This window comes from Phocoena sinus, chromosome 1, assembly GCF_008692025.1.
Source record: "Phocoena sinus isolate mPhoSin1 chromosome 1, mPhoSin1.pri, whole genome shotgun sequence".
NCBI classification, from domain to species: Eukaryota; Metazoa; Chordata; class Mammalia; order Artiodactyla; family Phocoenidae; genus Phocoena; species Phocoena sinus.
In genome coordinates this window covers 9,290,243-9,430,676 of record NC_045763.1, presented here as the reverse complement: position 1 = coordinate 9,430,676, position 140,434 = coordinate 9,290,243, and the positions used below count along the sequence as shown (strand labels likewise).

At 51.2% G+C, this 140,434-nt stretch overlaps 4 protein-coding genes and 2 non-coding genes across 15 annotated transcripts; 1 reads left to right on the top strand and 5 right to left on the bottom strand.

Moving 5' to 3' along the window:
- Positions 1-17,221: 17,221 nt before the first annotated feature.
- On the bottom strand, positions 17,222-27,022 carry MIIP (migration and invasion inhibitory protein). 5 transcript variants are annotated; one of them, XM_032653950.1, is made up of 10 exons: positions 26,925-27,022; positions 25,008-25,203; positions 24,435-24,758; positions 23,804-23,999; positions 20,135-20,243; positions 19,997-20,049; positions 19,191-19,320; positions 18,934-19,030; positions 17,753-17,967; positions 17,222-17,560 (listed from the first exon to the last, which is right to left on the bottom strand). In XM_032653950.1, the coding sequence occupies exons 2-10, from the start codon at positions 25,119-25,121 to the stop codon at positions 17,527-17,529; spliced, it is 1,272 nt and encodes a 423-aa protein (XP_032509841.1). In that variant the 5' UTR covers positions 25,122-25,203; positions 26,925-27,022; the 3' UTR covers positions 17,222-17,526. The 5 variants fall into 5 exon arrangements, with proteins under 5 accessions (XP_032509841.1, XP_032509851.1, XP_032509862.1 ...); XM_032653960.1 differs by having other exon boundaries at positions 17,833-17,967; XM_032653971.1 differs by having other exon boundaries at positions 23,918-23,999.
- Positions 27,023-31,692: 4,670 nt separating this feature from the next.
- On the bottom strand, positions 31,693-31,819 carry LOC116745361. The gene has a single exon (XR_004347405.1). It is a non-coding gene; the product is annotated as a small nucleolar RNA SNORD22 (small nucleolar RNA).
- Positions 31,820-39,444: 7,625 nt separating this feature from the next.
- MFN2 (mitofusin 2) lies at positions 39,445-67,165 on the bottom strand. 3 transcript variants are annotated; one of them, XM_032634697.1, is made up of 19 exons: positions 66,945-67,165; positions 65,598-65,733; positions 61,065-61,243; positions 56,849-56,984; positions 53,656-53,818; positions 52,850-52,974; positions 52,022-52,130; positions 51,802-51,909; positions 50,008-50,161; positions 49,773-49,840; positions 49,511-49,632; positions 47,987-48,113; positions 47,463-47,567; positions 47,085-47,187; positions 46,069-46,289; positions 45,334-45,489; positions 43,705-43,901; positions 42,765-42,899; positions 39,445-41,538 (listed from the first exon to the last, which is right to left on the bottom strand). In XM_032634697.1, exons 3-19 carry the CDS (start codon positions 61,237-61,239, stop codon positions 41,469-41,471), a joined length of 2,274 nt encoding a protein of 757 aa, XP_032490588.1. In that variant the 5' UTR covers positions 61,240-61,243; positions 65,598-65,733; positions 66,945-67,165; the 3' UTR covers positions 39,445-41,468. The 3 variants fall into 3 exon arrangements, with proteins under 3 accessions (XP_032490588.1, XP_032490583.1, XP_032490596.1); XM_032634692.1 differs by having other exon boundaries at positions 46,033-46,289; positions 66,945-67,132; XM_032634705.1 differs by lacking the exon at positions 45,334-45,489 and having other exon boundaries at positions 66,945-67,132.
- A 5,308-nt stretch (positions 67,166-72,473) lies between these two features.
- On the bottom strand, positions 72,474-100,384 carry PLOD1 (procollagen-lysine,2-oxoglutarate 5-dioxygenase 1). 4 transcript variants are annotated; one of them, XM_032631442.1, is made up of 20 exons: positions 100,076-100,339; positions 93,243-93,334; positions 91,694-91,827; positions 91,068-91,231; positions 89,798-89,910; positions 87,941-88,004; positions 86,206-86,303; positions 85,237-85,338; positions 84,531-84,662; positions 82,927-83,048; positions 80,646-80,750; positions 80,091-80,216; positions 79,662-79,803; positions 78,939-79,052; positions 78,714-78,806; positions 78,215-78,280; positions 77,461-77,565; positions 76,087-76,233; positions 75,194-75,319; positions 72,474-73,765 (listed from the first exon to the last, which is right to left on the bottom strand). In XM_032631442.1, the coding sequence occupies exons 1-20, from the start codon at positions 100,149-100,151 to the stop codon at positions 73,610-73,612; spliced, it is 2,277 nt and encodes a 758-aa protein (XP_032487333.1). In that variant the 5' UTR covers positions 100,152-100,339; the 3' UTR covers positions 72,474-73,609. The 4 variants fall into 4 exon arrangements, with proteins under 4 accessions (XP_032487333.1, XP_032487339.1, XP_032487348.1 ...); XM_032631448.1 differs by lacking the exon at positions 78,714-78,806 and having other exon boundaries at positions 100,076-100,384; XM_032631457.1 differs by lacking the exon at positions 78,714-78,806 and having other exon boundaries at positions 76,141-76,233; positions 100,076-100,342.
- A 3,940-nt stretch (positions 100,385-104,324) lies between these two features.
- On the top strand, positions 104,325-110,243 carry KIAA2013 (KIAA2013 ortholog). The gene is made up of 3 exons (XM_032652623.1): positions 104,325-105,871; positions 108,224-109,077; positions 109,538-110,243. Exons 1-3 carry the CDS (start codon positions 104,839-104,841, stop codon positions 109,553-109,555), a joined length of 1,905 nt encoding a protein of 634 aa, XP_032508514.1. The 5' UTR covers positions 104,325-104,838; the 3' UTR covers positions 109,556-110,243.
- A 6,774-nt stretch (positions 110,244-117,017) lies between these two features.
- On the bottom strand, positions 117,018-117,133 carry LOC116745658. Its single transcript, XR_004347511.1, has one exon. It is a non-coding gene; the product is annotated as a U5 spliceosomal RNA (small nuclear RNA).
- Between the last annotated feature and the right edge of the window lie 23,301 nt (positions 117,134-140,434).

Below are 140,434 nucleotides of genomic sequence, written 5' to 3'. Positions count from 1 at the left end.
GTGGTCCAGAGCGTGAGAGCCGAGGGGATCTGGAGAGTAAGAGTCCCTCCTCCACCTCTTCACACTGACCCCGAGGCCAAAGTCACGCAGTGAGTCAGTGTAGGGACAGCCCCCAGATCCAGGCTTCCGACATTCCCGACACTCCCACCTTCGCCACCACCTGCTTTATCGTGTTTCTTTGCTGCTTTGGAGCATCTGCCTTCTCCAGGCCTGCCGTCAGGGGAGCAAAGGCTTGTGACCCCAGAGTTTCAGACCCTGGCGAGGGAGGCAGGCAGGGAGCCGGGTGACTGCAGAGACCGATGGGATGTCAGGGGTTGGGGAGTGGTCGGCCTGTTTGAACGCTGCAGGCACAAATGCCCCGCACACCCACCCATGCCATCCCAAACACCCGGGACGGCTGATCCATCCGCCACCTGGAAGTGGTCCTGGTGTCTGTCCAAAGAGATACTGGGGAAATAAACACCGCACCGAGAGTAAGAAATGGGTGTGTCGTCTGCCCCGTGCCCGCCTCCCGGGGATCTGTGTGCTGGTGGGCTGACACTGCATTGCAAACGCCCACTAGTTGGCTGCAGCACCCCAACGGAAGCAGCCTGTCTTGTGCTCTTCGAGGCCTAAAGGCCAGCCACTCGCCGGCATCCCACCCTTGTGCTTGGCAGCAGTTACAGCAGCTACTGCCCTTGCTGGGAGGGACCCTGCTCAATGGACAGGGGCCTTTCTGAGCCATGGCCTTTAAGCTCTGTAAGAGCCACTGAACTAAGCCACATAAAGAAACTGTCAGTACCTACAGGTAGTGGTGGCCGTCACTGTGTCCCCAGCCCCTGAGGCCCCTTCCTTGTTGTGCTACAGGGGCCAGAGCATGGCCATCCAGGCCTGTGTGGCACGTCAAGTAGAGCTGGGTGCCCACCAAGACCTGGAACTCGGCCAGGCCCGCATCCCACGGGACCGATCAGTGCAGCGGGTTTAAACCGCCTGCAGGAACAAAAATGTTTGGATGAGAGGAACACATTGCCACTTGTTTGAGGGGGTGAGTGGCGGGAATTGTCATTTATTCATTCAACAAACACAACAGGGGTGTGGGTAGCAGGCCCCTGGGCTAGGTGCTGAGGACACAGTAGCGAACACAGTCAAAACGCCCTGCCTTTGAAGAGTTTCCATTCTAGTGAGGGGAAGACAGAAAACACATAAAATAAATGAGTAAAGCGCATGGGATTTTTGGAGGGGAGAAGTGCTGTAGAGAAAAATAAGGGGAAAGGATAGAAAGCAGGTATGCTGGGGCGGAGGAGTACACATTTAAATAAAGTGATCAAGATGGGCCTCACAGAGAAAGTGACTTTTGAGCAAAGACATGAAGAAAGATTGAGAGGGAGGGAGCACAGAGCAGCCAGTGCAAAGGCCCTGAGGTGGGCGTGAGCCAGCACGGGGGGCTGGCAGGGGGTGAGGTCAGAGGAGCGATGCGTGGTTGTGCAGGGCCTGTGGTCGCTGTAAGGACTTTGGCTTTTACCCTCACTCAGATGGGGGCCACTGAGGAGCTTTGAGCAGAGGAGAAGCATGACCTGACTTGGGTTTTTCCGAGCTGCCATGTTGGAAATAGGGCTGGGGGGGTGGGGTGGAGGTATTGAAGCAGGAAGGCCAGGTAGGAGGCCGACTAGAGCATTCAGGAGAGAGGTGATAGAGGCTTGGACCAGGAGGGAGCAATGGGGGAGGTGAAAAGGGGCCAGATTCTCAAGGGAGAATGGACAGGATTGGCTGACAGAGGCATTGAGGACGACTCGAGGGAACCTGGGAAACTGGAAGGATGGAGTTGCCTTCGGCTGAGATGGGAGAAGGGGATAATTAATTAGTCACCCACTGGTGACCGTTAGGAGGGAGAGCGAGTGCTGCAGAAGCACATGGCAAGGCCACCTAACTAGACTGTGACGTGGTGGGTGTGGTGGTCAGAGAGGGCTTCCCGGAGGAGGTGACATTTAAGCTGCGACCTGAAGGAAGAACGAACGGGCTGGGGAGAAAGGACGAGAACCAGCAGAGTAGGGCTGCTGGGAAGACCTCAATGAGGGCAGTTAGGGGGAACTTCCAGCAGCCCCAAGGGGCCCGAGTGCTTCTGAGGGCTGAGGGCGAGGCCAGAGGTGGGCAGGACTGGCCGGGCTGCTTACTCAGCACCCAGAAGGAAGGAGGCTTGGCCCTTGAGCAGCCCAATCAGACCGAGAAATGGAAATGGGTAATAAATAGCCGCAAATGAGTCATCTCAAGCCCCATTTTGAGCCTGCTTTGCAGCTCTCCCCAGCCTGCATCCTTCCCGGGTGGGGCCTCTGATTTCAGAATGACCAGGTCAGGCAGAGCTCAGCCCCCAGGGCCCCCCTTGCCGGGAGCTCACCCCTGCAAAACCCCAGGCGGTAAGGCAGCTCTTCTTGCAGGAGTTGGGTCCACATCACTGTCCTCAGGACTCAGACTAAAATGAAGCACACACAGAAAACCTTTTTCAGACCATCAGTGCTTCACATTTTTTTGAAAAAGAAAAACTTGTACAAATAAAATGCAATTGGACGTACTCAGATGTTTGCTTGTTTTTAAGCATTTGAAAAAGTCAGACAAAGCTGGGTTCAAATCCCACCTCTGTCTCTGCCACAACTGAGCAACTTGGTTAACCTCCAGGGGCCTCCGTTTCACCCACTTCACAGGGTTGTGCAAAGATGAAAGGAAATGATAAATCTTAGCACAGAGCTGGGCACACAGGAAGCTCTCGAATACTCATTGCCCAACTACTACAAAGACAAGGATCTCTTCTAAATATGTGGCCACCTAGTCAGGCCCCAACCACATGGACAGAAAGGGCCGCCATTCTTTCCACAGGCCTCCCGGGTCCCCTGGGCCGGAACACTGGAGCACCTGCCCCTGGCATCTCAGGACCTCTGCTGGAAGACACTATCTCTGTGCAAACGTCCTTGAAAAGACTGTCCAGGCCAAAAGCTGACATAAGATGTGTAGAAACACCAGGGAGAATTCTCTCTCAGCAATAATATTGACTACCATTTACTGAGCGGTTACTATGTACTTGCCAGAGCCCACCATACTGGCCCTTGGATTAGTTTGCTGCTGCAAAAAAAAAAAATACCACAGACTGGGTGACTTAAACAACAGGAATTTATTTCTAACAGTTCTGAAAGCTGGAAGACCAAGATCGAGGTGTCAGCAGCTTTGGCTTCTCCTGAGGCCTCTCTCCTTGGCTTGCAGTCAGCCACCTTCTTGCCGTGTCCTCACATGGCCTTTTCTCTGTGTGTGCACATCCATGGGGTCCTTTCCTCTTTTTTTTTTTTTTTTTTGGCCACGCCGCACAGCTTGCAGGATCTTAGTTCCCCGACCAGGGATTGAACCCAGGCCGTGGCAGTGAAAGCCGGGAATCCTAACCACTAGGCCACCAGGGAACTCCCCCCTTTCCTCTTCTTTTAAGGACATCAGTCCTACTGAATATGGGCCCCACCCTTACGACCTCATTTAACCTTAATTTACCTCTTTAAAAGGCCTGGCTCCAGGGCTTCCTCGGTGGCACAGTGGTTGAGAGTCCGCCTGCGATGCTAGGGGACACAGGTTCGTGCCCCGGTCCGGGAAGATCCCACATGCCGTGGAGCGGCTGGGCCTGTGAGCCATGGCCGCTGAGCCTGCGCGTCCGGAGCCTGTGCTCCGCAACGTGAGAGGCCCACACACTGCCAAAAAAAAAAAAAAAAAAAAAAAGGCCTGGCTTCAAATACAGTCACACTGGGAGTTAGAGCTTCAACATGTGAATATTTGGGGAACATAACTCAGTCATGCTTCCCTGCGTGAGCGCATTTATTCTCCCTTGTGTCCCACAAGGTAGGCATTATAATAGGTAATTTATAGATATGAAATTGAGTTGAGAGGTGAATGTCCAACAACACATCAGGGAAAAAGATACAAGCGCAATTTCCAGCTATTCAAGTGAATAGCACACTTCTCCCTGCCCCTCCCCTCCAACTCCAAATAACTCCAAAGGAAGAGGGAGTCATGGGACTTGGGGTCTGAAACTTTCGATTGCCCGTGAGCCACAGCTACCGAGCCTGCGCTCTAGAGCCCACGTGCCACAACTACTGAAGCCCGCATGCCTGGAGCCCACGCACTGCAACGAAGAGTAGCCTTGCTCGCCACACGTAGAGGAAGCCCGTGCGCAGCAACGAAGACCCAACACAGCCAAAAATAAAATTAATTAATTAAAAAAAAAAACCCACGAGAGAGACTGAAAAAGAAAAAGCTCCTTCCCAGTCAGAGTGAAAAGTGAGACTGAGAGAAACTGAGTGAGAAGATCTCAGCAAAAGAAAAGCCAAATGTCGGCTTCCATGAAAGGATGCGGCCCAGCGGGTTGTTAAATGACTAAGTGCTGGGGCCACAGTGACAGGGACGGGGCCTCCTGCGGCACGTGTGTGTGTAAGGGTGAGTGTGAGGGTGTGTGCGTGAGGCTGTGTGTCCACAAGGGTGAGAGGGCGTGTGCCCTCAAGATTACGTGTGCACAGGTACAGAGAACAAACTAGTGATGACCAGTGGGGTGGAGGGGCAACATGGGGGCGAGAGTGAGAGGTACAGTCAAGGGGGTCTAAGATAGGCTATAGGGTTGTACTGTACAACACCAGGAATATAGCCAATATTTTGTAGTAACTGTAAATGGAAAGTAACCTTTAAAAATTGTATAAAAATAAAAAAAATTTTAATTAAAAAAAAAAAGACAAGAGGTAACAAGTGTCGGGTAGGATGTGGACGAAAGGAAACCCTTGTGCACTGTTGGTGGGAGTGTGAATTGGTGCGGCCACTATGGAAAGCAGTATGGAGACTCTTCAAAAAATTAAAAATAGGAGGATCATATGATCCGGAAAAAGATTATGTGTGTGCCCATGGATGCATGAAGTGTGTAGACACAGGGTGCGTGTGTGAGAGGGAGCCCGTGTGCACGCACACGTGTGCGGCCATGCGGCCAGCAGAGCATCCAGGACCCTCCCCGGCTGCACAGCGGCCCAGGCAGAGACACCCCCATCACCTGGAGAGGAAGGTGAAGCACAAGGGTGTTCCCCGGCCTGGGGACCACACTCATGACCCAGGTTTGGCCACGGCTCCTTGCTGAGCTGCCTCCCAAGGAAAACTGGAGTTCAACCCCAAGCCGGCCCCCGGAGGCAAGACATGCCAGGGCGGTTGTACCTGTGGGTGTGTGGTGCAGGTCAGACACATGAACTCTGGAGTTCATGGTGGTCTGAGTTCAAATCCCGACTTGGTCATGGGCTAGCTGTGTGGCCTTCTGTATGTCACTTAACCTCTCTGTGCCTCAACGTCTCCACCTATATATGGGGATAATAGCTTTACCTCATAGGGTGGTTTTGAGGACTCAAAGGGTTAAGAGATGCAGAGCTCTTAGAGCAGCATCTGGCATATAACAAGCCCTGCATAAATCTTCCTTGTTAATATCATAGCAATGAGCTCCCAGGACAGGTGAATCCCGGGTTTATAAAAATCCAAAATGCATCACATGCTGGAATGACAGGACACCAAGAGCGGCCAGGCTGAGTCCCAGCGTGGTGGTGACCGGGGCAGAGGCAGGTGTGGTGACGCACCTTGTCCCCAGGCCTGTCTGCTGCTCACCCCCCCAAACCTCCGCCATCTGCCCCAGATCTCCTCTCCTCCACGCATCGTCCGAAAGACGCTGGTTTGTCTGGGAAGGTGACTGAATTTCCAGGCAGAGAAAACAAGGCTCAGGCCAGGGCAACTCTGGGGTGCAGGGTCACGGGCAGGGGCTGTACGTGTTCCCCCAGCTCCCTTCCACCTCCTTAAGCCCCACGAGGAATCTCCCAGCACGAAGGGTGTCTGGGTCTGCGCGGGCTTCCATGGCAAAGCCCTACAGACGAGCAGCTTAGACCACAGAAATGTGTGGTCTCACAGTGCTGGGGACTGGAAGTCTGAGATCCAGGCTGCAGCCTGGGCTGGGTGATGGGTGTCAGGGAGTGTCTGGGTTGGACAGGGAGGCCGAGGACAAGTTTGGGCAATAGTCCCCAAAGGAGGGGACAGATGGAGGCTTATGTAACCTCCACGCCCACAGCTGCCATCTTCCAGGCTGTGTCACACACTGTCCCACGCCCCCAGACTTTGAACCCAAGGATTTCTGGAAGGGCCTTAGTGGTTTCCAGGCCTCTGACCCTTCCACCTCAGCCCAACAGAATTATTCTCACCCACCCAACTCTCCCAGACCTGCAGGCCTACGGGGGCACAGCTCAGCAGGGACACGGAGCCAGAGTCCTTTATCAACCATTTACTGGAGAAACTACCTAGAACTTTTCCCTTCACCCTCTCTCATTCCTGTGTTTCAGGCCAGATGAGGTAGACTGCCCCCAAAACAGGATCCCCATCCTGCAATACGCACATGAGCCCTTGTTTTCTCTCATATTTATTAAGCGTTTATTAAGCACTTACTAAGTGCCAGTTACTGCTCTAAGCATTTCATTACCTGATTGTCTCATTTACTCCTCAAAATACCCATATAATACTGTAGGTAGCATTATAACCTCCATCTTACAGATGAGGAAACCGAGGTTCAGAGAGGCCCACTGGCTTGCCCTCAACCCCAGGCCTCAGCTCCATGTCCAGTGCTCTGTTCACACAGCTGGCACCGGCCCCAGACAGATCCACGAGGGTGTTCTTTCATGCTCCTGACACTTGGGTGAGAGGAACCAGGGGAAGTTTGTCAGAGTTTTTGGGGAGTGGGAAGGATGGGCAGCTGGGCCTCCGTCTGGGCTGGGGTCTTCTGATCCTTTTGGTGCAGGAAGGGTCCCCCGCACCAGATCTGGGACCTGGAAAATTCTCAAAGCCCCGCCTCGCCTTCCCTCTCTGCTGAGACGTCACAGCTCCTGAGCCCTGGCCATCTGAGAACAGTCTCTTCACTTTGGGAGCTGGAGCCTAGCGCGCCTGGGTCCTTCTGGCGCCCTGCCCAACACGGGGCTTGGGGGTCTCTGTTGAATTTCAGGGGCTGTTGGGAGGGGCTCCTGGGGAGGGAGGGAGAAGCCTCATGGCTTGTGGCCACAGACAAAGAGGGCCCGAGGGAGAACACCGTGTGGTCAGGGCTCAGCCCGGTGCCACGACAGGGGGATGTCCCCAAAGGCCATCTAAGCCACCGTCAGTCACCTAGTCATCACTGGGGCCCAACCTCATGCCACAGCATGGTCCCACAGGGCCCGGGTTTCTCCTCCCAACTACCTACACAGCCCCGGCCGGCCACCCTAACCACCTGGGGCGCTGGCCACAGGCAGGGTGCTGGTCACCACAGCCCCATCGGCTGCCTTAACCTCTCTGCTTCCTGGTGGGCAAAGCCCTAAACCCGGTGAGCTGACCGCTGGCACATCTGCTGCACTTGCTCTTAGCCCAGAAGGAAGGAGTAGCAGGGAGAGCCAGACTTTAAAGAAAATGACTTGATACGTTATTTCTGGTTCCCTTTTATCTCCCCAGGGAAGGCGTGAGCTCAACCAGGTGAATTCAGAGAGGGCAGGCCCCTGTGCCTGTTAGGGTGACATTAGTGTCATGACGGGGTGGGGTGGGGGGACAGGACGAGCTGATGACAATCGTGGTGTCTTATCGCCCTCTTCTCACGCCAGCCCATGGGAGCCCTCCGCCTGTCTGATCTCCTGTACCTCTCTCTCCCTGGCACTATCACCCTGCACAGGTGATGTCACTGAGCTAGAGGGGTGAGGTGACGTGCCCAAGGTCACATAGTCAGGAAGCAGGATTTTCTATCCTGCAAATTTAATGAATTGGATTATCGTTCTAACAGCATTTTTGTGAGGGCTTTAGGGTTTTCTATACATATCATATAACCTGCAAATAGAGTTTTACTTCTTCCCTTCCAGTTTAGATGCCCCAAACGGGGCAGAGGGTGGGGAGGGGGTCTGAACTCCAGTCCCTTTGAAGCCATGTTCTGAGCCCCTCTCCCAGGTCAGCCTTTCAGTGTGGCTCCCCAGTTGGACTGGCAAGGTTGGGGCAAGCCCAGCAGGAACTTTTGTTGCAACAAAATGTACATCCTCAGAAATCAGGATGCTATGTTCAAAAGGCACCTGGGGAAATGATTCTGGAAAATTCTGTGCTTTGTGTTTCCTGGGCCATGCACGGTCCACCTCCATGAGGTCACAGAAGCAGGAGTTGAATGGTCTCTCACCCCCTCCAGGGAAAGCCACCTCCTAGATGGCAATCAGGAGATGATTCTGTTCTTTGGGAAGCTGGAAGGGTCCCTTGGGAAGCCAGCTGGGGTTCGTTTGTCTTCACAGACTCCCCAATCTGCTCAGCAAGGGCCTGGAACCCACGGCTGCTGTTGGGTGAGGGAGTTGTCACAGCTGTCCCCAGTCACTCCCCACCTCCCATCCCAGAAGGCCAGACACCCCAGGGGGTGCTGGTGCTGAGCAAGACCCATGATAATCTGCCTGAGACGTAGGACAACATGATGTACTGAAAACCAGGAACAGCTGCAGCAGCTACCATGCACCCCCGGTGTCACATTCCTGGGACACACTCACTTCAGGTCCCTGAGCTGTGTGGCCTGTATCTTCCCAAGACCTGGGGGCTCATTCACTTGTTCATCCAACATCTATTTACTGAGCACCCGTCAAATGCCACATGCCGTGCTAGAACAGAGCCGAGGACAAGGCAGGCCTGGTTCCTGCCCTCGAGAAACATTACAGTTGAACATAATGGGATAGGATGGGGGTGCAGAGGTGGGACCTCTGACTCAGGTGCCTCAGCCAGTCCTGTGGGATCAGGGAAGGCCTCTGAGAAGCAGACATGGAAGCTGAGGACTGAGTAGGAGTTAAGGGGACAGAGAGAGCTTTGGGCAGAGGGAACAGGGTGGATGAAGACCCAGGGGGAACCAACAGGAATAAAGACACAGACCTACTAGAGAATGGACTTGAGGACACGGGGAGGGGGAAGGGTAAGCTGGGACGAAGTGAGAGAGTGGCATGGACATATATATACTGCCAAACGTGAAATAGATAGCTAGTGGGAAGCAGCCGCATAGCACAGGGAGATCAGCTCGGTGCTCTGTGACCACCTAGAGGGGTGGGATAGGGAGGGTGGGAGGGAAGGAGACGCAAGAGGGAAGAGATATGGGAACATATGTATATGTATAGCTGATTCACTTTGTTATAAAGCAGAAACTAACACACCATTGTAAAGCAATTATACTCCAATAAAGATGTAAAAAAAAAAAAAAAAAAAAGCCAGAGAAAAGCTTCAGCAGGGCTGGAGCTTCACCTGGGAGGGTGCAAGAGGTGAGACCGGGAAGAGGGAAGCAGAGGTCAGGCCCTGCTCCAGTGTCCTTCCTGGCACTTCCTGCCGCATTTACAGGTGCAGGCTCATCTCAGCCCCCGCGCAGGCAGCAGGGGCTCACGGGGACGGTTCCTGTTGCTGCCATTGTGTGGTTTACCACTGCGTCCGCAGAGCCTGGCACAGAGGCTGGCACAGGAGGAGCCCAATGCATAGGCGGTGAGTGAATGAATGAGAGGACGGATGAATGAACGACCTGTGCGGGTCTGTGTCTCTGCTGTGAAACAAGTGACAGAGTCAGACCCTCTGTTCCTGTTTCTAAATGACGGGCACATCGATTTTGTCAGACGTAAGCGAATCTTGCTCTTTTTCCTTTGGGACGTATGCTAACAAACAAAAAACACTATTATTAAGCATGTAAGGTATCCAACCACAAGGGTCCTTGGGTTCAGAGAAATTAAAGCATCCTTCCCATCGCCTTCCTGATGCAGGTGGGAAATCAGGCTAGAGGGAAAAGCCAAGTCCTGAAATACAGTTCGGTCACTACTTTTGAGAAAACAGCAGGAAAAAAAAAAATCCAACTAAGAGAAAAATGCCGCCTCTGCTTAAATTCTGGCAGGGGATAGGGAGACACTAAAGCAATGAGCCTCATGGTTAGTAATTTAATAACACATGAGGGCTGGGATGGAGGACTGCAGTGTGCGAGGGGGTGGGTGCATCTGAGGGGCCCAGGGGTTCAGGGAAGGCCCTCTTGGAAGAAGAGACCCTCCAGCTGAGATGTGCATCTGGAAGGGGTGAAGGTAGGGGACAAGAAGAGATCTGGGCAACCCCAAGTGAGAGAGAGAAGGCCGGGAAGAATTATGAATGGCTTGCAGGTACCTGGGAGGACAGCGGTGACAATCCTGGAACAGTGGGGAGCGTACAGGTGAGTGAGGCAGGGCTGGAGACTGGAAGCTCTGTGCAGGGGCCTCTCTGCCCATGACCTTCATTCTCGGGGCCCCTCAGGTTTGAAAAAGCCTATTCCCCAAAGAGCCTATTCGTTCGGGGTGGCCCTGGAGAGGCAGCATGGGCAAGACAGAAGCTGGAAACCTTCTAAATTTTCAAAAGAACACGGGTCCTTCCAGAGAAACCACTTGACCTGATGATTTAAGGGACCCAGCACTGCAGTCTACACTTCTGTGGGAAAGAGACATTTCTATCTTATTCAAGCCGTTGCTCTTCCGGGTCAGCTAAACTTAGAAGGTGATCTCAGCTGTAAATTTCATCATTTTGTTTGATAGAAGCCTTCCAGATTCTCTTCTCCTTCTGGCCAAAGAATTTCTAACAAAACGCTGATTCCCACAGGCTTTCTGACTTAAAATCACATGTGGAACAACAACAGAAAACAAAACAACCCGACTCAAAAATGGGCAAAGGAGTTGAATAGACATTTCTCCAAAGAAGATATACAAATGGGGCCTATAAGCACGTGAAAAGATGCTCAACATCATTAACCATCATCAGGGAAATGCAATCAAAACTACAATAAAGGGCTTCCCTGGTGGCGCAGTGGTTGAGAGTCCGCCTGCCGATGCAGAGGACACGGGTTCGTGCCCCGGTCCGGGAGGATCCCACATGCCGCAGAGCATCTGGGCCCGTGAGCTATGGCCGCTGAGCCTGCGCGTCCGGAGGCTGTGCTCCGCAGCAGGAGAGGCCACAACAGTGAGAGGCCCGCGTACCGCAAAAAAAAAAAAACTACAATAAATAAGATACCATGTCACACCCGTTAGGATGGCTATTATCAAAAAAAGCAGGAAATAAATGTTGGTGAGGATGTGGAGAAATTGGAACCTTTGTGCATCGCTGGTAGGAACATAAAATGGTGCAGCAGCTCCTATGGAAAACAGGAGGGTGGGTCTTCAAAAGATTAAACGTAGAATGACCATATGATCCAGCAATTCCTCTTCTAGGTTTATACCCCAAAGAATTGAAAGCAGGGGTTCAAACAGATATTTGTACACCCCTCAGAAAACTTAAGAAAACTGAAATCGTATCAAGCATCTTTTCCGACCAAAACGTTTTGAGATTAGAAATCGATTACAAGAAAAAAAATGGGGGCTTCCCTGGTGGCGCAGTCATGGAGAATCCGCCTGCCAATGCAGGGGACATGGGTTGGATCCCTGGTCTGGGAAGATCCCACATGCCGCGAAGCAACTAAGCCCATGTGCCACAACTACTGAGCCTGTGCTCTAGAGCCTGTGAGCCACAACTACTGAGCCCACATGCCACAACTACTGAAGCCCGTGCGCCTAGAGCCCATGCTCCACAATGAGAGAAGCCACCGCAATGAGAAGTCCATGCACTGCAACGAAGCCACAACTAGAGAAAGCCCACACGCAGCAACGAAGACCCAACACAGCCAAAAATAAATAAAAATTTTTTTTAAATAGTGTAAAAAATACAAACACATGGAGGCTAAATGTTGCACTGCTAAATAACCAAGAGATCCCTGAAGAAATCAAAGAGGAAATTAAAAAAATACATAGAAACAAATGACAACAAAAACATAATGACCCAAACCTATGGGGAGGAAGCAAAAGCAGTTCTAAGAGGGAAGTTTATAGCAATTCAATCTCACCTCAAGAAAAATCTCAAATAAACAATCTAACCTTATACCTAAAACAACTAGAGAAAGAAGAACAAAGAAAACCCAAAGTTAGTACAAGGAAATAAATCATAAAGGTCAGAGCAGAAATAAATCTAATAGAAACAAAGAAAACAATAGCAAAAATCAATAAAACTAAAAGTTGGTTCTTTGAGAAGATAAAATTGATAAACCTTTAGCCAGACTCATCAAGAAAAAAAGGGAGAGGACTCAAAATCAATAAAGTTAGAATTGAAAAAGGATAGATTACAACTGACACTGCAGAAATACAAAGGATCTTAAGAGACAACTACAAGCAACTACATGCCAATAAAATGGACAAGCTGGAAGAAATGGACAAATTCTTGGAAAGGTGCAACTTTCCAAGACTGAACCAGGAAGAATTAGAAAATATAAACAGACCATTCACAAGTAATGAAATTGAAACTGTAATTAAAAATCTTCTAACAAAAGTCCAAGACTAGATGGCTTCACAGGTGAATTCCATCAAACATTTAGAGAAGAGCTAACACCTATCTTTCTCAAACTCTTCCAAAAAATTGCTGAGGGAGGAACACTCCCAAACTCATTCTACGAGGCCACCATCACCCTGATACCAAAACCAGACAAAGAAATCACACAAAAAAAGAAAATTACAAACCAATGTTACTGACCAACATAGATGCAAAAATCCTCAACAAAATACTAACGAACAGAATCCAACAACACATTAAAAGGATCATACACCATGATCAAGTGGGATTTATCCCAGGGATGCAAGGATTCTTCAATATAAGCAAATCAATCAATGTGATAAACCATATTAACAAATTGAAGAATAAAAACCATATGATCATCTCAACAGATGCAGAAAAAGCTTTTGACAAAATTAAACACCCATTTATGATAAAACCTCTCCAGAAAGTGGGCATAGAGGGAACCTACCTCAACATAATAAAGGCCATATGTGACAAAACCCACAACAAACATCATTCCCAATGGTAAAAAACTGAAGGCATTTCCTCTAAGATCAGGAACAAGACAAGGATGTCCACTCTCACCACTATTATTCAACATAGTTTTGGAAGTCCTGACCACAGCAATCAGAGAAGAAAAAGAAATAAAAGGAACACAAATTGGAAAAGAAGAAGTAAAACTGTCACTGTTTGCAGATGACATGATACTATACATAAAGAATCCTAAAGATGCCACCAGAAAACTACTAGAGCTAATCAATGAATTTGGTAGTTTCAGGATACAAAATTAATGCACAGAAATCTCTTGCATTCCCATACACTAACAACAAAAGATCAGAAAGAGAAATTAAGGAAACAATCCCATTTACCATTGCAACAAAAGAATAAAATACCTAGAAATAAACCTACCTAAGGAAGTAAAAGACCTGTACTCAGAAAACTGTAAGAAGCTGATGAAAGAAATCAAAGATGACACAAACTGATGGAGAGATATAAAATGTTCTTGGATTAGAAAAATCAATATTGTGAAAATGACTATACTTCCCAAAGCAATCTACAGATTCAGTGCAATCCCTATCAAATTACCAATGGCATTTTTCACAGAATTAGAAAAAAATTTTACAGTTTGTATGGAAACACAAAAGACCCCAAATAGCCAAAGCAATCTTGAGAAACCAAAACAGAGCTGGAAGCATCAGGGACCCTGACTTCAGACTATACTACAAAGCTACAGTAATCAAGACAGTACGGTACTGGCACAAAAACAGAAATACAGATCAATGGAACAGGATAGAAAGCCCAGAGATAAACCCACGCACCTACGGTCACCTAATCTATGACAAAGGAGGCAAGAATATACAATGGAGGAAAGACAGCCTCTTCAGTAAGTGGTGCTGGGAAAAGTGGACAGCTACACGTAAAAGAATGAAAATAGAACACTACCTAAACACCATACACAAAAATAAACTCAAAATGGATTAAAGACCTAAATGTAAGACTGGACACTATAAAACTCTTAGAGGAAAACATAAGAACACACTTTGACATAAATCACAGCAAGATCTTCTTGACCCACCACGTAGAGTAATGAAAATAAAAACAAACAAATGGGACCTAATGAAACTTAAAAGCTTTTGCACAGCAAAGGAAACCATAAGATGAAAAGACAACCCTCAGAATGGGAGAAAATATTTGCAAATGAAGCAATGGACAAAGGATTAATCTCCAAAGTATACAAATAGCTCATGCAGCTCAATGCCAAAAAAACCAAACAACCCAATCAAAAAATGGGTGGAAAACCTAAATAGACATTTCTCCAAAAAAGACATACAGGTGGCCAAGTGGCACATGAAAAGACGCTCAACATCACTAATTATTAGAGAAATGCAAATCAAAACTGCAATGAGGGATCACCTCACAACAGTCAGAATGGCCATCATCAAAAAATCTACAAACAATAAATGCTGGAGAGGGTGTGGAAAAAAGGGAACCCTCTTTTTGGTGGGAATGTAAACTGATACAGCCACTGTGGAGAACAGTATGGAGGTTCCTTAAAAAGCAAAAAATAGAACTACCATATGACCAAGCGATCCCACTACTGGGCAGATACCCTGAGAAAACCATAATTCAAAAAGACAGATGTACCCCAATGTTCATTGCAGCACTACTTACAATAGCCAGGTCACAGAAACAACCTAAATGTCCATTGACAGATGAATGGAAAAAGATGTGGTACATATATGCAATGGAATATTACTCAGTCATAAAAAGGAATGAAATTGGGTCATCTGTAGAGATGTGGATGGACCTAGAGCCTGTCATACAGAGTGAAGTAAGTCAGAAAGAGAAAAACAAATATCATATATTAACATATATATGTGGGATCTAGAAAAATAGTACAGATGAACCTATTTTCAGGGCAGGAATAGAGACACAGATGTAGAGAACGGACGTGTGGACACAGGGCGGGGTTAGGGGAGGGTGGGATGAATTGGGAGATTAGACTGACATAAATACACTACCATGTGTAAAATGGATAGCTAGTGGGAACCTGCTGTATAGCACAGGGAGCTCAACTCAGTGCTCTGTGATGACCTAGCTGCGGGGATGGGGGGAATGGAGGGAGGTCCAAGAGGGAGGGGACATATGTATACATTATGTACAATAACAAAAGGTGGAAGTGACCCAAAGGTCCATCGGCAGATGAATGGATAAACAAGATGCAGTAGATCCATACAAGGAAATTTTTTTTTAAATAAATTTATTTTTTTGGCTGCGTTGGGTCTTTGTTGCTGCGCCCGGGCTTTCTCTAGTTGCGGCGGGCAGGGGCTACTCTTCATTGTGGTGTGCGGGCTTCTCACTGTGGTGGCTTCTCTTGCTGGGAGCATGGGCTCTAGGCGTGCGGGCTTCAGTAGTTGTGGCATGCAGGCTCTAGAGCGCAGGCTCAGTGGTTGTGGCGCACGGGCTTAGTTGCTCCGCGGCAGTGGGATCTTCCCAGACCAGGGCTCGAACCCGTGTCCCCTGCATTGGCAGGCGGATTCTTAACCACTGCGCCACCAGGGAAGCCCCGAAATACTTTCCAGTCTTAAAAAGGAAGGAAATTCTGGCACTTTACAACATAAACCCTGAGGGCATTATACTAAATGAAAGAAGCCGAATAAGAAACAAAAGACATACTGCATGATTCCAGTTGTATGAGGTCCCTAGAGTAGTCACATTCATAGAGAAAGTAGAATGGTGGTTGCCAGAAGCTGGGAGGGGAAAATAGGGAGTTAGTGTTTAATCTGTATTGAGTTCCAGTTTTGCAAGAAGAAAAAAATTCTGGGGATGGTTGGTGGTGATGGTTGCACAGCAATGTAAACGGACTTAGGGCCACTGAACCACACATATAAAAGTGGTAAATTTTGTTATGTCTTACACTACCGAAAATAAATTTTTAAAAATTAATTTAAAAACTTACATGTGGAAGAGACTTTGTTTCTTCAGGTGCTAGAATCAAGTGGCAAACCATGACCTGCTGCTGAAATCTGCCCAGACACGTACTTTGGATCAGAGGCATTTGAACTTGAAAGCCTCTGGAGGGGATGCATGCTTGCCAGGTGGCCCCGAGTCCCCCACTCCCAGTCACCTTACTCGCCTGGCTACTGAAGGCGTTGGAGGCTGGAACCCCAGATGGCGCAAGGGAAGACTTCTAGGCGAGAGCTCGTAGTGTCTGTTTATTTTGCCTCGCGGGAACAGAGCTGGTGAAGTACGGATGTGGAGGACAGTAACATTCACCCAATACCCCATGAGCCCCCTCCATGTCCCAACTCCTTGTGGCTAGTTCTGGCCAATGAACCACGAGCAGAAGTGACCTGTGTGTCATTTCTGGGCTCAAGCAACTGGTGATGTCCCCCCACAGTGGAGCCTCCACTGGCCTGGGTCCCCAAAAGACGATGTCAAAACAGAGGCCCCACGTGACCCATGACAGACAGGTAGTGCGAGCGAGTCAGCAAGAAAGAGGCCTTTACGTCAAACCACTGGGATTTGGGGGTTAATTTGTTACCGTGGCATAACCTCGCTTATCCTAATATATGTGCTGTGCTGGATGGGGAAAGGTGTTCTCAGCTTCACAAGCTCCAGGTGGGAGCCACGGACCACAGCCATAGTTCCACGGCTCTAAGCCAGAAACCTCAGAAAAAGCACATGCCTTCCCTGGGCTTAGGTTCCCCAGCTATGCCATTTGTACCTAAAAATCAGGAATTTCATATCGTTCAACCTATGGGAGTATAAAGACAGGTGCTGCTTACTAATCTAGGAGGGCAGATCTGGGCTCTCGGCCAACCTTGCCTCTGACTCCAACCCTCCTGGCCCTGTTTCCCCATGTGTCCCTGACGGAGTTCTAGATCACCCGTGGCTTCTAGGGCTGGGCTAGAGATGGGAGTGAAGGAGCCACCTGGCCCAGGGACTTCAAGAGAGTCCCTCCATCACTGGACCCCAGTGTCAGGGGCCAAGAATAAGGGGAGAGCTCACTCATTCCCCACTGTCACAGCTTCAGCCTCATCCACAGGGAACAGCCTGAGACCCCAAGCCTCTTGCTGAGATGGATTTTTAACGCTCACCTTGGCCTCAGCCTTACTCTGGGGAGCCTCACCCCCACCTGTCTGGTGGGGAGGCCACCTACCCAGAGTTAGAAGCTGCACAAAGAGCCACACTCAGGGCGCTGGATCCACCCTGCCCAGCACAGGTTGTCAGAGGTGTCCTTCTGCAAGTGAGGGGGGCAGGCCGAGGCCAGGGCACCTCTAGGGCTCTGAGGGCATCAGCAGGACAGAGCCGGCACATGTGGGAATCTGGAGCTGCAGGGAGTGCTGAGCTTTATTTACAAACGTGTCACAGAAGCCCCTCTTCCCAACCCCAGGGTCTCATCTGTCCCCAGGAAGGAGACAGGCCTGAGGCCACCCACCGGCCCAGCCTAGGAAGGTAGGGCCAGAGTCCACCTCCAGCTGAGGCTGGGCAAAGCTCCCCTCTCGTGGGCGCCCCTGCCGGAGGAGAGAGGCTGAAACGACGGTAGGGGCACTGTCCACCTCCCAGTGGCCAGTCCTCAGGGCTTCGGCCGGGCGGCACGGGGCTGGGGCATGGAGGGTTCTGACCAGATTAGGGTGGGGGCTGGGACCCGCGTTGGCACGGCCTGGAGAGTGAAGGGAAGGGTGTCAGGGGGGCCTCTTTGGGGGCAGCCTCATCCCCTTCTGGATCTCAGAGTTGGGGTCACCTTCCAGGGTGGGGTGGGGTAGCCAGCAGGCAGCAGTGGTGCCTGGAGAGGTGCCGTGGGTCAGGGCCAGGGAACCCCACAGAGAGACGTTTCCAGGCTCTGCACTCCTACCCCAATCCTGCCCTCCAGGACTCTGCGGTCCCCAGGCTGCTCCAAGGCATCTGTCTCTCCCAGGGCACCCTGGATCGTACCCGGTGAGAAGGGCTGGTGGCTGACAGCTTCCGACGTTGGGCCTCAGAAGAGACACTGGACCAGAGGTCCAGGCTCTTGGGGGCTGAGCTTTTCTCAGACTTCGGAGGAAGAATGTCCCAGCCCAGCAGGCAGTGCTGTGGAGAGCAAAGGGTTAAGGTGCCTGGCCTGGAGCGGGGCTCCCCACTGACTGGGCACACCCCAGGGAGGGGCTGTACCTCTCCCCTTGGACTGGCAGCATCCTCTAGGACAGGGCTGTGTCCCCCATGAGGGTGAAGGGGCCCCCCGATCACAGTGTCCCCCACGGACTGAGGCTCCCCGAGGGCAGGGGTCTTATCCACCACTGTTACCCCAGGCCTCCCTTTCCTAACCCTGCTGACCCAGGCCCTGGGCCCCGACCACAGATGGGTGGAGGGAAGGCCGTGGACGCTGATGGAGCACGTCCTGTGTACCAAGTTCTGCCCCAAGCCCTCGACAGGTATTGACTCAATGACCTGCCCCTTGTCCACCCCATGAGCCTGAGGATAGTATGTTGTGCCCATTTTACAGAGGAGCAAACTGACTTTCCTCAGTACCCCTTCTCCTCCCCGCAACCCCAGCACCTCCGGACTCCACTGGGACTGAGTGGGGTCCCCAGTGACCCCTGTCCTACCCAGGAGACACAAAGGACCTAGGTTGAAATCCCAGCTCTTCCATCCCGCTGACCTTGGACAAGTCACCTCCCCTCTGCCTCAGTCTCCTCATCTGTAAAGTGGGATAACAGTAGTACCTGCACTCTCGGTTGCTGTGGCTCCACGAGACAATCACCCTAAGCACTGTGCATGTGGCCACAAGAGCGCAAGAAACGGGGCCCGTGGGCACTAGGCCAATGCACTGCACGGGCAGGCAGTCCTCCTGGAAGCCAGGCGCTGGGTGGGGAGCCCGGCCTCCCTCAGGGAACAAGCACGGTACACATGACATGAGTGGCCCAGCCCTAACTCCAGAGACTTCGGTCCTTCAGCCCAGCCTCGCTATTGGCCTTAGGACAGTCCCTGGCCCTCTGGGCCTCAGGAGACGTCCAGAGACCTGAGCCAGACAGGGGACAGCCCCAAGGCCATCCTCACCCGGGGCAGCGCCAGCGTGTCGGAGGCGTCGAAGCTCTTCCGCCGGTGGATGCGGTACCGGTGCGGGGGGTCCAGGACAGACAGCGGGATGCTCACCCTGGTGGGGGTAATAGTGGGGGCATTGCTGCAGGCGCCTCCAGGCCGCTGTGGCCCATCCTGCCCTCCCTCAAAACCACAGGCCCCAGGCTCTGCTCTCGTCCTCAGCTGCGGCTGCCCCTACAGCTCCCCCCGGTGTCCTGCCTACTCTGGCCACTCACCTGACCTGCGCTGGCTCTGCCAGGGTCTCTGGACCCCGCTGGCCCCGTGGTGTCCGGCACAGGCGGCAGGGGGTGCGGGGATCCGAAGGCACCAGAAACAGGCGCCGGTTGACACAGTAACAATACACACCTGTGAGATCCGTGAGACGCAGAAGCCCCCCTCAGCCAGGGAACCTAGGTCCCTGGACCCCAACCACGCAGGCTCGCCCACGTGTACACAGACAGAGCATGCACACGCACACGTGCTCACATGCAACAACAGTGAGCACCGCCTTCTACTCAAGCGTGACACACACGTGCACATGCCAGCAACTTCACACGTGCAAATGTCACCGTGCAAACACAAAGCACGGCTTCGTGGTCGTATCTGTGGACACACAGGAACGTGCCTACACTTGTAATCACACGGCGCACACACACGTGCATCCATAGGAACACGCCTCACACACATATGTACACACCGTATGCTGCTCGTGCAAACCCACAGCAAAGACTTGGGTGCCCACGTGACAGAGCTGGGACACCACCCCCCCGCCCGCCCAGACGACCCTGTGTGGAGAGGAGGGGGAGGGAGTGGGGACACATGGGAAAATGAGGCAGCTGGGAGAAAACGGAAGGCGCGGACGAGGGGCGAGGTGGATAGCTCAGGGCAGGCCCTGTTCCCCCTGAGGCCAGGCCTCAGCTCACCCCAGGCTCGCGGCGCCCCTGCCCGGACCCCAGGCCTCCCTCCCCCCGTCCCCAGCTGCCTCCCCAGGCCCCCAAGCCTTAGCTGGGCTACGGGGCGGCCGCCGAGCGTTTCCACTCACATTCGTGGTCCCCCTCCGCAGCACTACTCTCCTGCAGGCCTAGGAACTGGGATCTGTGAGGGCGAGAGGGTGAGCAGGCCAGGGTGACACAGTCCCTGAGCCCGCCGCCCTGCCCGCCCCGCGCCTGCCTCCGCTCACTCAGGGTCACTGCAAATACACTCCTCCTTGTTGGCTTCCCGGAACTTCTGCAGCTTCGAGAAGAAGGCCTCGGGCTTGCTGGTGACGGGAGAGCTATTGTCCGGAGACCCTGGAGCGGGCAACACACAAAGGAGCTGCTGCGTGGCCAAGACTCAGGGGAAGCTGGGCACTGGCACCCCAGACCACCTGCTTTGACCCCACCATACCTCGTACAGACCTGGAGGGGACCCACCACTCATGTGACTGTTGGTTTTGTCTCGTGTCTGTCTACCCTCATGCATATCCAATCGTCCACGCAAAAAATATTTATAGAGCCCCTACTACGGGCCAGACGCTGTTCTACGTGCTGGGGAAAGAACAGCTACCTGGACAAAGCCCCTACCCTCGTGAGGCTTACTTTCTAATGTGGCAACAGACGAGCTAATCACCAAAGAAACCTGTAATACAACATTGAGGGGTGACACCTGCCAGGAAATAAAAGAGAGTCAGGAGGGACTTCCCTGGTGGTCGAGTGGTTGAGAATCTGCCTTCCAACGCAAGGGACGCGGGTTTGATCCCTGGTCAGGGTACTAAGATCCCACATGCCACGGGGCAACTAAGCCCACGTGCCGCAACTACTGAGCCTGCACGCCACAACTAGAGAGAGAGAAGCCTGTGCACCGCAATGAGGAGCCCGCGTGCCACAACTAAGACCCGACGCAGCCCAAAATAATAAATAAATAAATAAAAGAGAGTCAGAAAACTGAACTTGGTAGGGCAGGGGAGCCAGAGGAAGTTTCCCTGAGGAGGCGACACCTGAGCAGAGACCTGACGAAGGGAGGGAGGGAGCCGTGGGGACATCCCAGGCAGACAGAAGAGCAAATGCAAAGGCCCTGGGGCAGCTGTGGTTGGTATGTTTGAGGAACACCCAGGAGGTAAAAATAGGTGTAGGGGTGAGGGTGGAGGAGATGAGGCTGGGAAGCCAGCGGTGGGTTTGGGGACAAGGAGTGACGCAATCAGATCAGCCATGTACTTTTATAGGACCCCCCTTCTGGCTGCTGCAAGGTGAGGGGAAGCAGGGGCACCAGTTAGAAGGCTACTGCAGGCATCCTGGTGGAGACAAACAGTAAAATTCTAGAAATATGTGGAAGGCAGGACTACCAGGATGCACAGTGTGTGAAAAGGAGAGGAAAATATCAAGGCTGATCTCAAGATTATGGCCATTAGCTCCATAAATGGAGTTGCCACTAACAGAGATAGAACAGACTGCAGGAGGACCAGATGGGGTGGAAATCAGGACCTTGATTTTGGACCTGAGATTAGTCTAACACACCTAATGAGCTCTGCAGAGAAGAAAGCCAGATATACAAGTCTGGAATTCAGAGGAGCAGCACGGGTAGAGATAAAGTCAGGGAGAAGAGAGCATGGAGAGCCTCGGCACTGAGGGGGGGCCTCTGGAATTTGGAACAAGGAAGTGGATCCAGCAGAGACTGGACAGAGCAGCCACGGAAGTGGGGAAGAGCCAGTGGGGGGGCCCGGGCCTGGAAGTCAGAAGAAGAAAGAGCTTCGGGGAGGAGGGAGTGGCCGCTGTGTCCACGCTACCCAGGGGCCAAGAAAGCTCTGGACTGAGCACTGAGCCGGGAGCTGGCAATGCAGAGGTCACTGCTGACTCGGCCGAAGACAGCGTCAGAGGGTGTCAGGGGCTGAAGCCCAGTTTAAGAAAAAGTCAGGGAGAGAAACTGGAGACAGCGAGCCTAGATGGCCCTTTTGAGGAGTTTTGCTATAAAGAAAAGCAGAGAACACGGGCAGTAACTAGAAGCAAAGGCAAGATATAAAGGGAGCGATGCTTCCTCAGGATGGGACATCACAGACTGCAGCTTTACCCCTGAGCAGCTGTGAGACTTTGCTAAGTCTTTCAGTCTCTTGATGCCTCATCTGCCTTCTCATCTGCCAGTGGGGACAGTAACAGCAACCACCTAATCAGATCATTGTGAGAAGTTAAGGAGTGAATGGGAGCGAAGCAGAGGAAAGCTCTTGGCACAGGGCCCGGCACATAATAAGCACTCACTGAAATCAATTGTCATTAATATTCCCTGGTGTTTGTATACTGACAGGGCAGAGTGATGGTGGAGGAAGGAGAGGAGAGAATTACAGGGAAAAAAACCCTCTGGGAGGGACTTCCCTGGTGGCGCAGTGGTTAAGAATCCGCCTGTCAATGCAGGGGACACGGTTTTCAGCCCTGGTCTGGGAACACCACGCATGCCGCGGAGCAACTAAGCCATGCGCCACAACTACTGAGCCCGCGCGCCGCAACTACTGAAGCCTGCGCGCCTAGAGCCCGCGCTCCGCAACAAGAGAAGCCACTGCAGTGAGAAGTCCGCGCACCGCAACGAAGAGTAGCCCCCGCTCGCCACAACTAGAGAAAGCACATGTGCAGCAACGAAGACCCAACACAGCCAAAAATTAATTAATTAATTAAAAAAAAAAAACCTCTGGGAGCCAAGAAGGGATGGGGCCCAAGCACACAAATGCAGGGACAGGACGGGGGCTCAGAAAGGGGGGAGAGAGGCGTGCGCGCGCGCACACACACACACACACACACACACACACATACGGCAGGCAGTGGGCAGCCGCCTCTACTTTCCTAGAGACAGGAAGCAAAGCAGTGAGCTGGCAGTCAGGGAAGTCCTTGGGATGGGGCCTGTGTCCCCACCACCGCAGGGTCTCAGCAGCCCCATGGAGCACCTGCCTTGCGGCAGCAACTCAACTTCTCTGTACACCAGTTTCCTCCTTTGTGAAAGTGAGGGTCCGATAGCACCAACCTCCTAGGGCCGCCCACTCACTCACTCAGCCAGCGTTGGCTGAGGGCCTACTACGTTCCGGGCACCGTTCTAGGCTCAGACTCGGGGAGCACAGCAACAAAAAAGATGGCCAGACCCCTGCTCCAATAGAGCTTATAGTCCACCGGAGAAGTCAGACAAGAAACAAGCAAACAAGATGACTTCTGAGAATGAATGAATGATACGAGGAACATACAAACGGCTGATGCAATAGGCAAGGATGCAGGTGTGGTGGCCCTACAACGTTGTGCTCATGCAAGGCCTACCATTTGAGCTGAACACTCAGTGACGAAAAGGAACCAGCAGGTGTGAACCTGGGGAAGTGCATTCAAAGCAAAGGGCACAGCAAGTGCAAAGGCCCCAAGGTGGCCGTGAGCATGGCAGGTTCAAGGACCAGCAAGCAGGCCGGCGTGAGGAGTCAGAAGGTAGATGGTTAAGAGGCCATGTCACGGGGCCAAGCAGAAGCCAGATCACACCTCAAAACTCTAGATAAGGATTTCAGATTTTACTCTAAGTGCTAAGTACTCTGAGTGACATGATCTGATTCCCGTGTTTAAACATTAGTTCTGGCTGCTGTGCCGAAAATGGATGATAATGGGGGTGAAAGAGGCCAGAGGGAGACCAGCCAGGAAGCCACTGAGGTTGCTGGGGGAGAGGGGGGATGGACAGTAAAACATAAAAAGATGACACGCATACAGAGTTTCACAGAGGCCTGGCACACAATAAATGCCAAAAAAATATGGCAGCTCTGATTCGTTCATTCATTCAACAAACACTCGGTGAGCACCATCTCTGTGCCTGTCACTGTGCCAAGGGCCGAGACAGGAGACGCGGTACTGAAGGTGCTCACCGAGGGGGGTGAAACAGTCGGAGAAAGAGCAGCAGCGCCCGCTGGGGGCGCAGGCAGGTGCAGAAGCAAGCTGGGGCCTCCACCCGTGTCCCTGGGCACGGGGGCCAGCCACACCTGCAATCCAGTCGTAGCCCAGGCACGGTCTGAGGCGCCAGCTCTTCTCAGGCACTGGAGACTCCTTGTTGGTCACTCTCGGCTGAGGAGGGAGGCAAAGAGGGGCAAGGGCTAGGCCAGCAGGCCTGGCCCAAAGGAGGTCCCACCTTGCAGGGAGGAAAAGGGCTGTGTCTTAACTCATACCCTGACATGGGCCCCAGGGCTCAGCCGAGGGCTTGGGGGCTGGAGGACAAGAGTTTGGCCCCCACCCTGCTCCACGTGTGACTTTGAACAAGTCTGTCTTCTGAACGCCCGTCTTCCCATCTGCATAATGGGGCTGGTCACCTTCTTCCCAAAGTGCTGTCTGAGAAACTAATGGCCACAAGTTATCAAGCACTTAGGCTGAGCTGGACTTGACTCACGGTACCTCCCAGGAGCCTCACCCTGGAAGGGAGGCTGCCCATGAGTGCATGTGTCAGGGGGGAAACTGAGGCTCAAGGAAGTGCCCATCAGTGGATGCTCCACTCGCCCACGTTACCTCGGACAGCTTGCTCCGTTGAGCCAGGAGGGACTTCAGGGCCTGTGCCTCCTGGGTGTCTAGACTCTCCAGCTCTGCTGAAAGCTCTGGGTCGCTCGAGTCTGAGGTGGCCAGCAAGGGAGCCGAGCGGGGCCTCAGTGGGCCCGGGGACTCCTGGTGGAGGCACTTGGCAGGTGGAAGAGAGACCACCCCGGAGCTGGCCCCGTCCCTATCACAGGGGTCACCTTGGTGGGCATCCTGTGGGGAGGCTCTCGAGGCCACTGAGGACGTCTCTTGGGATGACGGCATCTCTGAGTTGTAGCTGCTGCTGGAGCCCAGGCTTGACTGGAACAGAGAGGCCAGTTCACCCAGCCATCTACCCAGCTGGCCTGCACTGGGCATGAAGGCCTGGACCTCACCCTTGCTCCAGCCTCTGCATGTCCCAGGCCAGTCCCTTCCCACGCTGGGCCTCACTCAGTTTTCTCATCATCAGTAAAATGGGCATGCTGCACGAGAGGACCCGGAAGCCCTGGATTCTGACCTGAGGGTTAGGCAGCCCCTCCCTCACTCCGGGGACTCGGCCAAGGCGCTTACCTCTGAGGCTGCCTTGGCCACGGACCGCCGCACGGCATCCTGTCCGACCCACAGCTGCCTCAGGAGCTCCAGGTTGAGCTGCCGTAGCTGTGCCAGATCTCTGGTCTCCACCATCCCAGGCGTATCCACTGGCTTCCCACGACAGGTGTCACCAACTCCCGGGCCATAGAGTGCCCTCACGGCCAAGTTCTCCTACCTGAAGCCAAGACAGACAGCACGACATAGCGCTGAGGAGGCTGCCCTGCAGAGCCAGAGGCCGGGGTTCAAATCCCCACTTTGATACTCCCTAACTGTGCAGCCTCAGACAAGTTATTTAACCTCTCTGTGCCTCAGTTTCCTCATCTGCCAAACAGATGATAACAGCATTGACCTCATAAGACTGTTGTAAGGATTAAAGGAGATAATGTACATTAAATGCTAGTACAGTGCCTGGCACACACAGCACGCACTCAATAAATGCCTATTATTATTACACTGGCCACAGTGTGTTTCCTAACATGTCAAAAGAGATCAATCCCTCTTTAACGGGCTTCCCTGGTGGCGCAGTGGTTGGGAGTCTGCCTGCTAATGCAGGGGACACGGGTTTGAGCCCTGGTCTGGGAAGATCTCACATGCCGCGGAGCAACTAGGCCTGTGAGCCACAACTACTGAGCCTGCGCGTCTGGAGCCTGTGCTCCGCAACGAGAGAGGCCGCGATAGTGAGAGGCCTGCGCACCGCGATGAAGAGTGGCCCCCGCTTGCCACAACTAGAGAAAGCCCTTGCACAGAAACGAAGACCCAACACAGCAAAACTAAATGAATAAATGAATAAACTCCTACCCCCAACATCTTAAAAAAAAATCCCTCTTTAACAACCTTAACTATGAAATTACTAGATTAATTTGTAGAAGACAACTAGGGCAAGTCCACAGATGTAAAGCATGATAACTTTCAAATTCAACACAAATCAGATTTGTGAAGGGTCTTCTCCCTCTCTCCTGCCCTCCCTCCTTCCCTTTTACAAATGAAGAAACCAAAGTTCAGAGAAGTTAAGCTACTAGCCCCAAGTCACACAGCTTGTAGGTGGCAAAGCCAGGATTTGAACCCAAACCGGGCTCCGGGGTACATGGTTATGCCAGCCTTTCCCCAAACAGTGTGGAGGGGGGCCTGGGAAGCTGCCTCCTCCTTCTCCCAGCCTTTGGTGCCGCAGGGATCCAGGCTCAGGGACACACTGATGCCGCTGTAACGGATTTCTGCAGACTAGGGGAAGAGGCTTCCTCTTCCCTCAGAGTCCCAAGCCCAGATGCCTCCAACCAGAAACTGTACACACGATCCCTTTCTAACACTGCGTCCAGACAGACACCCTACTCTCAGAACCCCAGCCCTCCCACCCACACTCCTCACGTGTGGACTGCCCACACCCAGGCCCCCTCCTCAGGGCCCGGTTGCAGAGGCTAAAGCAGAGAGAAGCCAGGCTACCCTGGAGCCATCCCCACATATACCCATGCAGGGAAGGTGGGCAGCGGAGATGCGAGTACAGACGACTGTGCGGGGGGTGGGGCAGACAAGCGGGGTAAAAAGCCTCATCCGCAGGACAGGGACTCCCGGCCCCCGTCCTTATCTGACTCTGGGCCAGACCTACAGTTCGAGGATCTCCGTTTTCGCACGGTGTTAAAGAGAACACCTCCGGCTCCGGCGGCGCTCTGGAAAGTTAAAGCCGCACCAAGGTAACGGGAAGGCGACGTTCAAAAGAGAAACTGGGGCAGCAAGAGTACCAGCTGCGGTGCCGCGGAACAAAAGGGCGGGACCCCCGGGAAAGGGAGACTCAGCCTCCCTCTTCTTTCCCTTCGCGGGCCCCGGACCCTCCGTGGGGGCGTACGTGAGGCAACCCGTCGTGCCCCTCCTCTCCATACCCGGCCCCACCACTGCCTCACTCACCTCCAGGAAGCCCCAGAGCCGCGCAGCCCACCGCCGCCTGCGCCGCCGGTAGTTCCGCACAGGCCACCCTACGGTTCGGCGGCAGGGGGCGGGGCCTTATTCGGGAGCCCTGATTGGTCAGACGTGGGGCGGAGCCGGGACGCTCTTGCGTGCTTTACTTCGCCTTCAGAAGCTGCCTTTTCAACACTGAGGCGGGGATAACGACGGTGCTCAACATCTGATTGGTCACCTTCCCAGGTCTAGCGGTCGATAGTCGGAATAGGGCGGGACCCCAGAAGACGGGCTCCGATTGGTCAGGACAAGGCCGCGGGCTATTTCGCTTTGGTGACGGCAGTGTCAGAGTCTGGACCTGATGCTTCCGCAGAGCCAAAGGATGCAGCTGTGGGTAGGCGGCGGCCAGTGACCCACGCTTTCATACTTTCTTTCGAGTACTTAGGCCTATTTTGTGCCAAGAGGCACTATACTAAGCGTTGGGAGGCAGGAAAGAATTGAGAAGGGTCCTTTCCTGGAGGAGGGGGAGAGGCAGCGGGTAAGCTATGAACACATGTAGCTGTGATCCAGTCTGTAAAATATGGGCAAGTTTATATGGAGTGCCTACTTTGCGCCATCTATTTTCTATATGCCAACGCATGCCAGCCTCATAAGTGTGCTTTAAGATGAATATTATTGTCCCGTTTTACAGACAAAGCAAAAATCGAGGTCATGAGAGATGAAGTGACTTGACCAGAACCTTTTAGAGGCAGTCAGTATAATTCCCAAATTAACAGACGAAAGGAAAGAAAGAAAAGCCATCTCAATAGGTACAGAAAAATCCACCAAGCACTGTCCCTTTTTCTTAGTAGCTGCACTTGGAGTGCCACAGTCTTTTAAAGAGATGTTCCAGCATTTGACAAAATCCAACACTCATTTCTGATTTTTAAAAAAAATCTTCCAGCTTCATACAACTTAATAGCAAAAAAGACCCCAAACAATCCAACTTAAAAATGGGCAGAGGATCTAAATAGACATTTTCCCAAAGAAGACAGATGGCCAATAGGTACATGAAAAGATGCTCAATATCAATAATTATCAGGGAAATGCAAATCAAAACCACAATGAGTTATCACCTCATGTGTTAGAATGACTATTACTAAAAAGGCAAGAAATAACAAGTGTTGGAAGGATGTGGAGAAAAGGGAACATTTGTGCACTGTTGGTGGGAATGTAAATCGGCGCAACCACTATGGAAAAGAGTATGGAGCTTTGAGATTTCCTCAGAATTTAAAAATAGAACTACCTTATTATCCAGCAATTCCACTTTTGGGTATTTATCTGAAGAAAGCAAAAACACTGATTTGAAAAGCTAGATGCGCCCCCATGTTCATTGCAGCATTATTTATAATAGCCAAGATATGGAAACAACCGAAGTGTCCAGCAATGGATGAATGGATACAGAAAGTGTGGTATATATATATAATGGACTATGATTCAGCCGTAAAAAAGGGGAGATCTGGGCTTCCCTGGTGGCGCAGTGGTTGAGAGTCCGCCTGCCGATGCAGGGGACACGGGTTCGTGCCCCGGTCCGGGAAGATCCCACGTGCCGCGAAGCGGCTGGGCCCGTGAGCCATGGCCGCTGAGCCTGCGTATCCGGAGCCTGTGCTCTGCAACGGGAGAGGCCACAACAGTGAGAGGCCCGCGTACCGCAAAAAAAAAAAAAAAAAAAGGGGGGGGGGAGATCTTGCCATTTTCAATAACACGGATGGAACTTGCAGGCATTATGCTAAGTGAAATAAGTCAGATAGAGAAAGACAAATACTATATTTCTCTCTTATATGTGGAATCTAAAAAAACAAAAAGCAAGCTCATAGATACAGAAAACAGATTGGTGGCTGCAAGAGGCACGGAGTAGGAGAAATGGGTGAAGTGGGGTTTTTTTTAGTTTAACTAAATTAATAAAAATCTTTAAAAATAAAAATCTTGGGGTTTCCCTGGTGGCGCAGTGGTTAAGAGTCCACCAGCCAATGCAGGGGACACAGGTTCGAGCCCTGGTCCGGCAGGATCCCACATGCCTCGGAGCAACTGAGTCCATGTGCCACAACTACTGAGCCTGCGCTCTAGAGCCCATGAGCCACAACTACTGAGCCCATGTGCCACAACTACTGAAGCCCACGCACCTAGAGCCTGTGCTCTGCAACAAGAGAAGTCACCGCAATGAGAAGCCCGCGCACCGCAACGAAGAGTGGCCCCCGCTCACCACAACTAGAGAAAGCCTGCACACAGCAACGAAGACCCAACGCAGCCAAAAATAAATAAATTTATAAAAAATAAAAATTAAAAAAAATCTTCCAGCAAACTAGGACTGGAAGGGAACTTTCTCATCTTGATAAAAGGCATCTATGAAACACCTACATTTAACAGCATATTTCATAATAAAAGACTAAATACTTTCTCCCTACAATTAGGAAAAGATAAGGATGTCTGCTATCACTTGTTCAATTCAATATTACACTAGAGTTCTAGCCAGTGTAATAAGAAAAATCAAAGACATCTGGAATGGAGAGGAAGAAGTAAAACTCTCTTTATTCACAGACAGCATGATAACAGAAAATCTCATGGACTCTACAAAAAAGCTACTAGAATCGTTAATGGGTTTTGCAGTTACAAGATACAAGATCAATATACAAAAATCAGTCGTATTTCTATATATTAGCAATAAACAGTCAGAAACTGAAATTTTTAAAAAAACATTTAAAATACATCAAGAAATATAAAAATTAAATACTTAAGGATAAATCTGACCCCAAAAATACAAGACCTGTACATTAAAGTTATAAAAAACAGTGTTGAGAGAAATTAAAGGAGATTAAATAATTGGAGAGATATACTGTGTTCATGGCTTGAAAAACTCAAATATTTAAGATATCAATTCTCCCCAAATTGACCTATAGACTCAATACAGTCCCAAATAAAATCCCAGTATTTCTTTGTATGAACTGACAAACAATTTCTAAAATTCATATGGAAATGTAAAGGACTTAGAGAGCCAAAACAATTTTGAAAGCAAAGAACAAATTCAGATGACCTACGTTACCTTCTTTAAGATTTATTATAAATAAAAAAAAAAAGATTTATTATAAAGCTACAGTAATCAAGAGAGTGTAGTATTGGCATCAAGGTAGACAAATAAATGAATGGAATAGAATAGAAAGTCCAGAAATTGTCTCACACATACATGATCAATTAATTTTTGACAAAGATGCAGAGGCAACTCAGTGGAGAAAGGACAGCTTTTTCAGCAAATGGTACAAGAACAATTGGATGTTCATATGCTAAAGACACACACACCACAAAACAAAACACAATTTTTAAAACCCTCTATCTGTACCATATCTGTACCATATGTAAAAATTAACTCAAAATGTATCGTATACCTAATTGTAAAACCTAAAACTATAAAACTTGTAGAAGAAAACCGAGAATAAAATCTTTGTGACCTTGCATTAAGGAGAAATTTCTTAGATACGACACCAAAAGTACAATCTCTAAAAGAAGAATGGATAAATTGGACTTTGTCAAAATTAATAACTTCTGCTCTTTGAAAGACATTGTTAAGAGAGTGGAAATACAAGCCACAAGATTGGAGAAAATAATTGCAGATCACATGTCTAATAAAGAATTTGTATCCAGATTATATAAATAACTCTCCCAACTCATAAGAAAACAACCCAATTATTTTTATTGAAGTATAGTTTATTTATAATATTGTGTTATTTTCAGGTGTATAGCAGAGTGATTTAGTTAAATATACGTATTTTTCATATTATTTTCCATTATAGGTTATTACAAGATATTGACTATAGTTCCCTATACAGTAAATCCTTGTTGTTTATCTGTTTTATATATAGTAGTGTATATCTGTTAATCCCATACTCCTAATTTATCCCTCCCCCCGAACCATAAGTTTGTTTTCTGTGTCTCTGAGTCTGTTTGTTTTGTAAACCAGTCCATTTGTATTATTTTTTAGATTCCACATATAATGTTTGTCTTTCTCTGTCTGCCTTACTTCACTTAGTATGATATTCTCTAGATCCATCCATGTTGCTGCAAATGGCAATATTTCATTCTTTTTATGGCTGAGTAATATTCCATTGTGTATATATATATATATATATATATATATATATCTCACATATTCTTTATCCATTCATCTGGTTTTTTGTTTGTTTGTTTGTTTTAAGGTTAAAAAAACCAAAACTTTTACTTAGAAAGGCTGAAATGATTGTATGCTAATTTGCTAGCTAGCTAGAAAGTTCCTTTTTTTTTTTTCGGCTGCGCCTCACGGCTTGTGGGCTCCTAGTTCCCTGACCAGGGATTGAACCCAGGCCTCAGCTGTGAAAGCACAGAGTCCTAACCACTGGACCACCAGGGAATTCCCAAGAATATTCCATTTTTGATGTCTTTCAAGAATTGGGTTCCATTATGTGTGCGTTGTTCTTTCTTCAGACCTCTTAACTTCAGACTGGAGTTGAGCAGAAATATGGCTTACTCCTTTCCCCTCAAATCATTCTCAGGCTCCAGACAAGGGGCTGGACCTTTGGGTGAACAAGCAGGTAAGTGGCAATGGTACCTTTTAACTCGGGAGGCTTTCCAGGAGTGATACAGGAACAAGGAACAAGCTGCTCGAGAATGAGAACATCATGTAATTAGCAAAGTATCTAAAATAGCCAAAACTATTCTCGCTATGAATAGCCAAGAAAAGCTAAGCGAATGCTATCCACAGACATTTGCTGTATCTTAGACAGTTCCTTATGGAACAAGTTCTCATCCTGTCTCCCAGTTAGCTCCAGTGGGCTCACCATTACAGGCTCTGGGGCTAGAACAGGGGTAAGACAGGATGCTTGCTTTCCTCATTGGCATCCATTCATCTGTTGGTGGATACTTAGGTTGCTTCCATGTCTTGGCTAACAAACAACCCAATTTTTTAAATGATTAAAAGAATTGAACACCAAAGAAGAGATACATACAGATGGTGAATAAGCACAAAAAAGATGCTCCACATCACAGAAGTCTCAGCTCAGCATCCTTACCCACCATGAATACACCTAGCACCAGCTTTTATCCCAATCTGTCTTTCTAAAGTCTTCTCTTGCTCTAGGCTCCATTTGCTAGGCAAATGTAAAATAAAACCAGAATGAGACACCACCGCATAACTATTTCCATGTCTAAAATGATGGCATGTAAAATCAAAGACTCACTATACCAGTGTTGGCGAGGACAGGGAAAAACTGGAACCCATGTGCTCTGCTGGTGGGAATGTAAAATGGTACAATCACTTCAGAAAATAGTTTGACAGTATCTTAAAAAGTTAAATATAAATTTACCATATGGGGCTTTTCTGGTGGCACAGTGGTTGAGAGTCTGCCTGCCGATGCAGGGGACGCGGGTTCGTGCCCCGGTCCGGGAAGATCCCACATGCCGCGGAGCGGCTGGGCCCGTGAGCCATGGCCGCTGAGCCTGCGCATCCAGAGCCTGTGCTCCGCAGTGGGAGAGGCCACAACAGTGAGAGGCCCGTGTACTGCAAAAAAAAAAAAAAAAAAATTTACCATATGACCCAGAAATTCCAATGCTAGGTATCTACCCAAGAGAAATGAAAACATGTCCATGCAAAGACTTGTACAAGAATGTTCCTGGCAGCATTATTCTTTATAGCCACAAAAAAGGGGAAATAATCCAAATGTCCATCAACCCATAAATGGACAAACTAAATGTGGTATCCATACAATAGGAAATGGCAATAAAAAGAAATGAAGTACTGACACATGCTACACCATGGACGAACCTCATCAACGTTATGTTAAGTGAAAGAAGCCATACAAAAAAGACCACATATTGATGACTCCAATTATATGAAATGTCCAGAAAAGGCAAATCTATGGAGACAGAAAATAAGATTAGTGGTTCCATGTGTCTGGGTGGGAATAGAGACTTACTGCAAATGGGCAGGAGGGATCATTGTGAGGTAATGAAAATATCCTAAAATTGGATTGTGGTGATGAGGGCTGCAGAACTTTGTAAATTTGCTGAAATGATTGAATTGTACATTTAAAAAGAGTGAATTTAGGGGCTTCCCTGGTGGCGCAGTTGTTGAGAGTCCGCCTGCCAATGCAGGGGACACGGGTTCGTGCCCCGGTCCGGGAAGATCCCACATGCCGCGGAGCGGCTGGGCCCGTGAGCCACGGCCGCTGAGCCTGTGCGTCTGGAGCCTGTGCTCTGCAACGGGAGAGGCCACAACAGTGAGAGGCCCGCGTACCGCAAAAAGAAAACAAAACAAAAAACAAACAAAAAGAGTGAATTTTATGATACATATACTGTATATATTGTATACATATATTGTACCTCAGTAAAGCTGTTTTTTTTTTTAAAGTTAAACATACGTGACCCATTTGTTCTACTTCTAAGCATTTATCTAAGGGAAAAAATATAATCTATATTTTGTATATGAATGTTCATAGCAGCTATATTGTAAATCCAAATGTCCATCAAGGGGGGAATGGATAAACAAATTGTGGTACATCCATCCATACGATGGATACAACTCAGCAATAAAAATGAACAAACTACTGGTCCACACACAATATGGATGCATCTCAAAATAATTATGCTGGGAATTCCCTGGCGGTCCAGCGGTTAGGACTCTGCACTTTTACTGCTGAGGGCGTGGGTTGAATCCATGGTGAGGGAACTAGGATCCCGCAAGCTGCGCGGCCAAAAAAAAAAAAGTAAAAAACCAAAGTTTTGCTGAGTGGGAAAAGAGTACACACTGAATCTTCAATCTATATAAAACTTGAGAAGATGTAAACTCATCTATAGTGACAGAAAGATGAGGGGTTGCTTGGAGATGGGGTGGGCGGGAGGGATGATGATGGAGCACGAGGAAACTTGGGGCATGATGGGTTTGTTCACTGTCCTGATTGTGGTGATGCTTTCATAGGTGCATACATCTGCCCAAACTTATCAAATTGTACACTTTAAACATGGGCAGGGCTTCCCTGGAGGCGCAGTGGTTGAGAGTCCGCCTGCCGATGCAGGGGACATGGGTTCGTGCCCCGGTCCGGGAAGATCCCACATGCCGCGGAGCGGCTGGGCTCGTGAGCCATGGCCGCTAAGCCTGTGCGTCCGGAGCCTGTGCTCCGCAATGGGAGAGGCCGTGGCAGTGAGGCCCGCATATCGCAAAAAAAAAAAAAAAAAAACATGGGCCGTTATTGTATGTCAACTATATCTCAATAAAGCTATTAAAAGGTATGAAGCAAGTAAGCAAACAATAAAGAACTTGGCCTAGCTGGGCGCAGTATGTTTGCCCTCACTGGAAATAGACCACTTCCACTCTTATGCCATGATGCCGCCTCAGGGATGAAGGCTAATCCTCCTGGTGGTCAGAGCTGTGAGCTGTACACTTGGTCATCCATTCATGAGGAGGGATGAACAATCTAAGGAAGAGATGATACACAGTCTCCTGGGTGGTGGCAAATGGTGTGACTGGAGGTCAGAGCTCAGGAGAAAGAGATCAGAACACTAGCGCCAAGAACTGGGGAAAGGGGGAAGATGAACCAATGATGTCCGGCACATGGGGGTGCATGGGATCACATCTCGGTGTCTCGTGTTTCAAATCCACCAGAGGACGTCTGCTGCCTGGGAGACGGCCCACGGCCAGCTGGAACGGACGATGCAGCTGGTAAATGTCAGCCCCCCTCTCTGCTCAGCCACCCCAGTGCAGGTGCGATGGGCCGAGGGACAGAGCAGCCAAGATGACGGGGTGAAGTAGCCTGGGCTCCTTTCCTAAAGGCTCGGTCCTGCTGCTGCTGGACCCCTAGTCTGCAGGACCAAAGCTGAGCCCTTGATACGACATCTCCAAGAGACCAGCCAGCCATTGATCTGGTGGCAGATCAATTACATCAGGTCCCCTTTGACCCTAAAGGGAGCGGTTTGTACTTATTGAAATTGATGCTACTCCATGTAAGGGTTCGCCTGACCTGCCTTCAGGGTTATTGCCCGCACCACCACCTGAGGGCTTAAGGCTGCCTGATGTAGTGACGTGGTATGCCACACCACATTGTCTCACACCAAGGGACCCATTTTTTGGCAGAACAGGTGGGACAATGGGCATCTGACTAAAGGATCCACTGATCTTACCAGGGACCCCAACACCCGAGTGGCATGGCCTGCTAAAGACATAGCTCAGGGACCATACGCTACAGCTGTGTTCTCCAGGAAGTTGACATATGCAGCTGTGTCCCCTGAGGCTAGATTACATGGGGACAGGAAGCAGAGGGTGGACCCTCTCCCTACTGCTCTCAGTGAAGCACTTGTGGAACTTGCGTTTCCTATCCCTGCAAACATTGGCTCTGCCCCGTTGGAAGTCCCAGTGCCCGGGGCTGGGAAACTTCTGCCAGGGGACACGATAGGGTCCCACAGTCCCAATGAACTTGAAGACGTGACCATCACCTGGTCTTCGGGCCTCTCTGCTGGTGGACCAGCAGGCAAAGAGAATTACTGTACTGCTGGGGTAATACATTCCCATCCCCATGAGGAGTCAGGACAACGTGTACAAAATGAGGCAGAGGTTTTCCCAGAACCTCCTCTGGTGTCTCTCGGTGTCTCCACACCCACTGAAAATAGTAATTGGCAATTGTGGCGATCACAGCCCACCCAGGGCAAACCGCCAAGGGCTCAGATCCCTCGGGGATGAAGATCTGGATGACCGCACCAGGAAATAATCAGACTGGCTGCAGCTTTGGCCATGGAATGGGGGTGGACGAGGGACTGACCGTATCACCTCGAAGGGGACTCGGTTCAATGGGACTTAGACCTCCTCTCTCGGGGAAGAAGGGCGGGTAGGCAAGAGCAGATCTGAGTGATCAGACGGGTGAACGCTTCAGACCCCCTTGGCCTTACCTGCCTTTTGTTCCGGCTCTGCCTAGGCTGGGTGGTCTGATGCAAACGCAACTCGCCCGGCCACACCCCCTGCCTGAGTCCTGGCCCTCTCACCTCCACCACCCCCCGCGGGCCCCACTTGGTGCTCAAGCATCTCAATATGCAACCCAGAAATGCACAGAGTCAATGTCCCATGGGACAAATCTTCACCAGCTGGAAGAGGGAGACAGTGAATAAATTCTGCCCCCTTCCTCTCCACCAGGAAAGGGCGCCGAGACTCATTCCATGCCTCCTCAGGGTCACATTTGGTGGCGGCCAACTCCACCACGCACACTCCTGCTGGCTCTCCCTCCTTCTGACTGCCCTCCGCCCTCACTGCGTTTCTCTGGGGTCCTTCTGCCGATTAAAACGAGGGCGCACAAGCCTTCTGCTTTAGGCTCTGCATTCCGGGAACCCTAAGCTGTGATCGCCACTGTCACATGCTGACTCCCCAGTGCGCGTCTGTGCACCAGACATCACCTGAACTCCAAGTTCACATATCCAACTACGAAGAGGGACCCTAAGTTCAACACGTCCAAAACAAAACTCCCGATCTTCTCTCCCACACCTGCTCCACCAGGAAGCTTCCCCATCCTGACACCGACCCAGACCGACCCAGGACAAAACCCGAGTCAGCCGTGACTCATCCAGTCTATCAGCACATTGCATTGTTTCTGTCTTCAAAAGGTCTCCAGAACTGACCACTTTACACAGCCTCCATCACAACCACCTGGTCCAAGGCACCATCCTCTCCTCCCTGGAATATTGCACTTGCCTCCTGCCTGGTCCCCCCTGCTTCCATCCTTACTCTCTTGTCTACTCTCCCTATAGCAGGACCCGGGACCGCTCGAGTGTCAGTCAGTCAGCTCACGTCACTCCTTGGCTCGGAACTCTCCATGGCATCTACCTCGCTCACGGTGAAGCCGAGGTCCGCACAGTGGCCGGCAAGACCCCAGTCTCCCCTGGCTCCTTTCGCAACTGCAGTCCAGCTGCTCTCCACCTCCCTTGCTCCGCTCCAGCCATGCTAGTCTCATTTTGTTCCTTGAAGATACTGGCATGCCAGTACCTCAGGGCCTTTACACACGCGGCTCTGCCTGGAATGCCCCGCCCCAGGTGTCCGCAGGGCTTCATTCCCTACCGAATTCATTCAGCTTTCTTCAAACATCATCTTCTCAGCCAGGCCTACCCCAGCCACACTCTTGTTACCCCCTCCCTGACCTTCCCTGCCCCATTTTCCCCCATAGCCCTTATCTTCTGACATACTCCTTTACTCAGCGGCTTTGCCTGCTGTCTGCCTTCCCCCGCAAGTATGTAAGCGCCATAAAGGCAGGGATTTTTTTCCACCTTATTCACTGCTGGGTCTCCAATGCCCAGAACCATGCTCAGCACACAGCAGGCACTCAAATATTTTGATGAATAAAATTCTTCGTTTGTACAAAGGGGAAAATCGATCACTAGGTTTTTGAGAGGATCGGCAGTCGCGCGTATGCATGTCTGACACAAGCCAAGCCCTCTATAAAAGTTGCCTGTTCTAATCTCTGAGTCTGACTCAGAGACAGAAAACCCTGTCCTGGAGGTCAGAGTGAACCCAGCTGACATCTGTGAGCAGGACCCAGTGCTTGGAATAGGGAGGTGCATTCCCGGCTACATATTCTGTGATTAGATTGCGACACTGTTACTGAAGGGCCCCAAATCTCAGGCTCTTGATTCCCCAGAACTCTCAGTGGGCAGATGAGGTAGTCTGAGGAGCCACAGGAATGCGTCTGGCCTTGACTGGGAATAAAGAACTAGGAGGTGTTGAGTGAGGCAAAGAGGGTAGAACACCGTTTTTCAAACGACTGGTCACGACCCAGGAGTGGCTGGTGAGCAATTTCGTGGGTTGCAAACAGCAGCTTCTTCATGAGAAAATACCTGTGTACTGCAGAAAAGGGGTAATGATTGACTTTTTTTTGGTTTCACTCACACACGTATGTGTGTACTCAATCGTGATGAATTTCTAATAATGGGTCAGGGTAAAAAAATGTTCAAAAGCCACTGGGCATTGGGGAATTTGGACTTGGGCTCCAATCCAGCCTCCATCACCCTCCAGCTGCTGATGTCTGAACTAGTCCCAACCTCTCTGAGCCTCAGTTTCCACAGTGGAGTGGAAAATGTTAATTACTAAACATACAACACACTTGAAAGCCCCTAGGCGCCATGCCTACCTATCGGAAGTTTCCAGTAGCATTTGTTACTTCTGTCCCCCGGCGCTAGAGGGTTGATAAATGGTGCGACTGTGTTATCAGGGCAGGATCTGTTAGTTCAGCAAGTATTTACTGAGTTCTGATTCTGTGCCAGTCACTGGTCTAGACCCTGGGTGCTTTACCAATGAACAAAACATGTAAAAATCTCATGTTTTGCTTATGTTCTTTGAGCTTATGCTCTAGCAGGTGCAGACACAGACAATATTGCTCAGATGATGACTAGGTAGGAGGGTACTCAGAAGGGTACTCCAAAGTGCCAGGGAAGAGGGGAGAGAGGGATCTTAATAGGGAAGGGTGTGCATGGACCTCAATGAGGTGACATCTCAGCAGACCTGGAGGTAAAGGAGTTAGTCAGCTGTGGTGCATTCTGGACCATGGGCAGAGGGTCAGCCAGGCAAAGGCCGTACGGTAGAGTGTGGGCAGCAGTTTCAAGGGAGAGCAAGGACCAGTGTGGCCGAAACAGAGGGAGCCGAAGAGGGAGGGGCAATAAGGGGCAGTGGATCCTGAAAGGCCACCACAAGGACTTGGGCCTCGACTCTGGGTGGGACAGGGAGCCAGAGCTGTATTTTGAGCAGAGAAGTAATACGAGCTGAGTTCTACTTCCAGCCTACGTCCAGGTCACTCTGGCTGCTGCTTTGATACAAGTGTGAGAGGGCCAGGGTGGGAGGAGGGGCTGAGTGAGAGGCAGTAACATGGGTCAGAGCCGTGACTGTGAATGGAGTGGATGAAACGGTCAGGGGTGAGGTGTGTTTTTAAGACAGAAACTGACAGGTTGGACGCAGCACGTGTGACAGGGGAGTCCAGATCACGCCCCAAGTTTGTGACCTGGGGATCTGGAGGGACGAGGATGCCATCCGCTGAGGTGTGGAGGCCTCTGAAATGGATGAGCAGCGCAGGCAGTGGGCAGTGCAGAGCCCAGGGGACAGGTGCGCAGGGTCAGCGAAACTGACTAGTCGCGCCCGAGCCACTGCTGAGGGCCCTTTAAAAAAAAAAAGGAAGAAAGAAAAGGTCACAACCAATTTCTCAGAAGACAAACTAGGGTGAACCAGTCTGAGTCATTACTTTTTAAGTGAAAAATGAATGGTTTAGAGTTATGGCGAAATCTGTAAAGAAATCACTCTAGATTTCCTGGTTCTCAAAGATCAGTTACGCCTGTTGCTCCTCTGAGTATCAGATTCCTTCCAAGAGTCAGGACGAGCCCACGGGCAGATTACAGTGGGGACTTCCCCTAAACGAAGTTAAGGTCATTTCAAAATGCAGCCTGCAGACTCCGTCACGTCAAAGAGAGTTTGCATAGAACAGTAAGCCGAGGAGACGCACAAAACACAAACGGTTTCCAACTAGGTTTTATTCTAGTGTTCAATATTATCAGCAATGATACAGGAATAATTCAGGCAAATATATCACCTTAAATTACATCAGAGAAAAAACCCACCATGTCAAGCACATCCTGAACTCCAGCAGATGAACATAAAAACAGAGAACGAAGTCAGCAGCATTAAATTAAAGTGCTTTTTGCCACAGTTCTTTCAGAGTCGCGCCCTCAGTGGTGTAATTTCAATTTTACTTATTGTATAAGAAGCTCAAAATCTCATTCACTGCCCAGAGGCTACATTCAAAAAAAATTCATGTTTAGTTATTCTAAATAACCACCCCCCACCCAAAAGCACAAGATTCATTGGAATTGTGTGACACTGATTTCTCCAGACACACTGGGAGGTAACCACCATCCAGGCTGGCAAAAAGCTCAGAGCGTCCTCCCGCCGCACGGCGGCCTCGGCCAAGTCCATCGCTTTGTTCCACGCACCAGGGTAGACTGAGGGTTTGAAGGACAAGCGGGCACCTGGAGAGCTCGCCACCTGCATGCCACCCGCCAGTGAGCAGAGGCCACCAAGTCATTTCCCCAAAGTCGGAGGGCGGGTGGATTCAAGAGAGCAGGACAAGCCCCACCTCTCTGCCTGAGCCTCTTTCTGGGAGAGACGTGCTGCTGGCTTCTAGGAAGTTCTCTGACCTGCCCTGCAAAGGCTGTCACCTGAAGGCTGTTTGCCCCAGACAGTTAACACCCTGGAGACAGGAACCTGCCCCGACTGTGACCGGTAACAATCCCCAAACTCAACAACAGGAAACACTTCTCAAAATCAACACGAGGCCCCATGTGTCACCTGGAGGCTCTGGGATCAGGGAGGGTGGGAGGCTGGGTGCTGGGCTCCCCGCACTGTCTCTTGGCCACGTGCAACATCGCTGGCACAGGAGACTTCATCCAGAGGTCTGGTGGCCAAGGGCAGCTTGGGCCGAGGTGGGGTGAGGGGTGGGAACATGTCTCTTATAGACCATCAAGCTAGTAGAGTGGGCTCTCAGACCCCACGAACCCCTCACAGAGCGAGGTCAAATGCAAGGTCCTGTTCGGCATCAACTCCAGATTCTCTAGCTGTCCTGGGAGGGGCCCACTCCTCTCAGCCTGCCGCCAAGTTTCCCTCCTTCCGCCATCTTTCCTTCTACTACATCCTTTAACTATCCGCACCAACCTATCTTTCATAAATAAGAAACCAGACTGATAGGCTAAGGACCGAAACCAGAACAAGGGACAGAATGAGGAGAAGGAGGCAAGTCTCCCCCCATCACGGCCCCGGCCGCCTGTGACAGCAGGGGCACTGGAACACGCCCTCCACACACGCCACTCAGCGTTCCAGCTACCTCTGCACTCTCAGCCCCGCCACCAAGACTGAAGGGCTGGTCTGGAAGGCTCTGCAGATGGGATGAGGTACGAAAGCCGAAGGACCAAACTGACACGCAAGCCACAACCATCCTGGGACGGCCTTGGCCTTCCTGGAACTGTTCCCAGCGCAATCCGGGAAGAAAATGCAACCACCCCCTAAGGTGGCCTTTCTCTGTGGGTGCGCTGGGGTGCGTGGTAGGCAGGTGCGCGTGGGTCAGTGTTAGCGTTGGCTGGAGGAGGGGGTGTCTGCCTGATATCCTTAAAGGCCCAACCAGGTCTTCTGCAATGCTGGCTGATCCCAAGACCTCATCAAGCAATCAGACGATTCTCAATCAACAGAGCCTGACAAAACCGAGAAAAGACTCGACTTAACTCCTCAGTATCACGCTGTCCAGAGTCATCATTGAAAAAAACAAGTCTCCTTTAGGGGTATGAGCTGGAATATCTTCCTGCAACAGCAGGCAAAGGAGGGGGAAGATAACTAGCATCTCAGGGCTCAAAACGGTGGGAGACAGTGGGTGCTTTCATTCTCACGGTGGCGGCAACGGACAGGAGCTGCACGTGGCCCTGGTGGGAGGCCCCTCTCGGCTGGCAGCGCTGCCCCTCCCTACGCAGGCTCCGGCTCCGGGCTGCCCACTATCTGCTGGGCTGCAGGTACTGGTGCGTGAACATGTTGAGTTCGCTGTCCAACCAACCAGCTTTATTCCTGCAGAGAAACGGTTACCTTGTAGCAGTAACAGCTGATAACGAGAGCACTACGTGCTAAGGCCAAGTGCTGCTCTACCGGACACCTGGCTTGTACAGACAGACTCATTCACGCATTCTCCCTCCAATAACCTCCACTTCACCGACGAGGAAAATGAGGCCCAGAGAGGTTCGATAACTTCCTACGGTCACGCGACCAACCAGTGGTGGAAATAAAAGCAGGTTTTTCTGACCCTCAAGCCCTGTGTTTGCTTCATGCCGGGACCACGTGTAAGTCCCTGGACTGTTGAGAACAGTCTTCCTGCCTGTCAGCAGGAGGCTGGGCTGCTCACACGCAGCCCTTTTCAGGTTCACCCTGTCGCTGCAGGTGACGAGCAGCAGAGACACCGCCACCCCGAAGCCACACGCCGCGCGAGACTTCCCCGGGGATGAGCAGCGTGTCTCTAGAACACAGCTGTCCCAGGGCAGTGGGCGTGGAGGGCAAGGCCCACCAATGCCCTCTGATGCAGCTCCCCTCTGTGCTGACGTCAGGGCGGGGGCAGGAAGAACAGAGTCCCCGTGTGCTGACGTTACCCCGGCCTGAGTGGGCCGAGGGCTTCTGCAGAGCGCTCGCACACTCAGTTCTGTGACTGTGTCATGAAACCTGACTTCACTGCACAGGTGAAAGCAACGAGACATAGGAAAGCTCAGCGATTTGCCCAAATGGGGGTGCCAGGACCAGAAGCCAGGACTCCTGACTCCTGAGACCCATCCTCTCCCCAGCAACCTGCTGCTGGAAGCTCTGACTTTCAACAGAGACCCTACGCAGACCTGGGCCCTGCTCCGGGTTCTGCCGGTCACCAGCTACCTGGCCGGCTCCCCTGTGGACACGGAAGCTGCTGTGCCACACCGTGAAATGGCAGAAAGTGGGGGCCGGGTGTAGCCCACTGTTCCCGCCGACGGTAAAGGACAATCAACGTGTGGAGTGTCAGAGAGTGCTGGAGCCTAGCACGCCTGGATTCTTCTCCTCCTGGCTTGACCGCTTACTGTGGGATCCCAGATAAGTTACTTAACCTCTCTAGGCCTCGATCTTCCATTTTATAAAGTGAAGGTGAAGATACGTCCCTAAAGGGACGCTGAAGATGGGACAGCACGTGTCAAGTGCCTGAGACACCGCGGTTAAGGACGTGCCTGTGAGCCATAACCCCAGGGACCAGACCTCCTCTGCTGCCACATGGCCAACCTCACCTGAGCAGCTTGGCTTTGCTCTGCAGTGAATCAAGAACCTCAATTTTCTTGTTCATGGCGGCAATTTCCTGCTCCAGGTTCTCCCGGGTGACATCAACTTGCTGGCACAGATGAGCAAAGGTCCCAGACAGTTCCCTGAGGGGGGAGAGTCAGGATCAAGCAGGCCACGTCGGTGGTGAAGCAGCCAGCCCATCTGTCCCCTGCGCCTGTCCTGGTCTGTCAGAATCGTCCCCGCCCGCTGCTGAGGCCGCGGACAACACAGCCACCACACGCACTAGCGTCAGCACAGAGCAAGAACCCGGAGCACAGAGCAAGGTGCCCGGCTTGGGCACAACAGACCAGGATGCAGACCCCGGCCCCACTGCTAATCAGCCGAGTGCAGGACACACATGACTCCTCTTCACATCTCAATTTCCTCATTTTGAAAAACAAGGTGCCAGTAAAAACGTCTACCTCAAAGGGCTCGGGAAGAAAATGAAGAGTTAGGTGCAAAATGCCTAGCAGAGGGCCTGCCACATAACAATAAAAGGCAGGCAGCCAGCACCTTCCTGACCACCACCCAGATCAAGCCATCCATTCCCACCTGCCCTAAGATACGCCATGAAGAATGGGCTGTGGCTCAGAACATCAAAGCTACGCCCACAACCCAAGCCCTTCGAGGTAACCTTTAAAAGATGGCTACAGGTAACACCCCTCGTCTTCCCATGTCTTCCTTCCTTGGGAGACCAGAGGCCTACTTGGTCCCAACCCAGGACGTAAGGTGTCCCTGGAGACCCCTCCCCCATCCCCAGCCTCCACGCTGGCGCTGCACAGCTGAAGGCCAGAGTCAGACAGCGCTCAGGGCCCAGTGGTTTCCAGGCCAGGTTAGGAGGAAACCTAGAGGGCAGTCCTGAACCACGGGAGCCGGCACTGGCCCCTCGGGGCTGACGGGCCCACTCACTGCTGGACTTGGTGGCTGCAATTGGAGCCGGTATAGCTGATGATGAGCTGCAGCTTCTCGCTGGCGTACTCTACAAACTGGCGCTTGAAGGCCCTCTCCTTGGCCTTGGCGGTCCAGGTCAGACGCTCGTAGACGTACAAGAGTCCATAGAGGCCAAGGGAGAGGGCGATGAGTCGCCAGCCCACAGCCTTCCACACCTGCAGAGGCACAGTGGTCAGCTGGCACAGTCCCTCTGCCATCCCACCGCCCATCCTCTCAGCCAGGACTTTCCCAAGAGCCTCAAAGAGCCTCTGTGCTTCTACTCAGAACACTCCTTTCAATGTCTTCCTTGGTCTCACTGAGGCCAGAAGGGCAGGGACCTTGTCTAGTTTGGAGACGAGGGAAACTTAGTGTGGGCCACACAACATGACTTGTGCAAAGTCCACCTCTGTGGCTGTGAGCACCAGAAGCACAGATCCAGGCACAGAAAAATCTTAAAGATAAAACGTTGGAGTACTCTGAAGGGACCTTCCATTCTGGTGACACTGACAAGCAGAATTCTGCACATCGGTCCTCAGTAGATGGCTTCTTTTGGTCTGGTTTGTAACACTTTGGTTGGAGGCAGTGTAGTTACAGTCAAAGAGCACTGGACTTGGAGCCAGAAATCAAGGCTCTAGTGTGAAGCTCTTCCTTGGCTGCGTGACCTCAGGCAAGTTTGTTTACACCTGTTTCCTCCCAAAATAGGAATAACGGCCCCCACCCAATTCTCAGGGTTGTTTGGGTAAAATGAGACACTGACTGTAAAAAGGGTTACATAACCGTCAAGTGTCAGCTTCTCAGATCATGACCCTCTGCCAGGTCACCATCTGTGAAAAAAAAACCAGAGCATGTACCGTCTACAGGCCAGGAGGGAGGGGGCCTCAGCTCCAGCCCGTCCTAGTCTTACAAGCTGAGAATGGAATTCCTGGCAGTTTTGTTACAGTTACGTTCTGCCACCACTCCACAACTCAAATGACCATGACAAAGAGCACTTTCCCACATCATCAAGAAAATTCAAGGCATAAATAACTCTAGCTGCAGTGTCTTGGGTCAAGACATGGGAGTACCCCAGTAATCAAGAAGGCAGCCTGTGATCTCAGGCCTTGGGGCAGAAAGAAAGGGCAATAAAACTGCAGCTGGAGAGACAAGGGTTCAAGGCCCAGCCTGGCCTCTTTCTGTCTCAAGCCCTTGCAAGTTTTGCTCTCGGTTTACTCACCTACCAGTGAGAAACTCCTGGTCATACCCACCTCTCTAGAACCCAGGTCTGTCAATTTCTCAGGTCACTTCCCTACCCTACTGGCCCTACAGGGGAAAGAATATGGTCCTGGAGTCAGATGGGGCCAGAGTTCAAATCCTAGCTGTGTGTACTTGGCAAGCCAACTGCAGATGTTCTTCTGTAAAACGGGAACCTAAATGTCATGTTAGTTGAGTGAGACTTAAATAAGTCAATAAATGTATATTAAAGGGCTAAGGCTACACGGCTCCTGAGATCACAGTAAAAAGTCATCACGGATGTGAAGTGCAGGGCCGATGCGGGGACACCCACCAGACTGTGCCTCTCGGTCCCCACACACCTGCCACCCCCCTTCCCGAGCAGGGCTTGTCACTGACCACTCCTCCAACGACGAGAATGCCCATGGAGGTCCTAGAGGTCAGGGAGGCCAGGCCAGTGACCATGGAAACCATGAGCTCCTCCTGGGTGAGGGAGCCCTGGGGCAGTGGGGGCATGCTGGGGTTGGCTGGGGTCAGGGGCATGGGCCGCTGCACCTGCAGAGAGAAACGAGGAGGGGCTAAGAAGATACCGGCCAGTCTCTCATTCTAGGGTCGAGAACAGGGGCACGGGGAGTGGCTCTTCAATTTCCCAAAAGGGAAAATGAGCTTCACATGTAGTAGAGAATTTAAGCTCCTAACAGACCTGCCGGCCCAAAGGTGAGCACCGTGGGGTACCACAGAACGGGAGCAGTGGCCGCCCTGGAACGCTTCAGCACAGGTCCCCAGGTGCGGGACGTGGCCCGAGAGCAGTCCGGGCAGTAACGCCAATGGTACAGAGATGGGGGGTTCAACATCCAAACATGAAAATGGTGGTATGTGGACAGATAGGTCATCTATATTTAATAGTTACATGCTCACTTTAACGTGTAATAGAAAAAAAATGCAGCTTGCATTTGTAATTTCACAAATATTAGTGCTTAGGATGAAGCTAGGTTGATTTGTGGCAAAAACCTGACCGTGGTGGTGGCCCACATGCCACGGCTGTGACCTCAGGGCACCCCTTTCAGAACAGTTTGTGTGCCTGGGGTGCTGACTGACCTCCCTTGATGCCCGAGGGTGCGGGACTTCGCTTGCCTGGTCGTTGTAGCCCATCAAGGCCCGGCGGCTGTTCTTGGGGCCCAGGAACCTGTTCACCAGCATGGTCCACCCGAGAGAAAAATGAAACTCGATGTCCTCCTGAAAGTCGGCACACAGCTTGTCACAGTTCAGGTCGTAGCTGAGGGAGAAGCACTGCCGAGGGACCAGCAAGTCTATCTGACTCCGCATAGACACAGGAAGGAGGGGTTTCAAGCCGTCTGTCAGGAACAGAAATGTGGAGAAAGCACAGCAGCTCAGCCCTGTGCCACGCCAGGGCGGAGCCTCAGAACACTCGCTGTGGCCCAGGGTGCTGACGGTGAGGCCCAGAAACCAGGCCCGGAAGAGCGGGCCAGTGGGCGAGGGGATGCAGGCTCCACACCAGCTAACGTGCGGATTTAAGGAGCAGGCCGAGCTCTCAGCCTCTGCTAGTTCCAGGTGGTAACACAACACACCCCCACGGGGACCTCCCTGGTGGCACAGTGGTTAAGAATCCGCCTGCCAATGCAGGGGACACTGGTTCGAGCCCTGCTCTGGGAAGATCCCACGTGCCATGGAGCAGCTAAGCCCATGCGCCACAACTGCTGAGCCTGCACTCTAGAGCCCGCGAGCCACAACTACTGAGCCCACATGCCACAACTACTGAAGCCCGCATGCCTAGAGCCCGTGCTCCACAGCGGGAGAAGCCACTGCAATGAGGAGCACACGTACCACAGCGAGGAGTGGCCCCCGCTCGCCACAACTAGAGAAAGCCCGCGTGCAGCAACAAAGACCCAACGCAGCCAAAAATAAATAAACTTATTTAAAAAATAAAAAAAGGACGCGCCCCCCCCCCAACCGACCCCCCACGTCTATGTGTGGAATGAACTCACGACACATGCCCAGAACCCCAAGGTATGGAGCTGACTCATCATAAAAGGTGACAGACAAGGAAAGGCCGTTACTTCTGTAGACTGGCCTGAAACTGATTTCTGGGCAGCCCAGGGACCAGGTCCCAAGGCCCCCGCAGCACTGACCTATCATCTCCTGCTGCATGGTCTGCAGGGAGCTGGTGATGGCCGTGGAGCAGCGGTCTGACATATTTCGGCCCAGTCCTTCCTCTATATGGCGGTGCAGCTCCTGCAGCCAGAAGAGAGGTGAAGGGAAGCGGCGCCCTCTGCCAGAGGTTCCCTTTGGGGAGCCCAGGGACAGGGAAATCCGAGGCTGGTCAGCCCAGGCCCACTAGGCAACAGCGGCAGGCAGGCCGCATGGGAGCCCGGGGCTCGTGTCCCCGGCTGAGGGGCCCTGACTCAGAGCAGCAGAGCTGAATCGTCGTCTGCTTGGTGATCCCTTCCAGTAACCAACAGGGAATAAGGGGAGCCCCTGCCCAGAGCACCTACCACTTAATGACTCACATTCTTATAAACCTTGAGGACCACTGGGGAAGGGTGGAAGTCCATCTGGTACTCGTCCACCAGCACAGAGAGGCGTCGGATCTCCTCAGCCATCGCGGTGGACACCTACAGCAGAAGCAGCGTGCTGGTAAGCGTCAAGGAGGAACGTGGTTCAATTCCGCAGCACCAGGAGAGAGTCTAACAGACTCTAGCACACTGGATATCTTTCCCCTCACCCATGCAGTGTCCTCAGCTGATCTACGGAATTAAAAGTTTTTGAGGTAGAGGGGATATGAGAGACTGGCTGACCAAACACTCCTGTAAGATATGGAGGAGAAGGCCCAGAGGAGGGGGGACTTGCCCAGGGTCACACGATGGAAGAGCAAACCCAGGGAGGCGCCACGTTCTTGAATCAGGGCCACGACTTCCTCCTGGAAGGCTGAGGAGCCCCCAAGGAATAGGACGTCTGTGTTTTCACTTTTCTACTCCCCAGCCTCTACTCGTAGTCCACATCTCCCCAGTGTGCTTCCTCTCCCACCTCTCACCTGCCTCTCAACTTCCTCCGTAATCTGCTTAATTCGCAGTTTGTAGTCTTGCGCCAAGAGCTCCAGCTGCTTGTCAATAAATCGCAGCCGCTCCTGCCGCTCTTCACGCATTTCCAGGCAGTAAACCCTGAAAGAAAGAGCTCTGGTTACGCGACGCAGGTCCCCACACGACTAAGCAGAGAAGCAAGAGGTGACGCGGGGAAGCCTGTGTGGGCCCCAGCAGTGATCCTGGCAGTTCCACGCACATCCCCGGACGCCTGCTCTTCCCCTTCCCAGGTATGAGGGAGAGATGGCGCCGACAACTCACTCAAGTTTTCCAAATTTGGAAGATGTGGTGGTGACCGACAGGGGAGGGTGCTTTCAGGGGCTTTAGAACAAGTTCTGCCAATTAATATAGAAAAAAATCACTAGGATAATCAAGAAAAAGAAAAAAGAGGAACTACGCTACCCAGAAGCCTGGCCAAATTCACCAAGTCTGAATTACTGATGGGGTCAGGGAAATGGGAGTCCCAGCATACACTGCTGGTGGGACCTTGGACGGGTTCAGATGTTTCAGAAAGCCACAAGTAAAACTGGGTAAAACTGAAATGCATATACCCTAAGAGGAAACCTTCCACCTCCAGGAATTAATGCTAGACTCTTGCAGATGTGCACAAGTGGACACACAGACTGGCATCCACTGCAGCAGGGTTTGCAATAGCAAAATAATGAAATCTAAAACTCAATCTACGGGAAAACGAGGCACATTCACGATGGACTACTCTACAGCAGCTAACAGTCCTGAACTCCATCTACAGGTATCAACAAGGACAGAGGGTAAAAACGACGCTGAGTGGAAAGAGAAGCCAGGTGCAGCACGATCCCGTGCCTGCACATCTAAAGCACTTGCAGAGCAACACTATGTATTCTTCAGAACTTACATAAAAAGTACTGCTCAATGAATGACAGGACTACACACCAAATTCACGACTGCAGTTGCCTCTGAGGAGTGGGCAGAGGGACACTGGGACAGGGGCTGAAGAATCAAAGGGTATTCAACATTTTTTTGTGTTGTTGTTGTGTTTTCTTTTTTTAACATCTTTATTGGAGTATAATTGCTATACAATGTTGTGTTAGTTTCTGCTGTCTTTTATTTTAAATTAAAAATATAGCAAATCTTGTCAATTCTGTGCAATGGAAGCACGGTATGCTATTCTCTGTACTTTCCTATATTTTAATTTCTCCAAAAAAGGGTATTTTTAAGAAGTATGTCCTGCTTCAGGCTCTGAGAACGGCTGCTGTGCTCGGCGCAGCACTGGCCCAAGGCCGCCAACGCGGGCTTGTGGGGAGCCTCGCTGCACAGGCCAGGTGGGACGGACAGACGCCCCACGGCCTCCTCACCAGGCTGCTCCTCGTGGCTCGAACGGGGCCTGGAGGGAACCCTGAGACTCCGATCTGGCGGCCGGGCTCTGGCCCTGGGCCGGGTCCAGGCCGCGGTGAGGCGGTCACTGCCACGCTCCCTCCTGTCACCTCCGGGGCTCTTACCGCTGCTCCTGAGCCGCAATGTGCAGCGAGTCCATGATGAGGCGAACAGCCTCCGCGATCTGCTTGGCCCGGACCGTGTGCTGCTCAAACTTGGTCTTCACAGCCGACTGGGAGATGCACTCCTGGAACACACAAGAGGCACAGAGGGGGGCAGAGGCCACCGGCCAAGGGCCGGGCTCTAGCATCCACTGCCAGGGACAGGCTGGAAAGAGCCGGGGAGGCACAGAATCGCCAGACACCAGGATCAAAGGCTTGTGCTCACCTCAAATCTCCTCTCAAAATTCTGAAACTCAAACATCCTCACTTGAAAGCCTTCTGCAAGAGCGCCCCCTAGGAGAATTGCACCACATTAGTCAAGAAATAACTCGCAGCCCAGAGCTTCTCACTCAGGGCTCTTCTCACCACCTCGTTCTCAGAACTGTTTCTACTGGCTGACTTAGTATGAGACCTAAAGACTCAAATGTTCGGGAAAAGCAAGAAGCTGGTTCCATCGTCACCTCCTTCGGGCATGCCCTGGGCCTTCTGGATCCTGGCGTTGAGCACCTCCTTGGCAGACACAAAGAAGATGCGGTCTCCAGCCTGGCCTCGATCCACCACGCCCAGCTCGTCCACCAGGAAGCTGGTACAGCGCTCCATGTGCTGCCGCCGTACCTGGAGCCCAAGCAGACGGGCGTTACGTGAGCAGGCAGGGTGCGGGTGGGCCCCTCCTGATGGAGCCCGCGGCCCCCAACTGCTTCTTTTCTAAAACACAGATGATCTGTTAACACAGCTCAGGATTCAAAAGGTACAAACACACATGCAGCGACCATCTCCCACCATCTGTTCTCCAGCCACCAGGCTTCCCAGAACCCACGTCACAGGGGTTCCCTCGGGTACAGCCTGCCAAAGACAGCTGGTGCATCAACAAGCTGAAATGCTTACATGTGCCCCAAATTGCCTTGTTAGAGCCTACAGAGTGTCTCACTTTGGCGCCCCAGAAGGTAAGGAACCTGGATGGGGGGGAATTGGTCAAGAAACCTACAACTGGACTCTGTACTGACAAGCTGAGTCTACCCTGGGCCTCGTTTATTACATGAGTGGCCGCACCCCAAAATCCCTCCTAGCTCTGAAGCCCTAGGGTTCTACTGCTAGAACTTAAAAGTGATGACAGCCTCTTGTGGACACCTGCCACGTGCCAGGTCTTTTCTCAAAGTTAACAGATTTCAACCTCTCAACAACTCTATTATATCCAACTCACAGGTGAGGATTTACTGGAGGGGTTAGGGAATTTACCGGTCACACTGCCCAGCGTCAGCCTGCTGACTACGTGCTTTATCATCACCCCGTATCACCTGTCTGTTACTCCTTTTTCTTTCATTTCACGCATAAAAAGTAAAGCATTCTGAGCTGTTGGTAAGAACCAATTATTCTTCACTCCTTTTTTAAATTTCTTTCCTGGATGTCTTTCTAAAGCTAAGCCTGTTTTATAATGATTAATTCTTTATGAACTAAATAAAGAGAGCAAGCAAGGGTGCAGCAGCTAACGTGGTAGGGATGCTTCTCAGACCTGGAAGAAAACCTTTTGAAGAGTAGAGGGGTCCGGGAAAGCGAATGGGAGAAGTGAAGGGTTTGCGTTTTGTTGCTGCTGGGTTTTTTTGCCGCACCACGCGGCAGGCAGGATCTTAGTTCCCGGACCAGGGATTGAACCCGTGCTCCCTGCAGTGGAAGCACGGATTCTTTTTTTTCTTTTTTTTTTTTTGCGGTACACGGGCCTCTCACTTTTGTGACCTCTCCCGTTGCGGAGCACAGGCTCCGGACGTACAGGCTCAGCGGCCATGGCTCATGGGCCCAGCCGCTCTGCGGCATGTGGGATCTTCCCGGACTCGGGCACGAACCCGTGTCCCCTGCATCAGCAGGCGGACTCTCAACCACTGCGCCACTGGGGAAGCCCCTGGAAGCACGGATTCTTAACCACTGGACCTCCAGGAAAGTCCCAAAGAGTTGTTTTTGTTTTTTCAGTTTGTTTTTGTTTGGTTTTGTTTTTGCCACACTGCACGGCTTGTGGGATCTTAGTTTCCTGACCAGGGATTGAACCTGGGGCCTCAGCAGTGAAAGCACTAAGTCCTAACCACTGGACCGCCAGGGAACTCCCACGAAGGGGTATTTTTAAAGCCATCAGTGACCCCAAGGAACACCCGGGACTTCTTTGGTGCTGAAATTCATTCAGGGATGTGGCCTGGGAGAGCATAAAGAGGGTCTGGGTAGACACATGGGGTAGCATTCCCCAAACTGCTGGGTAAAGAGGCACCCACCTCCTCCATGTACTCAGGCTCCGAGGCGGACGCGTCCCAGCGGTTGTTCAGGATGAAGATGTTAGGGCGGGACAAGCGCTCGCTCACCTTGTGGAAGAACTGCTTTTCCTGGATGGGGGGGAAGACCTCAGTGGGGGAGGAGCTGTGCCAGCCGAGGCCCTGCCAGCCTGCCCACTCAGCTGGGTCCTCGGAGTGTGGGAAAAGGCGGAGGAGGGGTTACCGTCTGCATCAGGGTGGACTCTGAGTTGGCCACCAGCACGAACACATCGGCGTCCAGGCAAAATTTGTCAATCCAGCTGTCCAGCTCTGTGGTGACATCGATGCCAGGGCTAGAGGCGAGAAGGATAAACTGTCACCGGACACACAGACCATGGGCCCCATTCTTCCTGCTCTGAACAGACCTGAGGCAGCCAGGCAAAGGAGGAGAAAGCTACAGAAGGGAGAGAAATTGGGCCTGGCCCTTATTGGAGGGATTTTTACTTTTCATCTCATATCCTTCCAGACTCTGAAAATGTGGTTTTTGCCATACGCGTCTATCACTTTTATAAAAATGTAATGATCTGAATTTTACTTTGGGGGTATACAATTAAGGTGAAGCTCTGTATTTATGTGAGTCTGGCAAGCACCCTAGTACCCCACTTCTTGGTATAGTTACAGCCTGTCCACAAAGCAGGAGCAAAGTGTTCCTTTGAGAAAAATAAAATACAACATGGACCTCACCACCGCAAGCTCCACCCCCCCCCGCCCCCAATAAACACACTAATGTTGGGCTGAGGCTGAGAACCTTCCCAACTTTTGAGCATCCTCCCTATCCCTCTTTACAGGCCATCACTGGGACATCTTCAGGGCCCTGACACCTGCCCAGGGATACAGTAACCAGACCCTGGAGGAAATCCAAGAGGCAGGAAGATTTGGTTGAGCCAGTTTGAAAAGCAATACTTAAGCAGAGCAACAACAGGACCTAGGGGATCCTGGCCTGGATGATCCAGAAATGGAAACCTGGTGCCCTCCCAGTTTGGACCTCCTGGGGAGGCACCTTCCCTCTTACCTGTCCATTAGCACAAGGTCATCTTTGAGAAGCGGACACTTGGAGTTGGGCCACATCACACTCACCAGGCTGCCGGCATGCAGCTGCTCGTCCTGGTGAAGGGCGTGGGCCAGCTGGTTCACAGTCTGATGGGGGATAAGGGAAAGAAAGATCAGGGCTGAGGAAGAGCCTCCAGCATGGAGATTTCCAGTGCCATGTGGCCACAGCACGATGGCCTGAGACTGCTGCCTGATCTGCTACCCCTTTTTCTTTCATTTCACACATAAAAAGTCAAGAGCTGGGAGCTGTCAATAAGAACCAACTATTCTTCACTCCTCTTTTGAGTTTCTTTCTTGGATGTTGTCCTAAAGCTGAGGGTTTCCTGCATTAATTAGTTCTTTATGAACCAAAATGAGCATCTGGCCCCAACCAAGAATGCAGCTGGCTCTCAGAAAAATGAAAACACGTAAGCCCCAAGCTGACGTGTCAGAATCACAGAGCAAATGCAGGGATCGCTCTCTGGCAACACGCCAAAGAACAAGGCACTTATGCTCTTCATCACAAAGAGAAAAGGCCTGCCCAGCAATTCACAAGGACTGTGAATCCCGACTTCAGGCGCTCCAGCTTTCAGACCCTCCCTGAAGCTCTCGCAACTCCCAAGCAGCCAGGCTAGGACAGGGCCTTCCAGACTACCGCAGTGGAGGGCACTGCCTTCTCCTTAGAGCTTCCAGTGGTCCTGGCACAGTGGATGCGCTGGCTGGTCTAAGCCCAGATTTAACCCACCAGCACGCCCAGGGCTGAGAGCCGGGCCGGCGCTGTCCCCTCACCTTGACACTCCTCTTCTCCTCTGAGCCCTCCGTGAGGAGGAAGGCCTCGTGGCCATCTGTGCCCTCCACCCGCAGGAAGCAGTTGGTGGTGTGGCCGATCCCGGAGGGCAACACTTTGTCCCAGAGCATGGCATTGATCACAGTGCTCTTCCCGTTGCTCGTCCTACGAGGAAATCCCGGCTGTCAGTGAAGCTACCACTATCTGCGTCTCAGGCTGTCACTAAGAAGTTACAGCCTGGAAGTCCAAAGTCTTGTCCTCCACAGTGAGGCGTGTGCCCAGACAGGCAGAGAGGGCTCTCTGTGTTTATGAAAATGCTGGACAAACACCGTGACCGTGTCTGTGATGTGCTCCCGGTTCATCACGGCAAACCAGCCTACGAGGGGCTCCCTTGGTGTGGCACTGGCACGCAGACACTCACTGCACTCAAGGGAGCCCACCAGCGAGCTTGAGGCTCTCAGCATCACTCTGGAGATGACCTGTCTGACTCCGAGGGACAACCCACTCCTCCTCTTCTACTTGGAACCACTGACTCACCCCCAGGGTGTCTTCCTCAGTCTAAGTGACCTCAGCTGAATGACCCCAAAGTCCCTGGTTTTCTACAAAAGGCCAATTTTGCTGCTCTTCTCCCAACATGCTCCTCCCAAACATGAAGCCCCACCTGTCAGTCCCAGCTGATAAGGGCCTGCTACAGGGCAGATTACTGTAGCATTCTTGCCCATCACACCCCTTTCCGACATTCTGGGTCTTGAAAACAGCACTACTCTGCAGACTCATCTCTTCAGCTCACCAAAGCCAGGGCCACAGCTCTGAGGGGAGGACGCAAAATGACAGCCCAGAGGTCTGAGGGCCATCCCTGAGGTGATTAGGGGCAGGGGTGGCAGAGTGCCAATTCTTCAGGCTACCACTGTGCGCACAGCACCCAACCGTCTGGGTGTCTTTTTTTTTTTTTCCTGTACTGGGCTTTACTTTTTTTAAAGGTGCTGTGGTATAACACGAAATATGTTCGGTCTTTGTTCCCAGTTCCTGGCACAGAGCTCCTAAAACCCTTGGAATTTCCTGAGTGGCAGGAGTGTCTGCAGTTACTCATAAGGAGCCCCTGTTGGGCACACCTGTTTATGCTAGTAAGGTGACTCAGGTGGGGCCCCCAGGCAGCCTCAGGATGGGCTGGTCACCAGAAAGACCAAGTGATAAGAGGATTGGGACTTTCAGCCCCACCCACTGACCTCCAGGAAAAGGAAGGAGGGCGCTGTGGATTAAGCTCCACAGAAGCTCTTGAACAATTTGAACTGATAAGCTTCAGGGTGGAAGGCAGTGCACCTCAGTTCCACAGGGACAGAAACTCCTGTGCTCAGGACCCTCCCAGACCTCACCCTGTGTACCTCTTCACCTGTATCCCTTACAGTATCGCATATTTATATACTAACCAGTAAATGTAAGTAAATGTTTGCCTGAGCTCTGTGAGCCGCTCTAGCAAATTAAGAGGAGGAGGTCGTGGGAACCTCTGATCTATAGCCAGTGGGTCAGACGCCAAGGTTTCCGAATGGCACCTGAAGCGGGGGCGTCTTGAGGGACCGGGCTCTTAACCTGGGGGGTCTGACGCCACCTCCAGGCAGCGTGTCAGAACTGAGTTCACTGTGTAGGCCACCCAGTCAGTGCCCACCGAGAGCTGGAGAAGTCCTTGGTACTGTAGCAAACATTCCAGAGGTGCCTACCAGACCACAAAGTGTAACAAGAAGGATATCTGAGGGCTAAAAATATAAAGCACTTAGAAGAAAACATAGGGGAAAAGCCTCATGACACTGGGTTTGGCAATTTCTTAGATATGACATCAAAAGTATAGGCAAAAAAGTATACATAAATTGGACTATATCAAAATAAAACATTTCTGTGCGTCACAGGACAGTTAACAGAGTGAAAAGGCGACCTATAGAATGAGAGAAAATATTTCCAAATCATATGTCTGATAATTAAATCCAGAACCCCTACAACTTAAAAACAAAAAACAAAAAACCCACACCAAAACGACACAAAAAAAAACCCCAAACAACCCAATTTAAAAGTGGGCAAAGGACTTGAATAGACATTTCTCCAAGGAAGATATACAAATGGCCAACTAACACATGAAAAGCTGCTCAACATCACTAATCACTAGGAAAATGCGAATCAAAACTACAGGAGATACCACCTCACACCCTTTAGGACGGCTACTATCAAAAAAACAGAAAACAAGTATTGGGAGGATATGGAAAAACTGGAACCCCTGTGCACTGCTGGTAGGAATTAAAATGGTGCAGTCGCTATGGAAAACAATATGGTGGGTAGTTCCTCAAAAAATTAAAAACAGGGGATTTCCCTGGCAGTCCAGTGGTTAGGACTCCGAGCTTCCACTGCAGGGGGCACAGGTTGGCACAGGTTCAATCCCTGATCGGGGAACTAAGATCCCGCATGCCGTGCAGCGCGGCCAAAAAGAAAAAAAATTTTTAAACAGAATGATCGTATGGTCCAGCAATTCCACCTCTGGGTATATTCCCAAAAGAATTGAAAGCAGGGTCTCAAACAGATATGTGTACGCCCACGTTCATAGCAGCATTATTCACAACAGCCAAAAAGTGGAAGCAACAAGTGTCCATCATGGACGAATGGATAAACACGATATGGTATATACATACAATGGAATATTGCTCAGCCTTAAAAAGGAAGGTATTCTGACAAATGCTGCAACATGGATGATTCTAGAGGACATTATGCTGAGTGAAAGAAGCCAGTCACAAAAAGACAAATACTGTGTGATCCCAGTTCCCTGAGGCACCTCGAGTAGTCAGACTCATAGAGACAGGAAGGAGAATGGTGGTTGCCAGGGGGGTGGGGAGAGGGGAACGGGAGTTGTTACTTAATGGGCAGAGTTTCAATTTTCCAAGGGGAAGAAGTTCTGGAGATGGATGGTGGTGATGGTTGTACAACAATGTGAATGTATTTAACGAAACTGAACCGTACACTTAAGAATAGTTACGATGGTAAATTTTATGTTACGTGTATTTACCCACAGTTAAAAATAAATAAGAAGGAGAGCACTGAAGCATGCCAGCTGCTTCTCTGCCTTGGGGCCCTCAGGTTGTGATCCCACACAAAGTGTCTGCCTCCCTGCCTGCCCCCTGCTGGGAAGAAAGAAGGTATGAGGGCTTTGAGACTCACCGGCCAAAAAAAGCCACTTTCATGTGCCGCCGGGCCAGCACCTCGCTGATGCCCCTCACTTTGGACAGGTAACCTCTGACGTCCAGAACCTGTTCTTCTGTCGTAACAGGGTCCAGTTCCGCATTCCTGTAGGTGTCTGGAGGCGGAGATTGAAAATGGCTCACCCCACGGTCAGAGTCCCACAGTCACAAGTCTGGAAGGCAGGGTCCACCACCACAGCTCCCTGCTACTCCCTACTGTGGGCCGCAGTGCAGTGAAGAACACGGCTTGGGGGGCTTCCCTGGCGGTCCAGTGGTTAAGACTCCAAGCTTCCACTGCAGGGGGTGTGGGTTCGATCCTTGGTGGGAGGTCTAAGATCCCGCAGGCCGCGCAGCCAGAAAACAAAGAACACAGCTTGGGAGCAAGTCTGCCTGAATCCCAATGCAAGAAGTGCTGGTTCTCACCTCTTCCTGGCTCTTTGTGACCCCAGGCAAATGAACCTTCCTGGTCTTAGTTTCCTCACCCTTAAAACACAGATGACAACAGTACCTACTGCATGTGACTACTGAAAGGATTAAATGGATTAAAACACAAAATCGCTAAGAATGGGGGCAGGTACCTAATGAAGTTATATGTTTTTGACTTAACAAATACTTACCAAGTTCTCACTATATGCCAGACACTGTTCTGACTACTTTTCTTTTTTTTTTTTAACTTTTATGTATTTATTTTTGGCTGTGTCGGGTCTTTGTTGCTGCATGTGGGCTTTCTCTAGTTGCAGTGAGCGGGGGCTACTCTGTTGTGGTGCATGGGCTTCTCATTGCGGTGGCTTCTCTTGTTGCGGAGCATGAACTCTAGGCGTGTGGGCTTCAGTAGTTGTGGCTCGTGGGCTCTAGAGCGCGGGCTCAGTAGTTATGGCTCAGGGGCTTAGTTGCTCCGCGGTATGCAGGGTCTCCCTAGATCAGGGCTCGAACCTGTGTCCTCTGTATTGGCAGGTGGGTTCTTAACCACCGCGCCACCAGGGAAGCCCCTGATCACTTTTCAAATACGGTCTCATTTAATCCACGGCGTGTACGCATCAGAGTTAGCAGATGGCAGAGCTGGGATTGGGACCGGGTCCCTGTGCACCTTCACGAGGCCCTGCCTGCTCTGGACCCGCTCACTGCTCCAGCCAGGGCTTGGGCACCCGCTGCCTCGCATGCTGCCTCACCACATCCCCACACTTGCCACTGCTCTGGGCTTTGCTCAGTGCTTCCCCACGCCCCTCCCCCACTCTGAAGAACGAATGCACCGCCTCAGGGTGCCTGGCTCTTTCCCACTTAGCCTGCCCTGACCGCCCCTGAGTCTGGTCCCCTTGTTTATGCTCCCACAGCACCCTGTACTCCTCCCATCTTGGCCCTTATCTCACCACAGGGTAACCGCCTAGCTCACCTGTCTGCACCACCTACCACACGAAGGCCAAGCTGTCCGATCCCAGCACCCAGCGCGCAGCAGGTGCACAATGCTCACTAAGCAAACAGATACCAGGATCACTGCACTGCTTCTTCCCAGGGCCCTTGACAGGCAGGTGGGTAACATACGATGACAGATGGAAGCAACCGAGCAAGATCCTGACCCCAGCCCTCCAGCACTTGCGCGAGGAAGGTCATGAGCTGGCTGGACAGCAGACGGGTGTTTGCCCCTCAGCACACTCTTGCTGCAATGGACTAAATGTTTACGTGCCCCCGTGTGATGACGGTACGATGGTACAGCTGACCCCTGAACAACACGGGGGTTAGGGCGCCGACTCTCCACACAGTCAAAACTCAGCATGTAATTTAGTGAGCCCTCCGTATCCACGGTTCTGCATCCACAGATTCACCCATGGATTCTGTACTACTATACAGTATTTGCTATTGAAAACAATCCACATATAAGTGGATCCGCGCAGTTCAAACTCATGTTATTCGACAGTCAACTGTATATAGAGATGGAGACCCCATGCCTGGGATTAGTGCCCTTACGAAAGAGACCCAAAGAGCTAGTCAGCCCCTCCTGCCGTGTGGTTACATGTGATGATACAGAGAAAAGACAGCAGTCTGGGAAGCTGGTCCTCGCCAGACACCAAATCTGCCGATACCTTGATCTTGGGCTTCCCAGCCTCCCGAACTGTAAGAAATAAATGTTTGTTGTTTACAAGCCACCGAGTCTACGGTATTTCTGTTACAGCCTCCCAAACAGACTAGGGCACTTGTGAACCACTGGGCTGATAGGCCCCAGCACGGAGAGCACTCCCACAGCATCCAGAGCACGGCGAGCACATTTCAGAGATGCCCAGTGAGTTTCCCCCGCAGCTGGTGCCACGAAAGGAAGTGAGCAAACCAACAAGACCTCCCCACATCCACTGGTCACCCGCTACTCAGACCCATCAACATTCTTCTCTTATGTGGGCACCGGGGTGCGGCCTTTGGAATGCGCCCCAGAGGAAGCTGGCTCTTAAGCCTGTGGCTACATTTAAAAGAAACAGGCAGTAGGCCAACAAGCTCTTGTTACCTGCCCTTTAGAGAAGAGTCCCAAGGCAGTAGCCATCCCCTTCGCTAGCCAGGACAATCCCAAATACATCTCAGGATCGCTCCAGTGCTTTCCCTTCTAGTCCGCCAATACGAGAGGCTCCGTATTTTCACAAAAAGAGAAACCAAAACACCCACTCCTGACGCCATCACACAAACACCTTCATTATTAAGCACGTGTTCGTCCACAGAACCATCTGAGTGAGTCAGAGCATCACATAGGGTTAGTCTGGGCTCCGGCGGGACAGGGGCCTGGTCTGTCCCATCTCTGCAAGCACAGGGCCAGGCACACCAGAACTATTGCTAAACAAACGATAATAAACTGGAATAATTGCAACCACCAATCTTATAACCCTGAAATTCAAATTTTTAAATGGAACAAATACTTCGGGAACGCCTCTCCTGCTTCAAGCACCACGCTGAGGGCAGGGCATAAAGAGTCCATGCTTAGTCTATTTGGGCTGCTCGAACAGAATACCATGACTGGGTGGCTTAGACACAACAGAAACGTACTGCTCACAGTGCTGGTGGCTGGAAGTCTCGGATCAGGGTGCCAGCCTGGTCAGGTGAGGGCCCTCTTCCAGGTGGCAGATTTCTTGTTGTATCCTCACATGGCGGAAGGGGGCGAGGGAGCTTTGTGGGGTCTCCTTTATAAGAGCACTAATCTCATTCATGAGGGTTCCACCCTCGTGACATAATCCCCTCCCAAAGGCCCTACATCCTCACACCAACACTTCGGGCCTCAGGATTCCAACATGTGAACATGGAGGGACAAACATTTACACCATAGTACTGGAACTATTTCCCTTCTTTAAAGGGAGCCTAAAGTAGCAGCCTGACATGTAACCCAACCAGAAGCCAAGGTGCTCCAGTGGAAAGCAGAAAGTGGAGAGCAGTGTGTCCCAGGGGCATTCCCATTGAACTTTTAGGGTTCTGCAGACTAGAATTTGGAACCCCCTGGTCTCACCTGAGCCCCTCTTTCACAAATGAGGAAACCAAGGACAGATAAGATTCAGCTACTGGGTCTTCACTGACAATCCCAGGACCTAGAGCCAAGGTGTGCCTTCTAGAGAGGGAGTCTGAGAAGCCATTGGCTGGAGTTGGTGCTCAGAACTAGTGGGGCCCTGGGAACCAGTCCTTCTCTGCTGACAGAGCAGGGATTAGAGTTTGGGCTCAAATTAGTAACTAGAGGAAAAGGTACTGGTGACACAAGTTTCTTATTCATAGTCCTGTTGTCTAAAAATATCAGTGAGAGAACACCCTGGTCAGGAACAACCAACACCCGGACAGTGCCCGGACTGCTGGCAGCCAGATTGGGCCAAGGAAAACACCTGGGCTTTGGAGTCAGAGACACCCGGGTAAAGGCCGCTGTGTCACTTACAAGGTATGAAACAACTCTCAAAACCTCAATCTCCTTGTCTCTTAGATGAGGATACGATTCACCTACCCCTCGTGACTAAATGGAACAGAGTTTGTAGAATTCTTCAATGATAGGTCCCTTGTTTTCCTGGCCCGATCTCCCCGGAGTCCAATTCCATGATTCCAAGAGCAGAGCACCACTGAAGGTGACAACCCATCTGGTCATGAGCTCCTCAAGAGCAATGCTGTACTTCCCCATCCCCAAATCCTGCCACCTAAATATTGAGGCTGACAGGAGTGGGCCTGGCTGAGTGGGTTGCCTGTCTCACCTTCAAGGAAAGTGGCGCTCTCCTGGATGTAGGCCCCCAGCTGCTCAAAAATGCCATTGATCTTCTTCTTGGCGGTGACAAAGTGCTTGAGCGGGGAAGCATTCACTTCAGCCATGTGTCTCTTATCCTTCTTGACTGTGATGATGGAGTTGCATCGAGAGAAGAGCAGGGACATTGCGCTGCAAGAGAAAGAAGACACGTGAGCGAACCCAGGGACACCCAGCTCAGGACGTTCTGCTGGCGTGCAGTGGGGTGCAGCAGGGGGACGGGCACCAGCTCGAGGGTCCATCCTGAACATGGGCCCTCCAGGACTAGATCAGGGACAGGAAGATCAGAACCAGCACCTCAAGAGTAGGAAGGGACCACTTGGGCCTGTCTCCATGTCACACAGTGTGGGCACCCAGGGCCCCGAGCTCAGGTCTAGCGCTGGCTGTTCCCTGCCTGGTGAACAGGGACAGGCCTGCCCTCCCCATTTCAGAGAGAGACAGAGGGGAACCACAAGGTAACACACAGAGAAGCCCTCCTCCTAGCCTTATGCAGAAAAGAGTGACAGAAATCTCACTTATTTCCTATACATCACCCCCCTGAGAAAAAGCGCTGAACATTGAAAGCAGTGACAGCATAGTGACACTCAAGGTCAGGCCCTCCCACCACCCTGCCCTGGCTACTCTGCTGCCCAGTCCTGATGGCCCTAATTCCTAACAGGTTTTTTGTGTTTGGTTTCATTTTTGGTTGCTGGGGAGGGGTGGAGGAGTGGATGGCAAGGAAGGGTGATCTTCAAATGAGAGAGGTCTACTTCTACAATTTACTTAAGAACGCTTACTGTTCCCTTTCATTTTAAATGTGTACACTGTAGAAAATGTGGAAACTAAAGGAAAAAAAAAATCCACAACCCCACCACTCTGTGACAGGCACTATTAACATTGCTTATCAACCCCACCACTCTGCGACAGGCACTATTAACACTGCTTATCATCACAGTCTGTGTGTGTGGGTAGCTCTCCTGCTCTTATTCCATCACACACACATCTTTGCAGGCTCTTTTTCTTCACGTGGCAATAACATGCGAGGGGCCGTGAGGCTTAACTCCAAAGCCCTAGAGATCTTTGCTCAAAGTCAAAAGAGAGAGACAGACCAGAGAAGGTGGTCCCCAGATGTGGCTGGGCATCCCTGGATCGTTCCTCAGAGTTCCCAGCTCGCACAGTGCCATTTCTTCAGTAGAGCCCTCAGACACTGGGAAGTCACGGGGAAAAGGCCTTTCTGAGGATGAGGGGAGTGTGCACAGCTGTGTGTGCCCGGTTCCGCCCTCCTCAACACCCAGCAATTTCTTGTTGGCCCTCTCACCCAACCACCCTAATCACGCCGCTCTCCACCAGACCCGGCACTCGCTCTAGCTGGGAAATGACAGCGCATTGCCCACAAGTGAACATACACGAGAAACTGCCAAAGCATTTGAACCAGTTCCTGAGAAGCAGAAAGAACATCTGGAACAAATGCATAATAACTGAAAAGTGGCCCTTAGGAACTAACCATCCCAAAGGGTGGGCAGAAAGAGAGACACACAGGGAAATGGGGACCCACAGGTTTGGCCTAAACCTACCAATTATTTTGCGCTGTTCCTGATTTCTGGGGAGATGAGAGAGGAAAGTGAGTGTGTGTCCTTCCTCCCCAGGAATACACCACAGCTGGGAGATTTTCTAAGCATGGAGCCCACGTGTCAAAGGCTGAAATAAGAAAGACAGCAGAGCTCTGAGAAGGGGAACTAGGAAGAAAATACCACTGGCTCCTCCAAAGCAGAAAAGGAGAGTACACTGAAATCGGGCCTACTGTGGCCCAGCAGGAAAGACTCTTAGAGAAACAGGGGATATGTGTAAGCAGAAGAGGAAAGTCACCGAAAGGAGAACTGGGTCTGGGATGGCACGATGTAGCTAGCATTATACATAGATTCTGGAATCAGACAGAGCTGGGTTCAAATCGTGACTGTACTATTTCTCGGCTGTTTAAACCTCAGATGCTTGGATTCGTCACATGTACAAGCATGACATCACGTAGACCGTGAGAAGATTAAAGATGACATGGCACGAACTCAAAGGTAGTTTTACATATTATATAACAACAAGAGTAATAATCTCCACCAGCAAGATCACAAGACCTCCCCCTGGAATAGCCAGCCTTCAGGGGAGGGCAGAGGCAACTCCTCCACCAGCACACCCACAGCTGCCCGACGGCAGCTGCCATGGGGATCGAGGACACAGGTCAGCTCAGGGGTGAGGCTCCGCAGTGCCCCGCCCCAGAAGTGACTTGCTTGCAGGCAGCAAGTTCTCAGATCAGCTGGGCTTTTAGAAGCAAGTGCTTTCAAATTCTGGTCATTGTTTGCAAGTCCAAAGGGTATGACACCAAAGGCGTTAGTGTTCAGTAAATGCAAGATTTAAAAGCATACACACTAGTTAAAGCTTAGTGCTTCAAGGTTACCTGGTCTGCTCCGAGTGCAGCCCATCCAGGTGCTGCCCTGCTCTCACATTACCCAGCCTGCAGCTGCATGTCCCGAACCGCCAACCCCTCCAAACTGCTTTCTCTGCCTCTGTTCGTGCCTGAGCTGAGATTCCATGTTCGTGTTACACATGTTGCTTTCAGCCTGGAATCCTCTTTCCTTATTCACCCATTTGGTCTACTCCTCCTGTCCTTCTAGACCCAACTCTAGTGTCACCCCCTCCATGAAGCCTTCCTTGACATCTCTGTGGAGGCCATGCAACCTTACCAGACTTTTGGCTTTTTTTTTTCGTCATACTTTCTCCCTGTCTAATCTGTGAGCTTCTAGAAAGCCAGTCTCTAATACACAGCAGTAACCTATTTCCATTTCTACTTTCCTCCTCTACAACTGTAAGAGACAGGGTTTGAGATAGTGAATGCCCCTAAAGGGGATTACCTTCCTACCCTTTCAATCCCGGAATACATATATTTACTTTTTTCTTAAAAAGCAGCCTTTGGCTAAGTATCTGTTTCCTACTATTTGGAGTTCAGTGAGCCAAGGGAGTTAAACAAATCTTTCAGATTCCAGGATGTAATCCTTCCAAAGAGCAAGCTGGGCATACATACGTGCACAAACGGACCACAGTTGCAAGTACACACACACAAGCCAAGATAGGGCCTCAGCTATCTTGGGGTTCCACCTGCTGGCTTCCTATGCTTCTAGAGCTGGGGGAAACAGCTGGTTCCTGTTCCTCCTCTGGAAAGCCCTGACAGCCCCTACTTCACCACAGGGCTCACAGCAGGCATGCACAGCCAGTCCCCCAAGCACAGCTGGGCCAGAGTTGAGCTCCGGTATCAGCTATACACTACGTGGCACACCTCAAGCTGTTGTGACCGCCTCAAAGCGCTCTTGAGGTCGTGGTTTCAGAGTTTACAGCAGCATTTCCCAAAGCGTGGTCCACAGAACTGCAGTGGACAAAAATGATCCCATAGAAGAATCAATCTGTAAAACACTATATGCTACAGTCCCCCTCCACTGGAGTACACGAGCACAGCAAAGACTTTGGGAAGGAAGGCCTGTTTAACTGTATTTAACGCAGCATTTCACAAATCTATCTGCAGAAACCCTTCTTCTATGTCACAGTTTTTAAAACCCCGTGGGTCATACTTTGGGAAAATCCTCATTCATCCTAGTAGTCTCCCACTCCCACCCCAAAAAAGTGCTGGGGGCACAATATTAACAGATATTAACCTAAGACCAGAACCAAACCCAATTCTAAACGCTGTTAGGGACTTCCCTTGCGGTCCAGTGGTTAAGACTCCATGTTCCCAACGCAGGGGGCATGGGTTCAATCCCTGGTCAGGGAACTAAGATCTCACATAATGCAGCCAAAAAAAAAAAAAAAAATTAAACAGCTATTAGCACTCCCAGGTACTGAAAAGCTCTGCCTCAACCTAGGCTATTAGTTAAGGAGGATTAAGTGCCTTGGGTATAGGGATAGCAACAGCAAAATTCACCACAAGGTGTGTCTGGATCCCAGGCACAGTCCCTGAATCCACACCACCTCTTTACCCAGTTTCATGCAGAGCAGCTCCTAGCAGGGAAAATAAAATGGATCCACGGATTGTCTGCTGGCACAACTGGAACAGAGGAAAAGCTGAGAAACGGAAACAAAAGAGTTTGCAGGGTAAAGGGGCAGAGTAGACACTTAGAAGAGCTGTGATAAGGAGCCAACGGGCCAACTTCTGCTGGGCAGAGAGGGGGAGGGAGGAGCCAGCACAGCAGAGAACAAACGAGGGAGATAGAGACTCATTCTTCTGGGAGCCCAGAGATCCCAGTCACTTTCTGAACAGTCAATCTTTAAACGGGCTCTCTCGGCAACCAGTGAAATCCTCCATGGAAGGTAAAAGGAACTACAGTTCTTTCCAACGTGGGTTGGAATGCTCCAGCTCTGCGCAGAGATGACCCCATCCAAGAGACTTGCTGCTGGATGGCCAGCAGAGTACACCCCTTTCCACTCCACCCAGATCCAGCGTGCCAGGTGTCACAGCCACCCCACTTACTTTATGGATGGTGAGAGACCTTCACAGGGTGGGCATCATGGACATGGCTGGAGTCAAAAAGATGAAAAGAATCTGAGTTCTCCTCTGTCCTGTCTCAGGTTGAGGTTGGCTACTGATTGTGTTGACTCCACCAATTCTGAGTTATTGGAAAGGAAAAGGGACATGTCAACAGGGCAGGAAAAAAAAAAAAAAAGATGCCAAAGAAGTCTAATCAGGTTTAAAAGCCAAACAAACTCATCCCCAAGGGAAGCTTACTCACTGAGGTATTGGGGTGGTATGTGAGGAAGTGCCCTGGGGAAAAACACAACACACAGGTGCGAGGCCAAGCCCGGGTGTGCGCAAACACGTGTTTAGATGTGTGCTGGTGAGAAGCAGGGACCCTGGTAAAGGCACATCCAGAGGGGTGACAGGAGGGGGCAGAACCAGGTCAAGGACTGGGCTTGAGGGCTGTGGCACTGAGGATTAGAGACAGGAAGGTGGAGTTGAGAGAGAGAAGTGGAACTTACTGAAAGCCTCTATCTACCAGATGTTGTAAAATATCTTACTTAATTCTCAATTCCATGGTGCAAAGAGACGCCTGGAATACTTAAGAGATTATGGGCTGCTAGCTAAGCAGCCAAGCTGGGAACTGAGATATCACCTCCCATTGACTGTAAAGCTCACTTATTTTCAATTATGGGAAGCTGCCTCACCCGACCCTTGGGGATGGGAAGGGTGACAGTCTGGGAGGAGAGAGAGAGAGTAAATAGAGAATTAAAGAAACAGGGCAATCAAGGGTTAAAACAGACGGGAATGGGCAGCTCTGTCTTCAAGCATCCAAGCAGCTAATTATTCGACATTTTCTGTCTGCCCTGTGTGTGTGTGTGTGCTAGGCGCTAGAGTTAGAGATGGATAAAAAACAGTCCCTGCCCTCAAGGAGGCTTATCGTCCACTGAGAAGCCAAACAAGAGACAACTGTGCGAGAGCAAGAAATGCCCAAATTTGGGGAAGTCAGAGCAGGGCGCCTACGGTGATGAACGTAGGCACCTCTCGCGCTGAATAAGTGCAGGCAAATACAGAGAACTGGATGAGAAATGGGGAAAGGGCAGGGTTGGTATGTGGTGGTGAAGGGTGAGAAAGCGGGGGTGACAAGAAGCCTTAGGGGACCCCACTCCCGAGTCCCGCGTCCCGCCCCCTCCTGTCAGGGCCGCTGAGGGCCCGGCGGCGAGGCCGGAAAGTGGGGACGCCCGCCGGCCCGGATCCTAAGCCCCCGGGAACCCGGCGTCTCACAGGCCCACGCCGGGGTACTCAGGACTCGCCGTGCTGGCCTGGGCCGGGCCCCACCATCCGACGCGCTCGCTCTCTCACCTTCACCTTCCCGGCCTCCCGGTGGCCATCATAACCCCGACGTCACCAACACGCGCCCCCCGGGAACAGGCGGGAGGAGGAGGCAGGACGCACGCGTCACCAGCCGCCGCAGGTTCGCCGTTCTGGTCCCGGTGAGTCGCTGGACTCCGAGCTCAGCAGCTTCCACCCTACTAACGCTTATGGGTCAGGGGTCACCTGGCTCAGCGACCTTATTCACCGCCCAGGCGTCCCAAGCCGATGACGTAAATTTCGGGTCTCCCGCTGCATCATGGGGGCTGTAGTTCCGCCAGGCGCCGGTAAGGGCTGGGGTGGGCGGGGCCACGAGCTGTCAAGGGGAAAAGAAACCAAGGGCGTAGATTAGAGTTTCCCGCTCTTTCGTTTGTTGCCCCAGAGCCTGACCCCAAGGACCCTGTCTGCTCTGGAATCCAAGCTTGCGTTTGGTATTTTAGACAAGAGCTCTCAAGAGTAAGACAGGAAGCAAGCCTGGGCCTGCCGCCCTTCAATTGACTTTGAGGAAGTAAGAACAGCAACAGTCCCTGAGCAAGCTACCTAACATACATCGTTTTGACTTTCACAGCGGTCCCAGTTGGCTCAGAGGGGAGATTACCCCAGCTCACATATGGAAGCTTACTAGGCCTCCTTATGTGCCAGGCACTGGGACACCGCAATAAACAGACTCCTGATGGCCTCAACAACAGCAGGGAAGGCTCCAAGCCTGCGCTCTCAGGTATGGTACCCCCCCAGCCATGTGTGCTACGAGCTCCTGAAATGTGGCCAGTGCAAACTGAGATGTGTAAGACTCGGTAAGAAAAGGAATGTAAACAATCTCATTGATATTTTTGTATTGTAAAATGATAGTATTTTGGATAAATTGGGTTAAAATATATATATTACTAAAATGAATTTCACCTGTCCATTTTACTGTTTAAAATGTGGCTACTAAAAAATCTAAAATTACATAAGTGGCTCGCTGTGATATTGTGGTTTATAATAAGGACTATATATTTGGTCTTTGTCTACTGTGCCTGGCAGAGCTCCTAAAGCCCTGGTAATTACCTATAGAAGAGCCATAGGGGCATCTTTTGTCATAATATTTAGTCTTGTCCTCAGTTTCTGAAACAGCTTCAGAGCTATTCAAATAAAGGCGAAATGAGTGTCTTTTTGTTATTCACACCTTTCAACCACACCTGAGTTTGTGTTAGTGAGACAACTTTTGGAAAACTCCTAAAGATGGGGGCTGGTTGACAGGGGAACCCAACCACGTGATTAGAGGGTTGCAACTTTCAGCCTCACCACCCCTCTCAACCTCCTGAGAGAGGAGTTGGAGATTGACTTGATCACTAATGGCCGATGATTTAATCAACCATGCCTATATTCTCAGTGAAAGAAAGGTTCTTGTCCATGGCAGAAAGAATTCAGAGATGAGACAGGGAGGTCAAGAAAGTAAATTGAGTATTTATTTAAGGAAAAGTACTCTCTCAAAGGGAGAGCGGGCAGACAGGTGAGTAGCTGCCCCGAGTTTTCTTGGCAAGTCGGTTATGTGGGGCGGAATATTCATTGCAGAAGGAAGGCTTGGGGGTCGTGTTCCCTGATTTTCATTCCAGCTCCACCTTCCCGAGGGGAGGAGGGATTTTTGTCCTTATTTAACCCTTGATTGGAAGTGTCGTGGCGCCAGTGTATGATGGGTATTTCTTATCTGCAAGGCTAATTTTTATTGTAATGAGAGCATAATGAGCAAAAGGTTACATCTGGACACCGGAGATTCCCACCTTTTCCCACCTTTCTTTGTCTGCCACCCCAGGATATGTGCTTTCCTGTCAGTCTGGAGGTTCCTGCTTTTCTCTGTCTGCCTGTGAACCCCAAGATGCATGGTTTCCTGCCATCCAGCCTGTGCTCCCCTTTCTCTGCTCACATCTAGCTACCTGCCTGTTTTTTTGGTGTATTTTTTTAAAAATAATTAATTAATTAATTTTATTTTTGGCTGCGTTGGGTCTTCGTTGCTGCGTGTGGGCTTTCGCTAGTTGCGGCCAGCAGGAGCTACTCTTCGTTGCGGTGTGTGGGCTTCTATTGCGGTGGCTTCTCTTGTTGTGGAGCACGGGCTCTAGGGGCATGGGCTTCAGTAGTTGTGGTGCTTGGGCTCAGTTGCTCCGTGGCATGTGGGATCTTCCCAGACCAGGGCTCAAGCCCATGTCCCCTGCATTGGCAGGCAGATTCTTAACCACTGCACCACCAGGGAAGCCCTACCTGCCTGTTTTAACACCTATGTAATGAAGTCCTCATAAAAAGCCCTGAACTATGGTCCAGAGAGCTTCCAGGCTGGTAAACAAGTGGGGGTGCTGGGAGGGTGGCGTGCCCAGAAAGAGCATGGCGGGCTTCCCTGGTGGCGCAGTGGTTAAGAATCTGCCTGCCAGTGCAAGCGACATGGGTTAGAGCCCTGGTCCGGGAAGATCCCACATGCCGCGGAGCAGCTAAGCCCGTGCGCCACAACTACTGAGCCTGTGCTCCAGAGCCCACGAGCCACAACTACTGAGCCCACGTGCCACAACTACTGAAGCCTGCGCGCCTAGAGCCCGTGCTCCGCAACAAGAGAAGCCACTGCAATGAGAAGCCTGAGCACGGCAACGAAGAGTAGCCCCTGCTCGCTGCAACTAGAGAAAGCCCACGCGCAGCAACAAAGACCCAATGCAGCCAAAAATAAATAAATACGTTTATAAAAAAAGAAAAGAAAGAGCATGGAAACTCCTCACTCCTTCCCACAGGCCTTGTCCTCTGCATCTCTTCCATCTAGCTGTTCCTAAGTAGTATCCCTTTATAATAAACTAGTAATCTAGTAAGTAAACTGTTTCCCTGAGTTCTCTGAGCCACTCTAGTAAATTAATCAAACTTCAGGAGGGTCTCATGGGAATCTGAAATTTATAAATGGTTCATCAGAAGCACAGGTGACAACCTGGACTTGCAATTGGCATTTGAAGTGGGGGCGGTCTTGTGGGACTGCGCCCTTAACCTATGGGATCTGATGCTATCCCCAAGACAGCCTTTCTGTTTTCACTCAGAATTGGGAGGACTGCTTGGTGTGGGAAAAACCCAGACACATTTGGTGACCAGAAGTGTCATTAAGTGGAGTATTGTGTGGAGTATAAGGAAAAACAATAGAGTTTTTCCTCTACACTAGGATTTATGGTTCACATTATTCAGTTGTACCTTGGTATCCGCAGGGGATTGGTTCCAGGACCCTCCTGGAACACCAAAATCCTTCAGTGCTCAGGTCCCTTATATAAAATGACATAGAACAGCTCCTCCACGTCCAAATACGTATTTGGATAAGGAAGGCCAACTTTATTCCTACTGGACTGCACTGCTTTATAACCATGGTAGAATCTTGCCTGCGGACACCTCAAGAGGCAAATCGTTAGCTTCTGGACCAACCAGATTATCAGTTACCAGTGAGGTTGGTCAGAGGTAGCTGTCCCACCCTTTCTGTGCTAAGTGAGTTAGTAGCCTCGCATCCTAACAGTCAGACCCCAGACTGTGAGGCCACACTCAGACATTGCCTCAGGGTGTGGCCAGGCCTCTGGATGTGGCACACACGGGGGCCTGTACTTGCTGCTTTGTAGAGCAGCTGTCTGTTTTCCTCCTCCGAGCTCCCTGGCCTACCTAAGGGGACTGTCAATACTCCAAGGGCACAAAGTGAATTCCATTTCCCTTCTTCGGCAGAATCTTGCCCAAGTTAGGAGGCCTGGATGTTCTCCCCCTTAGACATCTGTCCTGCCCGTTCTCTCCTGCGAGCTCTGGCCTAGGCGCTGGCCACTTGCCTGGGCTGCTGCAGGAGCCTTGGAATCCATCCCTAGCCTCTAGTATGACCGTCCACCCAGCACCCTGCTTTCTCTCCAAAGCACTGCCTCAAGCTGTGAGGCCTCCAATAACAAGGCTCCCCTAGCTTGGCTGGCAGTGTGATTGTGGGCCTGCAGGGCAGGGGTGCGGTGCATTCACAGGACATCTTTTCCACATTACCTATTTCTATTTTGATGAACTTTTCCACGGTGGACATGAATTGCATTTATAATCAGAAAAAGGTTAACAATGAAGAACAACCCTAAGACACACACACACACACACACACACACACACACACGTATAGCACAGACCATCTCAGAAAGGACACCCAAGAAACTGATTAGGGATGGTCACTTCTGGGGAGAACTGGGAAGCCAGGGGTGAGAGATGGGAAAGAGATTAAGATTTGCACTGTTTGAATTCACCATGTTGGTTGTTTTTGCGGTACGCGGGCCTCTCATTGTTGTGGCCTCTCACTGTTGTGGCCTCTCCCGTTGCGGAGCACAGGCTCCGGACGCGCAGGCTCAGCGGCCATGGCTCTCGGGCCCAGCCGCTCCGCGGCATGTGGGATCTTCCCGGACGGGGGCACGAACCCGTGTCCCCTGCATCGTTAGGCGGACTCTCAACCACTGCGCCACCAGGGAAGCCCGTCACCATGGGTTTTTTAAACACAAAAACTTATCTTTAGAGGGGAGGGATAAATTAGGGATTTGGGATTAACACGTACACAACTACTGTAAATAAAATAGATAAGCAACAAAGACCTAATGTATAGCACAGGGAACTATATTCAATATCTTGTAGTAACCTATAATGGAAAAGAATATACATATAACTGAATCACTTTGCTATATACCTGAAACATTGTAAATCAATTATACTTCAATTTTTAAAATTTTTTTTAAAAAACGTATCTTTAGTATATATATGCAAACCCCCTGAATGACTCCAGTTAAATTAAGTCCAACTCTCCTTAGCCGGGGAAAGTGGGTTTTGCAATCTGACCCCCTCCACCCCACCCACACGAGCCAACCTGCTTCTCAGATCCCACCTGTGCCTTCCCAGCTCTAGCCCTTGACCTAAAGAGTGTCTCTGCCTATTGGATACCTCCTTCCCCTCCAAGGCCCAGCTTAAATGGCATCTGCTAGCAGGCTTCTCAGCCTCAGCACTACTGCTATTTGGGGCTGGGTAATTCTTTGTTGGGGGGCAGGGATGCCTTGCAGGATGTTTAGGAGCGTCTACTCACTAGTGCCAGCAGCATTCCACCCCCCTTCCCAGGGTGTGACAACCCCAAATCCCTTCAGACATTGCCAAATGCCCTTGGGGGCAAAATCACCTCAGGTGAGAAGCATTATTACACACGCTGCTGGTCCCTCCTGTTCCCCACAGCAGTTCTTACAACCATTGTGGCACTTATCACACCCATCCACACCGGGTCCACAGTGAACTGCATTTGGTTTTTTGTCCTCACCACTGATTACAGGATGCCTGGGGCGGGGCGGGGGGGCAGGGACGAGATTTCTGCTGAAATCATATTCAAATCCCTGTCCTTAGCACTTGTGTGACTTTAGGCCAATCACTTGGCTTCTCCAAGCCTACATTTCCTCATCTATAAAAAGGTGATGCTAGCCCCTACCCCAGAGGACTGCGTGCTGAGCCAGCCTGACATGCACGATGCCCAGCCCAGAGCAGGGATGGATAGAGGTTACTGTTTATTATTAATAAATGCCCTGAAGTGTTATTGGTGCTACAAATCTGCCCAGGGTATGGTGGGGCAGAAGTTCACTGTTCCCTGACAGTCATGTTTGCAAGAAGGGTGGTAAGCGAAGGCTTTGGAGGAGGGTGACACCAGATTTAGATCTTAAAAGATGACACAGTGTGCCCCAGGTAGCAGTGCCTGGCTTATACGGAGGATTTATGGAATATACAAAGGACATGGAGATCACACGTGACTGAGTATGGGAAACACAAGTCACCCAATCTGCCTGACCCAATATGCCAAGTCACCCACGGCCGGCCTTCCTTGCCAATCGTGAGCTGTTAAAGTTTCTCCCTGCAGACACCCACCCACCCCAGCATCTCCCACTCAGTGGTTTGAATGACCTTTAGTAGAAACTCTCCTGTTTCTGTCTGTCCCTCTCTGGAGGCATTCAGAACAGGGTGACGCAGTGCAGTGTCTGGACACACCACTCCCTGCTCTGCGCCCCCAGAAAAGGTCAAGTAGAGGATGGAGCTGTGGCATCCGTGCATTTCCTGTCTCCCAGGAGGTTTTCTGAGTCACCGTCTCCAAGGGACAGAGTTTTGCTCTCATGATAGGAGCCAGGGAGGATGGGGCTTCAGCAGTCCCACGGTCAGGGTGGGGACTTGAGTCTGATCCAGGTCTCGGTGTCAACCCTGAAGCTTGAAGCAGAAGTCCTCGGGGCTGCAGCTCTGCCGGGGAGAAGCTCTGGGGCGTGGCTTCTCACCCCGAGAGTCTCTCTGGGCAGCTGGGTCAGCCCCTCTTCTGCTCAAGTGTTGCCCCTTGGAAGAAGCAGAGGAAGTGGGACTGGGTTTTTCAGGAAGAGGGATGGGAAAGGACGAGTTGCTACAAAGCAGTGAAAGTGAACAGTTTCTCCCGGGGCTGTGTCCAGAGCACCAGGAAAGTCCCAGCCAAGGAGGTGTGCTCTGCCTCTAGCCTGTGGCCCAGTGTCTCGGATGGCGGCTCCAAGAGCAATGAGAGGTCAGGAGCCTGGAGGCTGGATCTGGTTCCCTGGGACCCCGAGGTCCCAGAGGCTGCTGGGCAGCGGTTGTTGACAAAGAGGAAAAGGTCTGTGGTGGCCGGGCCGGGCCAATTAGGGATCGACGAAGGAGACTGCGATGTAGCGGGTGCCTTTGGTGGTGGGGAGCCCCTCGTGGTAGTGCGTGAGTCGCCCGGGGTGCATGAGAGTCCAGCCCTTCCGTGGGGCTCGGACGGAGCAGTTGTAGCGCAGGAACCGACAGCCTCCGCCCTGGGAGACAGGAGGTGTCAGTTCCCCAACAGGAAGCACCAGTTCCCCAATGGGACGCTGGGCCCTTCCCCTACTACCCCCATTCTCCCATCTGAGCCATCACAGCCAAGGGGTTCTCAGCACAGCCTGCCTGGGGATGTCTTGCAGAGCGATGGCCATGAGCTGCCTAAGGAAGACACTCAGCAAAGAGCAAGGGATCCAGAGCGCTGGCCTTGCAGGTAGGCAGCGCTGGGCAGCGCCAACTAACTCTGTGACCAACCTGAACCTCAGTTTCCCCTTCTGGAAAATGGGCATCAAACTGTACAGGGTGGTAAGAATTAAATGAGATGATACAAGTAAGAGCTTAGGGCTCAGTTTCTCAACCTCAGCACTACGGACATTTTGGGCCAGATAATTCTGCCCCCCGTTTTTTTTTTTTTTAATTGGGATAAATACACGTAGCATGAACTTTAGCACCATAATCATTTTTAAGTGTACAGTGGTATTAAGTACTTTCACACTGCTGTACAGCTATCACCACCATGGGCCAGATAATTCTTTCTTACGGGGGGTGTCCTGGGCATTCCTGGCCTCTACCCACCAGATGCCAGTAGCACCCCCATAGTTGTGACAACTTCAGGTATTACCAATGTCCCCCTCAGGGAGGGGGGCAACATCATCCCCTATGAGAACCTTGATACATTGTAAACTCTCAAAAAAATGATAGGTGTTTTTATGGGTGTCCTTCACAGTGCCTGCTCAGGACTGAGTCCCAAAAAGCTCTTAGAAAATAGTAGCTTAAGGAGTCAATGAATGAATGAATGGCTGGCTCCCTAGTTGATCACACCTAGAGGCCTTCCCTGGGGCCCTGAGGCCCTCAACTGCTCCTTCGAAACCCTCACGTCTTCCTGGTTTCCTCAGCCCTCCCCTCTGGCCTCTAGCTTGTGCCCCGCACCTGCACTAACTCTGTCCTGTCATTCCCAAAGCTGCATCTTACTTTCAAGAATGATGAAAACCCTAAGCTTTGGATTACTAATAGCTATCATTCCTTGAGTACTCATTATGGGTCCATGTAAGCAATTACCTGGATGGACTCATTTAATTCTCACCATTCTATGGGGGGCCCTCTGGGTTTTCCCATCTAAGACGTGAGGAAACTGAGATGCTAAGAAACGTGCCTGGTTATATGTTACAGAGAGCTGGTGAGGGGAGAGGCAGGACCCAGGTCCAGGCAGTCTGGTCCTGGTCCTCCTGTGCCGCTGCTCTATTATGTCTAAAGCCTTCTCCCTCCCACCAAATTGTGCTCTGAACCCACCCCTTCCAAGAAGCCGTCCCCATGGACCTGGAACCCTGTCTCTCGGGTTCCCTGGCACCGGCATACCCTGGGCCCCTCTGCCCGACCACACTGTGAGTACTCCCCAGCCAGCCCTCCCCCTGGCCCGCCCTCACCTCGTAATCCACCCCAGCCCGGTTCAGGGCAATGTTAATGGTGAAGGTGGAGGCGTCATGGTGTGGCATCAGGGAGGGCTGCTCGTCAGGCTTGTAGCGGACAACAAAGGCCAGGTCGAACTGGGCCTGCGTCGAGGAAGTGGGACAAGAGAAGTGGAGTTAGAGAGAGGCCCCGGAAGGCTGGAAAAGGCAGGGGTGCATAGAAGGGACCCCTTATCCAATCGCTGGAACGTTGGCCGGGAGAGCAGGTCCGTTTATGCTGTGTTCTCCAGTGCGTGGCACAGAAAAGGTTCTCAGTTAAAATGTGGGCAGGAAGGGAAGGAAAAGAAGGAAAGGGAAGGAAGGGGAGGACATGGAGGAAAGGAGGGAAGAGAGGGAGAAAGAGAGGCTGGAGAGGACAGGAGGGGAGAAAAAGAAGGGAGGAAATGAACTTAATCCTCACGACCCGTTCTGGCCGGTGATTCCTTGAGGGTAAGGCCCAGACACTCAAAGCAGGTATTTGGAGAAAACCATTTAAAGAGGAGGTGACTGAGAGAAGGAGTGCAAAAGCCAAAGAGACAGTCAAAAGACACATGACGGAGGAGCTGAAGGAATGGGCACACTGGCCAGCTAACTGGGGGCTTGTTTGGTGGGCTAGTATAGGAGTCACTGAGGCAGGATTTAAGTACACAGAGAAAGATGCAAAGGAGTGAGTCAGAGGCTAGAGGCCCAGTGGCCTTCCATTACCCTAGATGCCTCCCGGGGCCCTGCCTCACATCTGATGGGAGGAGACTTCATTCCTGGAGACCAAATATTCCATCACTTCTCCCCCGAGCCAGGAACACCCTCCTCCCCACAAGCCCTAGCCACTCCACCCCAAGCCCTCATCCTGGCTGCACCCCAGGCACGCCCACCCTGGTGTAGTAGCCCGGGTAGAGTTTCTCCGTCATGGGGGCGATGTACTCCACCAGGAACTTGTGCCACTCCCGCTCAAAGTTGATCTGGTTCATGTGGATGTCTATGGTCGGCACGTTTTCGTAGCCACCCTGGATGCGGTTGTCCTGGAAGTGACCAAGGAGAGTGTGGTAAGCAGAACTCTAAGATGGGCCCCCTGCCACCCCGCTGGAATTCCAGCCCCCTGGTGTACAGGCTCTGTCTAATCCCCTCCCTTTGACCTGTGAACCCGACGGGATAAGGTTAGGTTACAGGACAAAAGTGAAGGGGATGAGCAGATGTAATTAATGTAAGCAGTCTATTGACTTCGGGTTAATCAAAAAGGAACTCATCCCGGGTGGGCCCTTCAAGGAGGATCTTGAAGAGGGAGACTCTGTGTCCTACTGCCTGGAAGGAGGAAGCTGCCTGAAATTCTACAGCTGCAAAGAAATGAGTTCTGCCACATGAGCTTGGAAAAGGACCCCAGGCCTCAGATGAGACCCCAATCCCGGCTGATACCATGACTGCAGCCTTGTGAGGCCCTGAGCCGGACTCCTGACCCACAGAAACTGGGAGATAATAAATGGGTGTTGTTTTAAGCTGATAAACTTTGTGGTGATTTGTTACACAGCACAGGAAACAAAGGCAGAAGGCCACAGGTTAGCTGGGGCGCTAGCATCCCAGGGCTGGCCCGGTCAGTGGAGCACAAGGGTTCACCAGACCTCACACACGGGCTACGCGAGTTACTGGGTTCTGCAGGTGAGCTGTGCCACCAAGCATGTAGATTAGGCAGTAACCAGAACCGCTGCTTAGTCAAGCTGCCAGCCCAAAGGTTAGCTGGTCTCTGAGGCACAGAAGCCCAGGGGCTCATGTGCCTTTAAAAATGGTTCCTGAACTTTCCAAGATGGGTGCAGGTATGAATCCCTCCTTCAGGGAGTGCACAGCCTGTCACATCCACCATGCCCCTTGCTTCCGCTGTCTGGTGAACTTGGCACTGCTGTCGCTTCCTAATGCTTCTGCGTCCCACACTTGCTCACTCCTCCCCCATCTCCATCCATGCCTCATCTGGGGAAGGAAGCTACATCATTCTAATGAGAAAGCAGGAACTGGAAAACCTGCCATTTAAGCTTAAGGTAGCTCAAAGTCACCCAGCGGCAGTGGCAGCTTGAGGACCAACACCCCATCCCATTTCTCAATCCCTCTACTCCTCAGTACCTGCAGGCCCCCCTGCCAGTGCCCCCATCTCCAAGAGTCCCAGAGAGCTTGGCTGGCTTGCCAGGAAAAGAGCCCAGAGGGCAGGCATGGCGGGAGGGGCGGCCCCCATCAGCCGCGGTCCAGGCGCCTGGGACCCCTACCTTGTTATCTCCCAGAGACCACTGGCCATAGTGCTCCATTTCTCCCACCAGCTCATCACAGGCCGTCTCCGTGAAGATGGGGAACCAGTAGACGTCCGGGCAAGGCTGGGGAGGGCGGGGACTCGGTCACAGGGTCCAGAGTGGTATCACCGCATTCTCCCCCTGCCCCCACGGCCCTCTGCAGAACCCACCGCAGGCAAGGCCCATCACGTGGTCTATGCCCGGTCCCACACACTCCAGTCTGTGGGCCCTCCATGTCCCCACCAGCGGCCCCAGGGAGCAGGGGCTCAGTGAGCTGCTGAAGGGAGAAGGAAGCAGAGCTCAGAGCTGGCCCTTCTCAGCCAAGAGCAGCCAGGGCCAGGGCCAGGAAAGGGACGTGCGTATCCCCAGTGCCCCCAGGGAGCAGAGGCCCGCAGGCTCCGGGAGAAGCAGAGAAGCATTTGTTTCTCATCCTAGGCCCACGGTCCACAGTTGAGACCACATTTGGGGATATTGTCTTCTTTCTTGTTCAGGCCAGGGAGGAAGCGTCAGGCACCCCCAGGCCCCTGCAGACTCCAGCTGGAAAGTGCCCGCAAGAGGAGGGGGCCCATCCCACTGTCCCTTCCCTCACCCCAAGCAGTGCCAGAGCATAGAAAGGTGCCTTCTCCCCGCCCAGGTCAGCCGGCTTTGTTCTTCTGCTGTCTGTCCCCCTCCCTGCAGCAGGTGCCGCATGTGAATCCAGCAGCTTTGTTCCCAAACGGCCTCCAGTCCTTACCATCTCCACCATCTTCCCTGCCAGGGCCTTGGTGTAGTTCTCGTGGATGTACTTCTCCTTCCAGTCCTGTGGGGAGCGGGAGAGGTGGGGTTCTCGGGCCTGCCTGGGCCAGCTCGGGTTCACCCCTTGTTCCACCGCATGCGCTGCTCCAAGATGGAGTTCTGCCCCGCAAGCCCCCTGGGGGGTGGGGCGGGGGGGGGGGGGGGAGCCGGTATGTGTCTGTGGCATTGGGTCATGTGAGCTGATGGGCCCACAAGTGTGCCTGCAGGAGGGGGTGTCTGCATGTGCGTGTACACGTGTGTGTGTGTGTGTACAGGTCTGCCTGCAGGTATGTACATGTGCCCACATCAGCCACAAGCTTGCAACGTCTAGGGATGCTGTCATCACAACACCCTCAGAGGTGAGACAGGCTGGGACAGTACACGCATTTTAGAGCTAAGATAACCGAGGCCCCAAAGGTGGAGAGGCTCAACTAAGTCACAGCTGATGGACCACAAACCTCGGCCTCTGACTCCTGGTCCCTCCTCCACCAGACGGCGCTGCCTCTGGAGATATTCTCCTCTCCCCACTGAAATCCTGCCCAACAAGCCCCCTGGGGCAGAGGGAGGCGGCGGGGGTGGGGGGGTCCCAGCCAAGGTCAGGCTGTGAGAGGGAGGCTCCTCAGGCCACAGGATCACTGGGGTCTCCTCCGCTCCCACCCCTGCCCACCCACGAAGGGCCTCACCTCGGGGTTGCTGAACACCTCCCAGAGGTCGTTATGGAGGTGGGTGGTTTGGTAGCTGTCCAGGGACAGCAGGTGGCCGAAGGCGTGCCGGTTGGTCAGGAACAGGAACACATCCTGGGGAGAACGGGCCGGATGGAAGAGACCCTCCCTCTCCCCTGCACGCCCCCAGGGGTGGGGTGGGGGCACAACTACAGCCTCCTCTGCCCACCGAATTTGAGTTCACCTCATCTCCCCAGTGCCTGGATGAGGCCTGACACTGGGGATGCAATCAAGGAAGACTCCCTGGAGGACTGAACAGGAATGAAAGAATGAATGTGCAAAAGAAAAGGATGGTGTTCTGATCCTGGAGTTAGTTGTGGGCACAGGGGAAATATTACCCTGCCGTTATAGTCTTTAAAATAACCACATAATAATATTGGGTGGGGCATGGGGATAGGGTAAGGGCATCTCGGGCACATTACTTGGAGTAAAGGTGGAAAGTTTTAGGTAGAAAGTTTTCTTTAGGCTCTGTCGAAAATGCAAATAAAAGAGGTGGTGTGAAAAAAATGATCCTGCAGATCCCGAGGACCAGCCCTCATGCCCGGGGCCCCAAGTGCCCCCACCAGGGCCTGGCAGCCTTGAAGCAGCCCTGCTGGGATCTCAGAAGCTGCAGGGCCTATGGTGACAAGGTGGCCCATCTTCCCTGTCAACAGGGCCTCTTCTGACTGCCCAGCCCGGGCTAACCTGCTGCCGGATGTTGGCACAGAAGGCCATGTCCGGGTCCAGCTTGCTGTGGTGGAATAGGTCCATCTCCTGCAGCTCAGCCCGCAGGGCACTGCCCTTGATCAGGTAGATGTTTGAGATGTAGGGCACGTTCCAGACGCCGCTAAAGTAAAGAAAGGAAGATGGAGAGGGCCACAGGCGATGGCGAGGGGTCACAGTCTGGGGGTCAGGGGGAGGAGGAAAGGGGCAGTCACAGGCTGGGAGGGCACGATGGTGGTGATTTGATTCCCCTACCCTGGGCACATGGGCCCAGGATAACAATCAGAAAGTCCTTCTGTGTGTCTGACTGCAGTCTTCCTTTCTTCAGTTAAACAGGAATTTGAGAGCAACAGGACAGGAATACTGGGGAGGGAAAGAGATGAGGGTGCCCCCCATCCTGCAGGTACTCACACACGCCGCCCCTGCACAATGTCCACGTAGTCCTCGGAGCGGGCGTAGTAGCCATCTGCACTCAGTGTCCCCCAGAAGTTCGACCACAGCCTCCCGTGGCGGGTCATTAACGGGGCGATGACATTCCTGGGGAAGGAAGCACTCAGAGGGAGTCCCTCTGCCACGGGGAGGTTGGGGCAGACCCAGGTATGGGGAAGGGGAGGGAGAGTGCCTTCACCCTGCAAACACCTCCCTAGGGTAGGGCCTGGAGCTGGGTCTGGCCCATCTGGTGCCAGCTCCCTCCCACAGGGCAGCCAGGAAAGGCTGGGGGGGGGGGTTGGGGGGATGGGAGTGGGGGGGTGAGGCTGGGGCTTGTGGCCGGGAGGTGGGGAACGTCCTAGACCAAGGTAGCCAGGCTGGGAAAAGCCTGGGGTCATAGGTGAGGCCAAGGAGGGGGAGGAGGAGAAAGACAGGGGAGGGGCTCCCACCCCAGGCCCAGGCCCAGGCCCAGGGACATCGTGAGCCCTGGGTCCGAGGGCCTGCTTTTCCAGCAGGCACAGCCCACCCAAGCCTCACTTGTTCTGTTCGATTAGCAGCTGCAGGGTTTTGGGCTCGGTCAGGGCCACATCGGCATCTATGCTGAAGTAGTAGGTGCAGCCACGGTCCTGCCGGCACAAGTCCCTGCAGGGAGGGGGACACAGGGTCAGCGGGGACAGGGTTCTGGCGCCAGCCTCCCCACCCAGGATCCCAGAGCTACCCCCAGGCTGCAGTCGCCAACCATTGCCCATATCTACGATCACCAGGTACCAGCCAAGGGTCTTTAGGGAGCTCAGGCCGGCCCTGCTGCAGGTTGGGACCAGCCACCTCCAGGTCCCTCCCAACTCTGAGACCCAACCCCTGGGCTACAGAGCTGTCAAGACAAGGCCCAGAACCTGGCAAGTGGTGTCTAGTGCCCTGAAAACCTTGCTACTGGCGAGAGCAGGCCCACTGACAGGTGCCTACACTGCCCGGGGCTGTGGGTAAACTGTTTCTGCCTTTCTGGAGGAGAGTTTGACAACTTGTACCCAAAGCCTTAAAAACCTCATACTAAGTAAAGTAAGTCAGACAGAGAAAGACAAATGTGATATCACTTATGCATGGATTCTAAAAAAGTTAATACAAACCAACTTATTTACAAAACAGAAATAGACTCACAGACATAGAAAACAAACTTATGGTTACCAAAGGGGAAAGGGGAGGGGGAGAGATAGATTAGGAGTATGGGATTAACAGATACAAACCACTACATATAAAATAAAAAATAAGGATTTACTCTCCAGCACAGAGAACGATATTCGATATCTTATAATAACCTATAATGGAAAAGAATCTGAAGCTGTACACCTGAAATTAACACAATATTGTAAGTCAACAATAGTTACATTAAAAAAAAAAAATCTATGTTTTTTTTGTTTATCTGGTGCCGGGCTCAGCAAACTACGGGCCACAGTCCAAATCTAGCCCACTGCCTGGTTAGCTCATGAGCTAAGAACGGTTTGTTGTGTTTTTTTAATTTATTTTATTGAAGTATAGTTGATTTACAATGTTGTGTTAATTTCTGCTGTACGGCAAAGTGATTCAGTTATACATATATATATATATATATATATATATATACACACACACATTCTTTTTCATATTCTTTTCCATTATGGTTTATTGCAGGATATTGAATATAGTTCCCTGTGCTATACAGTAGGACCTTGTTGTTTTTGTTTGTTTGTTTTGCGGTAGGCGGCCCTCTCACTGTTGTGGCCTCTCCCGTTGCGGAGCACAGGCTCCGGATGCGCAGGCTCAGCGGGCATGGCTCACAGGCCCAGCCGCTCCGCGGCATGTGGGATCTTCCCGGACCGGGGCATGAAGCCGTGTCCCCTGCATCGGCAGGCGGACTCTCAACCACTGCGCCACCAGGGAAGCCGCAGGCCCTTGTTTATCCATCTTATAGATAATAGCTTGCATCTGCTAATCCCAAACTCCCAATCCATCCCTCCCCACCCCATCCCACAACTCTGTAAGAACAGTTTTACATTTTTATTTATTTATTTTTTTTATTATTTTTTTTTTTGCGGTACGCGGGCCTCTCACTGTTGTGGCCTCTCCCGCTGTGGAGCACAGGCTCCGGACGCGCAGGCCCAGCGGCCAAGGCTCACGGGCCCAGCCGCTCCGCGGCACGTGGGATCCTCCCGGACCAGGGCACGAACCCGTGTCCCCTGCATCGGCAGGCGGACTCTCAACCACTGCGCCACCAGGGAAGCCCCAGTTTTACATTTTTAAATGGTTGGGGAAAACAAAAATCAAAAGAAGTCATGTGAAAATCCTATGAAATTCAAATTTCAGTGTTGATAAATAAAATGTTATTGGAGCACTGCCACGCTCATTCATGCTCCAATAGCCGGGCTGAGTGGTCACGGCTGAGCCCACAAAGCCAATTTACACAGATTTACTAGCTAGTCCTTTATAAAACATTTGCCAGTCTCGGATCTGGACTTTCTAATTCTTTTATAGTCAACACAAATTACTTGTTTGTTTTAATGATAAAGGAAAAAAAAATCAGAGATTGTTTCTCTATTGTCAGCATTTATCTACTCTGGGCCTCCAGTCCTTCCTCTTTCTCTCATTTGCTTCCTGAATCCAATTGACAGTGCTCAGCCCCTCCCAGGAGCACCGAGGTTGGCTCAACTATTTCCCCGTTTGAGAGATGGGAACACTGAGGCCCAGAGAGGGGCAGGACTTGCTAGAGACCACACAGCCTTCTGAACCTGTCTCCCCGCCTGGTGCTCCGGATACTGCAGCCCCTCTGCCGCGACCCCCAACTCACACGCCCATGTTCCTGGCGTCCGCGTTCGCCACCTGCACCTCGGGGCCCAGCAGTTTCACAGACAGGTACTCGCTGCCATGCTCTGCCAGGAACTGTTCCACCTGAGTCTTATGTTGCTGCTCCTGGGGGTGAGGGGATGGAGGGTGAGGATGAGGCTTTACCCCAGGGACCACAGCACCTTCTGTTACTGCAGGCTGCTCTCCGTCATTCCTGGGGCATCCCTGGCCATCTGCTTTCCTATCCCCAGAACTCTGCCCACGCCAGACCTTCTGCCTGGAGTGCCCTTCCTGGCCATCCTTGGACCATCCTCCTCTGACCAGGCCAGGCCCACAGGCCTCTTAAGAGCCTCTGTCACCAGGACAGTGCCCCTCACCCCACAAGCCACACACCCATAGTCGCTGATTCTGCTGGGCCAGGGTGTGGCCCAGGGGGGTCTGCTTTGCTATAAAATGCTCCAGGCGATCTTCAAAGTGCACTCAGAAAAACAGTTTATACCTGGAGCCCCTGCACCGGGAAGCGGAAGGAGCAGGGTGTTTAGGAACAAACCCAGGGTTCAGAGAGAAACCCAGCTCTGCCCTGATTCGCTACATGAACTTGGACAAGTCACTTCACCCGTCTCAGCTTCAGTTCCCTCCTCTGTAAAATGGGAGGGCGGTCATGCCTCCCTCACGGGGTCACTGCAAGGACTCAACAAGGCAGAGCACAAAGTAGGTCCTCAAAGACTGCCTGGAACAGTTCTCTTTTTCTATACAAAGTCACAGTTCATGCGTGTGAGGTTTGATGTCTCCAGGGAAGCTGGGAGCCTCCCAAGGGCAGGACCTACACCCTCGTCCTGTTTCCAGGTGGCACAGTTGAATGAATGTCTGTGACCCACGCAGAGCTGAGCTGAGTGGGGGACCACAGGTCCCTGGGGGTGGGGTGCAGACAGTCAGGGCCGAGAGGTCTCGGAAAGGGGTGGCCCTAGACGGGGCAGCTGAGAAGACTCTAGGGAAGGCAAGGAGGCTAAACAGCAGGTAGAATTTGGAGAGCGTATCTGGCTTCTCTCAGCAAAAGCTGAGAGGTGGGACTTTATCTGGCTGGGAAGGAGAGGCAGGCAAGGGAGGGAGCTAGCCCTGCGAGCCACAAAGTAGCAGGCCTCCAGGCCCTCCCCGATTCCTCAGAAGGTACTCAAAGAATGAAAACCAATTTGACCATCACCAGGTCAAATCAGGAAAGACAGCCTGGACCAGGAAGGGAAACAATGACAATGACATCAGCTGAGAGCACCTACTATGCAACTTGTTTAACGCTTGCAGGAATTCTATGTGGCCTGCTCTAACATTATCCCTATCTAATAGACCTAAGAGATGAGAAAACTGAAGCCCAGAGAGGTTGAATAACATGCCCAAGGTCACACAGCTAATATAAGCAATGACGTTGGGGTTCAAACCCGGCCAGTCTGACTCCAGAGTGAACCCAGCAACTGGGGATACAGCCCACTGCCCGCTTCCGTTTGGCCCAGACAACCCTCGTTCAGTCACTTCCTCAGCGGTCTCAGGGCGTCTTGTGAGGCTGAGCCCTTGACCCAAGCCACACGGCGACCCCACCAAGTGCCTGCTACTCACATGGCTGTGAATGAAAAGCCGCAGCCGTTTCCGGGGGTAGTGGAGGCGCAGGAGACGCTGGAAGAACAGGGACAGGAACGGCGTGGGCTGTTCGATGAACACACCAACCAGGACCGTGGGCAGAGCTTCATCCTGCATGGGGAGAGGGCGGCACAAGAGTCCGGCGATGTCCAGCCACTGCGCCACCGCTGAGCCCCGAGGATGGCCTGAGGGATCTGGAGCCACAGGCAGACGCTTGCGGACTTCGCAGGAAAGGGGCCTGGGACGGGGCGCTCCGAGCAGGATGTGCAGATGGCAGAGGCAGGGACTGGCAGGGAAACAGCAGGAGGCCGTGCCTGCCGGGGACGAGAGCAGCGTGAGCCCAGACTTGGAGCGAGGACAGGTTGACGGCACGCCGTCGGGAGGGCTTGGCTGGCATGGGGTCTGAGGTGGGCCTTAAATGAGGAGTGAGTTTCGTGGGATGGGGAGAAGGCTGCAGGAGTACCCGAAGGACCAGACAGAAGAAACCAGAACGTAGGCATCTGGGGGAAGCTGGAGCATGTAGTCTGAGAAGGTTTCCAGGAGGAGGTGCATAGGTGAGGCGGGGGAGGATGGAACCCCAGACAGGGAGGTGACCCCTTTACCTCCCACCAAAGACAACAGAGTCTCCAGAATCCACCATCCTCCCCTCCCCGAGGGACGGAACCCCGGGGTCCAGCAGCCTCACCCCGATGCCCTTGAGGCTGCGCAGGCCCTCATCACACACAGCACATCCCGTCTCAAAGGTCCAGAAGCGTGGGATGTAGTTGCCCAGGTAGTTCAGCTGCAGCTGTGGGGAGACGAGGGGTCTGAGAGGAAACAGGCTCAGCCCCCCCCCCGCCCCCTCCAACCAACAAGGCACATCTCCCTGGGCCCCTTGTGGGCCTGCACCCCAGCCTCCCCTAAGGGGACAGAAATGTGGCTTTATTTGGGGTGGGACTTGGAGAGCATGTCCGTCCCCCTGGAGATCACCAAAGCTGCTCTGAGGGAGGGCCAAGGGAGGACTCAGTGCTCTGGTGCTTCTTCATCTTTGGATCTCCTGGGAGCTTGTAAAATGCAGATTCCTGAGCCCCACCCCTGCAGACATTCCAAATGAGCAGCTCTTGGGTGGCATCAGGAAATCTGCATTTGAACACCCTCTCCTTCCCCTCCGTCCACGTGATTCTGACGAGGGTGGTCAAGGACCACACTCCAAGAAATGTGCTGTGATCCAGGGGCCCGTTCCCCAGGGGCCAGTTGGGTCTGGCCTGCTCCCCCGCCCCTTCTGTAGCTCTGGGAGCACAGGGAACAGTCTGTCCTGTTCAGGGCTGGCGAGTCCTCAGGCCCTGCTACGAACATTCAATCGATGTTTGTTGAATGTAGAAACAAGCCTGCCCGGGAGTGGCAGAGTACAGATGACTCAGGGCAGCCCAGTCTGGGCCTGGATACGGACAGGAGCCTCCTTTGTGGTCCAGCAGAGATGGACAGGGCATCACCAACCACCACAGTAAGGAGAGAAGGCACCACACTGAACTCAGATGTGAGGTCAGAGGCAATGAGTGGGTCCCAGGTGGGTGGCCCTGACCCCAAGGAGAAGCTGTGGTGTCACAGTGGGAGTACAATTGGGATTCTGGACACCCATCCCACTCTCCCCCCGGGAGCTGGGGCCCCTCCCTACCTTGGTAGGCCCATTGCCATGAATCAGGACTGGGAGGGTGTCGTAAGCCAGGTTCCTTGCTCTCACTTGGCCCATTTCAAACTTGAGCACCACCTCATCTGTGGGGGCAGAAAGCAGAGACCTGTCCAGCATCAGGCCCACAGGCCAAGCTCCAGGGCTGACAGGATGGGCTAGAATCCAAAGCCTCCGCCAGTGAGGCCCTGGGCTAGTCACTTCACCTCTCTGAGCCTCAGTTTCCTCATCTGTAAAATGGGGGTTAGAGTGGGTGGATTCCGTGTCCTGCGAGTACTTAGCACCACGCCTGGCACATGGTAAGCGTGGAATCCATGGCAACCCCTACTGTTTGTTGTGATTACTTACTAGAGCCAGAAGCAGAGGATGGGAGCAAGCAAAGACCTGGAACATCCCAGCTCCAGGTGCAGTTCAACCAGCAGGGAGGCCTGGGTCGGGCAGGGACAGATCCTGTCCCGGTGGAGAAAGCCCCTGCCATAGGGTCCCAATACCCTAGCTCTGACCTGGTCAGTCTGCACGTAAGACAGCGGGTAGGACGCTGCCTTGCCTGACAGTTATAAAAGGCAGAAGGGGGCTTCCCTGGTGGCGCAGTGGTTGAGAGTCTGCCTGCCAATGCAAGGGACACGGGTTCAAGCCCTGGTCTGGGAAGATCCCACGTGTCACGGAGCAGCTGGGCCCGTGAGCCACAAATACTGAGCTCTGCGCGTCTGGAGCCTGTGCTCCGCAGCAAGAGAGGCCACGACAGTGAGAGGCCCGCGCACCGTGATGAAGAGTGGCCCCCGCTTGCCACAACTAGAGAAAGCCCTCACACAGAAACGAAGACCCAACACAGCCAAAAATAAATAAATGAATAAATAAATTTATAAAAAAAAAAAATGTTAAAAAAAAAAAAAAAAAAAAGGCAGAAGGGCCTTTTCCCAGAGGCCTGAGAAGATGCCGGGCTGGGAGGCCTTTTGTGGTAGGTGATCATGTGATGGGAGCCCCTCTGTGCAAGCTCCCGATCCACCTAAGAGGTGGTCTGGACCCAGCTTCTTAACATACGTTCACAAACTCCCGGAACCCACAGGCCAAAGCGTGCAATGCTTCTGCACCTCCCTGGGAGGGGAGCCGGAGCTCTCCTCAGATTCTCAAAGGGGTCCATTTACCCCATTAAATCACCAATCAGTGATCTGGTCCAAATTCTCTTTTCTAAGCATGGAAAAACTGAGGCCTGAGGGGTGTGTGTGTGTGTCTTGCCTGAGGTCACCCAGCAAGGTAGTGGCAGAGCAATGTCATCACCAGCCACCGGCATTTGTGGTTTCAAGGGCCAAGTGGCCTCTCTGCTTCCGAAGTCATCCATCAACTCCCTGCCCCCAGCGCAGGCAGTCTTCACCTGCGAGGTGGGAGGGCAGGGGAAGGAGGCGAAGCAGGCTCACTTCTAAAGACCAGTCATGCAGGGCAGGGATCAGTTACCCGCTGAGTGCAACACCCAGCTCCTCCCAGGCTGAGCCCTGGTGTCTGGCAGGCTCTCTGGAATGGCCTCTTAGCCCTCCTTTCACCACCCCTAGAGAGACACAGCTCCGCCCCCACAGGACATCCAGGTGGTCTCTGGGGACCTGGGGATGAGGTGGGCGACATCCCCGCACAACAACCCAAGAGGAACCTCCTCGGCTCGGGCCCTGCCTGGAATCCTCATCTCCTTACCACTCCTCTCAGGATCCCCCTCCCTGTCAGGGTTGCTCACCCAAGGCTCCATCCAGATTCTGGAAGATACGGCAACGGTGGTCCAGGGTGATATTGATCCCCTCCTGCAGGAAAGAGGGCACCAGGCTGCAGCAGGGACAGGCCCTGGCAGAGGACAAGGCTCCATCACCCAGTGTGGGGAATCTGTCCTCCCACTTCTGCCACTTCCTTTCCCCACACCCACTTTGCCCTGTCACATCAGGGCAGCTGGGAGCCTTGGGAAGGCCAGCCAGTGGCCAAGACCCTGGGATCTACTAGTCTAGTGGCTCTATTCACAGAGAACCAGGGACTCTCAGAACTGGAAGGAATCCAAGGAAACAGCTGGTTCAACTACAACAACAACCATAGTACTAACAAATGCTTGTTTAGCACTTTACTATGTGCCAATCACATCCTAAGTATTATATGTACATTAATTTAATCCACACAACACCCTTGAAGATCCCACATGTCGCGGAGCAACTAAGCCCGTGCGCCACAACTACTGAGCCTGCGCTCTAGAGCCCACAAGCCACAACTACTGAGCCCGCGTGCCACAACTACTGGAGCCCACGTGCCTAGAGCCCGTGCTCCACAATAAGAGAAGCCACGGCAATGAGAAGCCCGCGCACCGCAACGAAGGGTAGCCCCCGCTCGCCGCAACTAGAGAAAGCCCGTGTGCAGCAGCGAAGACCCAACGCAGCCAAATAAGTAAGAAAATAAATAAATAAAAATTTTAAAAAACAAACAAACAAGGCACAGAGAGGTTGGATAACTTGCTCAAGGTCACACACTTAGTAATTGGCTAAGCTGGCATCTGAGCCTGGCAGCCTGGCCCTGAGGTCCACGTTCACTGCATAATGCTGCCTCTTTGAGATCTGACTGTGTCTCATGGAGCCCTAGGCCAGGCCAAGTGACACTCTAGGCTCAGCCTTCATCCCACAGAGAACAGCTCCACTGTTTTGTTTTAGGCCATGGGTTTCTGCTAGCAATGGAGGTTTCTGGAGGCAAAGGGGAAGGAGGAGGAAGGACTGAGCTAACTAAAGATCAAGTTCATAGTTTCCACTGCACAAGTCCAATTGCTTCATTTCATTATTTCATGGATAACCAAAATCGAGGCCCAAAGAGGGAAAGTGAGTTACCCTACATCACGCAGCCCAGAAAAAACAGGGGTTGGGCGGGTAAGCAGGGAAGAATCCAGGAATACTGACACCCCTCAAGGGCTCCCTAAATTTCCTGCCTGCCCAGAGGACACCGGCTGGCTTTGGGGCTACATTGGCCCAGTTCTACTGCCTCCATTCCCCTCAATGATCTCTGCTTTTCTTTTTTTGGCCTTGCCACGTGGCTTGAGGAATCTTAGTTCCCCAACCAGGGATTGAACCCGCACCCTCGGCAATGAAAGTTCAGAGTCCTAACCCCTGGACCACCAGGGAATTCCCCAATGATCCCTGCCTTGAGACAGGCTGAGAGGCCTAGCTTCTGGGGCCCCGGTCCAGCCAAGATCACATCAGCCCCCTAGAAACCCTCCAGGTAGGGTTGGGCAGGGGCAGCTCAGCCTGTCAGTTCCTTTCATGACCATCCTCACCACCTGACATGAGGCTGTAAATTCCTTGTGTCCCCAGATTGAAGGTCCACGAGGGCAGAGACCCCAACTGTCTTGTTCATTGCCATATCCCTGCCCTACACCTGACAGTGTCTCACACACCACAGGCACTCAATAAATACCTGCTGAAAAAATGAATGAATTGAAGAATAGATAAATGGAGTGTCAATGCCCAACCCAGGGGGTCAGACCTGGGGGGCAGGGGCTGCTCCCAGTGCCACCTGGTCTGGGGGAATCCAGCGTCAAGATCCCACAGTCCCACCCACTGCCTCTTACCCTCTTCTCCGGGTCCAAGAAGATCTTGGTGTAAAAGAGCTGGTCACTGTCACTGTCCTGACCCTCCCACTCGGCCACCAGTTTGCTGAGGTTGGGGGCATAACCGATGAAGCCTGGGGGTGGGGGACACACAGAGACAGACACTTAGCTTCCGGCCTCTAAGCCAGGGGCCTCTTCCCAGCCTCCCCTCTCATCCACCTCCCTCTTCCTTACCCATAAGCCCCGCCTCCTCTCAGAAGCCCTCCTGGATTGAGAAGAGGTGATGTCTACAGGTTGGAAACAGCCTGCCAGTTAATGCCACTTGGTGACAAGTTCCCACTGAGCCCAGAGAGAAAAATCAGTGCTGTCCATTAAGCTGCACCAGCTCAGGTCCTGGGCACCACACAGGTGGTGAATAAATGAATTAGACCAGAAGCCCAGGAGAGCAGGGCTGGTGGGGCATAGGCTTGGAGCCCCTTTTGTCTGAGAAGTTATCTGAGAAACTTGACCCAGAGAAGGGCAGAGGCTGAGCCAAGGTCACACAGTATAGGAGGGCTTAGAGGGTAAGGCCCACACAGCCCCCAGGCTACAGTGCAGACTGGTGAGAAGGGAAGAGAAAAAGGAGAAGGTGGGCAGCCAGGGAGGGCCCTGCCCTAGGGGACACCTCTACCCCTGGGCCAGGGCCAGGCCATCTGGACTGTGCTAACTCTCTTGGCCAATGGGGAAACGTGGTCCCTGGGGGTGGATCCCCCTTCCGTGGCTGGACAGAGGAATCCAGAATAAAATATGGATTTTATTCTCCGTGCAGTAGGAAGTCACTGAGTGATGTGTGCAGACTCGCATTCGGCTGCTGGGTGGAAGATGGACTGGAAGGGGCGAGGGTAGAGGCTGGCAGAGCAGTTAGGAGACCACTGCCTATGCCAGGGGCCCCATGAGGCAGCGGCAAGGGGCGTGGACATGAGAGGGCAGATTCCAGGGATCTTTTGAACTGGAAGTGGTGTGACCTGCGGATGGACTAAGGTGCGGGAAGGCAAGGGAGGAATCAGGGGTGACTCCCGACTCCCTGTTTTGCCCTGTGCAGATGGGGGGCTATTGAATGAGACAAGGAAGATTGCAGAGAAGCTGATTTAAGGGTTAAAAAATCAGGAGTGCTACTGAGGTCATTCTGCATTCAGGACCCGTGAGCCATCCGCATGGGATGTCAAGCCAGGGGGGATCCGCACCCAGGCAGCAGACGGACCCCTCTGGAGCCTGCCCAGCCTGCCACACACTCCGCACCCGGGCCCCTCACCTCCAGAGCCCAGGAACCTCTTGCCGTCAAATACCACCGGGTACTTGGCCTCCAGCCTGCGGTCCGGGTAGATGAGCTCCTCGGCAGAGAAGACCACCTGGCTCCTGGCCTGCCGGAACTTCTTCAGGAGCTCTCGGGGCCCCGAGGCAAACACCACGTCGTAGCTATGGCCAGAGCCGGGAGAAGACAGGGCAGGGCAGAGGTGAACAGGGAGGAGAAGGGGCGGGGGAGAGCGGGGCGGGGGAGAGGGAGGCAGGGGCTCAGGAGGGTACAGGCAGGAGGAGACCAAGGATCAAGGCTCCCCCCCTCCTCCCACGCCAGCCCCAGGCCACGTCTGGCAAATAGATCTGCTCTGTTGCCTTTGTCCCTGCCCACCACGTTTCCACCCCCTTCCTGGGCAGAGACGTGGTTCCCATAATCTGTGCCCATCTCACACTCAAAGCATAGCTCACCATACCTGGGCAGGTCCCCCCACCCATCTTTTCACCAAGAGTGGACATGGGTCTTTTCTGGGGTTCACAGACCCCTTAAAACTGCAGGCAACCTTAGCTAGAGTAACCCCCCTCATCCCTGATGCCCTGGCAGGACCTCATTCTAGAATATTCCTCTACCTCTCAGCTGCCTACCTGTCTGTGAAGAGAATGACCAGGTTCTCCTTGTCTGCGTGCTTCTCCAGGGCTTTCTTCAGTAGTCGAACCTTCAGCCCTCCACCTGCCGACATCTCCTTCTCCCCATGCCAGTCCTCCCCCAGCCCCAGCGCCTGCAGAGAAAGGCCCCTTAACATGAGCTTTTGGTAAAGAAAAGATCTGGCCAGCTCAATTTCCAACCCCACCTGGACAGTGCACATCTGTGCTTCTGTCTGTGTCCAGCATCTCCTCCCCTCCCCGTGGGAAACCATTCTAAGACATCTGTGGGGCTGAGCAGGCTCCTGGTGTGGTCATGTGACCATGGCTGGCCAATCAGAGTCTCCCATCTCTCCCAGAGCCATGAGTTTGAGCATGTAGCCCAAGTAGGGCCTATCAGAGTCTTCCCTGGGACTGTTCTGTTAAAAGTAAGGAAAGGTTGTCTTGTTCTGCTGAGGTTGTGAAGCTGGGGCATGTGGGTCTATGGCTGGTGGTCATCCTGCTACCATGTAGAGAGAGCATGTCTGCAAATGAAAACAAACAGGGCCTAGAGATGGAAAGACAAGGCCCTTACCATGCTGCTTGAACTCCTAGATCCAGCTATGCCTGAAGCAACCTGCTGCCTCAAGCCTCATTTATGTAAACTAATACACTTTCTTATAATGAATTTTTAAAAATTTATTTATTTTATTTATTTATTTTTGGCTGCGTTGGGTCTTTGTTGCTGCACACGGGCTTTCTCTAGTTGTGGCGAGCGGGGGCTGCTCTTCATTGTGGTGCGCGGGCTTCTCATTGCAGTGGCTTCTCTTGTTGCGAAGCATGGGCTCTAGGTGCGCAGGCTCCAGTAGTTGTGGCACGTGGGCTTAGTTGCTCCTCGGCATGTGGGATCTTCCTGGACTAGGGCTCGAACCCCTGTCCCCTCCACTGGCAGGCAAATTCTTAACCACTGCGCCACCAGGGAAGCCACAAACTAATACACTTTCTTTCTGGCTTAAAGCCACTACACTGCAAGCTGTGTAGGCAGTGCCCTGGTCTGTCTCGTCCATCATTCTGTCCCCAGTGCCAACCACGGCACCTGACACAAGGAGGCACTCAGCACACTCAGTGAAATGGAGGAATCTCTCCCTGCGGGGCTCAGCCCCACAGACTGCATGCACAGGACATGAAATCCATGCCACCAATGGACATGGCGTTAGCTTGTGTTTCTTTACAGCAGTGTTTATACAGGTAAGATATCCAGACAAGGGCATCCCCAAATCACCTGGGAGGCCTTGTGGAAATGCTGATCCCCAGGCCCTACCCTCTAAACTAGCCACAGGTCCCCAGGTGAGTCTTATGCACTAACATGAGTATGCCCACATACCTCTCGAGTCTCACCTTCCACACACCCTCTGTCTCCAGCACCTCCTAGACTTTGCTTATGTTCTTCCCATCTTACTTTTCCAGAAGATTTCCCTTTGGGCCCAAGTCAGTTTGGGAAAGGCAGACATCCAGCTCCTGGACTCTCCCACCACCCCTCGGCTATCTCTGCCCCACCTGGGGAGCCCCTTACCTGGATCTTGTAGTTGAAGAACTGAGCTGAGCGCTTGAAGCGTCGGAACCCCTCGGTCTCCTTTGTGGCCACCGTGAGGACCAAAAGGTTGTCTAGGGACAGAGAAGGGAATGAAGGATGAAGAGAGGTGACAGCAGGAATGGATGACCGTGCCCAGCGGGATGTGTCAAATCCCACAGGACGTATCTTCATGTCAACCCATTATAGACAAGGGCCCAGGGCCCAGATAGGAAGAGACACACCTAAGATTACTCAGCTGGTTAATGACAGAGCTGGGACATAACCTGGGTCTCCCAATTCTCCTTCAGGGCTCCGTTCATCTGGTAACTGACCAATGTGGCAGGAAGTACCCAGAGCAGAGGTGTCTACACCTTGCATTGTGAGACTGGGTCTCTCTGGATTTAGGAGCAGAGGAAAGGATTTGCTCTGAATGCTGAACAACAGGAGGACCTCTCTGGCCGATATCAGACATTAGCCTGGCAACAATCACAGCTCTCCATGCCCGCACTCAGGGCAGACATTGCTAATCAATCCCAACAGACTTTCTTGCTGAGCCTCACTTGGCCTTGGATTCTCCCAACACTGTGAGAACCAATAAGAGCTGGCCTGCAGTGGAAACTGACTTGAAATCCTGGCCTTTGGCCAGAGCGGCTATGCTACCTTTTTAACGAGGGACCTCTCTGGGCTCTGTAGTGTGGCTTCACCTCTGCAACAGAACCTGCTGAAAACACTCCCAGATGCCATTTCTGGGAGCCGTGAAGAAGCACCTCCCAGACCATACTTTGAGGCTGTGTTCTACGAGAAGTGAAGGCTCTGGGAGTCCCCTGGTGGCCTAGTGGTTAGGATTTCGGGCTTTCACTGCTGAGGCCCTGGTTCAATCCCTGGTCGGGGACCTGAAATCCCACATGCCACGCTGCACAGGAGAAACAAACAAAGAAATTTCCTGTAGCTGGCCTGGTTAGGCTCCTAGCTCTGCTCCTTACCAACTGTGTGACCTCGGGAAAGTCCTTGACCCTTCTGAGCTGGTTTCCCCCTTGTAAAATAGGGATAGTAGTAGTACCTACTTCCCAGGGCTGCTGGACTAATTAAATGAGATCAGGCCTGTAAAATCCCTGTTGGGATACTGGCACACACTAAGCTATTATTGGTGCTTATTACTGAGAGGCAAACGCCTTGCTCTGGCATTCAAGGCCCCCCCGTTGATTGGCCTGGTGACACACTCATTCCCTCCATTGAGTGGGCCCTCCTCCTGGCTGGGCTCCTCCCTCCTGCTAGGGCTCCCTCTCTCTGCTCTTTCTCTAACCTTCCTCCAGGTCCCAGGGCCAGCGATACTTCTTCCCTGCCACCACCTCTATGAAGCCTTCTTGGATTTCTCCTGACCTCTCTCTGGGCAGAGGGCAGGACCCCACTTTGCAGCGCCCATCATTGTTTCACTAGGTGAGCCTTACTTCCCTGGGGTCCAGGTCTTAACGCTTTTCTGGGTGAACAGACTCACCAAGTGGCCAGGCCAGCACAGGCAGGTAAGGCCCTCCCACCTCGACCTCCCCAGGAAGTCAGGAGGAGCCTGGGCTAAAAGAACAAAGGAGTCCAGCCTGACAGAGCTGGCTGAGCCGAGGGGCAGGCTGCTGGTCCCAGAGCAAGGGGTTGGTGCCAGGTGGCCCAGCCAGGACTGGCAAGAATCTGCTGCGGGTGGGTCCAGAGACCTGGGGCAGAAGCGGGTGGATTCATTAGGCCGATATGGAGAGGGGAGACCTCACCATCTGACCCTGGGGTCCTGGAAAGAGGGGTGCTGCTCACACTTGGGGAAGGGCTCCCCCCAGCTCCTGCCAGGATGGTTAAGTCTGCCCTCAGGCAAACAGAGCCAGAGCCCCAGCTCTGAGGCCCTCTTGTCGACAACAGGGGCTGCTGGGGACAGGAAGAGTGTCACATTTCATGGATGGAAAAAGCCAGCGTGTGTATCTATGTGAGATTCTGGATTCTCCATTGGACCAGGGCTCCTGAAGTCAGGAAGTGGGGGAGGGGAAGTGAGGAACCCAAGACTCAGACACCGTAACCTGCCCAAGGGAGCCACGAAGTGGCAGCACCATGATTTGGACACAGGTACCCGGACCCAGAATCCCCTCTCTTCACCTCTGCATGCACCGCTCAGGCCTGGGACGTGGCCAGGCATCCATCTCCAACCGTCTAATGAGACTGTCCAGCTCAGGCCATGCTGGACCCTCCCCACATGCCCAGCCTGTCTCCACTCAGTTTTCCTGCCAGGTGCTCGCAATGGTGCCTTAACAAATCCTGGGTTCCTTGGGCAACACAACGCCCACTCTCCTGGCCAAGGACCCCACAAAATCCCCCAGTGCAGAGGGCCCCAAACCTGCCTGCATATTGGCATCACAAGGGAGGCTGTGAAATCCACATTCTTGGGCCCCAGGACCACAGATCTGAGATGGACCCAGGAGTCTGGATTTGTCCTACATTCCCCTGGTGATTTCTGATGTCAGCCACGTTTAGAAACCGCTGGCCCAACCCATCCCTTGGTCCTCCGACTCTGGGCTCCAGTGCAGGGGCCTGGGAGGTGGTTCACAGCAAGAGAACTCAAGGCAGGCCCCTCCCCTAAGGGACCCTGGCATCACCCCTCAACACCATGAAACTGCATCGCTGAACCCAGCCAGCACCCCATTCCTTTGTCCTGCCTGCAAAGCTTGCTCCTTCCCCTGAAAAGGCCCCAGGCCACTTCCTCCAGGAAGCCCTCCTCAATCTCATCCCCTTACCCAGTCAGTCCTCGGCCCGTGAAGTCTCCGTGTGCACAGTAGGTGAAGTACCGGTACAAACCTCCTCCTCCCTTTGCCAGGCCAGGCCCACGTCTCTATTTCCTTGGTGTCCCTCCCCCTCCCCAGGACTCGGAGTGAGTGTGACTTGCGCCTCAGGTGCAGTGTCTGGCCTTCAGGAGCCCTGTGGAGATGACTAGTAAGCGCTAGCACTGTTGAGCCTTTTCTAGATGCCATGCACCTTGTGAAGCGTGTTACATTCATTATCAAATTTAACCATCAACACCCTGTGCGGTAGGGGATATTTCTACCCCCCCTTCTACAGGTGAGGAAACTGAGGCACAGAGCGGCTATATAACCTCGAGGTCACAGGACCTCGAAGTGAGACGGAAACGAGCTGGAATTCCAAATGCCCATGCCCTTCACCACACTGTTTCCCTGTCCAACATCCCGGAATGCTGGGAATCCCAGCTGTAGACTGAATCCAGCATTTCCAGCCACCTTCTCTCAGGCCTCCCCAGTGTGGGCACCCGCTCCAGTCACTGGATGAGGCCTCTTCCCAACTCACCGCACATCCAGAGCTCTGGGCAGCCTACAGGGTGACAACGTGGCCCAGGGCCCCGCCCACCTGCTTCTTTCTGGCCCAGCCAGCCGCCTTGGGCTGAGGCCAGGGCCCACATGAGGCCCGACATACAGGGCTCTTGGTCCCCCTGACCCGCTGCTCAAAGTCCAGCAGTGGTTTCCCCAGATGGATGACCCATGATCCAGGGTCATCAGAGACAAACCAGAGAGCAGAGTAGAGTGGCAAACTGCCACAGATTGCTGGGATAGTAACTTAGCCTCTCTGTGCCTCTGTTTTCTTATCTGTAAAATGGGAGTAATAACAATAGTACCAGGGAATTCTTTGGCGGTCCAGGAGTGGTTAGGACTCTGCGCTTTTACTGACAAGGGCCCGGGTTCAATCCCTGGTCAGGGAACTGAAGTGCTGCTCTGGGGGGCAGGGATGGAGAGGAGCTGCCTTCCTGAGAGTGAGAATGACGGGGAGTTGGGGGGGGGCACGGGGGCCTTGCGGGGAGTGCAGACATCTCTCTGGGATCCTAAGAGAAGGCTGAGGACTCAGGCCCTGTTCGGCTGTGCTCCTTCAGATGCCACCTCCTCTCCCCAAGCAGTGCCGGTCCAGGCAAGGGGGTGGATGGTCAGCGTGTGGCCTTGGCTCCCAAGGCACAGTACGGTCATGACACACCCAGTCTGCTCTCTGGGGAGGCGGGAATGAATGAAGCTCCTCTCCCATCCCCCACACCCACCTGGGGCTGGAACAGAAGCCAGGAGATGGGGATTCCCAGGGCTGGAGCCAGCCCTGCCTCTTCCCCAGGTCTGGCCTCCCACTCATTTCCGCCACCTCAGGGCTCCTGAGACTCCCCCACCCCGACACACACACAGCCAGCTGGGTCTGCCTGCTTCTCCATTTCCTGCGGCAGAACAGCACGACCTGAAGCTCCGACCCAAGCCCAGCCGGCATCCCGGGAGTCTCAGGTCTCAGCGGCCATCAGGCTCGGGCTGCTCCTTCCCTCTCCGTGGCCAGATGAAGGCCTGCAGGGAAAGGCATGGGCCCAGGGAGAGAGGGGGTCTCAGCCAGAAGCAACTACAAAAAGAAGGACGGGGGCTTCCCTGGTGGCGCAGTGGTTGGGAGTCCTCCTGCCGATGCAGGGGACGCGGGTTCGTGCCCCGGTCCGGGAGGATCCCACGTGCCGCGGAGCGGCTGGGCCCGTGAGCCGTGGCCACTGGGCCTGCGCGTCCGGAGCCTGTGCTCCGCAACGGGAGAGGCCACAACAGTGAGAGGCCCGCATACCGCAAAAAAAAAAAAAAAAGAAGAAGGACGGACCATGTTGCTCCTGGACTCTCCCACCCCCTCAGCTCTGTGCAAATTTGCTTGTTTGGATGCCGCTTTGTTGAAGGCCTTTTTCTTTCCCCCACATCAGTCTGGGGCCCCCCCAGCGCAGGGCACTGTCTCCTCCCTCAGGCACAGGGCTCTCTGGGAGCAGAGGGCTGTGTCTCCCCCATCAGACTGGGCGTCCACTGGGGTGAGGAGCTCTGTGTCCTCCCTCAGATTGGGAGCACGCTGAAAGGGACAACTGTCCCTCTTTCTATCCGTGTATCTCCCGGCAACACCTGCCCCCCCATCTGGAGCTGGGGGTCAGCAGGAATGAGCAGAGGCTCTGAGTCCCAGTCAATGATGCCACTTCCAATCAGCTGTGGCAACCTGAGACCAGGTGTTTAACCGTTTAGGGTCTCAGTCTTCCTATCTGTAAAATGAGGCCAATGATTCCTTATGTATCAAAAGGCTCTGAATGGAGCAAGGGAAGCACAGGGCCTCAAACTTGAGAGCGGCCTGACTTTCGCCACATGCCTGGGGACCCGCTTACTATCTACTAGGTGCTTTACCTGGATTATCTCAGCAACACCCTGAATCCTGTACCCTCTGTGGGGGCTGCCTTGTGTCTACTTTGTCCCCTCCCGTCACCTGCTAGGGGTCAGGGCACCTGAAGCCTTGTCATCAATTTGGTCCCTCCAACTCATCTCCCAGGCTTCATCACCTCCCTGGGCAGCTGGAGTTTTTCTCCTGGGATGGTCTGGGGTGGAGGGAGCCTACATCAGCAAAAGCAGAGGGAAGAGAGGCCCAGGGGGAAAAAAAGCCAGCAACTGGACCCAGGCCACAGGACCTCTGCACACACCACCAGCCCAGCCCTGTGCTTAGCACCTCCCTCACTGTATTTTTTGACCTGTCTTACTGCCCTGCTGGGATACTCCAGGAAAGCTGGCAGCGCTGGGCCAAGAAAGAAAATGCCTTTATGGGCTGGGCATTGAGCTGAACTCTCACCAACAGGCCTCATCCCACGGAATCCTTGTCAAGTGCTCTAGGACGCAGGTATCATCACACCTGTTTTGCAGGCTAGAACAGCAAGCCTCGTGGAGATTAAGCACCACTGTTTTACCACGGGAGACGCGTGGCCTTGGGCAGAACCTGGCACAAAGGAAGTATTCAAGAAATGGTGGTTCCCAGCCCTTTTCCTGGCCCAAGGGTCTGCTAAACTACCATCCTGTCCCACTCTGGTTCCCAGTTTCCCTAGAAGAGTGGACCAAGGGGAACGGGGGATGATGGAGGGTGTGGTCAGTCTGGCTCTGCTTCGCTGGGACTGCCAGTGGTCTGTGTCCTCCTGCGGCTCTCAGATGCTGACTGGGCGGCCCTGCAGGTGGTCCAGGGAGGGCTGGGGAGGAGAGTAGCACCCGCTCAGGATAGTGGGACACGCTTTGAAATCCAATCTGCCTTGGGGTTGTAGAAAAAGCACTAGACCCGGAGTCCAGCAGATCTGAGACCCACCGCTCCAAAGTTGGATCCCCCTGGGCAGTCACTACACCTGTCTGGGCCTCAGTTTCCTCATGTGCAACCCGGAGAGAGTAAGACCCACCTGGGAGGGGCAGAGCAGACCACTGAGGACACGGGTGAAAGTACAAACGGCTCTGTGATGTGAGCCACCCCTCCTGTCTCCCACCCCGCCCAGGTGCCCCGCACTCCATAGTTATGAGGCCTAGGTGTGAATCCTGATTTCAAAGCCCACAAGCGGTGTGACCTTGGGCAAGTGAATCAACTCTGGAGCCTCAGTTTTCCCAGCTAGAAAATGGAAATGACAGAAGGATGCACTTCCGAAGGTTAGGGTCCTGCTTAATCGACGTCTGACTCATAGCCAGTGCCCCACAAACGTAGTTATCGTCCTTATTATTATGAGTGCTATTATTATTTGCCCCTCTGGGTAATGAACGGGACTTGGGCCGTTCCTCCCCTCCAGCTGCCCGAAAGTGGGAAACGCAACCCTAAGAGGGGAAGTGCCTTGTCCAAGTCACCACTGAGTCAGTGGACAACTGGCCTGAACCCAGAACCCCTCGGAAGCCCAGGCCTCCCCTACAGGCCGGTCCTAATGGAGGCAGCCCCCAGACCAGCCCACCTGCCCCCATCCCCCCCACCCCACCTCCGGCCCCGGATCCCCCCTCCCGCCCCCGGCCCGGAGCCCTCACCCTCCGGCTTGGCATCACCCTTCGTTTCGACAAGGAGCAGCCAGCCCAGCGGGGCCAGGAGCAGCTGGAGCCGCATGGTCCGTGTCTGGGAACGTCCGGCGTGTCCAGCGCCGCTCGCTCGCAGGCTGGAAACTTCCCGACGGGGTCGGCGATCCCGCTGCCACGCACTGGGCCCGCCCCGGGGGTGGTGTCGCGCCGTGCTGCCGGGGGGAAGGGTTTCCTGCAGACTCGCCCGAACCCGCCGCCTCTCCGAGTCCGGGCAGCTCCCTGCGGGCCCGTCCCTGCGGCTCCCGGGTCCTTCCGCCGCCGGCCTCCTCCCTCCCGTCTCCCGCGGGCTTCACTCCGACCGGAAAGAGGAGGGGAGACGGGGGCGAGGCAACAATTTCTATACCCCGGACCCCGCGCCAAGCCTTGATGGTATTAATAAACGTGAGCCTCGGTTTCCTCTCTGGAAAGTGGGGTTTACAATGGTATCTATGCGTTGGGCCTTGCACAGGTTAATGACGTTGTTACCTGCAGTGCCCTTAGAACAGCCCCTCGATAAGCCCTCAGTAAATCTCAGCTATTCAGATTTCATTCGCCCTTGTCCAAAGCCCTGGGCGTGAGGGTCTGAGCCTGGAGCGGGCGAGGCCTGGCAGGAATGTGTTCAGAGGCATCCACACGCCTGCCAAGACCCTCCTGGCTGCTTGCAAGTGCATCACCGCCCCGCAAAAAGGGACTCACTTAATCTGCCTTTTTGTCCCTGGGAGGCAAAGGGAACCTCTGAGACGAGGAAGGTCTTGTTCCTGAGGTCACATTGTTGAATGAATGGATGAATGAATGAATGAGAGAGAGAGAGAAGAAAGTGAGGGAGGGAGGGAAGGAGGGATGAAGGAAGGAAGGAAGGAAGGAAGAAGTTGTTTAGGGTCTCTTCACAGATGTGGGTCTTCAAAACACAACTCAAGCGTTTCTAGAACAAGGGTTCCTGGAGCAGATGTCAGCTAGAGGCAGCCATCTCTGGGAAAACAACAACAATTTTCATCCTTGGAAGAGACCCTCAAAGGGAGATCCTTTCCAGCAGGTTAGGCTCCAGAGGAGTGGGGAGTGGGTACAACCCTGGGTGGGCAGGGAGTTCCCCACCCACAGGGGGAAAGGGCAGAGGGGGGAGGAATGCCATGATTATCAATGAACAACATTAAGCAGGCCACGTTAGGTCCCGGGGAAAAGAGAAATCGGCAATACTCTTAAGACTGATTCAGCCAGGGTAATGCACTACCAACATGACGTTACATGGGAAAAGCAATATATACTGTATGACCCCACTCAGCGAAAATATACCCTTACAGGTACAATGCATAGAGATGATGCTAAAAGAAAATGACAGCCAAATATTTACCATCATTATTTCCAACTTGTGGGAATGTGTGTGTGTGTGTGTGTTCTTGCCAGGTAGTTTTTATCTTCTTATTTATATTTTTCATTGTTTTTACAATCATTTTACAATGAATATATACTATTTGTACAACCCAAACAAAGCCAACACATGTTCTTTGTAGACGATAGGTACAATCCCTGCGAACCTGGGAAATTATCTCACTGAACAGAGATTTACTCATGGTAAAGATGGTAGAAGTAAGGCCCAGGGGGACCCAACAGCAAGCTCAAATTCGAAAGGCAAGTAAAGGGAAGAGGCAGGAGTGCAATCCAGGGCTGCCACCCAGTTGGGACCTGGGACCTAGGGCGGGGAGTTTCTGCAGCTGGGGACATGACATGGTGCCAGAATCCACCGGATGTTTTTGAATTCAGGAGGATGCAGACTGAAATTCCAGCTCCTTTGAGGAGGAAATGGAGGGATAAGCAGAGGGGAAGAGGAGCATGTGTTGAGTGGCTCAATTTTCAAAGCTCTGGCTTATGCCATGTTCCCCACAGCCCTGCCAGTTAGGCAGTATTGCCCCCATTTGTGAAATAAGGAAACCGGGGCTCAGAGATGTGAAGCAACTTCCTCAAAGTCACACAGCTGATGGGGGACCACAGTAAGGGAGGCGACTTTGGAAACCGGCTCTAACTTCCCTTTTGCTCGGGCCCAAGAGAACCTCAATGGTGGCATACTATGGACGGAAAAAAATCCTTGCGCAGTGGAGTTCCCAGAGTCATTGCAAATCGGGAGGGGAGATCAATCTTGGAGGCTGCTGGCCGCCCCTGGAGAAAGGATTCATCCTGGTGAAGCCTGCCTGCCACCCTTCACCAAATTGCTGGAATTTGAAATCGGTCCAAGCTTCATCCAAAAGGAGAACTTGTCTCTTTAACCAGGGGTGGCTGCTGCCTAGATGTTACTCAGGGTAAGTGCTGTACCTGTTGTGCACAGTTAAAGGCACAGGACTCTGCTTTTCTGGGAAGCAGAAAGGATAGCTGGACTGGAGGGTAGTGGTCTGGTGCCACAAGGGGCTTTTCTCCCTCTCATCCTCTGCTTTTCTCCATTTTTACCATTTCCTTTCTTGACCCGAGGAAGAGCGATGGCCTCAGTGGACAGCCACGTTCTCTGCTGCCAGCCGATTCTCAGCCTCCTCCCTGTTCACACCCATCAGCTAGTCCCACTGGCACCTACCCGCTTTGATGATGATGATGATAATAATGGAATTTCCAAGCTGTTCCCTTAAATGAAAAAAGTAATATGCAAGAGTGTATAATATGCTACAATTTCTGTGAAGGGAAAAATATAGGTCTCTGTCTATATGGCTATATATCTGTAAGTGAATAGAATTTTGGAAGAGCACCCAAGGAACAGGAAGCAGTGGTTGCATCTGGGAAGAGGAACTGACTAGCTGGGACTCCAGGAAAGAGGAAGACTTAATGGCCACTCTTCACCCTTTCATACATGTTGAATTTTGTGTCATGTACATGTGTTTCCTGTTTCCTAGCAAAAATAAATAAAATAATGAACGGTTATATTAAGCCAGGCAGTATGCTAAATGTTTAACTTGTTTGTCTAACTTAAGTCTCAGAGCAATCCTACTCTGTCTCATGATCCCCATTTTATGGATGGAGAAACCAAGGCCCAAGGAAGTTAGCTGACTTGCTAGCAAGGGGCAAGGCCAAGATTTAAAACCCAGGCAGCCTCGTGCCAGTGTCCTTACTCTTGACCTCCTGGCTTTGTTGTGGCTATGTTGCTGATCGTGGGCTGTGATTCCCTCCCCTGGGGTGTTTGAGAGTGGTAAGGGAGTTAAGAGCACCAGCGTGAACCTTCTCTTTAACGTAGGAATCTACTTCCAGGAATTGCTCCCCCAGAAACAGTCTCAAAAGTAGGCCTATATATGTCTATTACACAGACATTCATAATAGCGAAAAATAATTACGTGGGTTTACATTTACTGTGTACTTACCCCATGTCATGCACCTTGCTTGCTTTGCCTGTATTAACTTACTTATTCCTCAGAAACCTGAGAGGCAGTTTCTCTGGTCATCCCCATTTCACAGGTGGGATCAAGCCTGGTTTAGTCCTTTGCTCTCATCTCACTGTGCCTCCCAAGAGTTTCTGCCTCCCTGAGGGGCTTGGATGGATCCTATCTCTCTAACTGTAGGTTATGGATTCCTGCACATCCATGAAGTTATTCTGTGGGGTTTGTGAAATCCTGGTGGAAATTAAGAATTTTGTGTGTATGTTTTGATAATGATCTTAAAAAAGAAAAAAAAGAAGGTAAGCATACTGTAGGATCACCTGGACAGCTGCCTTCTTATAGGGTGCTGGCCCTAAGACTTGGCAAACACACACGTGTCTGCTCACAGCCCACAAGAAGCCACCTCAAATGACCATTTAATTTTCAACAACTGGGAAGCACTGTCTGGCTTTGGAATGTCCTGAAACTAAAGTGGAAACAATCGCCCCATTGTCTGCCCCTGTGCTCAGATTGAATTTTTTCCCCAGAAACAAAATTTGTCTTTTGCATTGATAATACACAATTTAAAAGCATTTTCAAAGCATGAGACTTTAGTGTTTTATGTTATTTAATAAGTTAAGACTCACGGTTGACATCAAGAAGACGACTTGGTGTGTTGGAGAAATGGACAGTCCTGGGCCTGATTTGTGTCCTATATGCTGTACATGCAGCCAGACAGGTCTGGAAGAGTCGTCAACAAAATATATCCTAGGAAGTCTGGTTGACAGTGCTTACTTTTCTTTTTCTTTCTTTCTTTTTCTGGGGGGTACTATTCTGTACTAAGTCATTTTTTTTTTTTTTTTTGCAGTGAGGATCATTTTTACAGAAAAAAAGTTTTAAAATTAGTTTTTAAAAATCTTGGGGCTGTTGAATCCATTAGTAGCGAATGGGGCACAACACGTGTTCGGTTTGGCTAGCGCGGTTGGTTTTTTCGTTTCTGTTTTAAGTTCCCATGAATTGGCCGCTTCCAGTCCTCCGCAGACCCCTCTCCTCTTCTGGACTTGACTTTTCAGGCCCGAGAACTGGTGGTCAAACCCCGGCGGTGCCCGCCCCCTCCTCGCTGTGGCCACGCCTCCTTCTCCCGGGCCCGCCCCTCTCCCCTCCCTCCGCCCTCTCCTTTTCCATCTGTCGCAAAAGAGTAGGTGGCGCTTGACGGCCCGCGTCGTTTGACGGCCGGAGGCAACCGAGAAGGAGGAGGGAGCAGTTGTGGCGGCTGCCGCGGCGCCTGTGACGGGGGCTGGGGTGGGCGCCGCGGTCCGGGCCCGGGAGTGAGGCGCGGGCGGCCGGGCCGGTGGGCTGGGCGGCGGGCCCGGCGGCCGCCCCCGCGCCGCGCCCGCGCCTGGCGGCCCGATGTGGCTGCAGCAGCGGCTTAAGGGGCTGCCGGGACTGCTGTCGAGCAGCTGGGCCCGCCGCCTACTCTGCCTGCTCGGCCTCCTGGTGCTGCTTCTGTGGTTCGCGGGCTCCGGGGCGCGGCGGGCGGCGGGCGGTCTGCAGCTGTTGCCCTGGCCCCGCGGCGAGCCGGGCGCCGCCGAGCCCTCTGCCTGTCTGGAGGCAGCCACCCGCGCGTGGCGCGGCCTGCGGGAGCGGGGCGAGGCTGTACCGCTGGGCCCCGGAGTGCCGGCCCTGGTGGCCAACGGCTTCCTGGCCCTGGACGTGGTCGCCAACCGGCTGTGGGTGACCCCCGGGGAGCGGGAGCCCGCCGTGGCGCCGGACTTCGTGCCCTTCGTGCAGCTGCGCCCGCTGAGCGCGCTCTCTGAAGCTGGAGAGTCAGTGTTGCTGCTGCGGGAAGGGCTGCTGCGGCGGGTGCGCTGCCTGCAGCTCGGGACTCCGGGTCCCGGCCCTGCGGCCGCCGGCCCGGGCCCCGCCTCGGCCTCCGACCTCGTCACGGGATCCGGCCGAGACTGCGTGCTGCTGCAAGAGGACTTTCTGGCGCACCGGGGCCGACCCCACGTCTATCTGCAGCGCATCCAGCTCAACAACCCCACGGAACGCGTGGCCGCGCTGCAGACTGTCGGGCCCACTGCCGGCCCGGTGCCCAAGGCCTTCACCAGCACCCTGGAGAAGGTCGGAGACCATCAGTTCCTCCTCTACTCGGGCCGGTCCCCGCCTTTTCCCACGGGGCTGGTGCACCTGCTGGTGGTGGCCGCCAAGAAGTTAGTGAACCGTCTCCAAGTGGCTCCCAAGACGCAACTGGACGAGACTGTGCTGTGGGTGGTGCACGTCTCCGGCCCTCTTAACCCCCAGGTGCTCAAAAGCAAAGCAGGCAAGGAGCTCAAGGTGCTCCAGGACTTGGCACGGAAGGAAATGCTGGAGCTCTTGGAGATGCCGGCGGCGGAGCTGCTTCAGGACCACCAGCGCCTCTGGGCCCAGCTCTTCAGCCCAGGTGAGGCCTGGCGAGTGCTTGGTCCACCGTCCACACCTTGCACCAGGGTGAGCACGGTCCATCCTGGAGATGCCCCTGCAGAGTCCGCAGAGGTGACACTGAAGGGCGGGGTCCCGGGGTGGTTCACACTTGGGCTTGGCGTTTGATTTGGAGCTGACTCTTGCTCCACCACTTAGTAGCTGTGTGACCTTGAACCCTACTCTCTCTGGGCTTGTGTTCAATAATAACAGCAGCACGTACCTCAGAGAACTTTTATGAGATGGTCGTGAAAGAGGAGTGCAAAGGGCGGATCTTATTGTTATTCGTTCTTGTGGCTGAAGCCTCATTTGAGCAGCGTGGTTTGGGAGGTCAATTGGTAAAGGATAAGCCAGAGGCTTGGCCGATCCCGGGATTCTTTTTTTTTTTAATGTATTTATTTATTTTGGGCTGTGTTGGGTCTTCGCTGCTGCGCGGATGCTTTCTCTAGTTGTGGTGAGTGGGGGGCTACCTTCATTGCGGTGCACGGGTTTCTCTTGTTGTGAGCACGGGCTCTAGGCGCGCGGGCTTCAGTAGTTGTGACACATGTCCTCAGTAGTTGTGGCACGCGGGCTCTAGAGCACAGGCTCAGTGGTTGTGGCGCACGGGCTTAGTTACTCCGCGGCATGTGGGATCTTCCCAGACCAGGGCTCGAACCCGTGTTCCTTGCATTGGCAGGCGGATTCTTAACCACTGAGCCACGAGGGAAGCCCGATCCCGGGGTTCTTAACTCAGTTCCCCACCTTTCTGGCTGGTGACAGGCATGGGCTTCTTGACATGACTCCCGCTAGCCTGAGCTGTGGCCTCGCTGTTGTGGCTGCAGCTTTTTCATGGGGGGGGGGGGTAGTGGAATCTCTTCAGCAGGTGGGATGCCCCTGTCAAATGAAAACTCCTTCGCCCCCTCGACTGCTTAAGGAAAGGGAATCCTAGCGTAGAGGAGAGAGAGAGTAAGAGATGTTGGCTTCCAGAGTTCTAGTTGTCTAAATCCTTAAACATAGTTGCTCAAAGAGCCTTTAATTTGGTCAAGTATTTATCGAATGCTTCTGCCAGAAAGTGTTCTTCACGTGGGGCATACGGAAGCAAACAGAACAAAGTTCCGGTTCTCATGGTTCTTAAATTCTGGGCGGGCGGAAGACAGATATTAGAAAGCGAAAATTTGGATTAAAAAAGCGAGATAGCTTTTTAGGCTCAAGCGTTATAAGGAGAAAAGATAAAAATATGTGCTTGGGGGTGAGTGACTGCAGTGGGTGGGGCTGAGAGTGTGTAGCTCTGCTGTCCGCTGTCCGGGAGGCCTCTGTGAGCAGGAATTGCAGAAGCTGAGGCCTACACAGCTAGAGGAAGCGCTGTGTGGTGGTCTGGAGGGAGCCAGCAGGGCAGAGGCCCTGAGGCAGGGGCGGGCTTGGTTGAGTGGCCAGTGTGGCTGGCAGGTAGTGAGCAAGGGGAGGGTGGCAGTGGCCAGAGGGTTTACCTTGGGGCCTTGGTGAGGACAGTGAATTTGATTCTAAGTGAGATGGGAGGCAGGGCAGAGGCACTGTCTGGTGCACGTTTTTTAAAGGTCGCGGCGCTGCTGCGTCGGAGTGTAGACAGTGTGGGGGAGGGGGAAGTAGAGTGTGGAGACCACATAGGAGGTTTTGGCAGGAGCCCAGCTGAGAGGACGGTGGCTGGGACCAGCGCTGCGACCGTGGAAGCAGGGGGTGGATGAGTCGGAAACTTTGGCAGCTGGAGCCACTGGGCGTTCTGTGGACTGGCTGTGGGGAGTGAGAACTTGAGGGTGACTCCTGGATTTGGGGGGGAGGGCTCCAGCGGGTGTCTGGAGGTGATTTATGGAAGGATTAGCATGGGGCTGGGAGGATTCAAACCTTGTCCGTTCCCAAATGCCTGTCAGACATCCAGCTTGAGACACCACGTGGGCGGTGAGTTGTCTGAGTCTAGAGCTCATACAAATCTGTGCGATCCTGTGCTCAGATGTTGTTTAAAGCTGCAGGCCCGGTGAGAGAGAAGCAGCCCACGACTGGCCAGGGCGTTGTGACAGTTCTTGGAGTCGGGGAACTGGCCTTTTGACTTGGCGCCCTAGGCTTGGCTAAATCTGTGTTCTTCTGGGCTCTGGCAGGAGCCCCACTGGCGGGATTTTCAGTTTCAGGCCCAGAGGGCTCAAGGTGGTCACGTGAGGAAGCCAGGCAGGATGCTGCTCTCCCGTACTCGTGGGAGACTGGAGCTGCTGTTTTCATCCCTGAGGACAAAAGCTTCGCGTCTCTGCTGCTCTTGATCTTTGTTTCATAACCTCAGCCTCTTGGCCATGCCGTTCCTCCTTAATGTACAACCTCTGTGGTGTTGCAGGTGTGGAAATGAAGAAGATCACCGATGCCCACACTCCATCAGGTCTGACCGTGAACCTGACGCTGTACTACATGCTTTCCTGCTCCCCCGCGCCACTGCTCAGCCCTGACCTGAGCCACAGGGAGCGAGACCAGATGGAGTCGACACTCAACTATGAAGATCACTGCTTCAGCGGCCACGCCACCATGCACGCTGGGAACCTCTGGCCGGGCCGCCTGTCCTCCATCCAGCAGATCCTGCAGCTCTGGGACCTGTGGAGGCTGACCCTGCAGAAGCGCGGCTGCAAGGGGCTGGTGCGGGCGGGCGCCCCGGGCATCCTGCAGGGCATGGTGCTCAGCTTCGGCGGCCTGCAGTTCACCGAGAACCACCTCCAGTTCCAGGCTGACCCCGACGTGTTGCACAACAGCTACGCCCTGCATGGCATCCGCTACAAGAATGACCACATCAACCTGGCCGTGCTCGCGGACCCCGAGGGCAAGCCGTACCTGCACGTGTCTGTGGAGTCCCGCGGCCAGCTCGTCAAGATCTACGCCTGCGAAGCGGGCTGCCTGGACGAGCCTGTGGAGCTGACCTCGGCGCCCCAGGGCCACACCTTCTCGGTCATGGTGACGCAGCCCATCACGCCGCTGCTCTACATCTCCACTGACCTCACGCACCTGCAGGACCTGCGGCACACGCTGCATCTCAAGGCCATCCTGGCCCACGACGAGCACATGGCCCAGCAGGACCCCGGGCTGCCCTTCCTCTTCTGGTTCAGCGTGGCCTCCCTCATCACCCTCTTCCACCTCTTCCTATTCAAGCTCATCTACAACGAGTACTGTGGGCCTGGCGCCAAACCCCTCTTCAGGAGTAAGGTATAAAGCCACTGCGCCTCCAGAGCCCGGGGCCCTGGCCTCGCGTTCCGTCCCGAGTCTAGTGTAGTGGGGTGGAGGGTACGTTAAGCTCCAGCTCTGTGCTCCCACTCTTTAAAGAGCCCGGACTCAGGAGAGAGGGGCTGTGTGGCTTCTGGTTTGGAGAAGGAAGGAGCACTTGACCTGAAGGAGTGGGAGAAGGGCCAGAGGCAGGTCTGAGCTCCAGCCGGGCCTGGCCAGAGCAGAGCCCGTGAACTCGCCGTACCCGCCTAAGGAGGCGCCTGGGCCCCCAAGTCTGTGGCAGCTCTAGCCCGTCCCTGGGCCAAGAGCTGTCAGCAAGGCGGGCTCGGAGCCTGGGTGGGGTGCCAGCAGGGTGTCTCCATCGCCTGCTTCCCTTGAGGTTTCTGTAGCTGTCCACCGGGGTTGGCGTGAGCAGTAACGACCTGTCTTGTTGATTGAACAGGAAGATCCCAGTGTCTGAGTGGCATCAGTCCTGCTTTCAGTCGCCACTTGCACAAGACACCCAGCACTGAAAGTCCTGCTGCTGCGAACAAGGGATCCTTTGAAAGCACCCAGCCTTTTGTGCCTTGTTGGGGGACACCAGTGACTCGGAAGTGCGCGTGGATGTTCAGGAGTTTGCATCAGGGAGCGGGAGGGGCGGGGCTGGTGGACCTTTTGTACGCTTTCGACTCAATAAAGTGAACCTATATGGAAAATACTTGAAATTGAACTCACTCTTTCCACTTTCCCCCTTTCTTCTGTCCCAGGAAATAGACCCTCTTTTGAAAAGACTCTTGTCTAGGAAAAAATGTGTTCTTTTCCTAATTTAATGTGTTCTTTCTTGAATGAATTTTTAATTTATTGTTGAGATTTTGCTGGATGGCTTTTGCATCCACTCTCGGTAGGGAATCTTGGCAGTGATTTCCAATATGCACCACCTCGGGAGGTTTGGAGGCCCGCACGCCGCCTGCGTGAAGGGGTGGGTCTCCGTCACCCTCGGGTTTGCACATTGCGTCTTTCTTATCATGAGCCTATGGAGATCTGTGGTTTTGTACCTCTGGGCTTTAGGGGAGGTGTTTAACTTTCTAGTGATCGATGATTGTTGGGTTTTGGAATACCAAAGCTTTTTCTTGTGCTCTGTTTTTAAATAAATCTCTTTCAAACCTCCACGACCGGTTTGCGTGTGGTTGAGACCTCTAGAGACATCGGACCTTCCTCGGTCACCAGGCTTTTGGGTGGAGTCCGAAGCAAAGGCCCCGCCGTGGTGACAGTATACTTTTCCCACGTCCTCTCCTCTTCAGAGAAGCCCACTCAGAGGCTGTGGAGGTGGCCCCCGTGCTGCCCACCTGGGGGATTGCTGCATGTCCCAGCTGAGTGGGCTGCTCGAGGAGCATTACCCTGGCCCCTTCCTGCTGCAGTGCCTCTCCCCCTGCCTGCCCTAAAGAGAGTTGCCTGCTCCGGTTTTGCTGCCCATAGGACCGGGGGCAGGAAAAACCCTGAGTGGGCCTCCTGCAGATTGTTCTGGAAGCTAAGGTCTGAGTCCTTCCTTTGTGGGGAGAATGGAGCAAAGAGGGGCTGGGCTGAGTGTGGACCATCACCCTCAGTGTCTTGGTGGTTTCCCTGGCTTCCCAGATGGGCGTTTTGAGCAGCCTGGCTCACCGGGAAGGCTGGTTTGCTTGCCAAGTTGCCGAGTGTCCGGCCCCCGCAGGTGGCTGGGAGAGAAAGTACACAAGGGTTTCAGGCTCTTCTACGAGTTGCTCTGGTTTGCTGCTGTCGCTCCAGTCCTGTGCGCCTTCCACTCCTGCCCTGGGGGTGCCTCACCCTCCTGGCCAGGGGCCCTTGGCTGGCCGCGGGGTGTGGTGGGCTGTGGTGTCTGGCGTGACGTGCCCTCTAGTCACTGCATTCGACTGGAAGTTACCTGACCACAGGAGCAGCGCTTCAGGGCTCCCATTCGCCCTGTTAACTCGGAACCAGGCATGGTGTGGGCTCCCATACATGTAAACATGAACCCATGTACCTGTGCCTGGAGAATACCGAGCCAACGACTAGAATTTCGGTAGACGAACACTTGTGAATTATAGGTCACTGAAGCGAGCACGTGTGTTACGAATTTTACATCAACACGGCCTCGTGCAGGGAGGAGGTAGCTAAGGGTTAAGATCCCAATTTGAGAGATGAGGAAATGTGCTCAAGGCCGAGCAGCCCAGGCTGGCATGCAAACTGGGGCTCGCTGTCAGCCCAGCCTCTCTCTCAGCCCCTACACTCTGTTTCTCCCCATGCTCTCTCCCCACACACTCCTCTGATGGCTCCCGCAGGGTGGGGTGGGTAATGCATTTGCTCCTGCCCTCTGGGATGACATCAGCCCACTCTGAAAGCGGCTGGGCGTCTGCCGTGAGCCTCTGCAGTGCCTCCAGTTCAGCCTCAGTTGGGAGCAGGCCATCCACTAACTCTAGTGGGTCTGCCTCTCACGGTCCGGTAATGCACTGGAGCTTTCTTCTTGGGCTGGATGCACAAAGAGGCTTGGTCAAGTTGCTTTTCAGGGGTAGACACCTGGTATGGAATTGCATATTACCCAGCAGTTCCCAACAGCTGAAAAGTTGGTTTGGAAATGTATTAACTCTCTGAAAACCAACGGGCACCTTGGCCTCTCATGCCCCATCTCATGACCTCTCAGGCCACCTTTCACTCCTGCTGTGGTTGCAGCCACCACCTCTTTCCAGGGGCGGGTTCCTGGCAGCATCTGACCTCACCTTCTCTCTGACCTTCAGGAAGCTGCTCTGCCCTCAGCATGTGTGTAGCCTCAAAGCAGGCCAAGGATATCGCTGCTAGGGGCAGCCCTTCTCCCATGAGAGATGGAGCCAGTGGACCAGTATGCCCTCCGCCATCCCCTGGGCGGACAGTTCTGTGACACATTCTACACGGCTCCTCAGACGGCAAGATCAGACCCCCCACTGCCCACAGTGGTGGAGAACTTGGGAAGACACCCTTGATTCAATTTCCCTCCCTCCATTTTACCCTCCCTCAGCCTCCCTCTGCTGTCCCCTGGGATCTCTTCCTAAATAAACTACCTGAACACAAGTTTTGCTTCGGGTTAAGACACTAACCAGGAGGTCTGTGGCTCCTCTGGAGGGTTTTTCCAAGAGGAAGTTGGATTCTCCTGTGGGTGTTGTTACGGACTGCTTCACATGTTGAAGCCTAACCCTCAACGTGATGGTGTTTGGAGGTGGGGCCTCTGGGAGGTGAATAGATCATGAGGGTGGAGCCCTCATGAGTGGTATTAGTGCCATTATACAAGAGACCCCAGGGAGCTCTCTAGTCCTCTCCCTGCCGTGTGAGGACGCAGAGAGATGACAGCTATCTACAGCCCAGAAGAGGGCTCTCATCAGAACCCGACCACACCAGCACCCTGATCTCAGACTTCCAGCCTCCAGAACTGTGAGAAATAGATTTCTGTTGTTTATAAGCCACCCGGTGTGTGGTATTCTGCTGTAGGAGCCCAAACGGACTAAGACAGTCATATTCTTCCAGTGGAGGAATGGAACTTTTCAAGGGTGATAAGAAGCCAAAAATCCAGACATTTGTAGGGCCTTAGATTAAAAAAACCTTAGAGTTTTTTTGCTCAAGTGTCCATAACCTGGCTTCAAGTGATCTGTGAACCCCTGGAATTGCAAAATGTATGTACTTTTTTTTTTCATGAGGAGAGTTTCTGGAGCTTTCCTCAGATTCTTAAAAGGATTCCTGACCTTTAAAAAAACCCTTAAGAACAAGATAACCTGCACTTTGGGGTCTTGTTTTCAGCCCCCCACCGCACCCCCAAGAAGCAGCAGTGGTCTGACCTCCGGCCATCTGCTTAGGGGTCTGGTGATTGGGTGGATCACCTCACTTGCTGAGGGGCACTTGCTCCCCTTGCAGAAAGGAGGCCCATCTCAGCTGAGCTGAGCAAACAGCCTCGCCGTGAACAAGCTACCTAGTCTCATAATCGTGCTTCCTGGGAGCCTCACCTCTGGACTTAGGCTGATGGAAGCTTCAAATAAATCATTTGACTCAGTAAATGTTCATTGTGAATCTTTGGGATTTCCCTGGCGGTCCAGTGGTTAAGACTCTGCGCTTCCACTGCAGGGGGCATGGGTTTGATCCCTGGTCAGGGAACTAAGATCCCACATCCTAGGTTAAGGTGTGGGAGAGGACCGTCCAGGCAGTGGGCAGAGCACTCCATGACAAGAGTAGACATAGAGAAATGGGGAAGTTTAAGAGGCAATGGACAGTAATACTTCAGTTTGTCTGGAGCATAGAATCCAGGAAGGGAAATAAAGTAGGTAATAAGCTTAGAAAGTTGGGATTTATGGTTCCACCTCATTGACCTGTAAAAGCAAGGTATAGGTGGGCTCTGGCCCTAACTCATGGCAATGATAACATTACAGGTAATAATCTCTCCCAAGGATTAATCACTTACTCTCCCCTAGTTACTGTCATAATTTTAGCCAATCTTTACAGCTTCCTCCAAAACCAAGGACGACAGTTCATCAACCTGTTTTACAAAAGTAGAAACTGAGACACAGTGAAAGAGACTTGCCAGAGGTCACTGACCACCTTGCAGGATTGACACTCTCCCAGTGGCAGGTTAATTATCACCTCTACTAGTATGTGAAGGAGAGTGCTGGAAATCAGAGCTCCTGGTTGCCTGCGAGCACCACAGGAATCAATATGACTGTTCAAGGGGGTCCTGAGAGATGACCAAACGGAGGACAGGTGAGCTCAGGAGAAAGGCTGTGGCGTCTCTCAAAAGAAAACTTCAAGAAAAGTTAACTAAGCAGCATTTCTGGAGCTTGGAGCTTGATGCGAAAGAGTGGGGAGTGGGCTGGGAGTTAGGGGACCTGGGTTCTGTCTCCAGCTCTGTCATTATCATTCTGTAACCTCAAACAAGTGGGTTATGTGTTACGCTCTATGTTCCCACCTGTAAAATGGGTCTAGTAACACCTTCCAACTTCAGAAAGATGGTTAGGAATTCCCATGAAATAAATGACTCTTGTGTGAAGGTGCTTTGATAAATTCAAAACCTTCTGCCCATACAAGGGGGAATTGTTTGTATTATGTGCCTAGAGGCAAGGGAATGCAGATCAGGACTTCTAAACCTTGGGTCACTGAACAGAAGTCAGGGGGTCTGCGAAATTGGATTGGAAGAAATCTTTATTTTCGCTAACCTCCAACTGAAATTCAGCATCTCCTTCCATGATTAACTTTGACATTTGCATAATTGTCACAAATAGAAATCACAGATGCAGTCATGACACGCCCCGTGGTGGCAGGCATCTTGAAATATTGCTCACGTTCATCGTGACTTTGAAATGCTGGTAGTCATGAGACTTCCCACTAGATAGCAATATTTGATCTATTAATAAAGAAGTGCGTATGTTACCAACCGCAAAGTTGTTTTTAAAATGTATTCGGGGGGCTTCCCTGGTGGCGCAGTGGTTAAGAGTCCGCCTGCCGATGTAGGGGACACGAGTTCATGCCCCGGTCCGGAAGGATCCCACATGCCGCGGAGCGGCTGGGCCCGTGAGCCATGGCCGCAGAGCCTGCGCGTCCGGAGCCTGTGCTCCGCAACGGGAGAGGCCACAACAGTGAGAGGCCCGCGTACCGCAAAAAAAAAAAAAAAAAAAAAAAAAATGTATTCGGGGAATTCCCTGGCGGTCCAGTGGTTAGGACTCCATGCTTCCACTGTAGGGGGCCTGGGTTCGATCCCTGGTCCGGGAACTAGGATCTCACAAGCCGAGTGGTGCGGCCAAAAAAACAATAAATAAATAAATTAAATATATTCAAAACTTTTAAATTATCAGTAATGTTTAACATTCACAAAAGTAGACGTAATAGTATAAAGAACCTCCGTGTGCTGGTTACCAAGTCCAACAACCATCACGTAAACAAAATTTTATTTTTGTCTTTGTTCTTTTTATTTGGGGGGGGTGGGGCTTTTTCTTTGCACTCATTCTTTTGAAGCAAATCCAAGATATAATATCATTTCATCTGTAGATATTTCCGGGGAATTCACTGGCAGTCCAGTGGTTAGGACTCCATGCTCTCACTGCTGCAGGCGTGGATTCCATCCCCGGTCAGGAAACCAAGATCCCACAAGCTGTGCAGTGTGCCCCCCACCCCCCCCAAAAAAAGTTTATATTGTAGATATTGCTTTAGCTACTTCTAAGTATAAGGAGGTTAAAACAAAAATTATTACCACAATATGATAATCGTACCCCAAACCCTTCAGTAATTCCTTAATATCATCAAATATCTGGTCAGATTGAAAAATGAAAACATCTCATAAATGTAATAAGTTCTGAAAATAGTGTTTGTTTAAACCGGAATCCCAGTAAGTTCTGCTTGGTAAGATGGGTTCTTTTAACTCTTTTAAACCTATAGATTCCCTTTTTATCTCCCTCTCTCATTTCTTCTTGTAATTTATTTGTTGAAAAAACCTGATGGTTCGCCCTGAAAAGCTCCTCGCAGCCAGGGCTTTGCTGATTGCGTCCATCCCCGCAGAGATGCAGACAAGCTCGACTGTGTTCTGCTCTTCTGTCAATTAGTGGTCAGATCTAGTCTTCAGCAAACTCAAGTTCGATTTTCCCCGGCCAGACAACTTCATGGGAGCAGCGCACTCTTTCACCCGGAGACATATAATATCTAGCTCTCTGGCTGCTCGGCGTGCTCGTTACTCTGGATCGTTGCTTTTGCCGAAGGTGAACAACAAAAAAGTTAGAACCCCTACTTTGGATGAACACTCGGCCTTCAGAGCCCAAGAAAGCACTGTCACCAGTATTTCGTTCTCACTGACCAGACCTCGTCCTGAGAAAAGCAGCGCTTCTTCTAGGGGTACAAGAAAGGTACCCGCGCCAGTGGGACAGGGGTAGACGGGGGACAACTGCCTGAGCCTGGGGTGCTGGTTTTCTACACAAGAGAACATTCAAAAGGGCCTGGGAAGGGGTGATCCCCACAGCTGCATTACAGCCTCCGAGAGGTTTCTTGTACATGTATGGGAGATCTGGCCACAGGTAGATACCTGGAAGGCAGGAAGACGAAACTCAACAAAGGAACTTGCAAGAAGGAAAAGTGCGGATGGATTCTCTCCTTCCTTTACTGGGCAGACGCTGCTCGTTTTCTTCTCGCGTATTCACTTCCTCTCTCCTAGGATCTCGCAAATGTCATGGCTGCCTGGAGAAAAAACTACATTTCCCAGCCCGCTTTGCAGTTATGCGGGCTCAGAAAGCTGAATTCTGGCCACTGTGATCGGTTAAAATATTCACTTCCGTTCGGGTTCTATCAAATTCGTTGTAACCGTGATCAAACGTCTTTCTTGAGGGGTATTTTTCGCAAATAATATTTCTGTTCTAAATCTAAATTACCTAAACAGAATAAAACGATACTTACGCTTTAGAAGAAACAATGAACTCATACTTAAATTCCTTCTAAAAAATTTTTTTTAAAGATTTCCTTTACGGTCCACCGGTTAAGAATCTCTCTTTTAATGCGGGGGACGGGTCTAGGTTCCTGGTCGCGAAACTACGATTCTACGTAACGCGGGGTAACTGAGCCCACTGACCGCCATTATTGAATCCCGGGGCGCCGAAACTTGCACTCCACGGTTTAAAAAATCCTCCCACCGCGGACCTCACTTAGCGTTGAAAAAGTAACCAAAGAACACAAACAAAATACACCTCTTCCACTTCAACAACAGCAACTACTCCACTCTTTAATTCCACCCCTTTGCTTTAAGTAGGTTTACACCGTTTACTCCCAGACAGATACCGAAAATAATATTTTCAAAACGGTAGCTGTCTAAAAAACAACAAACTACTCCGTGAAAATAAACGTGGTGCGCGAAGCTAAACAAACATCGCTCCGCAACTAGAACACTCGAAACTAAGCATCTATTTTTAAACGTAATCATTGGCCTTGCAAACGCAAGACCTCAAAAAATTGGGTACAAACTCAGAATTGTTCCTCTCCACGGAAATCTTTAGTAAAAGGCGAAAGATTTATACGATCTGAAGAGAAACCAGAGTATGCTTTTTCTTAGGCGGCACGCATTCCTCGGGTAACTGCTACCCCTAAGACAGTAATGGTGATTATTTAACTGAAAGAGTTATTAACATCTGCTTTTTTCTCAGACAATTCTATGAAGAAATCCTCACTTCTGGGAAAAAATAGTTAAAGAAAGAAGGAGAATCGAGTCATTTTTAAGTCGAAAATTTGTCCTGGGTGCAATGCATTCTGGATATGCAAATTAAAACCTCAGTCTTTACTCTCCGGTTTCCGGAAATACCTCAAATAGTTCATTCATCTTGTGCTGGGACCGAGACTACCGCCAGGGGGCAGAACGGAGGCGAGACTTAACAGGGATAGAGAGCTGAGGCTGATCCAGCTAGAAAAAGTCTGTTTTATAGGTGGCATTACAAGTAAAAATTTCTTTTGGAGTTAAATAAAATGAAATAGAATAAAATAAAATAACAATTTAAAAGCTTGAAATAATTATCTTCATTCATTCAACAAAAATTTATTGAACACTGTGTTCAACCCTGTGCCAGCCTCTAGGGATAGAGTGATAACCGTAATACTTCATCTTCAAGGAATGCTCAGTGTGATGGGGAGCCAGGTGTCAGTGATGAGCACTGTTAACAGAAGATGACATCTGGGCAGAAGAGGACCGGGTGGTGAGGTTATTCCGGGCACAGTGCTGAGAGGGCAAGTAACCAGATGGCCATCAGTGCCAGCTAAGAGCTTGGATTTACCCTGAGGACAGTGCGGAGGCAGTGAAGAGCTTTAAAAATGAATACATGATCAGATTAGCTTTTTAACACAGTGGTCCTGGGCCCAGCAGATCAGTGTCACCTGGGTATGTGTTAGAGATGCAGGTTCTTGGGTCCTACTCCAAGACCCACTGAATCTGAAACTCTGAGAGTGGGGCCCAGCAGCTGGGTTTTAACAAGCCCTCCAGGTGAGTGTGATGCCGGCTGGGTTGAGAAACACTGTTAGACAACCACTCTGGTTAAAGTGTGGCTATTGTTGGAAAACAAGGAGGTTTGGGGAAGCAAATTAGGAGCCTGAGAATTAAAGCAGAGAGAAATACGGTGGCCTGGATGGGGGACAAGGCCTGGGAAAGGATCAAAGTCGAGGAGAGAAAACATTCTAGGGAGATCCTTAGGGGATGGTGGCATTGAGGGGAGGTGATGCAGCAGGAGAAGCATGTGAAGGTCATTAGGAAGAGACCAGGGAGGCAGAAGGAAGACCAGGACTGGGGACCACTGAGAAATCAAGGGCAGAAGGGAGCAGTCAGTTGTGTCAAATGTCCAACAGAGGTCAATTAAGGTGGGAACTGTAAGTGCCGGTGGATGTCACGGGACGGAAGTCATGACCTTGACCAGAGGCGTTTTCAGGGAGTGGAAGTGTTAGAAGCCCCACTGTGGGGAGCTGATGAGGGAGTGAGTGGGGTGGAGAGTGAAGGCTCCAGGGAGACCGGCCGGAAGGGGTGTGAGGTTAGAGGAGGACTTTTTCTTTCTTTGGCATCAGGAGAGTGTTAAAGGGGTTCAAACTTTGCTGGGGAGGAGGCAGCGCAGAGGGAGAGAATGAAGATGCAGGGGAGGGGAAGTAAACAAGGTCCTACTGTACAGCACAGGGAACTATATCCAATATCCTCTGATAAACCGTAATGGAAAAGAAGATGAACAAGAATATATATATATATAACTGAGTCGCTTTGATGTACAGCAGAAATTAAACAACATGGAAAATCAACTATAGTTCAATAAAAATTTGAAAAAGAAAAACAATAGATGAGGGTGGGCTGGGAAGTGGGGAGGGGGCAGTAGCTGACTTCAGGTTAGAGGAAGGACCCCAAGCCCTAGGTAGCAGAAGGGAAGGAGGGAAGGGGGAGCATGGTGATCCCTCCACCCCAAAGACTGGCGTTGATGGAGCCCGTTCCTCCATCCACCTCCTTCTGCCTGCCCCAAGTTCCCTCCAACTTCCTCAGCTGGGAATACCCCACCCTCTGCCTTTTCAGCATCTGCTCTGGGGCGGCTGAACTGCTGGAAATATCAGACGATTGAGCAAAACTCGAAGGAGGGCCTCAGTTTTTTTGGCCATTTCTCTGGCTGTCCAACCCCCAGTACGCTCCTTTTAAACTTTCTCCTCTCACCTTCATGCCCCCCATCCCTGACTCACTCTCAGCCCATGACCTCCCAAGGGTCTCACTGAGAGAACAGGAGCCTTACCTTCCCACCCCCAAATCTACCAGCTGGTCAGTAGCTTCCCCTTGTCAACACAATGAAAAATGCACAGTTGAGGGTTGCGATTTTCAGGGGAACTAAGATCCCACATACGGCGTGGCCAAAACAACCCCAAAACAAAAAAACAAAAAGAGTTGTGGTTTTCAGCGTTATTCAGGGACCTTACTGAGGACTACAGCCTGGGAAATAGCTCCTCAGACAGCCCTGAGGACCTGCTCCAAAGAGGTAGGAGGAGAGGCCAAAATTAAATCAAAAAATTAAAATGAAAACTACCACGTGACCCAGCAATTCCACTTCTGGGTATTTATCTGAGGAAGGCTAAATCACTAATTTGAAAAGATATATACACCGTTATGTTCATCACAGCATTATTACAATAGCCAAGACATGGAAACAACCTAAGTGTCCACCAACAGATGAATGGATAAAAAGGATGTGTTTTATATATATATATATAATGGAATAGATAGATAGATAGATAGTGGAGTACTACTCAGACATAAAGAAGAGTGAAATCTTCCCATTTACAACAGCATGGGTGAAACTTGAAGGCATTATGATAAGTGACATAAGCCAGTCAGAGACAGACAGATATAATACACACTGCATGGTATCATTTATATGTGGAATCTTAAAAAACAAAATCAAACTCATAGAAACAGAGAGTAGACAGTGGTTGCCAGGGCTGGGAGGTGGGGGAAATAGGGAGAGTTTGGTAAAAGGTTATAAACTTTCAGATGTAAAAAAAAAAAGGTATAACATGTGACTATAGTTGATAACACTGTACTGTATAATGGAAATTTGCTAAGAGAGTAGAACTTAAATGTTCTCACACATGCAAGAAAATATAAATATGTAAGTTGATAGATTTGTTAATTAACTGGATGGGAGGAATCCTTTAGTAATGTATATGTATTTTAAATTAATGCAACATACACTTTAAATATCTTACAATTTTATTTGTCAATTATACATCAATAAAGCGGAAACAAATTAACAACAATAGTACTAAAAAAAAATCACGAAATACTTCTAACTCCACAGAAAATTGTAACCAATGAAAGTGCATCTGACACCTGAATTTAAGAGATGCCAACATTTCTCCAAATATGCTTTAGGTCTGTTTTTATACAGTTGAAACCTGCATTTGCTTCTTCTCCAGTAAATCTGAGGTGGGTCCTCCAAACACAAAAAGCTTTGATCTTGTGTTTTTTTTTTGGGGGGGTACACGGGCCTCACTATTGCGGCGTCTCCCATTGCGGAGCACAGGCTCCGGACGCGCAGGCTCAGCGGCCATGGCTCACGGGCCTAGCCGCTCCGCGGCATGTGGGATCCTCCCGGACCAGGGCACGAACCCGTGTCCCCTGCATCGGCAGGCGGACTCTCAACCACTGCGCCACCAGGGAAGCCCTTATCTTGTGTTTTTAAAATTCAGATTTATAATATATTTGATCCATCTTTCTGCAACATGCCTTTTTCATGCAACATTTATGTTTTCAATATTTATTTGTGTGGGTATATCTGTAGACCTAGTTCCAGGTCATGCATTTTATCTGTTGTATAACAACCCATTTTTGAATTATTCATTTATTTATTTAAATTTTCGGCTGCATTGGGCCTTTGTTGCTGCGCACGGGCTTTCTCTAGTTGCAGCGAGAGGGGGCTACTCTTCGTTGAGGTGCGCGGGCTTCTCATTGCGGTGGCTTCTCTTGTTGCGGAGCACGGGCTCTAGGCATGCCGGCTTCAGTAGTTGTGGCTCACGGGCTCTAGAGCGCAGGCCCAGTAGTTGTGGTGCAGGGGCTTAGTTGCTCCGCGGCATGTGGGATCTTCCCGGACCAGGGCTCAAACCCGTGTCGCCTGCATTGGCAGGCGGATTCTTAAGCACTGCGCCACCAGGGAAGTCCCACAACCCATTTTTTGAGTACACCACAGTGCCCAGGTAAAAGTAGGGCAAGCAGCTCAAGGTAGAAAGTTAGCAGCTTCCATTATATCTTCCAATCCCTGTACCCTGATTTTGGCTCTAGAATGGACAGTAGTGGGTGTGGGAGGCTGAAAGATGACCCCCAAAGATACCTAGGTCCTAATCCCTTATATGGCAAAAGAGACTTTGCAGATGTGCTTACACTAAACATCTTGAGATGGTCCTTTTAAGGAGGCATCAGAGTGGGATTTGACCACAGAACAGGAGAACGTAGAAACAGAGATTGCAGTGATGTGCTCTGAAGATGGAGGAAGGGGCCGTGAGCCAAGAAGTGCAGGTGGCCACTGGGAGCTGCTGATAGGACATTGTCGCTAAGTTCTGCCCATTTAATAGGTGAGAAATGGTATCTTGATGTCGTTTTTTTTTTTTTTAATCTTTTAGATTCCATACATTTTTTAAGTGATAGAAAGACCTTTATTTTATTTATTTTTTAAAATTTATTTATTTATTTATTTTTGGCTGCGTTGGGTCTTCGTTGCTGCACGCTGGCTTTCTGTAGCTGCGGCGAGCAGGGACTACTCTTGGTTGCGATGCGTGGGCTTCTCATTGCGGTGGCTTCTCTTGTTGTGGAGCACGGGTTCTAGATGCGCTGGTTTCAGTAGTTGTGGCACGTGGGCTCAGTAGTTGCGGCTCGTGGGCTCTAGAGTGCAGGCTCAGTAGTTGTGGCGCACGGGCTTAGTTGCTCTGTGGCATGTGGGATCTTCCCGGACCAGGGGTCGAACCCATGTCCCCTGAACTGTCAGGCGGATTCTTAACCACTGTGCCACCAGGAAAGTCCCCCAATATAGTTTTAACTTTCATTTCTCTTTCTTAAAGTAAACGTGAGCATCTTTCCGTATGTTTAAGGGCCATTTGTCTACCTCTTTTTGTGTGCGTTTTCAGTTAATTTTTCTTGGAAACCTGCACTACCATCTTGCAGCTGCATATCGCAGAAAGGAAAGATTTTCCCAGTAATTTTAAAGAGCTCTTTATTTAAGGATATGAGTCCTCTGTCTGCCAGGTAAGTTGCTAATACTTTCTTTCTGTTTTTCATTTTTGCGGAGCAAAAGTATTTTTTAAAGATGGAGTCAAATTATCAATCATTTATTTTTTTCTAGGTTTTGAGTCATAGTTAGAAAGGGCTTCCTCATGCATATTATAAAAAGAATTCGCTCATATTTTCTTCTAGTATTTATATGGTTTCATTTTTTTAAACATTTAGATCTTTGGTGTGTTTGAAGTTTATTCTGCTGTATGGTGTCAGGTATAAATATAACTTTGTATTTTTCCAAATGACTGGAACAGCTGGTATAAGATAGGAGATAAATACTCCTGAAAAGTTTGGTAGAACTCATCTATGACCATTTTGGCTTGAGGCTTTGGGGATGGAAGGTTTTCGATTCTCATATCAATTTTTTAATTGGCTATTAATGTACAGAAATGTATTGATTTTTCTTATGCCAGTTTCAGCACTTCATATTTTTCTAGAAATGTATCCATTTTGTCTATGTTCTTAAATTTATTGGTGTGAAATTGTTCGTTAGATTTTTAAAAATTAACAAACTTTATTTTTTAGAGCAGTTTTAGGCTCACAGCAAAACTGAGCAGGAAGTACGGAGAGTTCCTATGGACCCTTGCCCACCTCCCTGCAACCTTCCCCACTACCAACGTCTCCAAGCAGAGTGGCACATTTGTTATGATCTATGAACCTACATTGACACATCATTACCATCGAAAACCCCTAGTTTACATCAGGGCTTACTCTTGGTGTTGTATATTCTATGGACTTTGACAAAAGTATAAGGACACTTACCTACCATTGTAGTATCATACAGAGTGGTTTTACCACCCTAAAAATCCCCTGTGTTCCACCCATTCATCCCTCCTTCCTCCTTAACCCCTGGCAACCACTGATCTTTTTACCGTCTCTATAGTTTTTCCTTTTCCACGATGTCATACAGTTGGAATTTTGAAGGATGTAGACTTCCAGATTGACTTTTTTAAACTTAACAATGTGCATTTAAGTTTCTTCCATGTCTTTTAATGGCTTGCTAGCTCATTTCTTTTTAGTGCCAAATAATATTCCATTGTCGGATGTACCGTGGTTTATTTATACACTCAACTATTGAAAAACATCTTGGTTACTTCCAGATTTTGGCAACTATGAATGAATAAAGCTGCTATAAACACTCACATGAAGACTTTTGTGTGGAAATAAGTTCTTACCTCCTTTGGGGAGACAACAAGGAGTGCAGTTGCTGGATCACATGGTAAGGCTTTATTTAGTTTTGTAAGAAACTACCAAACTGACTTCCGAAGTGTGTGTAAAATTTTACATTACCACCAATGACGAATGAGAGTTCCTGTTGCTCCACATCCTCAACATCATTTGGTGTTGTCAGTGTTCTGAATTTTGACCATTTTAATAGGTTGTAGTGATATTTCTTTGTTTTAATTTGCAACTCTGATGACACATGATGTTGAACATCTTTTCATATGCTTACTTTCTGTCTGTATGTCTTCTTTGGTGAGATGTCTGTTCAAGTCTTGCCCATTTTTTAATCTGAATGTTCATTTTCTTTCTTTCCTCTTTCTTTCTTTCTCTTTCTTTCTTTTTCTTCCTCCCCTTCCTTCCTTCCTTTTCTCTCTCTCTCTTTCTATTGCAGTAGGAACAGTTAATGTGAGATACACTCTCTTAAAACATTTTAAGTGTACAATACACTTAAACTATAGGCAAAATGCTATTCAGCAGATCTCTAGAAGTTATTCATCTTGCACAATGATGTTATACCCATTGAATAACAACTCCCCATGTCTCCTTCCCCCAACCCCTAGCAACCACCATTCTACTCTCTGCTTCTATGAATTTGACTATATTAGATACTTCACATAAGAGGAATTATTCAATGACTGACTCGTTTCACTTAGCATAATGTCCTTAAGGGTCAGCCATGTTGTTACATTTAGCAGGATTTCCTTCTTTTTAAAGGCTGAGTAATATTCCATTGTGTGGATACGCCACATTTCTTTATCTTTTCATCCATCAGTGGACATTTATGTTGTTTACACATTTTGGCTATTGTGAATAATGCTGCAACGAACATGGGAGTGTGTATAGCTCTTTGATATCTTGATTTCAATTCTTTTGATAAATACCCAGAAATGGGATTGCTGGAACATATGATAGTATTACTTTTTAATTTTTTGAGGAACCTCCATCCTGTTTCCCATAGTGGCTGCACCATTTTACATTCCCACCAACAGTGTACAAGGGTTCCAGTTTTTCATTGCCAACACTTCTTATTTTTTGATAATAGCCATCCAAATAGGTGTGCGATAACATCACATTGTGGGTTGTTTTTTTTACTTCTTCTTTTTTTGGCCGCACTGCGCAGCATGTGGGATCTTTGTTCCCCAACCAGGGATGGAACCCTCACCCCCTGCATTGGAAGCACAGAGCCTTAACCACTGTACCGCCAAGGAAGTCCCACACATTGTGGTTTTGATTTGTATTTCCCTGATTAGAGATGTTGAGCATCTTTTCTTACCCCTGTTGGCCATTGGTATGTTTTTAGAGAAATGTCTATTCAAGTCCTTTGCTCATTTTTTATCTTTTTGTTTTTTTGCCATTGAGTTATAGGAGTTCCTTATACATTTTAGATATTAATTCCTTGTAATATACGTACAATTTGCAAATATTTTCTCCCATTCTGTAGGTTGCCTGCTCACTCTGTTGATTGCTTCCTTTGCTATGCAGAAACTTTTTAGTTTGATGTAGTCCTACTTGTCTATGTTTGTTTTTGTTGCCCGTGGGGTTGTTTTCTTATTGTGTTTGAAGAGTTCTTTGTATATTTTGGATAATAGTTCTTTGTCAGATATGTCTTTTGCAAATATTCTCTCCAAATCTGTGTCTTGTCTTCTCTTTCTCTTGATGGTAATGTGTTTTTAATTTCAGATTCCACTTGTTCATTGCTGGCATATAGGAAATTGATTGACTTTTGTATCAATATATTTACCTTTTATCCCACAACCTTGTTATAATTGCTTTTCAGTTCCAGGAGGTTTTTTTTTTTTTCCTTTTAATTATTTGGGGGCTTCCCTGGTTGTGCAGTGGTTGAGGGTCCGCCTGCCGATGCAGGGGACACGGGTTTGTGTCCCAGTCTGGGAAGATCCCACATGCCGCGGAGCGGCTGGGCCCGTGAGTCATGGCCGCTGAGCCTGCACATCCAGATCCTATGCTCCGCAATGGGAGAGGCCACAGCAGTGAGAGGCCCGCGTACCGCAAAACAAACAAACAAACAAAAAACAATTATTTGGATTTTCTTCATAGATAATCATGTCATCTGTGGAAAAGGACAGTTTTATTTATTCATTCCAAATCTGTATACCTTTTTTTTTTGGCCATGCTGCACGGCTTGTGGGATCTTAGCTCCCTGACCAGGGATTGAACCCATGCCCTCGGCAGAGAAAGCACGGAGTCCTAACCACTGGACTGCTAGAGAATTCTCAAATCTGTATACCTTTAATCTCCTTTTCATCATATTACACTAACCAGGACTCCCAGTCTAATATTGAAAGCAACTGGGAGATGAGACATCCTATTTTTTGACACCACTACAGTTCCTTTTATCCTTGGACATTAAAAGGATAATAAAGGAATATTAAAAATAACTCTGTGCTCACAAATTTGATAACCTAGATGAAATGAACCTATTCTTTGAAAGATAAAATCTTCCAAAATTGCACAAGAAGAAATAGACAATCTGAATAGGTCTATATTTATTAAAGAAATGGAATCAATAATTAATAACCTTCCAAAGCAGAAAGCACAGGGCACAGATACATTCACTGGTGACTTGTACCAAACATTTAAGGAAGAAATTATACCAATTCTCTACAATTTTTTTCAGAGGATAGATGAGAATTCTTCCTAATTCATTCTATGAGGCTAGAATTACCCTAATACTAAAACCAGACAAAGACATTACAAGAAAAGAAAACTACAGGCAAATATGTCTCATCAATATAGATGCAAAAATCCTCAACAAAATAATAGCAAATTGGGACTTCCCTGGTGGCGCAATGGTTAAGACTCCATGCTTCCAATGCAGGGGGCCCAGGTTTGATCTCTGGTCCGGGAACTAGATTCCACATGCGTGCCACAACTAAGAGTTCGCATGCCACAACTAAGAAGCCCACGTGTCACAACTAAGGAGCCCACAAGCTGCAACTAAGGAGCCCACCTGCCGCAAGTAAGACCCGGCACAACCAAAAAATAATAATAATTTAAAAAAATATTAAAAAAATAGCAAATTGAATCCCACAATATATAAAAAGAATTATACACCACAACCAAGTGGGATATATCCCAGGTATGCAAGGCTGGTTCAATATTTGAAAATCACTTCATTTAGTCCATCACATCAACAGGCTAAAGAAGAAAAATCACATCATCATATCAATAGATGCAGAAAAAGCGTTTGAACAGACATGAAGTAGCTCACCCAAGGCCTTGCAGTCAACAACTGGTAAAGAAAATGGCTATTAAGAAAGCACAGGTGGGCTTCCCTGATAGCGCAGTGGTTAAGAATCCGCAACTAGAGAAAGCCCACGTGCAGCAACAAAGACCCAACACAGCCATAAATTAATAAATAAATTAATTAATTAAAAAAAAGAATGTCACTTGGTTATCAAGAGTCTTAAAAAGAGTATTTTAAAAGTTCATGTACTTCAAATCAACAATTTCACATTTGGGAATATATTTTAAGGGAACAAAAATGTAGAAAAATATACGTATGGAAAAATGTACTTTTTACAATGAAAATAAAATTGGAAGTGATATGAACATCTAGCAATAAGCAATTAACTAAATTGTGGTAGCTCCATAAATTGGACTATTTTGAAGCCATTAAAATGTTTTTCTCCAAAGAATGTATAATGACATATGAATATGTTTACAATTTATTTGGTAGAAAAGAAAGATACAAAAGTATATTCCAGTTAGGTAGAGAAAAAGAAGTGTGTGCCTATAAAAGGCTTAAGAGTAAACATAAAAATATTAAGAATAAACAATTTATTCCCAGCAATAAATAAGAGGGTTTTTTTAATAACATGATCTTTTAAAAAAAATTATTTATTTATCCATTTGGTCACACTGGGTCTTAGTTGTGGCAGGCAGCCTCCTCAGTAGCAGCACGGGGGCTCCTTAGTTGTGGCATGCGAACTCTTAGTCGCAGCATGCATGTGGGATCTAGTTCCCTGACCAGGGGTCGAACCCAGGCCCCCTGCATTGGGATCACAGAGTCTTAACCACTGCACCACCAGGGAAGTCCCAAGAGTTACTTTTTTTTTTTTTTCGGTACGCGGGCTTCTCACTGTTGTGGCCTCTCCCGTTGCGGAGCACAGGCTCCGGACGCGCAGGCTCAGCGGCCATGGCTCATGGGCCCAGCCGCTCCGCGGCATGTGGGATCTTCCCAGACCGGGGCACGAACCCGTGTCCCCTGCATTGGCAGGCGGACTCTCATCCACTGCCTCACTACGGAAGCCCCAAGAGTTACTTTTATAATCAGAAAAAAAGCCTGGTTAAGGGTGGGAAATGGCAATGTCCCCCCAAAAAGACGGTGGGGGGCGGAGTTGGCAGGTGGCGTGGAGTGTAAGACAAAGATGCAAATAATGAGCAAACAGGCCAGCCTGTGATGTCTGCCCAGAGACATCCCCAGAAAGCACTAGGGACAATTTTAGGGGACAGAAAGCAGGATTTGATCACGTAAGGACGGAGGCTGAGAGAAGAGCCATGAACACCGCACCACAAATCCTACACGGGGGCTTCATGGAGGGCAGGGCGCCTCCAGGAGCGCGCAGGGCAGATGCTTTGGCCGGGCCTGTAGCGGGTGCCGCATTTCAGCACCGTGGACAGGAGCCGCCCTCGGATCCAGACAGGAGCCGCCCTCGGATCCAGACAGGAGCCACCCTCGGATCCAGACAGGAGCCGCCCTCGGATCCAGACAGGTCCTCATTTTCCACCGCCCCGCGGCCAAGACAGGTGTGCTGTTTCGAGTCAGGGCAGGGGAGGACCCGCTCTCCCCGACACGCTTGGCCCAGCCCAGACAGAAACGAACGGTCTCCACTGCCTGACGGGGAGGGAGGCGAGGAAGGAAGAACGGAGGGAAGAGGAGGGCGTCAGGGACACCCTAAGGGGAAGCCGAGCCCAGAGCAGGTGAGAGGCTGGAGTCCTTGAGCCTCCAACCTCCCTGGTCCTTCCCAGAGGTGTCCCCCTTTTCAAGCGCAGCCTCGACGAGTTTCCACGCTCTCCCCGGCTTCCACAGGGCTCTGAGCCAGAATATGGACCAGGACAGCCAAGATCCCCCCAGTCAGCCCTCCCGTAGACTTGCTGGCTGCAGATAATTAGATGAAGCCCTCACCCCAGGTGGCCCCTGAATCTGCAGAGTTCAAGTCTCTGGACTGAACCTTGCGCTGCTGGGTGTGAGGGAAGGGGTGGGGGGGCCCTCCTTCCGTAGCTGCCCCTGCACTTCTCCCAGTCGGGCTTAGACCCTGGGCATCCAGGAGAAGGCGGCTTCCTCCTGCTTCATTGCTTTCTCACTCCCGGCACCCACCCAAGCTCCCGCCTACTAACGCAGCTAACTTCCCATCATCCACAGCGATAGAGTTCCCAAAAACTTCAGGGAACTTACATCATTTTGCCTTGGCTTGGGAGTGCATGCTGTGACTCTGTAGTAGATTTACTTTCCTACTGATATTTGGTTTAGTCATAGATAAAAGAATTCCTCTGCATTTTTCAGAAGATGGCTTGAGAAAGGGAAGGGCTAGTATTAGAAATTTGTTGCTGGTAATCACCCTCAGATCGAGAGAGAATGAGAGCTGATACTGGGATGACCATATGAGTGTTAATTATCTTTAGTTATTTTCACTCTTATAATCCTTAAATCAACCCTATGTGTTTGTCACTATTCTTACCATCCTTACTTTACATCTGAGAAACCGGGGGACTTCCCTGGTGGTGCAGTGGTAAAGAATCTGCCTTTCAATGCAGAGGACATGGGTTCGATCCCTGGTCGGGGAACTCATATCCCACATGCCGCGGGGCAACTAAGGCTGCGTGCCACAAACTACTGAGCTTAGGCGCCACAACTAGAGAGAAGCCCATGTGCCGCAACAAAGAGCCCACACGCTGCAATGAAAGATCCTGCATGTTGTGACTAAGACCTGATGCAGCCAAATAAGTAAATATTAACTAACAAACAAACAAACAAACAAATGAGGAAACAGGCACAGAGGGGTGAAAGCCCACAGGTAGTAAGTAGCAGAGCCTGGATTTGAACCCAGGAGACTCTCTCCAGAGTCCATGCCTCTAACCATGACACTACCCTCCCTCAGTCATAATCTAAAGATTCCCATTTATTGAGCTCCTCCCATGGGCTCTACCCACATCCTTTCATTTAATTCTCACGGCTTAATGGGATAACTGTTGTCATCATTAGGGATTTGCAGGTGAGGAAATATAACTTGGTCAGGGCCATCACCTTGGATATAGTTCTGGGTCCATGACCCCTGCTGACTCTCATGCGGGACCTTGACTTTCCCATGAATCCTTGTCCTCCCTGGAAACTCCTGTAAAATTGTTAGCTCCCCCTCCTTCCACTCCTGGACCCCTGGCCTCATTGAGGTGTCCAGCAGCACATCCCTGGGCATCTCGGTGGGGCTTTCCAACCCCAGTGCCTCCTCTTCATCTCTGGAGCCAGCCAGATGTGGAGGATTCTGGCCACCTGTGCAGTTTCTCCGGTGGCCTTGATGGGGGCTGTCATATTAGACCTGCGTTGGCCAATGGCAGCCATGGACCAGGCCACTGGGGGCTCTGTCCTGCAGGCACGTCCTACGAGCCTTGCTGATCTGCTTCCTCCAAGCAGAGCAGGCCCTCTGCTGCTGGGACGCCCTGGGTGATGCTGAGCCCTGGTCCTGGACAGGTTGATGCTCAGAGGATGGAGGCCCTCTGTCAGGGGGAACTGGACAGGATATGTGCCCACCATGCCTAGTGTGAGGGGAAATCAGGCTTAAGTCTGCAAGCAACACGTGGAGACGGCAGCAGACACCCCAGCGTGCCCTTGGAGTCAGGTCCCTGAGCCCAGCTTGCTCTTCTCAGGTGCCATCTCTGAGCTGCTTCGGCTCCTGAAAGACTAGAAGGAATTGCTCGCAGCTCTGAAGACCGGCCCTGACTTGGCTGCCGTGGTGGCCCTGACATTCCTCCTCCAGGCCTGGCAGTGACAGCTGCCCCCAAGTCGTGTGGCGCCCTGGTACCACGCTGCCACCCACTTTGTCTATGCTTTGGTAGTTTCTGAGCAACTTCAGGCTTCCTGGAGGGTGGATGTCAACCTATCCCTCCCCTGGTGGATTGCAGGCGGATTCTTAACCACTGCGTCACCAGAGAAGCCCTTGAATACGTTTTTTGTCAGGTAGATCACAATATTCTGTGGCTTTACGTCTGCTTTCTGGAGAATTGTCATTTTCTTTTCGTGACATAGAGTTACTGTGCTTATTCATGGTACTTGATGAGTTGTCCCTCTGCTGACACATTTGAAGTAATGAATACCTTTCTTTTTTAAGTAAAGCTTTTTAAAAAAATTCATTCTAACAATTCAATGGATTAGAAATTAGAGGCTTTTCTTTAGTTTTCCAGTAGGTGGCGCTACAGCACACTTTTTTGGGTTCTGTTAGCGGCGCTCCCTCTGGTTATATTTGAGGGTCAGCACTTTCCACCCTCCACTGCCTCTGTCGTAGGTGTCACCTAGTGCCATCATTAGTGCTGCTTGTGCCTCTAAGGGTTGTCGGCGCCTTGCTGCTGCTGGTGTCACTGGCATCACCGTCTGGGGCACCAGAATGGTAGGTGCTTAGTCCAGGACCTCCTGAGTTGCAGGCTACACCGCAGTTGAAAGGGGAAGGAGCGGGGAGTCAGGGTTGCATATACCTTGTCCGTCGGGTTCAGGCTTCACCGCGGTGGGTGGGGACAGGGGGTCAGAGACATGGATGCCTCTACAGCCAGAGAGATGGGTTCACAGCCCTCACTGCTGCCCAGTTATCTGTGGCCATGGGAGCTGCTATAGCCAGGAGGCTGGAGTTGTGTGCACCACCTCCCTTCTTGCCACTGGGTTCTCTGGGGCTGCAGAGTCAGCTGCCACAGCTGGGAGTCTGGGACTGCAGGTGTCATTTCCACTGTTCCCCCAGTTCCACCTCCTCTGTGTGTTCCAGTCCACCCGCCGTTAGATGTACAAATGTGTGGAGTTCTCGGGTAGCCTGGTGAGTTGGGCAGAGACACCTGTGTTGAATTGTGGATGTTGTACTGGTTGTAGATTGAACGGGAGAGAAAAAGAGAGCATCTCACGCCACCATGATGCTCACGCCACTTCTATCTTGGTCTTACTTTATACACACGAATGAATTACATGAATCATAGCAAGTCCTTCCTATTTCCCCACCTTTGGTCCACTGGTAGGTTTGTCCATTTTTTAGCATGAGCATGGAGTCAAATTTTTTTCCCAAGGGTTAGCTCACTTGGCCCTTGAGAGTAATTGTAGAACCCTTTGGAGAGCCCTGGGTTATTGACAGAATGGTTGCTGAGAATGGCTTTTGTTGCTTTAATTGAGTGGTTAAAGGACTCAATGAACATCTGCTGAATTGAAATGGAACTCTTCTCAGCAGTGGCAGGCACAGCCTTTCTGAAGATCAGAGTACTGAAACTACAGGAAAAGGACCTCAGAAATGGTCCCAGCTCTTTAGACAAGAGACGGGGTGAGCTTGGACCAGGAATTACAAACCCACATAGACTGAGAGGCAATGACTACCAACTGGGGTGAGTGGGACCCCTCTGAGGGAAGCATCCGTACTTTAGCTCCAGCTGATCAAGGCTATGCAGAAAGAGAGACCGAGTGTTGTCACTTCTCATTTTCCCAGAGAAGCCATAAATTTAGAATTTTATATAAAATTTCCAGTACTTAAAAAAGCATTGAGAGGGACTTCCCTGGTGGTCCAATGGTAAAGAATCCGCCTTCCAATGCAGGGGACGCAGGTTGGATCCCTGACCAGGGAACTAAGATCCCACGTGCCGCGGGGCAGGTAAGCCCGAGTGCCGCAACTACTGAGCTCGCACGCCACAACTAGAGAGCCTGTGTGCCACAAACAACAGAGCCCATGAGCTCCAGAACCCACGTGCCACAAGTACAGAGCCCATGGTCCCTGGAGCCTGCGTGCCACAACTAGGGAAGAGAAAACCTGCACACCACAGCTAGAGAGAAGCCCAGGTGCTGCGACGAAATATCCTGCATGCCTCAATGAAGATCCCGCATGCTGCAACTAAGACCTGACGCAGCCAAAAATAAATAAATAATAATCAAATCTTTAAAAAAACATTGGCGATTAATTCAAAACTAAAAAATAAGACCAGATACATCTGTAGTCTGGATTTAACCAGTGGGCTGTCAGTAGCATAAGCAGTGGCATAACTGACTGAATGATAATAATGTCACTAGCTAACATTTAAGTTCACTTGCTCTAAGGTAGGTGCTGAGAAACGCTTTATGATCCTTTAATCCCCCTGCCAACCCTGTGAGGTAGACGGAGAGATTTTGTTCAATATAATTAATGTCAGACAATATAAAATACTAAAATGACACACCTGAATCTAATCAGGCTCCCAGATCTGATGTCCAGTTTACAAGAAGCTTAGGGGATATAGGAACAAATTAAATTTGGAGGAAGAAGTACCTACCATGAGGGGAGAATCCAGACACATTCACTGTGAGGACATTCCTTAGGACAATTGATCCAGTCCTTCAAAAATCACACACACACACACACTCACACACAATCATACACATGGTGTCAGGAAACAAAAGCCGTTGATTAAAAGGGACTAAAAAAATCCATAATTACAAAATGCAATATGAGGGTCCTTTTCGGATCTTGATTTGAACTAACAATGATAAAAAGTCATTTTGGAGATAACTGGGGGGAATTTGAATATAGACTGATGGCTGGCTTCTCATCAGAAACAACAGAAGCTAGAAGACAATGGAATGCCCACATTAAAGTGCTGAAAGAAAAAAAAAAAAAACCTGTGAATGTAAAATTCTGTGTCCAGCTAAGATATTCTTCAAACACAGGAGTGAAATAAAGACTATTTCAGACACACAGGAAAAGAGTTGAGACAATCGGTCTCCAGCAGAACTACATGACAAGATATTCTAAAGCAAGTACTTCAGGCTGAAAGGAACAATACAGGGTGGAAACTGACATTCATGGAATGGAGAGCACCAGAAACGGTAAACACATGGCTAAATATAAAACTATCTTTAATTTCCTTAATCTCTTTAAAAGACTACTGTTTAAAACAAAAATAGTGATTTTGTATTTGGGAGTTTATAACATAGGTAGAATATAACATTGATAGTGCAAAGGAGGAGGTTAAATGGAATTACACTGTTTTGAAGTCTTTACTTTTCACCTGAAGTGGTAAAATATTTATTCTAGGTACACTCTGGAAAATCAATAATGCATATTATAATCCCTAAAGCAATATAAAAAGGTATAGCTAAAAAACTAGTAAAAGAAATAAGATGGAATGCAAAATTATTCAATTAGCCTAAAAGAAGTCAGGAAAAGAGTAACAAAGAAGAAGTAGAATAAATAGAAAACAAATAGCAAGATGCTAGACTTAAACTCAACCATATCAGTAATCACATTAAATCTAAACGAATGAAATCTTCCAAGTAAAGGCCAGAGGTTATCCAACAGGATAAAAACAGCAAGACTCAGCTTTGTGCTGAGGTAAGTAATACACTTCAAATATGAGGACACAAATAGTTGAAACGAAAAGGATGGAAAATTATGCCTTAGCAAGCATTATAAAGCTTGTGTGGTTGTCGTAATATGAAACAATGTATATTTTAAGACGTGGAATATTACCAGAGATAAGTAGGATACTTTGTAACGATAAAAGGGTCAATTTATTTGGAAGACGTAATCCTAAATGATTATTCACCTAATAACAGAGTTTCAAAGGGCAGTGAAGCAAAAACTGACAGAACTAAAGGAAGAGGACTAAAATCTTACAGAATAAGTTGTCTGACCACAAGAGAATTAAATTAGAAATCAAAACAAATAACTTACCTAGAAAAGCCCTAAATATTGGATAATTAAACATTATCTTTCTAAATAACCCATGGTCCAAAGAAGAAATCAAAAGGGAAACTAAGAGGGCTTCCCTGGTGGCGCAGTGGTTGAGAGTCCGCCTGCCGATGCAGGGGACACGGGTTCGTGCCCCGGTCCGGGAGGATCCCACGTGCCGCGGAGCGGCTGGGCCCGTGAGCCATGGCCGCTGAGCCTGCGCGTCTGGAGTCTGTGCTCCGCAACGGGAGAGGCCACGACAGTGAGAGGCCTGCGTACCGCAAAAAAAAAAAAAAAAAAGGGAAACTAAGAGCTATTTTGCAATGTCAGTGATAATAAAAACTAACACATCAAAACTTGTGGGATGAAGCTAAAGTGGTCCTTAGAAGGAATTTTGTAGCTTTAAATGAAACATTTTAAAATAAATATTCTATTTTTCCATCTTAAGAAGCTAGAAAAAGAAGAGCAAATTAACCCTGAAGTGGGGATTAATATAGATCATAAACTTAACTATAAAAAGTATAACCATAACATTTCCAGAAGAAAACATAGAATATCTTCATGACCTTGGCACAGGCAAAACTACTTGTAGAGATAAGCAAAAGCATTAAATAGAAAAGAAAATAGATAGTTCGCATTCCACCAACAGTGAAACTTCTGCTCATTAGGTCAATGAAAATGAAAATAAGAAAATGAAAAAGCAAGCCGCAGACAGGGTGATAATATTCACAATACATACATCTAGAAAAGGACTTGTATGCAGACTATATAAGGAAATCCCAGAAATCCTTGTATAAAAACAGAACCCAAGAAAAAATGGGCAAAAGACTTGGATGGACACTTCCCCAAAGAAGATATATGAATGCCCAGTAAGCATGTAAAAGGTGCTCAACCTCATCTCTCATCAGGACAGTGAAAATTAAACCACAATGAAATACCACCCTTTAGAATAGCTAAAATTAAAAATATTTACTTCTCCAAATGTTGGTGAGGACTATGGTATTGGCTAAAATAAAGCTGTTTATGTTAAAGTTATTATCACCAACAGATATTAAAATAGTGTGGTATTGGTGCAAAGATGGTAAACTGGAACAAAATAGTAAGTCCAGAAATAGAGCCACCTATATACAGTCACCTGACGTACAGGAGTCACGTATATTAGTCAGCTAATGTTATTTTTATTTATTTATTTATTTTGCGGTACGCGGGCCTCTCACTGTTGGGGCCTCTCCCGTTGCGGAGCACAGGCTCTGGACGCACAGACCCAGCGGCCATGGCTCACGGGCCCAGCTGCTCCGCAGCATGTGGGATCTTCCAGGACCGGGGCAAGAACCCACGTCCCCTGCATCGGCAGGCGGACTCTCAACCACTGCGCCACCAGGGAAGCCCTAATGTTATTTTTTAATAGATGGTGCTGTATCAACTGGACATCCAAATGGAGAAAAAGAACCTTGACACCTGTCTTACACTATACACAGAGACCAATTCCAAGTGGACCATACACTTACAAGTCAAGGTAAAACAATAAATCTTCGAAAAGAAAAACTAGGAGAGTATTTCATGACCTTGAAAGATTTCTCAAACAAGAGTCTAAAAACACTTTTGCATAAAGGAAAAGAGCAATAAACTGGACTACATTAAAGTTAAGATCTGCTTAGACATCATTAAGAGAGTTAAAAGGTAAACCACCACTGGCTTCCCTCATGACGCAGTGGTTAAGAATCCGCCTGCCAATGCAGGGGATGCGGGTTTGAGCCCTGGTCCGGGAAGATCCCACATGTTGCGGAGCAACTTAAGCCCATGCGCCACAGCTACTGAGCCTACGCTCTAGAGCCCGCGAGCCACAACTACTGAAGCCCGTGTGCCACAACTACTGAGCCTGCGCTCTAGAGCCCGCGAGCCACAACTGCTGAGCCCGCGAGCCACAACTACTGAAGCCCGTGTGCCACAACTACTGAGCCTGCGCTCTAGAGCCCGCGAGCCACAACTGCTGAGCCCGCGAGCCACAACTACTGAAGCCCGTGTGCCACAACTACTGAGCCTGCGCTCTAGAGCCTACGAGCCACAACTGCTGAGCCCACGTGCCACAACTGCTGAAGCCCGTGCACCTGGAGCCCGTGCTCCACAACAGGAGAAGCCACCAAAATGAGAGGCCCACACACCACAACAAAGAGCAGGCCTAGTTCACCGCGGCTAGAGAAAGCCCGTGCACAGCACTGAAGACCCAACGCAGCCAAAAATAAATAAATAAAATAAATTTATATAAAAGAAAAACTACATGGAAGCATCTAATGAGGCTGGACATGTACATGTCCTATGATCCAGTATTTCCACTCCTACGCGCATAACCAAACAAAAGTGTGTGTATACATAGGTACCAAAAGGCATGGACAAGAACATCTACCGCAGAATTATAACATAAAACATCCCAAATGGGGGCTTCCCTGGTGGCACAGCGGTTGAGAATCTGCCTGCCAATGAAGGGGACACGGGTTCCAGCCCTGGTCTGGGAAGATCCCACATGCCGCGGAGCAGCTAGGCCCGTGAGCCACAACTACTGAGCCTGCGCGTCTGGAGCTTGTGCTCTGCAACAAGAGAGGCCACGACAGTGAGAGCCCCACGCACCTCGATGAAGAGTGGCCCCCGCTCGCTGCAACTAGAGAAAGCCCTCGCACAGAAACGAAGACCCAACACAGCCAAAAATAAATAAATAAATAAAATTAAAAAAAAAAAATTGGATCATATATTCACCTTTCTCTTTAAAAAAAAAAATCCCAAATGTCCGCGAACATTAGAATGGATAAGTTGTGATACATTCATAAATGTAAACACAGTGAGACAGAACCACAGAACACAGGACTATGTGCATGAGTCTTTCCAACTTGATGCCGAAAATAAGAAGACAGGCACAAAAGAGTATACACTGGGTGATTCCATGTTTATAAATTCCCCCAATAGGCAACACTAATCAATGATGACAGAAGTCAGAATGGTGATTACCCATGTCTGGGAAGGGCCGTGAGAGGGACTTCAGGGTGGAGGTGGGGTGGCTGGAAATGGTTTATATTTTGATCTGATTCACTGAAAAATCCACCAAGATCGCTACTTTATGTATGTTTCCTTCAGTAAGAACGTTTTCTACGTGTAAAATGCTTTAACAATAACAGAAGGATCAGGTGATATATGGCAGAATGATGATGATGGATTTGTGGGCATTCTTATATAGTATGTTCTCCACTTTTATGATGTTTGACCTTTTTATAATAGAAAAATAATGTAACAACCATATGACACAGTCACCAGTCAGAATTGACTCTTGGCTGTGCCAGCTGGGGGATCAGGAGCCCTGGGTACGTGCCGTCACAACCTCTGTATCAGAGACAGGGAAAGTGGGGCTCAGAGAGGTTAAGTAACTTTCTCAGGATCACACTGCTGATTGGTGATGACCAGGACGGGCTGTCTGGCTCTGGTGGCTGCCTGCTTAACACTCCAACCATGCCTCTCCTTTTGTGGCCTGAACAGCGGAAGGTGGTCAGGAGGACTGGGTCCTGGAGACCTCCATCCTAGGCAGAGGGCTGTGGACGCTGATGGTCACGGCTCTGGCTACGAGTGTCCCTCCCTCACTGGTCACAGCCATGGTCCATGTGACCCTGTGTGTTGTGTGTGGGCACAGGATTTGACACAGAGGACATGCTTGATAGATGTTAGCTGTGGGGAACAGCCTGGATCTCTTCCTTTCCCTCCCTAGGGCTGAGCTGCCTGCTTCTCCTGGGCTCCTGAGGCCAGTCACCCCAGACATCCCTCAGCGGAAGCTCTGTGGACACTTAGGCTGGGAGAGGGAAGATAGGGGAGGTTTATAGTGGCAGTGGCCACAGGCTCATTAATAGTCATGATTGTTGTGAAAATTTCAGGCTGATCAGAAACAGAGATGACATGAGACTCCAGCTGGCCTGTCCAATCTTCTCTCTGGACTCAAACAGCCAGGGCATTGTTCAGAAAATTGCCTTGTTTCCTTGATACAACGATTAGCCAACCTTCCTCCTAGCCTGGCCCTCAGCAGCTGACACGCCTCCATCTATCGTCCATCCATCCATCCATCCATCTATCCTTGCAAGGTCAGGCACCTACCTTGAGCTCCAGGTGCAGCTTTCTGAGGTTCTGGCAGGAGGAATATCCACACCTGTTTATAGGGTCAAGTATAGGACTAATCTCCTGAGAGGCAGCCTAGCCCTGCTCCCTGCCTTCCTTCATATCTCACCCTCAATTCCCTCAAGTGGCCAGGGATGATGACATGCTCTGGGGATGCAGGGTCCGCTGGAGATGCTGCTACAGTATCTCCAGCAGGTGGCGCTGAAAGGCCTCTCTTCACCTGGGTGACACTGCCCGTTCCGCCCTTGCTTCGGGAAGCAGCAGGCGGGCCAGATGTGGGAACCCAGGGCAGTGGCTCAGCCCCAGGCCAGCAGACCAGGCAGGGAAACTCTCATATGAAATTTTTGTCCTTGAGTGGGCATTCCTAGAAAGTGCAGGAGGGCTTGTCTCCCTTCTGGTCTGGGATCAGCTGCGTAGCGCTCAGAGCCAAACTCACCCTGCCTCCCCTGAGAGTCATGCCCGGTGCCCTGAAAAGGCATAGAGCTTGCAGTTACACAGACCTCAGTTCAAATCCCAGCTCTGATGGTAAGGGCTGTGTGACTGTGGGCAACTTGCTTCAGCTCTCTGGGCCTCAGTTTAGTCACCAGTCAAATGGGGTAATAATGCTCAGGTTAGCATCAGGATTAAATGCGTCAGCATGTAAAAGCACCAAATCGTTACAGGTCGTCGGCAAGTACTGGTTCTCTCTCCATCTGCAGGCCTCGTGTGGGTGACCCTGCCAGCAGTCAGAGCCCAGCATGGGCCTGCATTTCTTACTACTCTATGCCGTCCCCTGAGCCAGTATAGAACTGGGCTCCTGCTAAGAGAGAATTGAGGGGCCAGACAAGGAAAGTCCCAGAAACTGCTTCCTCAAGCCCACTAACGGCCGCACTAGCGTCTGCCTCCACTTTGGGAGACCTGGGTGCATCACCTTGATTTTCCAGTAACTCTTGTTTCTTTCACAACAGGCTGGAGGGAAAATGCTACTTCAAAAATCATTGCTTTCTAGAAAAAGCCTGGCAAGGCAAACATCATAATGTTAACATGTGAAGTTAAAATATAATAAAAGATCAGGGATTTCTTTAAAAAAACAACAAAACCCAGTCCTAGAGGTGGGGATTCAGTTTAGTTCCCTTGGAAAAGCTGGGTCGGCCTCACTGGTAAACCCGTGGTTCTTGGGGCATGTTTCCCAGCAGGGAGAGCAGAATGTCAGGGGCCGACTGGAGCCCCCAGCGAGGAGAGCAGGAGAGTGACAGGAGCCGTGACAGACCCTCGCCCGGGGGACCGGCAGTGAATGATTACCCTGGGGAGGAGTGGGCAGAGAGCCACGAGTCCAGAGCCAGGGAAACAGGTGTTTCTGAAGTGTTTGTGTCTTGGGCGTTCAGAGGCTGGAGCCTCTCGTATTGGTGAGTTGAGCTGGTGGGGTCCCAAGTAGCTTCTCTGGGGTCTCCTTCAGGGCACCAGAAATGCCATCTGGTCTCAAAGACAGGATTCGCAGCAAACGTGTTTGCTCCTGTCTTATGGAATGGATGAGTCCAATGGAAGGCACCTGGGATCTCAGGGCTGTGGGATCCCAAGAGGCAGGCAATACCCAGTGATGTAGGACCCTCTGGAGGGCGAGGAACCAGGGCTGGTCAGACCCAGGAAACCCACGGATGGGGAGGTGGCCCTGGAAGTGAGGCAGGTCTCAGCATGGAGCCCCTGGGATTGACACTGGAATCTGCCCATCACGGACGCCCTGTCCATCACCTGACCTTCTCTTCTGCATTCCTCCAGCCAGATGGGGAGGGTGAGGGCCATCTTTGAAGCTGCAGAGATCTTC

Excerpts from the sequence above, each read along its gene's own strand:
- KIAA2013 (XM_032652623.1), top strand. The coding sequence starts at position 104,839 with ATGTGGCTGCAGCAGCGGCTTAAGGGGCTGCCGGGACTGCTGTCGAGC. Across the intron at positions 105,872-108,223 it reads GGCCCAGCTCTTCAGCCCAG|GTGTGGAAATGAAGAAGATC; the intron begins GTGAGGCCTGGC and ends GTGGTGTTGCAG.
- PLOD1 (XM_032631435.1), bottom strand. The coding sequence starts at position 100,151 with ATGCGGCTCCAGCTGCTCCTGGCCCCGCTGGGCTGGCTGCTCCTTGTC. Across the intron at positions 85,339-86,205 it reads ATGGCAATGGGCCTACCAAG|CTGCAGCTGAACTACCTGGG; the intron begins GTAGGGAGGGGC and ends GTCTCCCCACAG. Across the intron at positions 78,281-78,938 it reads AGGTGTTCAGCAACCCCGAG|GACTGGAAGGAGAAGTACAT; the intron begins GTGAGGCCCTTC and ends CGCTCCCCACAG.
- MFN2 (XM_032634692.1), bottom strand. The coding sequence starts at position 61,239 with ATGTCCCTGCTCTTCTCTCGATGCAACTCCATCATCACAGTCAAGAAG. Across the intron at positions 46,290-47,084 it reads CATGCAGCAGGAGATGATAG|ACGGCTTGAAACCCCTCCTT; the intron begins GTCAGTGCTGCG and ends TGTTCCTGACAG. Across the intron at positions 42,900-43,704 it reads TGCAGCCACCAAGTCCAGCA|GGAACTGTCTGGGACCTTTG; the intron begins GTGAGTGGGCCC and ends CTCCCCCCTCAG.
- MIIP (XM_032653950.1), bottom strand. The coding sequence starts at position 25,121 with ATGGTGGAGACCAGAGATCTGGCACAGCTACGGCAGCTCAACCTGGAG. Across the intron at positions 19,321-19,996 it reads TGCGGAGGGGGACCACGAAT|GTGTGTATTGTTACTGTGTC; the intron begins GTGAGTGGAAAC and ends CGGATCTCACAG. Across the intron at positions 17,561-17,752 it reads TCCTGGAGGGCAGGATTGGG|GCCGTGCCAACGCGGGTCCC; the intron begins GTAGGAGTGCAG and ends TTCACTCTCCAG.